The sequence below is a fragment of the Rhinoraja longicauda genome, chromosome 29 (assembly GCF_053455715.1).
Source record: "Rhinoraja longicauda isolate Sanriku21f chromosome 29, sRhiLon1.1, whole genome shotgun sequence".
Taxonomy (NCBI): Eukaryota; Metazoa; Chordata; class Chondrichthyes; order Rajiformes; family Arhynchobatidae; genus Rhinoraja; species Rhinoraja longicauda.
In genome coordinates, this window is record NC_135981.1 from 5372859 (window position 1) to 5497311 (window position 124453).

At 42.4% G+C, this 124453-nt stretch overlaps 1 protein-coding gene across 3 annotated transcripts; it reads right to left on the reverse strand.

The window, feature by feature from the left end:
• Positions 1 to 3965: 3965 nt before the first annotated feature.
• Positions 3966 to 113321, reverse strand: LOC144607836 (F-box/LRR-repeat protein 20). 3 transcript variants are annotated; one of them, XR_013549143.1, is made up of 16 exons: positions 112998 to 113210; positions 68970 to 69031; positions 51132 to 51186; positions 46254 to 46328; positions 43030 to 43124; positions 38456 to 38524; positions 34874 to 34969; positions 31902 to 32028; positions 27250 to 27324; positions 22408 to 22538; positions 21740 to 21800; positions 20792 to 20836; positions 17126 to 17182; positions 14360 to 14572; positions 8653 to 12144; positions 3966 to 4519 (listed from the first exon to the last, which is right to left on the reverse strand). XR_013549143.1 is itself a non-coding variant. In XM_078424962.1 (15 exons), the coding sequence occupies exons 2-15, from the start codon at positions 69029 to 69031 to the stop codon at positions 12037 to 12039; spliced, it is 1269 nt and encodes a 422-aa protein (XP_078281088.1). In that variant the 5' UTR covers positions 113205 to 113321; the 3' UTR covers positions 3966 to 12036. The 3 variants fall into 3 exon arrangements, 2 of the variants coding, with proteins under 2 accessions (XP_078281088.1, XP_078281087.1); XM_078424962.1 differs by having other exon boundaries at positions 3966 to 12144; positions 113205 to 113321; XM_078424961.1 differs by having other exon boundaries at positions 3966 to 12144.
• Between the last annotated feature and the right edge of the window lie 11132 nt (positions 113322 to 124453).

A 124453-nucleotide genomic window follows, 5' to 3' on the forward strand; every position in this document is an offset into this window, starting at 1 on the left:
AGCGGTAGAGTTGCTGCCTTGCAGCGCCAGAGACCCGGGTTCGATCCTGACTACGGGTGCTGTCTGTACCGAGTTTGTACGTTCTCCCCGTGACCCGCGTGGGTTTTCTCCGAGATCTTCGGCTTCCTCCCGCACTCCAAAGACGTACAGGTTTGTAGGTAAATTGGCTTGGTATAAGTGTAAATTGTCCCGAGTATGGGTAGGGTAGTGTTAATGTGCGGGGATCGCTGGTCGGTGCGGACTCGGTGGGCCGAAGGGCCTGTTTCTGCGCTGTATTTTTAAACTAAAAACTGCATACAATCAAACTGAGTCTGAAGAAGGGTGTCGACCCGAAACATCACCTATTTTTTTTCTCCAGAGACGCTATCTGACCCGCTGAGTTACTCCAGCTTTTTTGTGTCTATAATCAAACTCACTGGTCTGATTACATAAATAATTTAATCAGGCATCTCACAGCATCGGAAGGGTCTTGTTGCATTTATCATCTTTTGCAGGTATTGGCGGTACGTCTGGCACTGGAAAGAACAGCCGTGATGGTGCCCGCGGTGTAATTGGCCTTGCAGGTGAACAAGGGCATCCTGGCCCACCTGGGCGAAGTGGGTTTCCTGGTATCTGTGATGCTTCTTCATGCATGCGCCCACCTCATCTCAACATTAAACTGGGGAGAAGGCAGAAGAATGGGGTTGAGAGGGAAAAATAGATCAGCCATGATTGAATGGGTGGGCCAAATGGCCTCATTCTGCTCCTATATACCTTATGATTTACAAATGCCTGGACCTTATGATCGACAAATCCCAACTCTCGCTCAGTCAGGGTCCCTTTTTATCTGGCCCTCATCGTGTCTCCTTTAGTTCTTTCTCCTCTCACCTTACATCTATGCCCAGTTTTAAACAACTCTGCTGGGGGAAGACTGTGGCCATTCATTCTGTTTCCTCTCATTGTGCTGTCACGATTATTATTATCGTCCGTCAACCAAATGACTTCATCTAGTTTAGTTTTATGTCACGTGTACCGAGGTACAGTGAAAAACTTTTGCTTCCTGCAAACCAGCCAGTGGAAAGACAATTTGTACTTACAATTGAGCCGCAGTGTACAGATACAATGTAAGGGAATAACGTTCAGTGCAAGGTAAAGCCAGTAAAGTTCGATTAAAGTCACCAAAAACGTAGTAGTTCAGGATTGCCGTCTGGTTGCTGTAGGGTGATTCAGTTGCCTGATATCAGCTGGAAAGAAACTGTCCCTGAATCTGGAGCTGTGCGTTTTCACACTTCTATACCTTTTACCCGATGGGAGGGGAGGTAGTGTACAGAGTAAGGCTCGTCCTTGATTGTGTTGCTGGCCTTGCCGAGGCTGCGCGAGGTATAAATGGGGTCAATGCAAGATTGGTTGGTTTGTGCGATGGTCTGGGTTGCATCCACAATTCGCTGCAATAGCATATCTGGGCAGCAAGCTGAGTGTCACCTGTACAAAGAAGTGCCCTGTCTTATCACCACTCCCACACCCTGTGGCAGACCACATCCATGCGGATTTTTTTTGGATCTATATTTATCCCATACTAGGTTCACATCTATCTATGCCTTGCCTCTTTGTGCTTATCTTAATGGCCCTTATCTGCAATAATTACATGCGCCCCTACCTTCTCCAGCAGCAAGCTCGATACCAAACAATGCATAAAAGTTTCCCCCAAATCACCTCTGAAACATCGTCTCATCTTAAACCTAACCCTGTTTGTACATCTCCCTGTGACTGCATGGTTAATTGGCTTCTGTACACTGCCTCTAGTGTGTAAGGTGTGGATGTGAAAGTGGGATAACAGAACTTGTGCATACGGGTGATACAAGGTCATATAATATAAGAAAATAACTGCAGATGCTGGTACAAATCGATTTATTCACAAAATGCTGGAGTAACTCAGCAGGTCAGGCAGCATCTCGGGAGAGAAGGAATGGGTGACGTTTCGGGTCGAGACCCTTCTTCAGACTGATGTCAGGGGGGGCGGGACAAAGGAAGGATATAGGTGGAGACAGGAAGATAGAGGGAGATCTGGGAAGGAGGAGGGGAAGGGAGGGACAGAGGAACTATCTAAAGTTGGAGAAGTCGACATTCATACCACCGGGCTGCAAACTGCCCAGGCGAAATATGAGGTACTGTTCCTCCAATTTCCGGTGGGCCTCACTATGGCACTGGAGGAGGCCCATGACAGAAAGGTCAGACTGGGAATGGGAGGGGGAGTTGAAGTGCTCAGCCACCGAGAGATCAGTTTGGTTAATGCGGACCGAGCGCAGGTGTTCAGCGAAGCGATCGCCGAGCCTGCGCTTGGTTTCGCCAATGTAAATAAATTGACATCTAGAGCAGCGGATGCAATAGATGAGGTTGGAGGAGGTGCAGGTGAACCTTTGTCTCACCTGGAAAGACTGTTTGGGTCCTTGGATGGAGTTGAGGGGGGAGGTAAAGGGACAGGTGTTGCATCTCGTGCGGTTGCAGGGAAAAGTGCCCGGGGTTGGGGTGGTTTGGGTAGGAAGGGACGAGTGGACCAGGGAGTTACGGAGGGAACGGTCTCTGCGGAACGCAGAGAGGGGAGGGGATGGGAAGATATGGCTAGTGGTGGGGTCCCGTTGTAGGTGACGGAAATGTTGGTGGATGATATGTTGGATCCGCTGGCTGGTGGGGTGGAAGGTGAGAACGAGGGGGATTCTGTCCTTGTTGCGAGTGGGGGGAGGGGGAGCAAGAGCGGAGCTGCGGGATGTAGAAGAGATCCTAGTGAGAGCCTCATCTATAATGGAGGAGAGGAAGCCCCGTTTCCTGAAGAACGAGGACATCTCGGAAGCCCTAGTGTGAAACACCTCATCCCGGGCGCAGATGCGGCGTAGACGGAGGAATTGGGAGTAGGGGATAGACTTTTTGCAGGGGACCAGGTGGGAAGAAGTGTAGTCCAGATACAAGGTCACTGTGGACTTGGTCGACGTCTGGGCCTGTTTCCATGCAACCTACAATCAAATCAAATATGATTGGGGGAAAAAAGGAGTAAACATAACACATCTAAGCACTCATGTTCATCTTTCTGTTTCTAGTCATTTTCTTCATGAAGAATGCCAATGGAAAGATTCAGAATATACTTCCCAGCTTTGTTATTCAATTTCAAGGCAGTCGACTGCAATCTGCTCCGGAGCCAAATGTTTTCCATACCAATAGTTCCAACAGCACCCAGGCTGCTTAAGTAGTTATTTTGGGCAACACCACATCCCCATCAGGAACTGTGTTAAGACCATCACATAGAAATAAAAGTTCACAGCAAAGGTCACCATTCAACCCCCTAATGCCCTCGGCTGCTTCTTTACCCTTTCATCAATGGAAATAGTTGCCCTCCATGAAGTCTAAGGGGCTGAGAGAGACCAGCCAAACATAACCTCCATTCAATATTAGATACAGAATGCTGGAGTAACTTAGCAGGACAGGCAGCATCTCTGGAGAGAAGGAATGGGTGATGTTTCGGGTCGAGACCCTTCTTCAGACTGTCTGAAGAAGGGTCTCGGCCCAAAATGGCATCCATTCCTTCTCTCCAGAGATGGTGCCTGTCCCCCTGAGTTACTCCAGCATTTTGTGTCTACCTTCGGTTTAAAGTAGCATCTGCAGTTCCTTCATACATGCTTCCATTCAATAACTGTATTATGTATTTTTCTATTAGGTCTCTGGCATTTAAGTGCTCTATGTTTCAGCACTTTACATCTTGTTCAGAATTATTGCTCTAAGCAGCAAAAATATTTTAACTTGAAGCTCTACAAACCACCAATGAGGACAAAATTGGAAAAATTCTTGCCCTCCATTCTTTAAAAGCCAATAACTATTAGATCACTGGTAAATCTTTATTCCAAAAAAGAAACAGAGACACAGTAAAGGAAATACTTCACTATTTAATACATTGCCATTATATTATGAACACTCAGTGTTTGAGAATATTAGCACAGATTACAATATAATTGGAATACAGTATGTACAACACAGGTTTATATATAATATATATATATATATATATATAGGGATGGAACAAGATTTCAACCTATTTACCAAATGTAATATTTAAATGTAACACAGTTTTCTTTAAAGCTAAAACACAAATTGTCAGATTATTTCTCATTGGTAAGGCCTGTATAGACTTTGCTGCAATGACCCGATCCCCTTGTTATTGAGAAATGAAACAGACACCTATCTGCCTATGTTTCATGGTAGTGGTTGAAATTAGATGAAATATAAAAGACAAAAAGGGAGAACTGTTCAGAAAATTACACACATGGAAACGATCAGAGGCGTCAAGACTAGCAGACTTTAAAATCACAGGTTAACTTTGGTATCTAAATCCATGGATGGTCCACGGGGCGTATACTCACCAACCATAAAGAAGGGAGGTCCTCGTTGTCTCACTTTAGTTTAGCAATAGGGAATGACCTTTCAACATCATCTTGCTAGGGACCATACAGGCCTCAATGGAAGCCTATGCTGGACCTGGTTTTTGTTTGCAGCTCTATCCTCAATGGGGAAAATAAAAACACATGAAAAACTGTTGTGGAGAAAGATAGTTCTACACTTTTATATACGCTCCAACCACTGACATCACTGAAGTGCAGCATCCTCTCCTCAAGACAGTGGTGCTGGAACGAAAACGCTCCAAGAATCTTGTACGACAACTAATGACATCAATCTCTCACATAATTTATAAACAGAATAATCTTGATGATTGACAATTTAAGGCCGCACATCACCCTATAGTTTTTGTTTTTTCGGGGGGGGGGGGGGGGGATTTTTCTCCTTTTTACAAAATATGTACATTCTTAAAATGATTTTTCTTCAAGTAGCTTTTACCTTGCATAAATAAAATGAACTGCACGTTTCATTGGACATATTAAAACAATCAATGCTTTAGCTCCTGGGGTTATGCCGGAGTTTAAAAAACGTAATAATTTTTCTTCTGATCAGCTTTACACTTTCATTCACTCTGCATTGCCAAATTTGCTTTGTTACTGCACTCGATACCTCTTGTTAAGCTTGTACCAGAGTTGAGGTTTAACCACATTTGTGTGTGTACTGACAAGCCTTGCTCAGATTTATAATCTTAAATCTGACTTTTATTTGCTAATGCACCCCACCTACCTGGCCTAAAGGTTCAAATTACTTTGAATTACAGTTCCCCACCAAAATGCCCAATAAGCCAACGCAAGCACCTCACCATCAATCCCAATTTTTTCACATAACAACCTCTTTTGGGGTTTTGTGGTTGTTTATGGTGGGGACAGAGGAAGGTTGGAGAGAAGAAGAAAATTAGGTATTTATTCACAAAATGCTGGAGTAACTCAGCAGGTCAGGCAGTATCTCAGGAGAGAAGGAATGGGTGACGTTTCGGGCCGAGACCCTTCTTCAGACTGCGAAAATGAGAGTCTATTCCACTGAACACGAGAATTGAAAACTCAAAGCAACCAAGAACCTCAGCGGGGATCAATCATACCTAGAGTCACAGGCTAAACCAACATTGACTGCCTTTGCTTGCGATGATGCCAATCAACAACACAGAGCTTTTTGATTAATTAATCCAGTTTTAATATCATTTGAGATTATATTTTTGCACCCATTTAACTGGCCCAACAACCGCTGAAGTTTGAAGCGGGTTTTTAAAAAGTCAGTAAATCCTTACATTTTCCACAGAAGACATGAAAATATTTTTAGATATTAAAAGGTGCACACCTAGATGCAGTCATCGTGCAGAATGCATTAACATCACTGCTTTAGATCTTGCTTTAAGAAGATTCCAAAGCAAATGCACTGGTATTTCAAAAGTGGAAGCGAGTTGGTTTGCAATCTCACATCAGGCCAACCATTCCCCAACGCTTAATCTTAAAATGTCTAACCTAAAAATGCTGCAACATCAGTAGATCAACGCCAAGCCATCACCCCAAAGAAGATAACTACCAGGCTGAATACAGGATACACTGGACAACTGAGATTTAACAGTTGAAGACCAGGACTAAAACCAACTCGGTAGCTTGGGCTAATTTGTGTAAATTTAACGGTGAGCAAATGCGTATCCTGCATAAAGTGCAGTATAGGCAAATCACATTGAAGAACTCCTGCTACATTAAAATTGATAATATGCCTTATCAGGTCATGTCAACAGAGCATTCTGCTATATTAATGCAATATTGTATATCATATGCTCAGAAAGCTGTCAAATTAACACTGAACTGAAAAGATATTTAGTTGTACTTCAAGTCTTGCAAAGTGTGCAATTCATAATATTCACACAACTTCAAAAAAAAAGCTTCATCTGCTGAGAGGCACATGGACGCCATTCTCCAATACTATGCAACCCACCACCTGGCCACTTCATCCTAAATCCTCCAGATCTGCAACTATTTTTACCGACACAAAACAAAAATGGGTTACCATTTTTCAACCATCCTACACAACTATCCACTGTGGCCCTTTGCTTGTTCTTAAACAACAGCAGCAATTCATAATGTTGAAGCAACAGTCCCACTGGTGGAGAGAAAACTCCCTTTGTTTCTGTGAACGAACAGAGTGGCAAACTATAACCATTTTAATTAAAAGACGACATAGATTGCCACTTCACATGTGGAGATATGGGGGTGGAGGCATAGTGGTTGTGTTACAACATTAGCAATCCAGAGGCATGGACTAATGCTCAAGGGGATTCAAAGAGCTAGGTAATTTAAGGTCAATAGAACCCGTCAGTAGTGATTGTCCTAACAATTCAGGTTGGTGAGGAAACCCAAATTAGTTTGTTCATGACTGCGTGACCACAATAATGGATTTGATTTAAAATGACCTCTGAAGTGTCTACACCAAGCTACCATTGTCCAAAAATGCTATCAAGAAAGTAGCGCACTACTGCACTCAGGGCAATTAGGGGTGGGCACTAAACTCTTGGTCTTGACGGCAAAATCCACATCCCAGGTACAGACAAAAACTGGAAATGCCACTTTCTATAGTGCACAGAAAAATAAAATAACCTCCTTGCATCAAGATCCACTACAGCCTACCAGGGCACCTACAGCGATAGTCAGCTGTACTGATGAGCACAATACTGTCCAGACATGCATGGAGGCCAGGCAGATGTTGGCAATCCCAATGCAATAGTCCCGATGTAACTGCATCATATTAATATGCCAAGAGAATTGGAAAATTACCACTTCTGTCAAAGTCTCGTCTCAAATTGCCAATATCCATATCGTTCACTGGGGTCTATTTCACGTTTAAAAGTTCCCTTGCATCAAGTTGCTTGGCTAAATATCAACTGGCAGATATAACCGTCAATGTTCCCCTTCTTTAGTCCCTTTTTCGTGGCTGTCCCATCACAATTGTATGCCTTGTCCTAACCAACCTCAGTGAGGCCTCCCATGCAAGTAGGATTTCAGTGTCGTTTGTGACCATGAGGTCTTTGATGGTCATTTTTTCAAATACTTTGATGCTATCTCCCTGGATGTCTTACCCAATATGGTGGAAAGACAAACTTCACTCCAAGGGATGTACGACAGATCCCCATAAAAACAAGGTTTGCGTTGGTCAAGTACAGCAACACCACTTTAGAGTTGGCCCATGCCAATTGATGTTTGGGGTGTAGTAATGAGACTTGCAGACTGCGACCAAGTAGATGTACCTATTGACTTTGCAGGCCGACCCACCTACACTTTTGATATCAAAGGATGTGCGCCTGATGCACATGTGGGGAAGCATTTCGTTTAGTTTAGAGATACAGCATGGAAACAGGCCCTTCGGCCCGCGCCGACCAGGGATCCCCGCACATTAACACTATCCTACACACTTGGGACAATTTACACGTATACCAAGCCAATTTACCTACAATCCTGTGTGTCTTTGGAGTGTCATACTTGTCTGCACTGGGTTCATAAGGAGAATGTCTTGGTTCCAATTAGTTCATCCAAGCTACATTAACAAAATGATTTATTTTCTAAATTTCATACCCCAGAAGTGACCAAACACATTTTATTTAACGTCCAAGTTCCAAAATCTATTAGATACCAATAATGGGTACATCCACTAAATCAACCACTGCTACTTCCACATCAGATTGCTATTAATCTAGATACTAATGAAGCAAGAGAATTGTTTGAGGTGTAAAATTGAGGACTGCATAGAACAGGGCTTAATCCCTTCAGCTGAGAGGTTAACATCTAGAGCGCACAAATTTAAGACAATAAGTAAAAGGAAAAAGTTGAAGAAAGTTGCATCATCTGACCAATGGTCTTTTACTTATAGTTCAATAAGGTGATTATGGGCCAAAACTCTCATCACAAAAGAACCTGGATGAGAATTTCACCTGCTCCGAAGTAAAGGGGAAGAATTGGATGGAATTGGTCTCAGTGGATTTTTCAGCTGGCATGGATGTGGACATGATGACCTCCGCCTATACCATTTTTCTACGCACAGCCTTTCAGCTGCTGGCTTCATCAACCAAAAATAATCTAAATCTGTTTCCCTTACTCTAGCTGGGATATCGAGTCAAGACCAAAACAGACCACCGCAAGAAAGCTACAGCGAACACGCACCGCAAACGGGACAACAAAATCATGCACGAGATGTCAAACACAATGCCACAGAGAAAGGTGGCGAGCAGAAACTCACCAGTGTTAGAATAGAGACCAACAGCCACTGTAAGCTATCAATATCTACACGTTTGTCAGATAACTCTTGAATGTTACTCAGAAAGAAACAAACAAGTCAACAGCTTTCGATGAATAGCCTGAGGAGCAATAGGCTGTTGGTGCCTGTTAGAGGTAACAAGGGGAACATACAAGGTGTATTCATTTAGTTCCCAAGGCACTGACAACTATATGGAAATCTGCAGGGTCATTGAAAAGAAAAAGATATCAGGGTTTAACAAATCACTGATCAAGCAAAAATTCAACACCTGTCTTGTGCTCATTCAGTTTAATGCCATCAAAACTGAAGCCATCAGCCTGAACAAGCTAGCTGTTTCTCTCTCCAAACATTCTACCAAACCCAAGAATTTCCAGCATTCTCCTTCTTTATTTCTGATTGTATCAAGTCCCAGAATCAATTAAGGAAAATGTTATACTGGGAATCAAACAAAGTCATGTTACTTTTAACTGGATGTTGACTAATTCTCCTGGAACTTTCCTTTGGAGGAAATGTTGATTAATAGGATGAGACAGAGTTGTTAACAAGTTGTTGCAAGTCGAATCACACAGACATTAAACATTTTCTGCTGATGTGTTATGAATGTGGCATGCAAGTCAGCTGTTCTTGCAAATCAGCTGTCAATACAAATAGCGGTTGCTTAAAGGACAGTCAGCTGAAAGGCATTTGCAATAGGCAATACCAAGAAAAGGGAAGAATAAAGATGAACTGATAAGTTTCTGCAAGGAAAGCCAGCTGTACAGGAAGCAACCCAAAAATAAGTCAAAAGCAACAGGAACAGAGTCTATGGTTGAGAAAAGGCAGGACCAGAGGAAGAATCTAGAAAAACTGGTCTGCCAGACTGTTTGCCTCGATCAGCTGCCATTGCTTTGGGGAAAGATGACAAGCTTTGGCCTCCTGCCAAAGATATGGCAGCTACTAGGAAGCAGCTTTGAGCAAACTTCCATTGCATTCGCTTTTAAAGGAACAATGTTATTGAATGGAAAGGGAACAAAGGTAATTAGCCTTTTAAACAACTTTGCTGTTTAAAAAAAAAGACTGACTGAATAGCAAAGCAGAAAATAAATATATTAAAAGGAAACCCGTACATCAATAATAATAGGCAAGTCGCAGAAAAACTGATTTTTATCTTCATTTTACCATTACTTCCATCTGGCGTGTACAACTGTTGGGATACACATCTACAACAATAAATTAATTAATTACACAGCTACTATCTCTTCTTGTGTATTTGGTTTGTAATTTTTTTCGAAGAGGGACTGGGTTCAATGACCTTCACACATATCATGGCCTGTCCCATTCCCTGGAGTCAATGGGATGGATATTTGCTGAAAGTTGCATGCACTAAACATGCAATGGCTCTGCATTGTACTAGCTTTCCAAACTTGTTTCATTGGCTTCAATGGAACTTAAATCCCGAAGAAGAATTCAACATGCACCATCTACAATTCTGCCAATTGCCAATTCAGCATGTGAAGGTGACAGATTTCCACCCCTTGGGCCTTTGCAGTCAGAAGCAACTTGAATGAAATGATAACAATCCCGGAGTCACTGCTAAAATTGCTGAGCCATAAATACAGAGACAGCTCTGGCAATTACTCCTCCACAGGCCAGTCCAAGTCTTATTTCCTCGTGTAACCATATCTCAAAATGATCCCCACGAACAAAATGTTTATGGATCCAATGGCGAGAGGTCAAACTTTTTAAAAAAATGTTAAATGCTTAAATGTATAATTGAATGTTTTCAAGAAACGTTCAAGAATAATAATTCAGGAATGCAGAACTGATTTCAGAACTTCAAGCAAGTGCCTGCAAGCTCGGTTAAAAATATAAAGAATGAATACATGAACACATGAATCGTTTTCGTCCTCGCTCTTTCCCACGTCCAAAATAAAATTGAAAACATTTTTTAAAAACCTTTTACATTTTTCACATTTTAATTCTTAACATTTACCTCTAACCCTCCAACATCTGGTATGTTTTAGATCTCCGAGAACACAACTTGAACACATTGGTAGGTTGTTAGTGTTTTATCTGAAACAAGATAGGGACTGTTTGACATTGGGTTACATAGAATGAGGCAGGCAAATCATGAGAAATGTTACAATTTCATTTCTGAATGTTTGGAACTACAGAAATCGTTAGCCACTTCTGACACTCTGAACCACTGAAGAACTGACGCACATGAAAAACACACAGGGTTAAGATGCATCATGAACTGACTGTATTGCACAATAAGGCAATAGGGCTTAAAAAAAATCCACCCATTCTTGTAAACAAGCACAGAGAAAACCCTATCAGTTCTCCAATGGTCCAGTAAGTTTATCCAACCAGGTATATTATTCCCCATCTGTACTCAGTCTACCAACATCAAAATGGTAAAAGGGGGTTTATAAAATTAACTAAATAATCATTGAATGGAATTTCAACTTGGGCTCCTGATCTAAATTTATATCCATCAGTTCTACCTAAACAGGACAAATGAAGATGGAATTGTGATAGAATGCACCATATTGCACTGCACCCACCCCCAATCCTAATTGTGCTCAAAACACCAATGTCAACATATGGTCACACCTTACTTCAACAGTGGACGGTTGTGCGTGGTACTGAAGGCATCCATTAACCTGAGGAACCATACTCCATGTGTTCGGGTGGAGAGACCACTGACTCAAACATTTCACAAGAAACAAAAATATTCAGCGTATCTCAAGAAAACAAATTACCTTGATGCTACAGGATGCAGGCCTGTAGCACAGGACAAGCTGTGCAAGACAGCAGAAATAGTGAGCTGCACAGCCTAAAATACCAGCTGATGGCCTCTTTTCCAGGGAAGGAATGACAGTCGGTTTGGACCAACAAGAAACTCTTGTGCAAAACTTTCACAGGCCAACGTGCCACGAATTCCGTGTTACAATTCCCTTCCTTTTCCATGGAGAAAGACCAGTGGGCAAAAGGGTTAGTGCACAGTTTAATGTGGTTATGTCTCACATCACGTGTGTGTTGGCAGGTTGCATTATATTTTTCAGATGCGGGTATGTAAAGAATTTCCCCCACTGCAACACATGGAATCTAATTTTTTTCCCTCAAAAATCCAAAAAAATAAATTATCCGTGTTCTTGGGAAAATCTGAATTGAATGATACAGTGACGAGACTAATACATATCTGCACACACAGACATGGGCATCACAGGTGCTGCCTGGTAACTGTGCGATCAGTCATAGCCACAGTGATTGGACAGCCCTTACTGTACAGTCTCACAATGCACCAGGATCACCACTGACGACGTGTTCAATCGCCTCCATTGCAATGTTCTATAAATAGATTTGGGCTGGGCAAAGTTGGTGTCATAGAACAATGCAGCACTTGCAGAAACGTTGGCGACCACCACTCACTGATGCAGGAGGCGTCACTGGAGCAAAGTAAGCATGGACTTTGATGTTCGGTAAGTGAGTCTGCAATTAAAGAGAAAAGGGACAGATCAAACTTGTGCCAATAAAACAGCCAACGTCAGCAAAGCCTCGTCCCACCCCGTACATTCCTCCTTCCTATACCCGTCCGGCACAAGGTACAGAAGCTTGAAAGCATGCACCACCAGATGCAGAAACCGCCTCGTCTCCTCTGTCATCAGGTTGGTCTTCCAAAACTAGGGTACTGTCCGATGCACCTCTACCTCATTGTGGACATAGAAAATAGGTGCAGTAGGCCATTCGGCCCTTCGAGCCTGCACCGCCATTCAATATGATCATGGCTGATCATCCAGCTCAGTAACCTGTACCTGCCTTCTCTCCATACCCCCGGATCCCTTTAGCCACAAGGGCCACATCTAACTCCCTCTTAAATATAGCCAATGAACTGGCCTCAACTACCTTCTGTGGCAGAGAATTCCACAGACTCACCACTCTCTGTGTGAAGAAATGTTTTCTCATCTCGGTCCTAAAAGACTTCCCCCTTATCCTTAACCTGTGACCCCTGGTTCTGGACTTCCCCAACATCGGGAAAAATCTTCCCGCATCTAGCCTCTCCAACCACTTAAATTTTTATGTTTCTATAAGATCCCCCCTCATTGTAGCACATCAGTTCCATAGATGAAGTCCAATGTTATGAACTATAGTCTAAACACTGGATCTTCCCCTTTCCTCTGTCCATTGTACTTGAGTTTGCCTTGGTTATAATCATGGAAAGGGCGGCACGGTAGCGCAGCGGTAGAGTTGCTGCTTTACAGCGAATGCAGCGCCGGAGACTCAGGTTCGATCCTGACTACGGGTGCTGCACTGTAAGGAGTTTGTACGTTCTCCCCGTGACCTGCGTGGGTTTTCTCCGAGATCTTCGGTTTCCTCCCACACTCCAAAGACGTACAGGTATGTAGGTTAATTGGCTGGGTAAATGTAAAAAATTGTCCCTAGTGGGTGTAGGATAGTGTTAATGTGCGGGGATCGCTGGGCGGCACGGACTTGGTGGGCCGAAAAGGCCTGTTTCCGGCTGTATATATATGATATGATATGATATGATATATCTGATCTGATTGGATAGAATGCAAAGCTTTTCACTGCACCTCAGTAGAAGTGCCCATAATAATAAACCTAAAGCTCGAATCAGACAAGTACAAAAAATTGCCACAGCCTTTTCCAAACATATCCTTTAAGGCTCAATGTTACCAGTTAATTTGTATATTGTATGCACATTCACACACTTACAAGACATTTTAGATTGAACTGAGAAAAATGTCTCTGCCACAAAAGGCACTCTGGCTTAGTGTACACAAGGTGATGATAGATTTCTAGACACAAAAAGCATAGGGTGGCATAAGAAGAAATGTGGCACTGAGATGGAGGACCAGCCACAATCATACCGAATGGCAACACAAGCTTGAAGGGCTGAATGGCCCGTTTCCACACTTATTTTCCTTTTTTTCACATTTCTACATCTTTAAGAAGCTCCTTTAAACCCTAACTCTGACCAGTCCTAATTCACTTTAAACGCAATACCAAATTTGTTAACTAGATGCCCCAGGACATTTTGCAATGTTAACGTTGCTACATAAATTCAAGTAGTTCTTTTAAAAATGTATAGTATAAGATCTCTTAACTACCTTGCTGCAGATGAGTGTCACTATCCGATTGAGCATAGAACAGTGAAGTACACAAACAGCTCTTTGACCCACAATGTCTATACCAATGTTAGTAACTTAGTGATATGAAATATTTACTTCAAAATATTACTGATCAGTTAATTTGTGAATAGGATACTGGTTTGCCCTTGTCTCCCAGCATTTTGACTTCTTTCATTTATATTGCTTAACTCAGACAGCTATTTACAGTGTTCAGATAAAACTCCTTTAACACAACCATCTGCAGCTACAACCTCCCCCTTCTCGTATCTCCAACACATCAATTAACAGCAGTAGGACGGATTGGGACATTATAACTGGACAGCACCCATACTCTAACATAGACACGAGTAGAAGTCAAATCCCTCGGACAGAACTATATGTTCCAAAGACGTACAGGTATGTAGGTTAATTGGCTGGGTAAAATGTAAAATGTAAAAATTGTCCCTAGGGTGTAGGATAGTGTTAATGTACGGGGATCGCTGGGCGGCATGGACTTGGAGGGCCGAAAAGGCCTGTTTCCGGCTGTATATATATGATATGATATGATATATGCTTACTCGGAGTCTCTTGATCCCAGCACGTGTTATCTGTTGACAATCGTACAGCTCTATCCTCTCCAGACTGTGACAGTTCTTTAGATGCTCCAGCGAGGCGTCTGTGATCAGCGGGCAATTATCCAATTCTATCACTTCCAATCTGTCATGAGCACAGGCCCCATTCCCAAGATGGCGGATACCGTCGTCAGTGATCAATTCACAGTGAGACAAACTCTGCAGAGGGGAAAATTGCACTGTGAACAACTTATATTCAATGCTTTCGACACAAGTTCCAGAAAGCAACTGAAATGAGAAAATAGATTAGAGCAGGAATTGATTTGGGGCAGCACAGTAGCACAGCGGTAGAGTTGCTGCCTTACAGCGCCAGAGGCCCGGGTTCGATCCTGACCGCAGGTGCTGTCTGTATGGTTTGTCCATTCTCCCTGCGACTGTGTGGGCTTTCTCCGGATGCTCCGGTTTCCTCCCGCATTCCAAAGATGCACAGGTTTATAGGTTAACTGGCTTTGGTAAGCTGCAGAAATTGCCCCTAGTGTGTGTAGGTTAGTGCACAGGTGATCACTGGTTGGTGTGGACTTAGTGGGCTGGAGGGCCTGTTTCCGTGCTGTTTCTGCAACTCTAAAGTGAAAGCACGATCACTCTAAAAGGAGTTGAAAAGAAGAGTTGAGGAATAGAGGAGAGGCAGAAGAAATTAGGGGAGGAATTCAGAGAGTGGGATTCAGGTAGCGAGAGAAGGGGTGGTGTACATCTTGTGGCCTGAGTATTTCAGTGGATCACTGGCCAGTTTGAGGCCTGGGACGGATGTTAATGGGATACAGCCAGGATTTGAACTAACTTTTAAATCTTATCCCAAAGCACAAGCCCCTTTAATGCAGAAATAATAGTTTTCTTCTACAATCTGAGATTTGGTTTTCTACCAAATGAAGGTTTCCTGCAAAAGATGTTTAGTCACATTCCAATCATTTCAGAACGTTCTGCCTTCCGGCAGCTGTTGTCCATGGGAAAGCAGCAAAAAGCAGACATCAGATTCTAAAACTCAGTAGCTGAGAAAACCGTGAGCCAGAGAAAGGCAAAGTGACTAGGAAAACTGAGATCATAAAAACTGCAGAAAAGACTGCATTTGGTAAACAGGACCACAAGAGCAAAACCATAGAGCAGAGCAAAATTACAGGGACAGCAAAGAAGAAAAAAAAATATCTTGAAATTTGTCAGTGAAATTTACAGTATTTGCGGGTTTTGTAATATATGTTTCTTAGACCACCAGGGGGCGCCGCACGATGGCCGCGCCGCACGATGGCCGCCTCGCCTACAGTCTGTCTGTCCTTTTCAAACTCTTTTTGTAATTTTTGGTAAGTTTTAAAAGTTTGTGTAAATGTTCTCAATTACAGAGTTGAAGCATAGATTTTCAGAGAAGAGTTGGAGATTCAATTTCTGCTGATTGGTCGATATGAATTAAATTGGACACAAAAGGCAGACGTGTTAATATTTCAAGTTGAGAGTACTTCAATGTAGATGGCAAAACAGCTTGAAGTACCAGTGAATTTACAAAGGTTGGACCAGCAAGCCCACAGCCCAGTTGGTTGTAGTCTTGGCTTGACAAGTGGCTAGAAGCTTATCATTGTTCTTTCTCAGACAGTTTCACACAATGGAGGAGCCATCAAATATATTTCATGGGAAAGAATGCAGGCAGAGGCAAGAAGAAAAGGCAAAGGAGTAAAACAGTACTAATACATGGCAACATTTTGTCAACTTGCAAATGGGGAGAACCCCCCCCCCCAATTTACTTAACTATCAATCTTTTAAACAAAGTAACTGTTCGAGGATCCAGCTCATTACATGTTATTTGGACAGAATGCAAGTGACAACAGATGTCAGATATTTGATTAAAGGAGTTGGCAAGCAAAGGGTAGGTGCTAACTATCTTTCACAATAGCAAACCTGGAACAAGGGTCCTTGGCTCAAAATTAGAGATAGGTTAATTTGGAATGATATCAGAACCATTTTCGTTCAGAGTAGTAGAAATCTGAAACTCAAAACACTGGGCCTGGACACAACTGCAAAGTTCCTAAACTGAGAGAGAGCTGCACAGGGGCACAGCAGTGTAGTTGCTGCCTTACGGCACCAGCAACCCGGTTTCGATCCTGACTATGGGCGCTGTCTGTACAGAGTTGGTACATTCTCCCTTTGACCCTGTGGGTTTTCTCCGGGTGCTCCGGTTTCTTTCCACATCCCAACGACATACTGGCTTGGTAGGTTAATTAATAATAATAATAATAATGTATTTTATTTATATAGCGCTTTTCATATACTCAAAGACGCTTTACGCTTCTGAAAATTGTTCCCAGTGTGTAGGATAGTGTTAGTGCATGGGTGATCTCTTGTCGGCGGGGACTCAGTGGGCCAAAGAGTTTGTTTCCACGCGATATCTCTAAAGTCTAAAGTTGTCCATTCAGCAAGGACATTAACAGTGATTGAAGTTTGCAGTTAGAGAGAGTCAGAACCAAACTGAATAGTGACCAGACACGACACGGTGAATGGGGACGCAAGAGAATAGAGATGTTTGGAATTTGGAGCAACAATCAATCTGCTGGAGGAACTCAGCTAGGGTAGGGTGGGAGAATGACTTGGTGAGTGGGTACAGTCCTGATGCAGGGTTTTGACCCAAAATGTCTGCCTTTCCTTTACCCCACAGAGGCTGGGTTACCCACTGAGTTCCTCCAGCACAATGTTTGTTGACACAGTCACTACCTGCTCCCTGTTTCTACTCACCAGCACTTGGAGCCGTGGACAGTAAATAGAAAGCTGAATTAAAGTATTGTCTGTAATCTGCAAGAGAAAAATAAGAAAATAATGCAAATGACTGAATATGGGGTACTGAGATCTATTGCATCAGCAGTTCAAATAAATAGCTACCACGTTTTGAGACAGGGAGGTAAAACTGCAATCATTTGGCTACCATCACTTGGTGTATTAAAATATACTTACATGCCAATATGACATGATAGTAAAGTATTTAGACTATGCCTAAACAGAATATACGTGCATAATGTGTCCAGACATCAGCCTCCCAATGCCATCATATACTTCAAGGATGTCCAGGTTTTAGTTACCAGATTTCCAATTAGCATCCCGGGAGAGAAGGAATGGGTGACATTTCGGGTCGAGACCCTAACGTCACCCATTCCTTCTCTCCCGAGATGCTGCATGACCCACCGAGTTACTCCAGCATTTTGTGTCTATCTTTGATTTTAACCAGCATCTGCAGGTTTTTTTTCCCTAAACAGTTGAGAGTTGGTGTCTTAAGCAGATGAAAACTCACCCCGCCTCAAAATCTTATGGAAAGAATAATCCGAGTCTTAGATCAGAGACAGGAACTCATGAAGTACAAACTTAGTCAAGAGTCCCCATCTTCAGGAAAGGGAAAGAGGATAGGAAAAATAAACTAATTGTTACAGGGCACACATGACAAGCTGCGAATTCAATTAACAGCTTTAATGCACAAGTGCGTTAAAGAAACAAAAAGATATGAAGTGCACAAACAGAATTTCACATCGTTCTATAGATTTCACTGAAGTGTTTATTTTTCCACTGAGCTAATGGTTTGCCATTTTGTCACTTCCCAAAATTAAAGCCCAACTGCACCATTCACCAAAAATGTGATTTTTTTTGTGATGAATACAAGATAAATATCAAAAGCCACAGAACTCAACAGCCTGCCTTTCCTTGGAAATGAACAGTCTTATTTTAATATAAAAAGTATCACAAGCTACAAAATTATATCAATTTTTTTCTAGGAAAAGCAATAGATACCAAGGTCATGACAAAGAGAGTCATAGTCAGTCATACGACTCAGAAACAGGGCCTTTGGCCCAATTTGCCCACACCGACCAAGATACCCCATCTACACTCATTCCACTTGTCTGCACTTGGCCTATAACCCTCTGTTCCCCTACTGGTTCCTATTAAATCTTTCTCCCTCACCTCAAAATTATGTCCTCTAGTTTCTGGTTCCAACTCTGGAAAAAGGTAGTGTGCATTCACCCTGTTCAAATCAATTGAAATGAACAGGATTGCACCATATATCAGCGTTGAGAGGCCTAAAATAGTAATTCTGGACCCTCAACACAAGGAATTAAGCAATCAAAATGTATATTTTGAAAGGAACTGCACATGCTGGTTAATGTGGACATCCCCATCCTTTTTCTCCCAAGATGCTGCCTGACCCGCTGAGCTACTCCAGCACTTTGCGCCTATCTTCGAGTTAATCAAACACATGGATGATGTGCTATTTAGGGAGTCAGTATTTCTGCACTGATACATGTGATACTGGCATTACTCAATGATCACCAGCTAAAGGTCAGTGCACTCCACCCATTATCTGTTTCTTTGGGATAAGCTTCATAGTCCCATAGTATCTGATAGCAGTATTTGTGTTTAGTTTTCACCCGAGAATCTGTGGCTAAAGTTACATCACAAATGCAACTAGTGTAGGAAAATAACTGCAGATCAGTCTGAAGAAGGGTCTCGACCTGAAATGTCACCCATTCCTTCTCTCCTGAGATGTTGCCTGACCCGCTGAGTTACTCTAGCTTTTTGAGATCACAAATGCAATTAAGTCAGTCAAACGATTTACATCGCACTGAGCAAAGCTGCACACAGCCAGTTCCAACCATAGAAGACGAAGCAAATGAAAAGAGAGACAGGAAGAACGACCATTGTTTTATTCAAGCAGGAAGGGGAAGAAAGCAAAGACTTGGCATCAGATTTGCTAGATGCCTCCTGGGAATAAAATAAACTAGACTTCATTCTTTCGCCATGGTTATAGCAGGTTTATTCCTGATCCTAGAGTTTAAAACCAACTCAAACTCCAAACTAAAATATTATATGGCAGAAGTCTCAGTTACAAGAACATTGGTGCATAAGACCATTTGATCATTTCACCATTTCACCCCTTAAGCCAATTCTGTCATCCAATTAGCACATGGTTGCTCCAAGCCAACTCTCCATCCTATCCCTGTAATACTTGATTCCCTTGCTGGGTTAAAAATATTCAAGATTTCATCCTCTACAGCTTCCAGAGGCAAGAGAAGGAAAACATGCTTAGCATTTCATACACGAGAGTACCATCCAATCACATTTTACTACAGCTTTCTGCAATTTTTCTCAATATTGGAAACTGTTTTATCATTCTCCCTTCCAATGAAAAACACTTTATATTTTCCCCCACGTTATATTTAACTGGTCAACTTTCTACCCATTCATTTAATATTAATGACACCCCCCCCCCCCCCCAAAAAAAAAGTTATAACTTGTATATGCTCAACTCCATTTTAGGCAGAATCGGGACACTTGGATAAGGCAGCAAAGTTCTTGGTGAGCAGGCACAAGACAAGTCCCATCCTGCCCCATTTCCAACATGCTAATGTTGATCAAATTGAAGACTCAAATACAGCTTAATCAATCTCCTTCCTGTCAACACATGGTGGAAAAATAATCATGAATTGTTATAACAATTCTTGCTTGTTCATAGCTCCACTATGCCTTTACTGGATGCATAGAAAACAATTCATAGTCCCATTCACCTCTATTCACCTTATATAACAGTTCATTTCTTTCTTTCAAATGCCTAACCAATTCCCTCATACTCTCAAAGTTCTCATACTTCATTTCCTCATTCAGTCTGTAATTGTTGAACTTCACATTACATCCATGTCCAATGTTCTTCCAATTCATTACTTCCAATTCATGCTAAACAATTATAACGTGAAACAAATTTTTACTGAAAGGCCTGGATAGAGTGGATGTAGAGGGGATGTCTCCACTCGTGGGAGAGTCTAGGGCCAGAGGGCAGAGCCTCAGAATAAAAGGACATACCTTTAGAAAGGAGATGAGGAGGAATTTCTTTAGTCAGAGGGTGGTGAATCTGTGGAATTTATTACCACAGTTCGCTGTGGAAGTCAAGTCTTAGGGTATTTTAAAGTAGAGATTGAAAAGATTCTTGATTCGTAAAGGTGTCAAAGGTTATGTGGAGAAAGCAGGATAATGGGTTTGAGAGGGAAAGATAGATTAGCCATGATTGAATAGAGTAGACGACTCGATGGGCTGAATGGCCTAATTCTGCTCCTAACTTATGAACTTGGTAGTTACACCTCTGGTTGGGATTTCATAGTCTCAGCTTTCCTTCATGGAAGCAAACCTAGGCACATATTTAACATCACCTTCACGTTAAAACATGGTGTCAAAGGATGGTTAATACCAAAATCTGACATAACACGATTAATCACTGAAGGGTTTTCAACCTGAAACATTAACTTTGTTTCTCTTTCAACACCACAGATGCTGCCTGATCTGCAGGGTAATTTCTGCTTTAAAAATATATTCACCATTCGTTATAAAGAACAAAGAAAGTAAAAACAATACAAAGAGCACATTCACCTGAACACACTCTTCCAGGTCCATCTTCTCAAGCTCATGGCAATTCTGCAAAGAATAACAGGATATATTTTTTTAAATTTTCTAATTGCCTCTTTCTCATACTGCTCAGCTGCGTTTTGGCTGCAACGGTTAGATCTTTTGTGGAATTGGCAACTGGACATTGAATTATTTTAGCAAATCAGAATTTCAGCAAAGAAAACCTGATCTGCTCTAAAGCTTTAGGTAAGCTGCAGAACCAGTAGCCTTAATTGATTCACATTTTTTCCCCACTCCTCCCTGGATAAATGTTTGGTGCAAATTGCCAACCGCAATACTTTTCTCCAAGGTTGATTGATTTCAACAATGCTCTTGTTATAAACGCTGCAAAACAAAAAAGTATTTGTGACCTCAGTTGACTTGATGTACTCTGCAAGACTGTGCACTTAATAATAATCATAATAATACATTTATTTTATATAGCGCTTTTCAAGATACTCAAAGACGCTTTACAAAGCAAACAAGACATAAAAACAAACAAAAGATTTGTCCTGACGGAGAAGCGGCGAACAAATAGCGCCAGCGTCCTCTCACGTCAGGGTCCGGCAGTAAACAATGAAGAACACAAGACACACAATTACAATTTAACACAAACAACCATCACAGTGATTGCTCCAGGCACACCCTCACTGTGATGGAAGGCAAAGAAAAGTCTTATCTCCTCCTCATTCTTCTCCCGTGGTCAGGCAGTCAAACTGCTGCCTCGAGGCGATCGAGGCTCCCGACTTTTGAAGCCCCCGCCGGGCGATGGAAATGCCCAGGCCGAGCCGAGCAGGCCGATGAAGGTTCTAAGCCCCCACCGGGCGACGGAAAGTGCCGTGGCCGAGCCACTTCTCATGAGCTATTACCCTCCAGCCTTGCAAAATATCAATTCAATGCACAAGGTTGCTGCCAGGTTATTGGTCCACTTACTCGGGCTAGCGTGGTAAATCCCACATCTGTTAACTGCGAACATCTAGCAATCTCTAATATTCTGAAAAATAAAATCAGAAGTCATTAAAGTTGTGAATATTTGTCCAGCAATCTCACCATTTTATCCTTTGATATCTTGGGCATTTTGGATCATCATCATATATATAAATATACACACACACACACACACAATCACCACAAGAGAAGCATGTACCATTTCTAAAAAATTGTCCACTGTGACAAATGGGGACTGGGATGCTTGTCAAATTGCCAAATAAATGGCAATAATAATAAATGAGAATAATAAAAAATAATAAAAGTCGTTTTCTTTACTTTGTCCTTAATTTAAGTCATGTTGCTTCAATAAATAACAGTAATGTGTTTTTTTATCCTGTAGGATAAAGCTGTACTCGTCAGAGTTAGTATAATATTCTTTCTGGAATTTTCAGTTTAAAACAAGAATCTATCGTATAGTGCAACAATGAGATCAGTCTATCCAAAATGTCGTTCCATAATGCAAGTCATGTTCAATGCACACAGCTGACAAACTCCCTACCGTGCCAGTGAAAATGGTTGCCAGAGAATGGAGGCAAGTATGCAAGGAAGTATAACATATTAGTCACACCTCAGCCATGTACACACAGAAGTGGCCACTGCTTCATGCCTACCTAAGTCGAATGCAATTCTGTCCCAATGCATTCAAAATAGCATCAGTGATGTTACTACAGCCAGAGACACAGAGTGACTGCAGTTTATGGCATCCTCTGCAAATCGTTATCAGCCCCTCGTCTGTGATCTGCTGCAAAAGAAAATCACAACGAAAGTAAAATTTTATAGGGATATTTGAGGTGGTCATGTGATACAATGCTGTGCCACAGGTGGTTCAACAGCTTCCTGATCGTCACTCACTGGAGGTGGCAGCAGGGAAAATCAAACCGCAGTACAACGTAGCCATTTCCCTTCACTTCTTGACTGTCAGATTCCAGAGGAATAAAGCATCCCCCCTTTGGACAGCACACAATGTTAGAGACAGACGAAAGGAAATGAAATAAAGTGGGCAGAACGGAGGAGAGAAGAATCTCGGAGCTGGGAGAGAAACATTAAATGGACTTTACAGACCTCCATCCCCGAAAACTACACTTCAAAAGGTTTGAAATGCAGCTGACTTCATTGGGCAAAGTTATAACCTATCATCCAGGTAAATGAGAATGGAGGGAAGTGGTTGAAGTGGGCTAGGAATTAAAGGAATCATATGCAGATGTGTTGGATAAAACACCTTTTTATTACTGCCAAGAGCTTTGATCTTCCTACTGGTAATGAGAGCTAAAATATTATGACATTCATACAATGACAAGGCTTGGAAACACAAATTATACTCAGTTGGAGGATTGCACGCACAGTAAACTGCGATTACACATTTATAACTAAAAAAAGATCAACCATTAAGATGGGCCTCACAGACTAAGAAATTTAAGACTTGAAGATTTGAGATGCGGATTTGAAATGATTCAATGTGCTCGAAGGGCCGAATGGCCTACTCCTGCACCTATTGCCTATTGTGCTTCAAATGGGAGATTACTGCAATGTACAGTGGCTGGAGAATACGGCATTTATATATTTTTTTAAGTTGAGGGTGAAGGAAAGAAATACTTTCACCTACATGTTTCAAGGTAACAAACTGGATAGTTTATTGTTCAGTAGCTCCACTATTTATAATATTTACGCAATTCGCTAAAAGTACAGTGCAGTTTTAAGGGATTATGAACAGTATGCTTATATATTGTAATATCAACGATACATGTTAAAAGGTTGAAGCAGAACCCTTTGGCTTGCTTATGTCTCATATGACAGGAATGCAGAGAGAAGCCAAAGATCGGATCAGCCATGATCGTAATGTTGGAAAGAGCAGAGTTGAGGGATTGTATGATCCACACTACTTCGCAAGTTTTTGGTCAGATCTGACCTGCTTCTATCGTTATGATCTGGAACTCTCAGCCTGCAGAAGTTGTTGAAATGGATCGTCAAGGCTTCTAAAGTGGTATTGTGCAAGTCCCCAAGGAAAAATATTTTGTGGGACTTTTGTGAAAGAGTGAGGAAATGGGACTGTCAATATATTATACTGAAAAGTCACAGATGGGATGGGATGAATGGCCTCCTCATGTGCTATTAGGGTTCATTCAATTCAATTCAATTTTATTTGTATAGCACATTTAAAAACAACCCACGTTGACCAAAGTGCTGTACATCTGTTTAGGTACTAAGGAAAAAATGAAACATACAGTAGCACACAAACATAACAGCACATACAAAACAGTTCACAGCGACTCCTCAATGGGCCTCAAACGCTAGGGAGTAGAAATAGGTTTTGAGCCTGGACTTAAAGGAGTCGATGGAGGGGGCAGTTCTGATGGGGAGAGGGATGCTGTTCCACAGTCTAGGAGCTGCAACCGCAAAAGCGCGGTCACCCCTGAGCTTAAGCCTAGACCGCGGGATAGTGAGTAGCCCCAAGTTGGCCGACCTGAGGGACCTGGAGTTAGAGAGGTGGGTTAGAAGATTTTTGATGTTGGGGGGGAATGTCCATTTAGGGCTTTATATGTGAATAGGAGGAGCTTGAAGTTGATTCTGTACCGTACAGGGAGCCAGTGGAGAGAGGCCAGAATCGGCGTGATGTGGTCCCTTTTACGGGTACCCGTCAGGAGTCTCGCTGCGGTGTTTTGGACCAGTTGCAGGCGGGACAGGGAAGATTGGCTGATCCCAGTGTATAGGGAGTTGCAGTAGTCTAGGCGGGAGGAAATGAAAGCGTGAATGATTTTTTCAATGTCATCGAATTGGAGGAAAGGTTTGATTTTAGCTATGGTACGAAGTTGGAAGAAGCTGGCTTTTACCACAGCGTTGACTTGCTTGTCAAATTTTAATGCAGAGTCAAATATCACGCCGAGGTTTTTGACATGCGGTTTGACTAGGCAGGATAGGCTTCCAAGACTGCCTGTTATCGATTTGATGGAGTCGGGGGGGCCGAATAGGATGACCTCAGACTTGCTCTCGTTTAATTGGAGGAAGTTCTGTGCCATCCAACATTTTATGTCCTCAAGGCAGTGTAAGAGGCTGTTCAAATTTGACTGGTTGTTGGGTTTCAGGGGGAGGTAAAGCTGAGTGTCATCGGCATAGCAGTGGAAAGAAATGCCGTAGGTGATTGTAGGTGAATAACAAGAGCAATTCTCACAGCCACTGCACAGACTATAATTACTGTGCATTTTATGCAATGGGTTTTATTCAATTCTAAGCGAGGTTGACATTTATTATCCATCATTAACAACCCCTGATCTGACTAACATCAGTCAGATGTGCTCCAGCAGTAGAGATGCTGCCTTACAGCGCTTGCAGCACTGAGTTCGATCCAGACTGCGGGTGCAGTCTGTACAGTTTGTAAATTCTCCCCGTGTTTTCTCTGAGATCTTCGGCTCCCACCCACACTCCTAGAATGTTCAGGTTTTGTAGGTTAATTGGCTTGGTATAAGTGTAAATTGTCCATTGTGTGTGTGTGTGTGTGTGTGTGTGTGTGTGTGTGTGTGTGTGTGTGTGTGTGTGTGTGTGTGTGTGTGTGTGTGTGTGTGTGTGCGCGCGCGCGCGTGTGTGTAGGATAGTGTAAGTGTGCTGGGATCACTGGTCGGTGTGGACTGGGTGGGCCGAAGGGTTTGTTTCCGTGCGGTATCTCTAAACTAAACCATCTAGAGTAACAAAAAGATCTAAAATGTTTAAGCAGTGCAGATTTCCTTCTTGAAGTGAACAAGATGGATTTTTGTGACAATCGATAGTTTCAAAACCTACTGATTACTAGCTTTATATTCTAAATTTATTTAACTACAAGTTTAAATTCTTTGGCTGCAGTCGTGGGGTTGGAATGTGTTTTTGGATTAAATCTAGGGTTCTAGTGCAATTCAATTTAGTTTATTGTCATGTGCACCGAGGTACAGTGAAAAGCTTTTTGTTGCGTGCTAACCAGTCAGCCAAAAGACAATACATGATTACAATCAATTTACACTGTATAGATACATAAGGGAATAACGTTTAGTGCAAGGTAAAGCCAGCAATAGTCCGAGGGACATCAAAGGTTCTAGATTACTACATCAGTAACTTAACCAAAGTGTATATTTATGGCACTGGAGATTGGGTAACAGGTGAGAAAGGAGGCAGAGGGGTGACCAGATAGAACTATATCACAGAATGCTGGAGTAACTCAGTAGGTCAGGCAGCATCGCTGGAGAGAAGGAATGAGTGACGTTTCGGGTCGAGACCCTTCTCAGTCTGAAGAAGGGTCTCGACCCGTAACGTCACCCATTCCTTCTCTCCTGAGATGCTGCCTGACCTGCTGAGTTACTCCAGCATTTTGTGATACCTTCGATTTGTACCAGCATCTGCAGTTATTTTCCTACCCAGATAGAAATATAGATAATTGTGTGAGGCATAGATAGGGTAGACAATCAGAACCTTTTCCCCAGGATGGAACTGTCAAAGACTAGAAGGCATAGCTTCAAAGTAAGAGTGGCAAAGTTTAAAGGAGACAAGACGGGCAATTTTATTTTTAAACCGTGGGTGATTGCCTGGAAGTGCAGTAGTGGTGGAGGCAGATATGAAAGTGGCAAGAGGCTTTTAGGTCTACGATATTTTAGACAGGCACATGAATATGCAGAGGATGGAGGGATATGGATCATGCACAGGCAGGTGAAATTAGTATAGTTTGGCAACATGTTAGGCAGAGACATTATGGGCTGAAGGGCTTGGTACTTTGCTATACTTTTCTATGTTCTATAGAAAACAAGTTTTAGCTCTTTCTTGAACAAGCAACAGGCCCTTCTGAAATCAGCACAAAATGCCAGCTGAGAATAAGAAACGGCCTGGTCAACTTGCCCTACATTGTTGTAGAACCAGCGGGTAGACTCGTGTGAAAGCTCATACACTAGCTGGGCAAAGAACCCAGGGTCAGTTTCACCCTTAGGAATTCCTCCCACCCCACACCTCCCCCTTCACAGGCACCAAATAATGGCTCCTACCATGGCAAGGAAATGGAGGGGAAATAATTGAAGGAAAATAATTTCTAAATAAAAACAGGCTTTCTGACTAAAATGGCAAGACCTCATCACGGCTGAACAATCATTAAGGCGAGTCTACGTGACCAAACTTTGAGGCAAAATAGTGCAAATTATCTGGGTTTTTGAACAAATCATTCAGATTATCTGAAGAAGGGTCTCGACCCAAAACCTCACCCATTCCTTCTCTCCAGAGATGCTGCCTGACCCGCTGAGTTACTCCAGTTTTTTGCGATATATTCAGATTATCAATGTAACCTATGATCCAGAAAATGAAGGAGCAGTTTTGAATTAATATTCCTTGCACTTTTATTAAAAGTATTTTGCTCCTCTGAAATCCACAGAAATTTAGCAATGTTTAGCATCTTTTGGCTTTTTAATGTTTTTACAAGCAGTTTTCACTTTCCCATCAGTTTCACTTACAGAGCAAGTCTGAAGGTTCAGAGTGACCAGCTCAGGACAGTGAGCACCAATGTATTTCAAAGCTTCATCTTCAAGCTGTGTGCAGAAAACAAGCACAAGTTATTTCAAAACTCACAGATTAATACAAGGAAATTAGTGTTAATCATATATTACAGTGGTAGAAATACCAATTCAGTCATTACTGGATCCACCCTTCAATGCTGTACATTCAATGCATTGTTAAACACTAAACTAAATATGGCATCAGACCACTTTGAGATGCAGGGAACCGAAGTGGCTTGAATAGCCAGAGAAGTGGCACAATGGCACAGCTTTTGAGCTGTTGTCTCTTAGCGCCAGTTACATGGTTCAATCCTGACCTTCACTGCTGTGTCTATGGAGTTTGCACGTTCTTCCTAGGATCATGCAGGTTTCCCTTGGATGGCCCGGTTTCCTCCCACATCCCAAATGAGTACAGGGTTAAGTAATAGGTTAGTTGGCCACTGTAAACTGTCCGAGGTGCCCATCTGAGAGGTAGAATCTTGGTGGGATGGGAATGTGGGGAGACAAAGATGGGTTTTACTGTTGGATTAGTTTGATGGTCAGTATGGACCAAAGATAATAGAGCAGAGCAAGATAGACCACTCGACCCTAAAAACCGTAGTATGTCATGGCGCCATTTTAGTAGGCAGGAACTTGCAGAAACATTTAAAAAGAAAAATAACAAAAATCTGTGAATTGATAGATGAGACATATTCCGCATTTTTATGGTATCATCACACACACTTTCCCCCCAAAACACTGATTACACTACGAGAGGCATAGCGAACAATGGGTTTTGCTTACTAAAATGGCGGACGTCCCGCTCCTTTGCGTACTACACTTCAGTATAGGCGATTTCGACGGAGTGGTTCATCTTGCTCCTCTAGTATCTTTGGTATGGACTCAGCCGGCTGGAGGGCTCATCTCCATGCTGTATCACTCCACAATGACTTTTAGGCAAAATAGTTCAACCTGAATAAGGAGCACTGGTTCTTCTCCTACTGGTGTGGCCTGGCCCAAATATTCTGAACATTTTCTGCTACAAATCTTTATTCCTCATAATGAACTGCAATATTGTTGATTCAGATCAAAAGTAATTGGAATATCAAAATGGAACACTCAGATGCGTCATAGTATCTGCCTTTTTTGACAGTCACAGAGCCATACATCATGGAAACAGGCCCTTTGGGCCAACTCATTCATGCCAACCAGGTAAAATGGAGGATGATGCACCCCTTCTGCTATTTACGCTGGTCTACACAAAATGCTGCAGTAACTCAGCGGGTCAGGCAGCATCTCAGGAGAGAAGGAATGTGAGACTTTTCTGGTCGAGACCCTTCTTCAGACATCTTCAGTCTGAAGAAGGGTCTTAACCTGAAACGTGACAAATTCCTTCTCTCCCGAGATGCTGCCTGACTCGCTGAGTTAGTCCAGCATTTTGTGTCCACCTTTGATTTAAACCAGCATCTGCAGTTTATTTTTCTTACACCATTTACACTGGGGTAGGGTACTGACATGGATAGAAAATTGGTTGACAGACAGAAAGCAAAGAGTGGGGATAAATGGGTCCCTTTCGGAATGGCAGGCAGTGACCAGTGGGGTACCGCAAGGTTCGGTGCTGGGACCCCAGCTATTTACGATATACATTAATGACTTAGATGAAGGGATTAAAAGTACCATTAGCAAATTTGCAGATGATACTAAGCTGGGGGGTAGTGTGAATTGTGAGGAAGATGCAATAAGGCTGCAGGGTGACTTGGACAGGTTGTGTGAGTGGGCGGATACATGGCAGATGCAGTTTACTGTAGATAAGTGTGAGGTTATTCACTTTGGAAGTAAGAATAGAAAGGCAGATTATTATCTGAATGGTGTCAAGTTAGGAAGAGGGGATGTTCAACGAGATCTGGGTGTCCTAGTGCATCAGTCACTGAAAGGAAGCTTGCAGGCACAGCAGGCAGTGAAGAAAGCCGATGGAATGTTGGCCTTCGTAACAAGAGGAGTTGAGTATAGGAGCAAAGAGGTCCTTCTACAGTTGTACCGGGCCCTGGTGAGACCGCACCTGGAGTACTGTGTGCAGTTTTGGTCTCCAAATTTGAGGAAGGATATTCTTGCTATTGAGGGCGTGCAGCGTAGGTTCACTAGGTTGATTCCCGGAATGGCGGGACTGTCGTATGTTGAAAGGCTGGAGCAATTAGGCTTGTATACACTGGAATTTAGAAGGATGAGGGGGATCTTATTGAAACATATAACATAATTAGGGGATTGGACACATTAGAGGCAGGAAACATGTTCCCAATGTTGGGGGAGTCCAGAACAAGGGGCCACAGTTTAAGAATAAGGGCTGAATGGCCTACTCCTGCACCTATTGTCTATTGTCTATTGTCTTCTGTGCAGTCTTGATGCATGAACTCCAGACTCTCGGTGCCATCCAGAAAGCTGTGTCATTTGTTTGAGCAATCATGGCCAGGGGATTTGTAGAAATCAGTGGAACATTGCAATTCTCTCCCAAACACCCCTACTGCCACTCACCTCCATCGAGGAGGCTTTCGGAGTATACTTGAATGTTTTCCTCTGTCCACCTGGTAATCTCTCCCCATGATGAACTTCAGGGTAGAACTTCTCTATCGGGAGTCTCTCGTCAGGCTTGCAAACAACATGGCTTGCCCAAGACAGCTGAATTAGTTCAACTGGGGGTTCCATGCTGAGGGCATAGTTCTCTTTCTCGCAATGACTTTGGTTAGTTAACAAAAATAATTTGGAAAATGTTGCAGTGACAGCATTAGTGGCATCTTTCCAGTGATTTACAAGTGTCTGCTATTGGAGATCCAAGTCTTGGAAGCACACAGGAAGACAGAATCATTACTGCCCATCAATTATGATGCACTGGTTTTGACTTTGAAATTTGAAATTCAAACTTTGAAATTCAAGTTTCATCCTTTAACTTGAAACAGCCTTTTCCTCTTAGACAGTTAAAGGCCGCGCTGGTGCAAAGACTATATTGTGAAGTGGCTCCTAAGATGGAGAAGTCCGAGTTTCCCCTGAACTTTATAATAGGAGGATGGTGCTGTGCGGTAGGAGTTTGGCAGGGGACCTCTGTCTTACTGGTGTTGAGTGCAAGGCTCATCCTCCAATGCTAAATGCATGAGTCAATGATAAATTGAAGCTCCGCCCCCAAAGGCATAACCCTTGTCTGCAACAGTACCATCTACACAAAGGCAGCGTGGCGGCTAAGCTTGGTGTCTTTGGTTCTGGAGTGGAGGCAATGTGGTTTGAACAGTTTTCCATTAATCCTGTAATAGCTCCACCCAAGCAAGATTGTCGGTGGTGAGGTGCAACTGGGATGAAGCCATCTCAGCAGTGCATCAACACTAAACGGCAAGTGTAAACTAAAAACAAGTGTAAACTTGACACGATTCTAAGGAGGTTCTTAGCTCAAGGGAGTCATACTTCACTACACTTATGTCGAGGTGGCCTTGATACATATCTTTCAGCTGTAATTCAGCTCCAAGTTAAACTTTATACCAATACTGGCAAAGTGGAAACACATTCTTGCCATAGAGGGAGTTCAGAGAAGGTTCACCAAATTGATTCCTGGGATGGCAGGACTTTCATATGAAGAAAGACTGGATAGACTCGGCTTGTACTCGCTGGAATTTAGAAGATTGAGGGGGGATCTTATAGAAACTTACAAAATTCTTAAGAGGTTGGACAGGCTAGATGCAGGAAGATTGTTCCCGATGTTGGCGAAGTCCAGAACAAGGGGTCACAGTTTAAGGATAAGGGGGAAGTCTTTTAGGACCGAGATGAGAAAGTTTTTTTTCACACAGAGTGGTGAATCTGTGGAATTCTCTGCCACAGAAGGTAGTTGAGGCCAGTTCATTGGCTATATTTAAGAGGGAGTTAGATGTGGCCCTTGTGGCTAAAGGGATCAGGGGGTATGGAGAGAAGGCAGGTACTGGATACCGAGTTGGATGATCAGCCATGATCATATTGAATGGCAGTGCAGGCTCGAAGGGCCGAATGGCCTACTCCTGCACCTATTTTCTATGTTTCTATGAAATTCAACTTAACGTTAAATAAACGCCTGAGCAAATACTTTAAGCACAAGCACCTAATTGAGGAAGTAGACTTCAGTAAACGACAATAGTGGTCAATGCATGAATTCACATTTTGCATAAATGGCATTTTAAAATGAAACAGAAGCCATTAGTCAGCCTCGACTCCATTTGCCTCGGTAATCCTCCTAATATCACCACTGACAAACCGGCTCTAATGGACAGAGAGTGAGGATTGTGAAGGTAAAGATTATAAAATAGCGTAGCATAGAATGTGGTCTTTTCAGCGTTTAATTAGCCGTGTGAAAAGTTATCTGCAACAATACACACCACTTACGATTTTTGCTTTTTAAAACATTTGCAGTTATATAAAAATATACAACAGTTACTTGCAAAACTGGTTTTCTTCAATCATGTTGTTTTAAATCACAACAAGCACAATATCAACAGGAACGATGCGGATCCCAAAGGCAAATGAACAATTATCGATTAATGTTAGTCTGAATTATTTTTTGCAGCAGGGTTGGCTGCCAGTCATATAGCATGCTCTATGTACATGATAAATCACGTGCTGACCTGTGTGCATCCTTTCAGAAACAGAGCCTTCAGTCCACCGCAGCCCCTCACCAGTGCTTGAATTCCATCCTTTGTTACCTGATCACACCAGGATATATTCAGCTGTTCTAGAAGCGGACATCCCTCACTAGAAATAAACAATTTCACAATGGTGAAAAAAGTGTGCTTCCAACTTAAACCCATACAAGCAAAACATCCAGCAATCAACATTCACCAGCAGAGTTGGTTGCCTTTTGATGTGTAGAAAGGAACTGCAGATGCTGGTTTACACTGAAGATAGACACAGAATGCTGGATTAACTCAGCAGAACAGGCAGCATCTGCTCAGTCTAAAGAAGGGTCTCGACCCAAAACATCACCCATTCCTTCTCTCCAGAGATGCTACCTGTCCCGCTGAATTACTCCAGCATTTTGTGTCTATCTTCGGGTTCACTATTGAGTTGTAATACATACTCTAATCAGAGTTTCAACTGAGTGAGGCTCTTGCTCGAAGTGAAACATCACAATAAACCATAAGAAAACAGCAATAATGACATCGGTAAAAGCAAGGTTTACTTTGAAACTTTAACAACCACAATCAATGGACATGGGGCAAGTATTTGTAGCATGCAGCAAGGCCATGCCTTAAAGAGAGACCAATAGCTTCACAAGCCATGAGAGCCAAATTTAATCCAAACCCTTAGTATATCATCGTAACAAATTATAGACCAAATGCAGGTTATATTGATTCTTTTCCCCACCAATATAAACAAGGCACAATTTGACAAGAAATGACACCCTACCTTGTGAATAATGAGAGAACTTCTGTAATCTAGTTCAACTTGTTTACTTTAGTTTGTTTACGGCATGGAAACAGACCTATCCAACCACGCCAACCATCAATCACCCATTAACACTAGCCATATATTATCCCACCTTGTCATCAACTCCCTACATTCTCAGAGCAATTTTACAGAGGCCAATTAACCTGCAAGACCGCACGTCTTTGGGATGTTGGAGGAAGCTAGGGCACCCAGCAGAAACACACATAGACCCAGGAAGAACATGCAAACTCCGCCCAGATAGCACTCAAGATGATCAAAGTCAGGTATCTGGTGCTTTGAGGCAGCAGCTCAACCAGCTGTACCGTTGTAAACCCCCACCTATTCTTGTTACCCATGTTCAAACAACTTTATCAGATTCGACCTGGGGAATTGCACCCAATGAAATTAATTAAACATGCTATTGATCTTGCCTTGCTATTCTTCTGTACAGTTGCCTCTGCCCTATCACATAAAGGGTTTGTGGTTCCTCTACTAAGTCTAACCTAATGCAGGCACGGTGGCAATTTTCTAAAATAAGGGAATTCAGCGAGTCTGTGTTTCACCACTGCAGTCCAGCATCGAGGCACGCCTAGGTGATCATGAGTGGTACTCGGAGAGTTTGAGAATTCCCATATCTGGACCAGAGCTCCAAACTTTGCCAAATTCCAACCCAATGTAATGATAACTTAACCAAGGTAAAGCACTGGAGATCAGCAGGAAGCTATAAATCAAAGTCAGACAGAGCAAGTTTAATTTCCCCTGTGGCCCAGTCATGCAAGTACATAATGTTTGCTGGTTGCAATGCTCTAAAGTCAAATGGCACTTTACAGCTGTGCTGTCAAAAATCGCATGTTATTTCTTCGCAAAATAGAAATCTATTGCAATCTCTTTGCTAATATATTGTAAATGACTCCCAGATGACACAAACTATCAAAGGAAAGGAATAACACTCTCCAGGGACCACTGCAGTAACCAGGAATTGGAACTGAAATTATGGGAAGAATGAAAAATTTCAGTTTCAAAGAAATATTAAAATCAATGCACACGATGAAAGTGTCAGTGTAGTATTTAATCTAACCGTGGGGATCATTTAATATGGATACTTTCAAGGTTGTTTGCACAGTTCATGGAAGACTTTGCAGCCTCCCGCTGTGGGCATTCGTGATAGCACCAGCACTTATTGCCCATCCCTCATGTAAAGTGTTGCTTTTATTTTGCTGCTGTTTTTCAGAATGGCTTTCATGGCCTCTTCACACGGAAGTTAAGGGCAACCCAATAGATGATGAAAAAAAAATATGGGAAGCTTAGGTGCGGTAAATATCAGAATAGTTGCCCCAGGATGAAAACCTCAAATGCTAGAGAGCATAGCTTTAAAGTGAAAGTTTAGAGATTTACAATGCAGGTTGCTTTTTAAAAAAAAACCACAAGAGTGGCAAGTGTCAGGAACACACCGCCTGGGGAAGCGGTGGAAGCAGAAACATTTAAGAAGCATTTAGACAGACAGATATGGACAGAAAATGGAGGAATATTGACCATTGCAGGCAGGCGTGCAGTATAAATTGGCACCGAGATCAGCACGGACTAGTGGCACCAGTAGTCAACACTATTCTGTTCCTTGCCTACTTTATCGCTGATCGTCCCTTTATTTCTTGCCACCGCTCCCCCATTTCCCCATCTCTGAACTTGCTTTAAACCATTTTACATCTCTTTTCTCTGCTGATGCAGAGGACTTCCAATACTTTCCTTTTGTAGTTTAAGAATAACCAAGCCTATTTGTTTGGATTAAAAAGGGGAAATTTAGCCAAGTGCTTTGAATATTTTAAGAATATTCACTCCCAACACAAAATAAAGGGCATGAGGTTTTTAATGCTTTGTTTTGTTCCATGTTGGCGATTTTATGAGTTGTGGTAACACAATTTCTCTATTAAATTGCTACTCTTCAGAATAGTTTAGCCATTTCACCCTAATAGATACATTACGCAAATGCCATCAGATTAGTCAACTGATAATTATTCATTAAATCAGTGGAATGTCTAACATTACGTTGATTTACTGAATGGGAATGCTAAATGCAAGAACAGATGTGGGATTAAAGGCACAGATAACTTGCAAAAACCTTTGAGAATGTTTAAGAAATGTGGTAACAAGAAGATCAATCATTAAAACTCACCTCACAGCCTTCAAAGAAAAGTTTGTGATCGACGTGCATGACGCTAGATCCAAACTTCTTAGCTTCGAGCAAAATTTACTTAGACTAGTACAGGTTCTATAAAGCAAGAAAGGAAAAGATGATGAAGAATCCATTTTAAGTGCACAATGCCAACAAGACTGTCAAAGGGATCTCATTCTTCTCCTTTATGCCATTGTTGTTGGAGAACAAAAGACGAGCCTGCGTACTTTGTAACTTTGTCAGCGCCGTAGGTGATCCCTATTTGCATATCTTGGGTATGCAAGCAAAGAATTTCACTGTGCCTTGTCACATGTGACATACACTTCTTCCCACCCTGCTTCCTGTAAAGACTCTATCCCCTACTCCCAATTCCTCCGTCTATGCCGTATCTGTGCCCAGGTTTTCCATACTAGATCATCGGAGATGTCCTCATTTTTAGGAAACGGGGGCTCCCCTCTTCCACTATAGATGCGGCTCTCACTAGGGTCTCCTCGATATCCCGCAGCTCCGCTCTTGCTCCCCCTCCCCCCATTCGCAACAAGGACAGAGTCCCCCCTTGTCCTCACCTTCCACCCCATCAGCCGTCGCATACAACACATAATTCTCCAACACTTTCACCACCTCCAACAGGATCCCACTACTGGCCATATCTTCCCATCTCCACCACTGTCTGCTTTCCACAGAGACCGTTCCCTCCGTAACTCCCTGGTCAACTCGTCCCTCCCACCCAAACCACCCCCTCTCCAGGTACTTTCCCCAGCAACTACAGGAGATGGAACTCCTGTCCCTTTACCTCCCCCCTCGACTCCATTCAAGAACCCAAACAGTCTTTTCAGTTGAGGCAGAGGTTCACCTGCACCTCCTCCAACCTCATCTACTGTATCTGCTATTGCAGATGTCAACTTCTGTACATCGGCGAGACAATGCGCAGGCTCGGCGATCGTTTCGCCGAACAGCTCTGCTTAGTCCGCCTTAACCTACCTGATCTCCTGGTTGCTCAGCACTTTAATCCCCTCCCATTCCCAATCTGACCTTTCTGTCCTGGGCCTGCTCCATTGTCAGAGTGAGGCCCAGCACAAATTTGAGAAACTTCACCTCGTATTTCGCTTGGGTAGCTTACACCCCAGCGGTATGAACATTGACTTCTCCAACTTCAAATAGTCCTTGCTTTCCCTCTCCCTCTCCATCCCCTGCCCCTTCCCAGTTCTCCCACCAGACTATATTCTATCTCTGTCCCACCCACTCCCGACGACAGTCTGAAGAAGAGTCTCGACCTGAAACATCAACCCTTCCTTCTCTCCAGAGATGCTGCATGTCCCGCCCGCCGAGTTACTCTAGCATTTTGTGTTAACCTGTGACAATAAAGTATTCTATTCCATTTGTCGCATGGCCTGCTGAATATTTCAATCATTTTCTGTTTTTGTCCCTTCGTTCCAATTATAACAACAGCCTCTGTAAAAAGTCCTCACAGAGTTTGGCTTGAATGCAAGATGTAGTTTTACGGAAAACCTCACTTGTCAGTATAAATTAATTGCACTTAATGTGAAGTGCAAGTTCATGGGAAGGAAAATAAAGATCTTAGAATTTATTTTTACATTTTTGTTTTGCAGAGTGATGGCAATAGATAACCTCCGTTAGACAAGATATGGAACCAAACGCCATGGGGAATAAAATTAACATCAATGACCATAACAGCACATTTGAGCTGAGTAGAACCCGACCTCAAATTTCTGAAGAAGTGACAAAAAATTGATCCTGCATTTAGTAGGGTGAATATCATTATAATATGACTTGAAGTCCATGAAAACAAATTTCTTCAGAGATTAATTGAAAGCCACCTGGTTTGAAAATTACTCCAGATGTAGGCTGTTCTGCGTGTTGACGGACTGCCTGAACACTAGTCTCTCTCTTAATTTCTCGTTGGATATGATGGAAACAGTTGGCTGCTTTATTTTGTGTGGCTACACAGCTCAGATATCAGAGTCATACAGCACGGAAACATGCCCAACTCAGCCATGCCAGCAAAGATGCCCCACCTAAGCCAGTCCCATCTGCCCACTTTTGGCCGATAGCCCTCTAAACCATTCTTATTTGAATACCTGTCCAAGTTTCCTTCATATTATGTTATAGTCCCTCAACATCCACCACTGGCAGCTCGTTCCATACACCCACCACTCTGAGTGAAATAGTTGCATCTCAGTTTCATATTCAAGCTTGCCCCTCTCAATTTAAACTTATGCCCTTTGGCTTTTGATTGTGCATCCACCCTATTTCCCTCACAATTTTATACACCTCTAAGATAACCCCTCAGCCTGTGTTCCAAGGAATAGAGTCCTAGCCTGCACAACTTCTCTCTATAGATTGGGCCCTCGAGTCCGAGTAACATCCTTGTTAATTTTCTCTGCACTCTTTCCAACTTAGGAAATTGCTATTGCTAATCGGTCTGGGGAGAGCTATGCCAACAAAGGGGAAACGATGGTCACTTCCATCATATTCAACTGGTGATGAGAGAGAGACCATAGTCTATCAGCATATGGAGCAGTGCTGCTCATTATGCTGGCGAGAGCCTCGTACCTGAGCAATGAATGGCTACACTGGTCATCCCAGATCCCCCAACACTCATACCTCTTGCAGGCAACCCCAGTTCATTTCCTCGATGTGGAGTGCACCACTGCGGCAACAGCAATGAGATAACCATTGCGGGAACATCAGGGAAGGAGAGAAGATTTCTTCTGGTTCCCCCCAATCCCCCCACAGCAGCATGCAGCCATTGCAGATGTCTTTTTACAAGGGTTACATGTGAATAATTAGACTCCAGGTCCAAGAACGTCCTGTAGTACGGTAAGTTAAGGTGTGGGCGAAAATAATCACGTTTAAAAGTTTAAAAAATATATTTTAAAATATAATTCATGATTTTGCAGGCAGAGTTTTTGCCAAACAGTAGATTAATACACTATTAAATACTCACAGCCCATTGCCATTTTAATATGTTTTATGGCAGTTTGCAAATAGCCTAGGTTTCTAAAATTCCACTGATTCTTAAGATTACACTGCAGAAACTTGCAAAATAGTCAGAGGATGAACAGGAAAGCACCAACAGCAACTTCTGGGTTCCAAGTACTTCAGAAGTGTGTATCAATTCCCGTGTAATGATGGCAAGTTTAATACTTCTGCCCAAGTATTGTAACTATAAAATCTGAGCCACAAGGACAAGTTATTTGTGGAGGCAATGCTGAAAACTTATATTATATATTTTAACCTGGTTTGCAACCCACTGTGGTCATCAATTCATGAACCAGGAGCTTTATAATAATAAGTTGTCTCTCCATTTGTTTCTCTCAGCAGATGTTGGACCAGGAAAGCAAACACAAAACGCTGCCGTCTTTGAAAATTAACCGCACATTATGGCATTAGTGGAATAGCTTATTTATTGATACATCCATCACTTCCTTACTTTCTACTCTTTCCAACTTTCATTGCAGCCTAATTTTATGACCGTTACCATTTATTTACACGGGCTCACAGAAAGCAAACACTGCAAATTATTAGAAAATTACTTTCAAATTATTAAATTTTACTTACGCATCTGTGATTTTTGTGCATCCATTCAGATTTAACTGTTCGATATTCCTGCAATTCTGAGCAAAGGTCCTGGAACAATAGAGAGTGTCGATACAACTTACACTTTTACACTTTTGAATTGCAATGCAAAATTAGAAAGAGAAACTTTCTACCAAACCAATCATCCCAGGAATCCTTCTTAGAGAAACCAGGCCTAGACAATATTTCAGATAGTGTCTCAGCAGAGTCTTATCCAATTGGAGAACAATATCCCTAATCTTCTCTTCAAATTATTTTCCAATAAAGACCATCATACAAATTTCCTCTAATTGCAGGTTAACTTTCAGGTGATTTGGAAGGATCAGAACCAACACCCTTTCCATCATCTAACCTGCCTTACCTACCTATTACACCTCGATGACACTGTGCTGCATGCCGTATTCATAGCCGTCCCATAATTTACTTTCCCACGACCAGTATAAATGAGTCACCAGACTTCAATTACCCATTCTGCCGGTTATTCAATTACCAAGACTTAAGGCTAGTTCACGTTTGAGGTTCATTGAGGAGGCGCTGTGAACTGTTTTGTATGTGCTGTTATGTTTGTATGCTACTGTATGTTTCATTTTTTCCTTAGTACCTAATCAGATGTACAGCACTTTGGTCAACGTGGGTTGTTTTTAAATGTGCTATACAAATAAAATTGACTTGACTCGACTTACTGCATTACATCACTGTGATGTAAAACTGCAAGGTTGAGATAATTGAAATGTAAAACTAATAAATGTATCTCCTCGTGACTAAAACCAGCCATCATTGATTGGCAAGATATCACACGGACATTTGGTCTGGCAGACTGTTCTACAGAGCAGCATTAATGAAGCTGACAAGGTTCTTCATTAGGAAGCAACATTGCTTGCACAGTAAACAAGGTTAAGCTACAAAAATCTTTCATACAGATGAAAGGAGGCAAATATGCATGGCCAGAGTACAATTGTTTAATCAGTCAAGGGTTAAGAGCCATATATGATCAAGCGGAATGAGTATTGTGGACTGAAAGTGATAATTAGCCATGGCTAGCTGGCTTTTATTTCCCTAAATTTATCACGAATAGCCATTAATATAGCTATGTTCAAAGTCAACAGTCTTTGATCTCTTTTTGTTACCAAGATACAGCACAGAGCGCCACAGGAGATCCTTTTTCCCTGCGGCTACCAAACTGTACAATTCCTCCCCCTTCTGTCGTGGGGTAAACTGACTCTCCCCCTTCCCCCCCCCCCCCCACCCTTTTAAATCTAGTTTGTTGGATTTGTGTTTTTAAATTATGACTGATAATGCAAAGTGAAGAATCCCACTCCCTCATACAAAACTTCCCAACCACAGATGTCAAAGTTTAACGAACACAGGGCTGCATTAATCAAATGAAGAGACAGGTGATGATGGTATAATCCCTTTCGAACCTTTTTAAAACATTTGGATTACAAGTTAACATTGATATTTACATTATGAAGTTGCACATTGATAAGAGTTATGCTTCTCGACAAGTGCCATTTCTTTTGGAAGAATGGCCTTATTTGGAGAACCGATTCTTTGCTCATGCTCCCAGGAGTTCAGTGATTTCAGCAAGAGGGATGGATGAAGAAGAGTGGAAGTAGAATAGCAGAATATTTTCTTCCAAAATTCACATTAGTTAGAAGTGTTATCTTGCACATTTAGTGAAGCAAGCAGAAACAAGTCACAGTTTTGCTTGGTGGCCAAGAGTCTGAGTAGAATTGACCGCCCAGACATGAAACATGGCGATTTGGCACCACAGATCCAAAAGATTCATGGTCTGATCATTGCATCCCTAGAGAAGCAACATCCCCATGGAGCTCACTCTTCTTCCTGCAGAGGACATTAATGAACATTAATGAGAGACTCTAAGCCTCTCAGTCTGGTGTGAGTGCATGAGCATCTTTACACCGTCCCAAGGCCAATATAAGTAGATGCTATCTTCCAAGCAAGATTTTTTTTTTAAATTCTAGAAAAGGGTCACCAAATTAAGGCCACTGTGTTAATGACACAGGATCATGGTCTTTAACCCTCAAGTTCACAAAATCCAATCAACCTAGACTTCACATTACCCTCCACGAATAATTTACAGGCTGCAGTATCAAAAATCCTTTCCATCACCACAAACTTACTCCACTCTCCTCCTCCTTCACACACCCAGAGACAACACTCTACTCTGTGACAACCTAGCAAATTAGATTGTTAATAGAGGAACAAGCCCAGGCCTTAGTGTAATAAGCAAGAAGGAACTGCAGATGCTGGTTAAAACCAAAGATAGACACAAAAAGCTGGAGTAACTCAGCGGGACAGGCAGCATCTCTGGGGAGAAGGAATAGGGGACATTTGGGGTCGAGACCATTCGTCAGACTGGTTAGGGAAAAGGGAAACGAGAGATATAGACAGTGATGTGGAGAGATAAAGAACAATGAATGAACGATATGCAAAAAAGTAATGATGATAAAGGAAACAGGCCATTGTAAACTGTTTGTAGGGTGAAAATGAGAAGTTAGTGTGACTTGGGTGGGGAAGGGATAGAGAGGGAGTGCCAGGGCTACCTGAAGTGAGTGAAATCAATATTCATACCACTGGGCTGTAAGCTGCCCAAGCGAAATATGAGATGCTGCTCCTCCAATTTGCGTTTAGCCTCTGACAATGGAGGAGACTGAGGACAGAAAGGTCTGTGTAGGAATGGGAAGGAGAATTAAAGTGTCCAGCAACAGGGGCATCAGGTTAGTTCAGGCGGGCAGAGGAAAGGTGTTCTGCGAAACCATCGCCCAGTCTGCGTTTGGTCTAGCCGATGTACAATAGTTCACATATTGAACAACGGATATAGTAGACGAGGTTGGAGGAGGTGCAAGTGAACCTTTGCCTAACCAGAAAGGACTGTCAGGGTCCCTGGACAGAGTCGAGGTAGGAGGTATAGCGACAGGTGTTGCATCTTCTGCAGTTGCTGGGGAAGGTACTTGGGGAGGGGGTGGGAAGGGATGAGTTAACCAGGGAGTTACGGAGGGAACGATCTCTGCGGAAGGCGGAAGGGGTGGAGATGGGAAAATGTGGCTAGTGGTGGGATCCCGTTGAGGGAGGTGGCGGAAATTTCACAGGATTATGTGTTGCGTTGCCTTAACGTAATATCAGTCTATAGCAGCATTCATACAGTGCAATGAGATTGATGCATTCTTTGGTGTTTAGTTTAGTTTAGAGAGTGTGGAAACAGGCCCTTCAGCCCACTAAGTCAGCACTAACTAGCGATCACCAGTGCAGACTATTTCTATCCTACACACTAGGGTCAATTTACAGAAGCCAGTTAATCTACAAACCCGCATGTCTCTGGAATGTGGGAGGAAACCGGAGCAATAGACAATAGACAATAGGTGCAGGAGGCGGCCATTCGGCCCTTCGAGCCAGCACTGCCATTCAATGTGATCATGGCTGATCATTCTCAATCAGTACCCCGTTCCTGCCTCCTCTCCATTCCCCCTGACTCCGTTATCCTTAAGAGCTCTATCTAGGTCTCTCTTGAATGCATTCAGAGAATTGGCCTCCCCTGCCTTCTGAGGCAGAGAATTCCACAGATTTATAACTCTCTGACTGAAAAAGCTTTTCTCATCTCAGTTCTAAATGGCCTACCCCCTATTCTTAAACTGTGGCCCCTTGTTCTGGACTCCCCCAACATTGGGAACATGTTTCCTGCCTCTAACGTGTCCAACCCCTTAATAATCTTATACGGACACCCGGACAATACCCACGCGGCCACAAGGAGAACGGACAAACTCCATACAGACAGCACCCGTAGTCAGGGTCGAATCCAAGACTCTGGAGCTGCAAGGTCGGATCTCTATCCTGCGCCACCGTGCACATCTCAAAGGATAAGTTACAAAACCGCGGGGTGTTTTCCATTGAGTGTAGGCAGAAATTATTCAATCAAAACATACAAAATGTAAAGGATTTGATAGATTAAAAAAAGGAGATGCTGTTTCTTCCAGAAGATGTGTCAAGAAGAGGGAAGCAGAAAATTTAGAATTGTAATTCAGGAACTAAATTAGGAAGCACAAAACAGAATGGAAATCGTGATAATTCTGTCCCAAAACCCCAGATAAACCTTGATCTAAATGAATGAATAAGCTTACAGAGTTCAATGGCCTACTCTTATTAATAAAAGGCTGCGGCAGCAGGCACACGGCTCTCTCTGTCTCTTCTAATAATGTCACCATATTCACAACTCTAGACGTTATTTGTCTAGGAAGCCTCAAGGACCAGAACATGGATTTCAGTTGCAGGAAACTCAATGCTATGTTTACAAGGCATACCGCATGAGCAAGAATGCACCCCTTTACACCAACATACTTGCACCAAAAAACAGGAGTCCATCTTTTGTGCAAGGAAGGGGGGAGTGCCTTCAACAAAACTAAAACACCAGCCAGAACCAATCAGTATATCATCCTTAACCGTCTTAACATTGCAGGTTTTTTTGGCCATCATTTAAAATAATTCAGGAAGGATGGTCCTAGATCAACACATGTAATAGTTTTAAAGTACAAGTTTACCTTAAAGAGTTGTCTCCCACTCCAAGGCATCCTCTCAGACTAAGTTTTCGTAAAAAACCACCGCATCTTTTAGAAATATTCTCTACTACTCGGCCCTGTGTCCAAGAAAAGAAACAATTTCGAATTCAGGAATTTGACATGATATAGAAGACATTTTCACAATGAAGATTATAAATTCGATAGTTTTCCTAACCCGAATTAAAAATTAATATTCTTCCATTCAAAATCGATAGAAACTGTCAATATTTTAAATGAAAACCTCATTCCATAATAAGATGAAGATAAATGTACAAACTACGAAATTGAGAATTTGCTTTGCAGGTCAGAAAGTGAAAATGACAAGTTAACAATTTGGAGACAGATCCTTGATTTCCTGGATTCTGTGAAAAAATACTTCAGGATACGACGGTTGAAGACAAATATTGTTTTTAAGCTGTAAAATTAATGACTAGAAAAGGACCAACTCACAATAAAATCTCCTCACTTCTACACTTTGACTTTAAAAGTCTCTTGTCCAAGTTCCCACATGAACTTGGCATTGAAGACCTATCGGAATGTCGCGATTCTACATAACTAACAAATATACTTCTGCATTTTTACACCAAACCACGCAAGCTATCCAATTTATCCCAATGTGTTTGTGCGGCAGATGATGAGAGCGAGAATCTGCGTAATAAAAACAAAAAAATGTACAGTATGTTCTGGGACAATAAGATTAGCAGCAGAAATATTTTATAATGAAAACATTTGTTCAACAAAGGGTGTTCAGGTTACGAAAAGTTAAGTAACCAGTGGAATGACAGGTATGCTGTATGACTGCCAATTTGAGCATAATGGGCGGTTCAACTGTCAGCGCGACGGACATAGTGTAAATGCCAAGCAGTCTAGACATAGTTGAAAACAGAAAAATGTTGGCATTCCACAGAGGGCTCATCAGCATCCGGAGAGACAATTTCAGATTTCAAACTAAATTGGTCAGGACTGGAAAGAGTCAGCAAGACCCTTCATAGGGTTCAGTAAAAGATATGGAGGTGTGTGGAGGGAGACCAAATTGGTGACAATTTGCACCGCCTTTCCTCCTACTTTAAATAAAGGTTATAAGTTCTTCCATGTTTAGGGTTTTTTTTAATTTTCAGTTCTGAAGAATTTACAATATACAAATAGTTTTAACAAATGCAATTTAATAAACAGCATGTGTAGGAAAGAACTGTAGATGCTGGTTTAAATCGAAGGTAGACACAAAATGCTGGAGTAATTCAGTGGGACAGGTAGCATCTCTGGCGAGAAGGAATGGGTGGCGTTTCGGGTCGAGACCCTTCTTCAGACTGATGGTTCAGCTTCTTCCCTACACCCATCAGGCTATTAAACACTACCTCACATAAGCACTGAACTACAATAAACTATTATTATTACACTACTATTGTTTGTTTTTGAGTGTGAGTGTGCGTGTGCGTGCGCGTGTGCGTGCGCACACTGAACTTTTTTTTCTCTCTCGTTTATCATATTTTTTTGTGTACTTTGTTTATATATTCTGTTGTGCTGCAGCATGTAAGAATTTCATTGTTCTATCTGGGACATAATACAATAAAACACTCTTGACTCCCGTTCTAATCAAGAATTTGTCTCTCTGTCTTAAAAATATCCACTGACTTGGCCTCCACAGCCCACTGTGGCAATGAATTCCACAGATTAACTACCCTCTGACTAAAGAAGTTCCTCCCCATCTCACCTTTTTAAAAGAGCGCCCTTTAATTCTGAGGCTATAACCTCTGGTCCTGGACTCTCCCACCAGTGGATATACTCTTTTCACATTCACTCTATCTATACCTTTCATTATTCTGTAAGTTTCAATGAGGTCACCCCTCAACCTTCTAAATTCCAGCGAGTACAGGCCCAGTGCTGTCAAACGCTCATCATATGCTAACCCACTCTTTCCTGGAATCATTCTTGTAAACCTCCTCTGGATCCTCTCCAGAACCAGCACATCCTTTCTCAGATATAGGGCCCAAATTTGCTCACAGTAGGGTATGTTATCCTAGATATATCACAGAAGAATATTCCAACATAAACGATTAAGCAGAGAATGCATGACACATTCATTCTGGCCAATGCAGTTATTTCCTTGCTGGTTCTAGTTAAGTATGCTTTTCTTTAGTTGATATTACAAACTAAAGCTGTTAACCGGGTGGGGTTGGCAAAATGGAGAAGGTTGGGGAGAAAACATCTGTACTTTTTTTTAATGATAAGCATCACTTTGGAATAATACCCTTTTTGAGATTTAAGGTTTGTGTTTAGAAATCTGCTTACTTACTCTCGTTCTTTCTTCTTGTCACATCAGAATGAATTTGGGTTTAAGCAATTTCCTTAGAATTCTAAACAATGCATCAATTGACGTAAACAGGGCTCTCATTAGTAAGAGTTATTATGGTGCCCAGCTGAGATTCAATCACAAGTCTCCAATTGCATGCTTGAAAATTAGCTCAAAGGAATAGAACTTTAAATGCTACTATCAAGACAAAAGCATCAATTGGGCAACTGCAGTATAAGCTCACTCCTTACACCGATATTCAACCACTATCTGCCTGACTTAACAAATCCAAGTTCATTCCTACAAAGTAACTTTGTGCATCGAAAGTCCTACAACTATTGAACAGCATTTGTAGTAAAGTCATTATTGGAGAAAATGACTACAATATTCCATGAACAAGCTAAATATCCAGAGTGTGTAAGAAAGAACTACGAATGATTGGTATTTTTGTTGATAGAACTGGATGAACAAATAACTCTCTGCTGTTCTGTTAGTGGTATGTTATGGTATGAGCCATCGGAAAAGGGCAGCAGTGTCTCAGAGCATTATTTCAATTCAAGAAAATCCTCTTCAAAATGCCTGCAGCAATAAAACATTGTCTCAAGACTGGGGGTGGTCCTTGAAAAAACAGCCTCATGACTGTAAAAGGAGCATTATCAACCAAGTCAAAATAACAGAGTAAAGAAAGAAATTGGGTTTCTTACTAATGGGGAGTAATGCCTTTGTAAGTAGCAAAATGCTATTAAATTCTTATTTGATGGCTCAAATTGTGCAGGCTGTCCATTCAGACCTTCATGATGATCAAAGAACTACAGCTTCCTGTGTAGTTGTAATAAGTTTAAACAAAAGATCATTACAATTAGTTCTGCTTTGCAAAATTTAGTTTCCAGTCTCCAGGATGCCTTGTGCATTGTACCTCTATATCTCTTTGGAAGTCAAACAAGTCGATCCGTTGCCAGTTACTACCATCCAGTGCCAGGACATTCCAGTACTGAAAACACAAAAATTAATCAGTTAATCAGAGAAAATATAAATAAAATGTAATTAGGGAGGGATGTGAATAACCAAAGTTTGAATAATATTTCCCTTTTGAGATTATGTACATAATAAAAACAATTTCCTGAGAACGTAGTGCAATAGGTTTTATCTAAACAAGTTGTAACTAACGCTTCTACTAGGTTCAGTGGTCTGACAGAGTAACATGATCCCATAAAACTGTAGTCATAAATTATAATCACTTGGCAATTACAGGCACCAAACCCTTTTTAGTACATAATGTGGGAGTACTTTAATCCATTCAAATCAGAATATCTCGGAAAAATTACAATTATCAAGGAACACATACAAATCTGTTTTAAATGTTTGTCTGAATTCCTCTTTCCCTTTCTACTCTCCTCATATGCCTTTTGGTAAAGAGAATGTTGGTACATTGAGTAGCATCTCAAAAATCCAAAACATAAACGTAGCGTTAGAGCTACTGCCTTACAGCACCAGAGACCCGGGTTAAATCCTGTCTGTACGGAGTTTGTACGATCTATCCGTGACCTATGCGGGTTTTCTCCGAGATCTTCGGTTTCCTCCCACATTCCAAAGACATACAGGTTTGTAGGTTAATTGGCTTGGTGTAAATGTAGAAGAAATTGTCCCTTGTGTGTGTAGCGTAATATTAGTATACAAGGGTCACTGGTCAATGTGGACCCGGTGGGCCGAAAGGCCTGTTTCCACGCTGTATCTCTAACTAAACTAAATGCGAAGGCAATCCTAATCCTGATTCTTCTTTCTTTGCAGCAGGAGGAATTGCTTAAACTAAAACATGGGAAAGCTTTTCTTCAATTAAGGAATAGGGTGTTGGATTAACAGAAACATTTTTCACTGTTTTTTTCTTTATTCCATCAGTATCTTTGCTGTATATATGTCCATACTCTGGTCCCATTAAAATAGCATTGATTGACAATAAAACTTTACTCAAAATCACCTCCCCATTTCTTTTTATACAAGGCTGTAGTCCTATTGATTAGTGATTGCATTATCAATTGCAGCAATGCATTAACATTTCAGCCTGCATTAGATGATTAGCTACATATTGAGTTTTGCTACAGCCTGCGTCAGTTCTGTTCAAATTTCCTACCATCTGGTAGCTCCATAGAGCTAAAGTCGATGAATTATTAAGTAATAAATCAATCAAATCACATTTCATTTCCAGTGAAATATCCTTCCTAAGGGGCCAAGTTTCAAAGTTGCTTTAATTCATTGGCTGGATGCTTGGAGCCTAGTGCCTCACAAACTGTATTGCATCTGTTTTGTTACAAAGGTGTCATACTAAACTTGAAAAAGAACAACTAACTAGGTCTCTAAGGAAGCTCAAGACATTATGAGCACGCCCTTTGGGAACACAATTGCAGGAAACATCACAGCAATGTGACAGTTAGCAACAACAAAAATTACACATAGGTGGAGAAATGAATGTCCATACTTATTTGAAATGGCAAAATGCTGTGCTGTAATTAAACTGTTGTGCCTGCTTACTTGCTGAAATCTTTACAAAATCAGTTGAGACAACTCTTAATGCTGTTATTTGTCTGTCTCCTCACGATAAGAAAGGCAACAGCACTAACGTTGAACAAGGTAGACAACAGATATATGCCCACTGTCACTTTTCAAGCCAAAGTCAAAGCTTTTATGACTGTGTTGTGCATGCTTGTGTGAAATGCTACATTGAGCAACCTATCGTTCCAGGATATACGCCAGAACGCCTGCAGTGAGGGCCTAGAGCTGAGAAATGCAGCTTTCAATAAACAAAAATGCAAGAGTTTTTATTTCAATTTCAGATTTTTCTAATAATCACACACATTACTATTTATAAACATTGTCAATTGACAATTGATACTAATTGACTAATCCTCTTAACTTTAAAAAATACCGGATTTCTCTCACAAGTTAAATGATGCACAATCTTTCAATAAACCTTCAGAATGTTTCTCCAATGTAGAATTGACAATGAAGTCATTTGCCCAACTTAACCACTCAGAAGGGCTCTACAGTTTCAATCTCTCAGACAACAACTTAAATGTTTGGGAACAAATCCCCTAACAGAGATTCTAAATTGTTTCTTTATTTGTTTTATGATTGTAGTTGCCCATGAGATGCGGGAGAAAAAGACTTTAAAATAACACCCACAAGACTTCAAAATGTACAACTTAATCACCTTGGAGAAGAAAAGCTTTGTGTTCAGCGTTTGCTTTGTTGCCCAGGCCACTGAAGGCGGTTATTGGTTTCACAGCACTTCTCTGAACAACTTGTCCACTCCTCGAGTATTTTTTGGGTGTTGGTAACAAGTAGCATTCAAAGTACTCTGGGTGTTTGACCAGAACATTGCACAATCCCATCACCACTCCTCTTCCCTCTCCACCCATCCCCTTCCTCACACCTCGAATGGGCAGGTTATAAACTTTGTTGATGAATCATGTGCATTTTGTTGTCCATTGTTCAGCAGTGAGTGAACATATGTAGAGGACTCGTAGTTCAAAATCCCTCTTTACAATTTCATCCACAGCACTTTTGAAAATTTGCCACATCCATATTTGCCTTCAGTAATCCTCATCTGCATCCTTATGTATTTCATCCGACTCATCTGAACTGTGAGTTGCTTCCTCCAGATCAGATCCAGAAGTTTTTTTCTGGGCTGGCATCACTTTGTAAATTTGACCAGTTTGTAAAGCTATTGAATCAGCTCATAAAATGTAACTGCATGGCCAACCTTTAGGGATCCTTACGCAGCACTTTAAAATAACTTGCGTGGCAAGCACATGACTATTTGTACCCATCAGCTTTCTTTCACAACCCATCACATCTGTACACACATTTTTCGCCAGGTATCATCTGCTTTATCTTAGTCACCTAAACAAGGTCCACCTGAAATCTGCGTACATTACTGTTTGCCATATTACTTGCCCCATCAGCAGACATTGGCTGGGGAGGAGGGAGTAGTCTGGTGAATCTGAATGGGTTCATTCATAGTGACAAATGTGTAAAATTAATTTACAAAAAAAAAAGGGGGGAAAAGAAACATTAGAATTGACCACAATATAACCAGATACTGATTTAGAGATCCAGGGCATGGGAGATATGGGCAGAATGATCTTGCCTTTTCTTCCAGCGTATCCTATTTTTAGCTGGCTTTGTTCTTTTACATCCAGAACAAGAGATCAGCATAAATTCAAAATGACAAAAAAAAACGTTGCAACGAAACACTCTTTTAATTAATGCCCCATGCGATAAACTGGGTTAGATGCAAAAAAAATCCAAAGCTTCAGCAGATGCTTCACAATGTAATCAGTTCCTTCATGCGTACAAACCATCATTTGCTGATCCCCAAAGTGAAATTTCTCAAGTCGTTCAAGAACAAAAATCGACCACAACTTTCAAGTGGAGATTCACACTATTTTTACTCTGTTCACGTTTATTAATAGTCTATGAACATAGACATAGAACAATAGTTTATTAACGGAGTCAGAGTGCAAACTTTTGTATCGTTTATCCACATCTCCATTAGATTCTAACCAGCATCCCGACCACCCTTCCCTCACCCCAACAGTCTTTTCCAACCCCAACAAATACACGGATTACTTTGTTTTGAGGGTAAAGGGAAAGGAAATTGCATCATTACCCACGATATCTAGTCTTGGATCTCAGTTCAAAGTTATTGAGAAACCTTCTAAAAATTACTTTAAGTTTTGTTCCAAGAATTATATTTGAAGCTCTCGTTTTTCTCAGGTTAACTATGACAATTGAGTGAAAAAATTTTTTTTTCAGAATCTTCACCAAAGCATTAAATATCTTGTTAAACTTAAACTATCCACAATTCTAACTGCAGGCTTCTCAATGGCTGGCGTACATAATTAAAATTATAAAAACTTAAATATTTTGAAGATCCAACACGGCTGGAGCATTATTAAAACACCTTTAAATTATGTTCATGACTTTAAACATTTTTAGTTGACTAAAGGAGTTTATTTTCCATTGTTAACAAGATCACTTCTACTTTGGTGATGTAGAGCTGATATAGAAGTTTGCCTCTTACTGGGGCATAGTTTATTTAGCTCCATTGAATTGTGTTGTGTTGTAAAGTAGGGTTTCCTAAAGAGCCAGCACCTAAATTATGCAGCTAAATTATTTTGAGCCAAACAATGAGGTTTATTCTCTACATTGTGTCAATCTACTGATTAGCTAAGTCAATAATAGTTGGATGTAACATCCCAGGACTGAGACGCAAAACTGGTCATACAAATTTCAATCTTGATCAATATCCAGCAATTTTTGCTGGAAGCCTCCATACAAAGCAGTTGTGCACAATGATTACACATTCCAGAGGCCACTAAAAACCCATGGATCTAAACCTGGCAACACAATTCTGTCCAGCAGGGAAAAGTACAAACACTGAAGCAAGACAGATGGTCCATTGTAAAGGATCACACCAACGAGGTTGTCCACATAACATTAGCTCATCAACAGCATAGTTTGCATTATTTTATAATATTTTTGCCTCTCCAGCTTTTCTTAATGTGCTCCTCCCTAGTACTTCAACAATACATGCCTTTCCAAAATATTCGGTAACTGACTGTAACTCTTGCCAATTCTTCCCTCCCTGATATCAAATTAGTTGATTCCACCGGAGGCAAAAACTAGATCTGTATTAGACTGAACTATTCAATACTTGAATTAGCATAGCCATTGAGGATAGCCTGGATCAGAGCTTTACAAAAAATGCTAGAAAGATACTTAAAAGAAGCCTTACCCTAGAGACTTGAGCAGAGCGACACAAGGTGACTACATCCAGAAAGGAGAATATTCTGTGGGAAGAGACAACGATTGAAACAGAACTAAAAATTAAATAGGCATGAATACACCGGCAATTTCATATACAGGGGCACATTAGTCAATGCAAATATTGTAACTCCCACCATTAATAGTTTACAAAATAGCTTTAAGTTGCAGTGATTACTGTAATGGATTTCCTAGACTATGGAATCAAATCTCTGGACACATCACCACACAGGGTGAAATGGTAATCACAGCTTTCATTTCTGGTTGAGGGATCTCAGGAGCTCCAGTTTTAATCAGTGAACCCAGAGGAGTCAGAAAATAAAGACAGGTATCATTGTCTTTGGTAATTACTTGACGTCGGTGTTCAAACTCTGCTGGCAGTATGCAGTCAGACTGGATGAAAAGAAATGTTTGATTATTGATGCAACAATTTCAGATCACCTGGCGGGTCAGACAATAAATTTAAGATCAATATGTTTGGGCAAGATTAACATCTGGTCATAATCCAGGTCGCAGTAGTGTTTCAGACTCTTACATCATAATGCATGTGGTATTGCCTTAATTAACTTGCAATGTTGATCCACCCATTACATGGAATTTAACATAATATACAAAACAGAAATAGGCCATTTTCTGCAGAGTGTATGAGAAAATGTATAAATATTTGAAAATACAACGAACTCCTACTTCCAAGTTAGCAGTTCAAGCAGAACCAAGGAATTACAAATGCTAAAATGCTATTTACAAAAATAAAGGCACAAAGTGTTGGAGTAACTCGGTGGTTCAGGCAGCATCTCTGGAGAAAACAACATTTTGGGTCGGGACTCTTCTTCAGACCTGAAGGACCTTTAGTCTGAATAAGGGTCTCGACCCGAAACATCACCCATTCCTTCTTTCCAGAGATGCTGCCTGTCCTGCTGAGTTACTCCAGCATTTTGTGTTTATCTTCCCTGAAACTTATTGGATTTACTAGAAAAATTGTTGATCTACAATGTAACATCTTGAAAAAAATGAATGAAAAGCTGGAGTATTAATAGAATACTATTAATAGAATAACATCTGTTATTCTGTTATCTGATAGTCTGGAAAATCAATAGTCCAGCACCACAGTTTTGAGTGTACAGAATAATGGAGTGTCACTGTACATGGAGCAAGCTTCAGTGCCAAAGCAGACAAAATGAAAAGTTAACATTCATGCACTCGAGAACAAATAATATGTTTATCTTCATAACCAACTGCTCAACTTGCTTCCTAACACTGGAAATGTTAAGACAGTGAAAGGCTGCAGATATAAAGATTAACAAAGTTTTACAAAGATTTGAAACCATGAAATTAAATGAAAGAAAAGGAAAATAGCCATGGTATGTTGGATGAGCTGAATTTTGTGTATAATGTGGGAAATCGGAGATTATCTAACCAGAGTAAGAACACAAAAGACAATCAGCTTGCCCGAAGTGCAGCTTTCATGCGCCCTTGTGCACAGAACACAAAGCAAGGAAGCAAGCATGGAAACGGGCCCGTTGGGCCACCGAATCCATGCCGACCTTCGAGAATTCATAAATATATTAACAAAATTAATGGAATTCAATTTAATAATTTTACTTGATTGATCATATGCAGTCGCACAGTTCTGACCCCAAGTCTGTTTGAAACAAAACAAATGTTTTGTTTAAATAAGATGTTTACTTCACAAATATGGGCTAGAAATATGGGGGTAGAAAGATGGAAAAGAACACAAGTTATTGTGCTCATCCAATCACTAAACGGGAAATTGTGTTTAATCCCCCTGAAAGCTTTATTTGAATCAAATTATTAAACAATTTCCAGGGCACAATTGCCTGAGAAAGAATGCTGACTGAAAATGAGGATACTAACTTCCTCCTAAGTAAATTATCTGCAAAATAAAATTTCACATCTTTACTGATTCTATGAAATTAGTCAGAAAGACTCAAATCTCATGCTTTTAAGAATGTAAATAGAAGCCATGATTCCTTGAATCTACACTACCATTCAATAAAATCACATTCTCAATCATCAGTCCACTTTATCACCTCGATCCCTCTATCTGGATTCCACTGCAGTCTTTAGGTTTAACTGATCTCGGCGTCAAACTACTCAATGGCCAAGAATTCACAGTGAATTGCAAAAATTCACACTGAATAAAGAAATATTGGATACCTCAAAACCCACAGAATCAGAGTAAAATTGATGATAATTCCTTACCCAAACCCTATGCCCCCATTGTACTTGGATTCTACAGACAAAGGAAAGGCTATCACAGGATCTGAAAATTATGATGCAGAATCTTGTCTTTGTGCAGGGAAATCAAGACGCAAATGAAGATCCCCGAGCTATCTCAGCACGCTCTGTCAAGGCCCTGTAGGGATGGAAGCCGGTAACTTGCCGGAAAGCTGTCAGAACGCATAAAAGCAAATGTCCTACGTTTATGTTGGAGACACAAGGTTCAGCAACATCATGCTAGTTGCAGTACCCACATAGCACAATGTAGCTTCTTGTGTCTGCAAAATAAGATTTTAACGAGTAAACTCATTTATTCTTACCAGGATCAGCCATGTATCTATATGGAAAAAAATCTAGTTTGAGAAGGCAGAGGCTGCAGATGATAAAAAGATATAAATGCAAATCATTAAGCTTTATCCTCCAATTGAAAAAGCTAGTCATTGATTTATAATAGTTTCACAGGTCACATCACACCTCGAGCTCACCAACACCTCAAAATCCATCCCATAAACTTCAGTAAAATCAGGTCCGGCTGTGCCATTTTTGGTTTGGTTGAGGTTTGGAGTTTGAAAGGACCGCGTTTCCTCAGCTAACCAATGAGCAGATAAATCATAGACTGAAAAGCTTTTGTTTGACAAGGTATGATGTTCATGTTAATTATGGAAAAACAGGGGTAGGGGACCATGTAGAAACAATGAATTGCAGATGCTGGTTTACAAGAGGACACAAACGCAGCAGTAACTCAGCGGGCCAGGCAGCATCTCTAGAGAACATGGATAGGTGACATTTCAGGTCTGGACCTTTCTTCAGCCTGAAGTCAGTATGTGAATGGGATGAGGAATTAAAATGATTAGCAACCAGGAGATCCAGCTGGCCTTGCTGGACCGCGCGCAAGTGTTTGGCCAATGGTCGCCACGTCCACACTTGGTCTCACCGATGTACAGGAGCCCACATTGGGGTCACCGGATGCAGTAGCTGAGGTTAGACAAGGTGCACGTGAACATCTGTCTCACCAAGGAGGACTACAGGGGTCCCTAGATGGAGGCAAGGGAGGAGGCATAGGGACCGGTGTTATATCTCCTGCAGTTGCAGGCAAAAGTAAGATAACATATTGGTTAAAGTTATCAGAGTGGCATAAAGGGACGAAAACTAGATGCATTCTCGAATTCCAAGAAAGCTGGGAAATTCAAAATCCACAAATTAAATAAATACAAAATACAAAGCTGGTATCAGTAATAAAGACCAGGAAATTATTGGATCACAAAAATCAATTTATTTCACTTATTTCCAAAAGGAAATTTGCCACCCTTGTGTAATCTAATTGCAACACTCAACTTTCAAAAGCAAGGCACCTTTCAGTGAATAATTAGAACCTTCTGAGTTTAAAATGACATAGACATCCTGTCAACAAATAAAAACATGTTCTCTTTTCCTCAGAAAGAGATTGCCAAGAAATGAAAAAGGAAGCAGACATGGCAGCATCACTCGATTTTAAGGTCATATCAAGAATACAAAGCAAATGCACAACTTGAAAATGATTTGTAGGTGATATATGGTTAAACTGCAAATAGTTTCCTTTTCTGCAATTACTTCAAGCAGAGTCCACAAGGGAGGAATGAAACCAAGTACAGTATTTATAAATTCTGTTCCTGTCACTATGGGAACAAGCATCCAGCATGGAAGCCTGGTATGTATTCTCACACAATGGGAAGATCTAGTGGGAGGGAGAACATTTCCACCAATCTAATCACTTGTGTCCTGGAAATAATTCACTCACACATGTAATAATTATGCAAATTTAAAATTAATTACCAGTTCATAAGTGATAGGAGCAGAACTAGGCCAAGTCTACTCCGCCATTCAATCATGGCCGATCTACCTTTCTCTCTTAAACCCATTCTCCTGCCTTCTCCCCATAACCCCGGACACCTATACTGATCAAGAATCTATCCATCTCTGCCGTAAAAAATATCCATTGACTTGGCCTCCACAGCAGAATAATGAGAATATATGAAACTAAATGGATCATTAAAAAAATTACTAAAGTATCTGCTGCACGCCACAGGTGGATTCAGCACAATTATTAACCACACACGCAATCAACCTCGGTGGTTGCTGTGCAGAAGACTATCTGTAACAATTTAACACACAAAACTCAAGTTTCATCTAACTAGGAACTACCTGATGCTTCACTACTCAATGACAACCCAATTTGGAGGTTAAAGATGTCTGTGAATACCTCTGCCAGCTGATCTGTGCAAGTTCTGAGGACGCAGCCAGGGACTCCTTCCGGACCAGTTGCTTTCTGAGAATTCACTCTCAGGCAGGCTGATCTTGCGTCTACAATATTAACAGCTTGAACAGGCACAACTGAGACTAGCAGGTGTGTGGCTTTCCTCCACCGACCTTTGGTTCAAAGGCAGAACAAGCTTGGGGGCAATTAACTTGCTCCAACTAATTTCTTATGTTCTTAAGGTCTCAAGATCTTAAGATTTGGCATAACAACTAGTTTTCACTGGTTAAATATACGTTAAAATGTGGGTAAAACTTAGTAAACTAACACGCATCTTGAATTAATGGTAAACAAGTGCAATCCTTTTCTGTCAGAGAATTCTACAAACAATTGCTTCTGTTTGTGCAATCTGGATAAATTAAGGAAAAATATAAAAGTTAGTCTAATCCACAAAGGTGGGTTATATTTGCAACACTGAAAAAATGTCATGTAAATTTAGCAAGTCACGCTAACTACAAATAAAACATAAAAGAGTCTGAAGGGTCTCGACCCGAAACGTCACCCATTCCTATCCAGAGATGCTGCCTATCCCGCTGAGTTACTCCAGCATTTGGTGTTTATCTTTGGTTTAAACCAGTATCTGCAGTTCCTTCCTACAACATAAAGTAGTCCATCCAGATATGCAGATCCTGCATTGAATATGAATAGTTTATTATTATTATTATTGTTGAAAAAAATATTAATGAATACAATTTTACTCCCATTCTCTCCATAATGTTCTCCTGGGCACATTGGAGAAAGGGTGGTCTGCTGTACTCTTGTTCTTACTCTTCAATCATCAGTGCTCCCCACCACATGAAGCCTGCACAGTATGTCTCAGTCAACAGCACTGACAAATGCAAACAAGTAGTGTTGTCTCCACCACAGCCTTGCAGGATTCAGATTTCCCCAGCTGCCCTGCTCAGCAGGCTTTGTCAATTCAGTCCCAAGGAGGAAAATAACTTAGCTTTCACAATTTAAAATGTCACAAATTAAATGTCCCAAGTGCTTTGCCACCTTGGTGAGTTAGGAAATGTGGCAATCAATTCATTACAGGAACCTCCCGCAAGTGGCAGTTTTGATGGTGTTAATTTGGGGATAAATATTGGTGAGCACACCAGGGAGCAGGCTCCTAAATTCTTCCGCTAATAGTGTTTTGTAATATCCATCCTCAGAGGCAGGCAGGCCTGCACTTTAATGAGTCAATCACCAGAAATGCGTGCAGTATTGTGATGCTAAATCCTACATACACACAGCAGAAAATGCTACACAGCATATAGAAACCATGCCTATGAATAAAGTAGGCATTTAATTTTGGAGGACTAACCATTTAATGATGTTTGTGTCAGCTGACAGCCCTCTATTTGCATCCCAGCTCAAGTCCACATTCTCAACCATATACAGGAAAAAAAACTGCAGATGCTGGTTTAAATCAAAGGTAGACACAAAATGCTGGAGTAACTCAGCAGGTCAGGCAGCATCTCAGGAGAGAAGGAATGGGTGACGTTTCGGGTTGAGACCCTTCTTCAGACTTCTTCTGAAGAAGGGTCTCGGCCTGAAACAACACCCATTCCTTCTCTCCTGAGATGCTGCCTGCCGCGTTGAGTTACTCCAGCATTTTGTCTCAACCATATACATCTTGGCTGGTAATTGCAGTGCAGTCCAAAGGGAATGCAAAACTGGAGGTGGCAATTTTATTTTAGATGAAATATTAAATCAGGTCTTCTTTCCTCCTCAAGTAAGTATGAAGGATACCACTGCAGGACCCCGAGCAATATTTTTGTCAACATTACTAAAGGTCAATACTAAAGAGATTGCTTTTCGTGAATCATCTACAATTACAACACTGATTAGAGTATGAAAGTAATTAATTTGCTGCAAAATGCCACAAGTAATCCTGAAAGTGATGGCTAAGATGCTAATGTAATTGGAGGTCTTCTTTCTTGACAGTTCATCAAAGGAGATGGGCACATCAGTCAATGAGGAAGCACTTTTAGAATATGCACATGTACAGAAGCAAAGCAAGGTACATGACTCTAGCCGACATACCCACCCTATCCTAAAAAAAGTTTATTCTCACATGATGGAAAACCCAACAACACAAAAGGACTGAAACAAGCAACACTTCACCACCAAGCAAAAATGTCCTAATGGGGCATCTAGAGAAAGAGATCATAGCCTCAAATTAAGGAATCAGTCATTCAGGACTGAAAAAATATTTGTTTTCAGTTTACCTTTCATATTCTCTAGTCAACAGTTCTATGGAGATCAGCCTGGGCCTGGTGCACACGAGGAGATGTCCTACTCCTCTTTTTTGCTCTATGACTATTACCAATCTTCTCAGATACTTGAGATAGATACAAAATGCTGGAGTAACTCAGCGGGCTAGGCAGCATCTCTGGAGAGAAGGAATGGGTGACACCTTTCGAAGGACTACAAATGCTCGTCTTGCCAACAAAAATCACATTCTATAAAAAGATTGAATGCAATTGAATCCTGTAGGAAAGCTAAAATAAAATCCATTGATGGCCGAAAAATAGCTCAAAAGGAAATGCAGAAGAAACTCTATCTGAAGACCAGTGAGAATGTGGAGTGCAGATATAGATGGAGCACTCGAGGTAAAATATACTGATTAATGGGGATGAGATGTAATGCTGAGGTCCTAAAAAGCAAATGTAATGCTGAGCACTCTAAAAGGGCTGCATTTGGAGTACTGTGGGCAAATTTGGGCCCCATATCTGAGGAAGGATGTGCTGACTCTGGAGAGGGTCCAGAGGAGGTTTACAAGAAAGATTCCACGAATAAGTGGGTTAACATATGAGCGTTTAACAGCAATGGGGCTCTACCCGCTGGAGTTTAGAAGGTTGAGGGGGGACCTCATTAAAACTTACAGGATAATGAAAGGCATAAATAGAGAGGGTGTGGAAAGGATGTTTCCACTGGTGGGAGAGTCTAGGACCTCCCACCAGAGGTCAAAGCCTCAGATTTAAAGGGATCTCTTTTAGAAAGGAGATGACGAGGAACTTCTTTAGTCAGAGTGTAGTTAATCTGTGGAACTCATTGCCACAGAGGGCTATGGAGGCCGTCAGTTGATTTTTTTAAGGCAGAGATGGACAAATTCTTGATCAGAATGAGTGACAAGGGTTATGGGGAGAAGGCAGGAAAATGGGGTGAGGAGGCAGATTGAATGACGGAGTAGATACGATGAACCAAATGGCCTAATTCTACTCCTATAACTTGTGAACGTGGGAGAATGGGGAAAATGGGACAAGGATTGAAAAATGGGAGGTTTTTTTACATGAAAAATTCAAAAATTGCACAAGCATTTTAACATTCCAGTGATGATCTTCCAAGATTAAATTCCATTGCACAACCATAAACAATCTTCAATTCCCAGAGACTCAAAAGCAATCCTGAGGAATTACCAACATTATTCCCAATGGGGATTAATCAGTAATTTAGCACTCCAAATATTAGACTGAGAAACGCTCATTTAATCCCCATCTGAAATGTATTCCACAGAGGCCAAAAACTCAATGGAATATATTTAATCTCCTGACAACTCCCCACAAAGTGGGCTCTTGCTTTGTTATTCCCATTTATCTCCATGTCTTTCCAGGACCTGACACACAAAAATTCAAAGAACCATCACATTTCAATTAAAATCAAATCAGCCTCCTATAAAGTTTTACAATTCTACTTGAAAGATAGAAGTCCATTAGTCTGAAGAAGGGCCTCAAACTGAAATTTACTCTGTCCATTTTCCCCCACACAAGCAGCCTGGCCTAAGTTCATAAGTGATAGGAGCAAAATTAGGCCATTTGGCTCACCAGGACCACATTGACATTCAATCACGGCTGATCTATCTTTCCCTCTCAACTCCATTCTCGTCTTCTCCCCATAAACCCTGACACCTGTACTAATCAAGAATCTATCAATCTGCTGAGCTCTTCCATCACTGTGGCCTTTGTCCAATTTTCCCTCCAAATTGCTTTTCCATAAATTTTACAAGAAAACCCATCTAATTCCTCCAAATGTTTCCCACTCAATCCATTGAACTCTGCTCACACACAAAATTAATTTCACTCAGCATCTTAAAAACCTATAAATCACCTCGCAATCTTTCTTCCAGGTTAAGACTGTGGTGCAGTACACTCTCATTGCCCACGTTCTTGAAATTCTGCAGTCTACAAGGTGACGATACTTCCACTGTGATTAGTGGGATACTGCAGAGATCTGTGCTGGGAACATTGCTATTTGCCATATATTACCTCCTACACTGACATCTGAAATGTTCTGATTAAATTTGCAGAAAGCATGAAAGTTAGCAATTGTTATGGATAGCGAGGATCGCTGTCTATGACTGCAGCAGGATATAGATCCGATGGAAAGTTAGATAGAAGACTGACAGATGCAATCTCACCAGGAGAGAAACATAGAAAATAGGTGCAGGAGGAGGCCATTCGGCCCTTCGAACCAGCACCACCAATCATTGTGATCATGGCTGATCATCCACAATCAGTAACCCGGGCCTGCCTTCTCCCCATATCCCTTGATTCCACGAGCCCCGAGAGCTCTATCTAACTCTCTCTTAAATTCATCCAGTGCAGGATAAAGCCCACAATGCAGGATTTTGGGGAAATATTGGAGAGGCTGGGAATGGAATCTCTGGAGCAAAGAACGAGGGGTGACCTGACAAAAGCATACAAAATTATGATAGTCACAGGTATGGTAGAAAGTTAAACCTTTTTTTTTTCTCCCATGGAAAGAATATCAAAAAGGAGAGTGTCAGTTTAAATTGGGTAATTGAAGTTGTTCTGAGGAGGCTTTTACACAGAGGTAGATTTCGGAAACAAATTGCCAGAAGTGGTTGAGGAATCAGATACAATTACTGTGTAAAAGGCATTTAGATAAACAGTCATAGAAAAAGTCCTAACGTGGGAAAATGGAATTAGTGTAGATCGACAAAGGGAATGGCATAGGCAAGGTATGCAAAATGGTAATTTCTCAGCAATACATTTTATGATATAGAATTTTTTTCCAAGTTTTCCAATCCCAAACTCTCATTCAAATCGCCTTCAGCAGATTTTCATTTATTTCTCATTTGATTTTCTTCACTTAAGTGGCACTGGATATTTCACATTTTCACACAGATTTGTGCGCTACTACTAGCCAAAAGGAAAACAAATCTTGCATTCATCATCTTATCCCGACTGTCATAATGTCCTATTTATCGTGCTCATCATTTTCAAGATCAGCCACTGTGGCCAGAGGTGCAATTGTGACAGCTAATTTGCACACAGGAGTATTTTCCAAATACAGAACGGTATCACCGAATACTGAACAGTGCAGCTCAGGGAAAGAATGAAGATCAAGACATCACGAGAACCTCTTACAAAATGGCCAGTCAACTTCAATATCCATCCAACCATGTTTTTTATAAAATCTATTCAAAATCCATTCAAAGAACAATATTTCCTACAATGCAATATTCCCTCAGGAGTTCATTTGATTATAGGTCACCAACCTGAAATATTAATTATTCCTTTTAGCAGAGATATTGCTTGATCAATAGAGTGCTTCCAGCATTCAGCTTCATCTTAGATTATATAAATTTGAGTGAGTTGAAGTAAGTAGGTGAAGGGGCAGGGTTACTTAAAACTAGATTGAACTGGCAATTGCTCAAAATTCTTCTTAATATACGATTTGTCAAAAACAATCCAACTTCAGCTTCAAAAATCCCGCAAATGTCAATCAACACTCCCTTGGTCTTTTCCATTTTAATGGCTGACAGCATGTAGAATACTCAGCCAAGCAATTTCGAGATCAATGAATCAGCTCAAAGCTGTCGTTCTGCCACAGCTAGCTGCAAATGTTAATGGACCTTTAAATATGTAACCAGAGGGACAGCTCTACGAATATCTCAGCCTCAATGAAGGCTGAAGCCATTATGTGAGTGCTAAAGGCTGAAGCATTTGCAACCATGTTTAGTCAGGGGTGTTAAATAGATGTTCCTTCTTTGCTTTCTCTGCACTTTCTCACGATTGAGTCAGTTTTCATACAATTCAATCCATTCCATGTGATACTGAAAATCATCTGACAGATTGGTTACTGCAAAGCAAATGTGCCCATACAGAAGGGTCCCGACCCAAAACATCACCAATGCATGTTCTCCAGAGTTGCTATTTGACTTGCTAATTACTCCAGCACTAGCATTAAAGACAAAAAAAGTCTGCAGATGCTGGAATCAAAACAGAACATTGGAAGAACTCTGCAGGTCATGCAATATCTGGGGAAGCAAAAGGTGCATGTCAAAGTTTCCTGTCCAGGTTCTTTATCAGTCCTTCTAGCATTTGTTTTTTGCAGCACTGAAGAACTGCACTCCAGAACAAGTCCCTTCTCTAGCCACACTCGTCCAATACATCTATGGCAGTAGCATCCTTTCAACAATGTGGGAAATGATCCAGCGCTGTCCTGTTCACAAGAAAAGGGACAAATCTAATCTGGCCAATTACCACCCAATCGCTGTATTCCCTGACAACAAAGTGCTGGCAGATAGAATAGATAAATTATAACCTGCTCACCACAGCCCAGTTTAGATTTTGCTTGCACCTCATCACAAACCAAATTTGGACCAAATAACTAATTCAGAACTCAAGGGCAGTTATTAGGGCAGCATTTGACCAGGTTTGGCACCAAGGACCTCTGATAAATATAGATCGCCCTCCCTATAGACAATAGGTGCAGGAGGAGGCCATTCGGCCCTTCGAGCCAGCACCGCCATTCAATGTGATCATGGCTGATCATTCTCAATCAGTACCCCGTTCCTGCCTTCTCCCCATACCCCCTGACTCCGCTATCCTTAAGAGCTCTATCTAGCTCTCTCTTGATTGCATTACACTGAACGCACCTACCTTCACTAGAAATAATCTAGTGTTTCGGGAAAGTGGCTCACCATCACCTTCGTAAGGACAACTAAGAGTAAACAACGAATGCTGACCATGCTCACATTGCCCAGTCCTTGATAATAGAATATGTGTAAAAAATATACAAAACATAAAATGGACTAATCGGGTAGAATAGATGAACCAAATAAAGATGAACCAAGGGTCAACCAAGGATGAACCAAGCGTCCAGTTACTTATGCACTAAAAACTTTGAGAAACCACTCTCCGTGGCTTCAGCAACCTGAGCTCTATCCTGAACTTGGGTGCTGTCCGAGTTTGTGCATTCTTCCTGTTGTCATGTTGATTTCTTGCAGTTTCCTCCCACATCCCAAAGACCTGCTGCTAAATTGAGAAGCTACTGTATATTACCCCCCCACCCCAGGTAGGCAGGCAGCAAGAGAACGAGTGCAGAGTTGGTACAAATGTAGAGTGGAATAGGTTACAGAGAAATAAAGGGGAGAATAGAATTGATGGGAATATTTGGATACAAGATTAGGCCTTATCAATCATAAAGAAACATAAAATAAGTTTGGGTTTTACTCCACTCACTCATTAATTTGTCCTGGAACATTGTTATTTGTCCTGAAACGCATTAACCAGCTTCCTTCATACAACCATTCACAAACTTTCTTCCACAGACCAAATAAAAAACATGAATGGCAGATGATCAGGAAGGCATCTATTGAAAATAGCACTTTACTTTTGGAGAGTATATTGTGATGAACGTTCAGTCCATAAAGTTTATGGACAAGTCTCAATGGAATGTTTTTGAAAAATCATAGACTTCTCATTAGACTTTTCATGCCTCATGCCTGTGCATCTTATCTAGAATATATAAACATCAATTGAATTAGCCACAAGTGTGCATTATGGAAGACAAGCCTTTGCCAATATCTAATAGAGATCACAGCTGTGAACTTTGGCGAATCATGAGCTTGCTACACAATGACAGACGACTCCGCTTGCATCAACACTTATGGCCCAACTTATTTATAAATGGCATGTTTATGATCAAAGCTTTCACACTAGCACAATGTACATTCCTAACTGCCTCCAGTACAATAGCTTTGATTACACAAAAATACTTCGTGGTATTTTTCGACTCGCAGCTAAAAAAAATGTTTTTGAATGTTTTAATTACCTGGTGCTTAATTCAATTGTGTTTCCTGCCCAAATTATTTTCTGTAACTGGCATTGCGAAGAACAAGGAATGTTTTTAGAAGAAAATCATAGAAACAGATTGGTTTGTGTTTCTTTAAATTCCCAAGTTCTGGGCTTTCCAAAAACAAAAGCCATGATTTAAATAGACTCAAATCGCTATCAACACCAAGGAAATAAATATCCCTACAACCTCTTACTACATCATAATTAAAAGCAGGAAGGTGCCATTAGGTCACAGATGTTTTCCCAAATACCTTACTATGTAATTCCTTTGTCTACTATTTGAATATACCTAGGAGCTGTATTATGCCTACAGTAAGTCACTATCAAAATTAAAGGTTAATTAATTGAAATCTGGCTGAGGTCAAGCCAGAGGAACAATCCCAATGTCCTTTGGCTAGCCCTAAATAATTTTTTTTAGCAAATAGAACCTCAGTATGGGCCAAAAAAAAACAGCAAGAAAATACTCAAGCAGAAACCAAAATTACATCAAATCCAAGAATGAATTTACAACATTAGCACCCAGACAATAGCACTAGGATTTGGGAGTGAAATAAACAAAGTATCAAAAATAATCTCGTAAATCTCAAATCAATACTTTGCACAAAATCTTTGTTAAAGAAGCTCCAGTTCTTCTGAAGGCATATAATTTTTGTTAACATTACACAGAATTATGGAAAAATCTCTGAAATCAAGATATACATTTTTTAAAGACTGTGGCACAGAATGTTACAAAAAGCAGAATAAAGTACTGCTTGATTCCACCTCCACAAACAGAACTCAACCACAACTTAACTCGAGTTTTCAGATGTATTCAAGATTACCCAACCTCAAGCAGATTTTTTCAATTTTGACCCACAAATTTATCTGCACATCAATGGTTAAAAGGTTAAAACTGTTAGAGATCCCGAAAACAAACAATTTCCTACCACCAACATTCCCATCTCTTTGGGTGAACTTGTTCTTATCCAGAACAACTTCTCTTTTGATGTTTCTCATTTCCTACAAATCAAAGGTATAACCATGGGAACCTGCATGAGCCCCAACTATGCTCGTATTTTCATTGGCTACGTGGAGCAATCCCTGTTCCAAACCTTCTCTGGTACCACCATCAACTCTTTCTATTTTACATTGACAATAGCATTGGTGCTCCCTCCCACATCCACATGGAATCATCAAGTTTATCACCTTCGCTGCTAACTCCCAACATCTCGCAAATTCACTTGGACCATTTCTGACACTTTTTCCATCTCAAAAAACAAACTATCTACCATTGTTCACGATAATTGTTCACGATAAACTCACCAAGATGGCCATCCCTTTCTCCCAGTCATATCTGCTTTCTAGGTGAGGTCTACCATTCCACAAAATCTAAAACGTCCTTTTTTTTCAGGAAACATAGCTTCCCTCACACCATGATTGATGGTGCCCTCTCCCGTATTTGCTTCATTCCTGAAGAGTCTGCTTTCACCCAATCTCCCTCCAAACAGAAGAGCTGCCTAATCCTCACCTTTCACCCCACCAGCCTCTGTAGCCAGCGTATCAACTTTCAGCATTTCTGCCAGTTGCAACGAGATTCCACCACCAGCCACATCATCTCTTCCCCACCCCTTTCTATCCTCCACGGGGACCACTCCCTTCATACTCACTGGTCTGCTTTTCTTTCCCCTCTTCCATCCTGGGAACCAAAGAGCCCTGCAATGAAAGAATCATGTGCTGCTCCTCCAACCTAGTCTACTTCATTCTCCCAACTCCACCCCTGCCACACCTAGCACCATCTACCCGTCATCCTTCACTCCTCTGTCCACCCACTGGACCCAGTCTCACTATTCACCTCTCCTCATTATCACTGGCTCTTCCCTCCCCATTCTTAGTCCTGATAAAGGGTTTCAACCCAAAACATTGGCACATTACCACACATTTGCTTCAAGCCACTGAGTTTTTTCTGGACTACACTTCTTCCCACCCGGTCCCCTGCAAAAAGTCTATCCCCTACTCCCAATTCCTCCGTCTACGCCGCATCTGTGCCCGGGATGAGGTGTTTCAGACTAGGGCTTCCGAGATGTCCTCGTTTTTCAGAAAACGGGGCTTCCCCTCCTCCATTATAGATGAGGCTCTCACTAGAGTCTCTTCTACATCCCGCAGCTCCGCTCTTGCTCCCCATCCCCCCACTCGCAACAAGGACAGGATCCCCCTCGTTCTCACCTTCCACCCCACCAGCCAGCGGATCCAACATATCATCCACCAACATTTCCGTCACCTACAACAGGACCCCACCACTGGCCATATCTTCCCATCCCCTCCCCTCTCTGCATTCCGCAGAGACCGTTCCCTCCGCAACTCCCTGGTCCACTCGTCCCTTCCTACCCAAACCACCCTAACCCCGGGCACTTTCCCTTGCAACCGCACGAGATGCAACACCTGTCCCTTTACCTCCCCCCTCAACTCCATCAAAGGACCCAAACATTCTTTCCAGGTGAGACAGAGGTTCACCTGCACCTCCTCCAACCTCATCTATTGCATCCGCTGCTCTAGATGTCAACTCATCTATATCGGCGAAACCAAGCGCAGGCTCGGCGATCGCTTCGCTGAACACCTGCGCTCGGTCCGCATTAACGCCACTGATCTCCCGGTGGCCCAGCACTTCAACTCCCCCTCCCATTCCCAGTCTGACCTCTCTGTCATGGGCCTCCTCCAGTGCCATAGTGAGGCCCGCCGGAAATTGGAGGAGCAGCACCTCATATTTCGCCTGGGCAGTTTGCGGCCCGGTGGTATGAACGTTGACTTCTCCAACTTCAGATAGCTCCTCTGTCCCTCCCTTCCCCTCCTCCTTCCCAGATCTCCCTCTATCTTCCTGTCTCCACCTATATCCTTCCTTTGTCCCACCCCCGACATCAGTCTGAAGAAGGGTCTCGACCCGAAACGTCACCCATTCCTTCTCTCCCAAGATGCTGCCTGACCTGCTGAGTTACTCCAGCATTTTGTGAATAAATCGAGTTTTTTCAGCAGATTGTTTGTTGCATTAGAAAGAAACTATTCTTAAATCACTCAAAATACAAAATCAATGTTAAGTGAATTACAGCAAATTTCAATACGGAGGTTAGATGGAGAATCTATATGGCATTCATCAAATGTCACAGTGGGGAGGCACACAATTAGCAATCCCAGGTGACAGAAGCCACTTTTCACGAAGTTGCACAGATAAATTACCATGAAAGGAACTTCAATGAAGCTGTTAAATTGCTACACTAGTAATGGAAAGGAACAGACCAGTTAGATGGGGAACACAAATTCAGTTAATGATTAGTAATTACCATCACAAAATTTAGATGGGGATTAAAAAACACAACCAAGTCCCTATTGTGCTCTCTGCTATTCTTGCATAGAATGGGCTGCGAAGTTCCAAACCCAAATCCCCATTGAGATGGCCAAGCAATCTAATTGTACAAAACCTACACCACTCAGAATGCAGTAGTTCAAGAAAAGCAATTTAACTGCAAACTTCAAAGGGGTAGTTGAGATGTGTATTAAATTCTTACTTTGTGGAGATTTTTTTTAAAAACAAGGTAAAGTATCTCTACTTATTCTACCATTCTGGAAAAAGTAGATCTTCTAAAAAATGATTTATGGCTGATATAATTAAGGAGAAACTTTTAATATGAACCCGAGGAGCAACGTTTTCACACATTGGGTGGTGGGTATCTAGAACGAGCTGCCAGAGGAGGTAATCAGGGCGGATACTCTCACAACATTTAAAATACATTGGGACAGGTACATGGATAAGAAAGTTTTAGAGGTATAAAGGCCAAATGCAGGCAGGTGGAACTCATATGGATGGGGATCCTTGGTTGGCATGGGCAAGTTGGGCAAAAGGACCAGTGTCTATGTTGTACGACTCTATGACTGCCTCTCATTAAGGAATTGCTGTGTAAAAGAGACAAAAAAAAGCTACAAATACCACTAAATACAATGATAGATAGGCTCCTGAAAATTAAATCAATTCAATAATGTTTTACCACCAAACCTGATTAAGCATCAAAATTACAGATGAAGCTCTAAAATAAGTTTTGCTTGCTTTAGTTCAAGTTTTCACTTACCAATTTATTACATTTCAAACAGTAACTTTCTAGTAGCTGCTTAAACAATTTGTTCAATACTTTTTCAGAAATGTACCAAAAACCCCAGATCAACTTCAAGAGACAAAGTTCTGAAAATAGGGTAACTAAAAGAGAAGGGCAAAAGGCCAAGTTCAAGGTTTCAGTCACTGAAAGGAAGCATGCAGGTACAGCAGGCAGTGAAGAAAGCCAATGGAATGTTGGCCTTCATAACGAGGAGTTGAGTATAGGAGCAAAGAGGTCCTACTGCTTTGAGTATAGGAGCAAAGAGGTCCTACTGTATAGGGTCCTAGTGAGACCGCACCTGGAGTACTGTGTGCAGTTTTGGTCTCCAAATTTGAGGAATGATATTCTTGCTATTGAGGGCATGTAGCGTAGGTTTACTAGGTTAATTCCCGGAATAGCGGGACTGTCATATGTTGAAAGACTGCAGCGGCTAGGCTTGTATACACTTGAATTTAGAAGGATGAGAGGGGATCTTATCGAAACATATAAGATTATTAAGGGGTTGGACACGTTAGAGGCAGGGAACATGTTCCCAATGTTGGGGGAGTCCAGAACCAGGGGCCACAGTTTAAGAATAAGAGGTAGGGCATTTAGAATGGAGATGAGGAAAAATGTTTTCAGTCAGAGAATTGTAAATCTGTGGAATTCACTGCCTCAGAAGGCAGTGGAGACCAATTCTTTGAATGCATTCAAGAGAGAGCTAGATGGAACTCTTAAAGATAGCGGAGTCAGGGGGTATGGGGAGAAGGCAGGAACGGGGTACTGATTGAGAATGATCAGCCATGATCACATTGAATGGTGGTGCTGGCTCGAAGGGCCGAATGGCCTACTCCTGCACCTATTGTCTATTAAAAACTAAATACTCATGGCTTGAATAAGCTGGGGTTTTAACATAATACGAGCAAATCTATTTCATGTTTCTAAATTCTAAACGCATTTTCTTTTGAATGCCCACCAACAGCATTTCAACCTAATGACTTTGCAAATAAGGTAATGTTTTTTGATAAACAGCCTCAACATGGTACTGGAAAGGGATTTCTTCTTGGATTGATTTGTGGTCTTCTTACCTGAGTAAAAGTTCCTTTGGGAGTTTCTTGTTTATCACAGCTTCGTCGTTATTCGCGAACATCTAGAACACAGAGGGTTGGTGTTAGAACATGACAAGAGAAAATCAAAATCTATACAAACAATGAGACCAGAAATGGACTCGAGGCTCCATTCGCATTTCACTGTCACGCATAGGTTCAAAACTGGGGATGGGAGCGAGGAAGTGACAACTATTTCAAATGGAGTTTCATTCAGTGATCCAACAAGTTACAAAACCAACGTTTAGTGTGGGCATTATGTAAACAGCTGCTATATGAGAATTGTGCTCGAACCGTCTGTGATGCATAACGCTGTGGCCATAGCGCTAAGGTTAAAGCTCATAGCGCTGAGGCTGGTAGCGTTATATTTAAACCCATAGCGCTGCAGCCGACGGCTCTTTGTTTAAATTCCCACACGCTAAGCCAACAACGGTGTTTAAACCTTTGCGCGACAAACCGGCAGCGCTGTGTGTATTGCTTTACGCGCCAGTCTGCGGCTGATAGCGCTTTGTGCCGGGGGGAGGCGCGAGGGGAGCCTCGCTCAGATGCAGTCCCCTGCCATTGGTTACAGTTTGAATTTGGGAGCAGCTCTATTGGCCAGGACTTACCAGCGGTTATTTGAATGGCTGATTTTTTTACCTGTATAACAGCAGGCGCCAGTAAGCCATAAGTTATAGTTTATGTACGAGAGGGGTTTACCGACGGGCTGAGTCGCGATCAGCGCCACGGACACAGAGAGAGCGAGAGAGAGCGAGAGAGAGAGAGAGAGAGAGAGAGAAAAGGACCCTGCGCTTACCAAGACAAATATTGTTTTTGTTCTTTTGCCAATAAAACTGATTGGTAACTAAACAGACGAGTGAGCCTTTTTCTGTTCTGCTAGTCAGATCCTTGAACCTGTTCCCTTGAAACAACGGCAAAACCGAATCACTGCCTCATCCACCCGTCAAGGTTAAAAGAGTGAAAATTATTGGAAAAAATACATTCAGCTGTTGCACGACAAACAGAAAAAAAATGCAGCTCAGCAAATCAAAGCTTAGAAATAATCCTGGCCCTCAAGGTCTCATTTCAGTTTATTTGTTAGTTGCAAAAATGTTAACGTACTGATTTAGTCTCCAGACCCAGCCTGTTCAGCTTAGAGACATGCATATATACACAAATGTATGAGAGGGATAATGTATAACTGACAAGACTTAAAATAAAAGCAGTAACACCAATACCAAAGCATAATCAGCCTTACTCCCCTTCCAAACTTGTGGAATGTCTGTCACAACTGTCAACCTATTTCTATAGGACACACCATTGGAAAACTAGCTAAAAATACATAGCACTGGTATCTTTCTGGCCAGCTTTACACGTTGACATTTCTGGCAAAGAGTTAGGACCTTTAGAGTAGAAACAAAAACAAAAACAACCAAAAATAAATGTTCAGAACATTGGGAAATCTTTATAGTTAAAAAATAATAATAATTTGTATACACCAGCATGTCATTCAATCATGGAATGCGTGTTTTTACCTTTCAAGAAAATTAATTTATATTGGTCCAGAAAGTCACTTTTTCCGGTGTTGGAAATTTCATCAACAATACTCTGCTCTAAATATAGCAGTTATTCCACAACTATTAGCTTTGAATACATAATACTTGGCATGCAGAATAAAACTCTGCAGGTTAAAGCTACATTCCTGCTCAGGAACATGGCTATGAGACAAAACTAGGCCCATTCAATACAAAGATTTGTTTTGAGACAACTCACATAGAGACTGGGCATTCACTGAGCATGTCAGGACATGCTGTTTGTAAGCTCCATCTCCCTTCCTTCACCCCCCCCCCCCCCCCAATTCCCCGCTCTCACCAACAACAGAACAAAGTGGAAGCACTAAAATTTCCGAGCCTTTGCCCATGACATTACAAAGCAATGTTTTTCACCAATGATGACAAAAAAATACATATCATCTATGGAGCGTCAATTCGATGCACCAGTATTTATTGTATTTAGTGCAATTAAAATAGTATATGAATACACCAAATAGAAACTGACAGCACTGTATCCATGCCCCCCTAGAGTATCGTAACAAGTGCTCAGTCTGCAATTTTGCATGTTATATTACATGAAATATTAATTTGAGCGTCTCTACCTCCATCATTATCTGGGTGAAAAATCCCTCCTCTCTTTCAACATAGCAGGTTACTCACATCAGAGTTAAGGGGAGTGGGTCATTCTATTGACCTTAACCAAGCCTCAAATCTAACCTCCGCTTATATGCAGTTACAAAAAAAGCAATTCCAGCCAAGCCACCCTTTGTCGACCAACATTCTTGGAAATATCTTCCACATCTTATGGTGTTTTCACTTCCTTTCTGCAATATGATGACCAGAAATGCACAGTACTCTAAATGTGGCCAAATGTTTCAAACTCAATAGGACCTGCCTGTTTTCTTATTCTACGATCAATCCAAGTATTTGATATTAAGATTGGTTTATTATTCCTGCACCTCATGCAACACAAAAAAAAAACTTTTGTTTTCCGGGTAAATTACCAATAAATAATTATGATCAAGTCATACACAACAGGTAGTGCAAAAAGAGAGAACAGAGTGCAGAATATAGTGTTACATCCATGATGAAAGTGCAGATTAAAAAAAGCACAAGGGCTGCAACGAGATAGATTGGGAGATCAGGAATGCGAGGTCCATTCAAAAGGCTGACAATCGCAATGAAAAAGCTGTTCTTGATTCTGGTGGTACGTGTTTTCAAGGTTTGTGTCGTCTGTCCAACAAGCAAAGGGAGAGGAGGGAATGTCCAGGGCATGAGTGGTCCTTGATTATGTTGTCTGCTTTCTGAGTTTCCAATGCTTTGGGTTTGCTCACCCCAATACACTGTTGCTTAATCTTCATGGACAATTTCATTTTGCTCGTCCACCTGACCATTGATTTCTTCTCGGTCCAAAATATTTGGACTCCCAACCACTGCCACAATGTTTTAGAATATTACCTGCAAACTTAATTATGTTTCCTAAATTTAAGTCTAAGCTATTGAAGAACTTGTTGAGAGGAACGTTGTTACATAAAGGGCAGGCATGTGAGTGAGTTAAAAAAAGAGGTACAGAGCCAAGCGCTTGCGCGAGGTGTACAACGGGGGTCAAAAAATTGGAATAATGAGAATACGGCACTGTACACTGATAACATTTTAAAGTAAATTTGCACATTAATTGATAATCAGCCCCAAAAGGTGGTAATTGGCTTTTCTGCTGTGTTTTATATTTTAACCTTATCTTAATTAATTTAGTTATATAATCTTGCACTTAAATTTAATATTCACTCATTACAGTTCCACCACTGATTTTCTGCCACTCTTGGTTCCAGAGCTTTGATGGTTTATCCAGCCGGCCAAGGAAGTCAGCTGTGGGGATGGATGTGCTGGCTCCAGCTGGGCTGGAGTTCCAGAGCCCCGGCCACAGGTTACAAATTCAACCCACCGATTGGCCGTGGAAGTCCCGATGAGGTCAAGATTGGCTGCCTTGCCCAGCCTAGGTGCCACATTTACGGGGAGACTTCCACGTCGTGGGGAATTTCTCGCGGAACCCCTAGCAGAACCCTAGTGTTCATTACAAGTCTGTACATTGGTTTTTTTCTTTCTTTTTTTGATCCGACTTCTCCGTTTATTTGGCAGTGAAAAACGTGGAAATCTTGTAAAAAGCGCGGAAAATGGATTTAAAAAACGTGGAAATCCGCGGAAAATTCACATGGCTGAAAGGGTGGTATGTCTATGGAATGAGCTGCCAGCAAAGGTGATAGAGGAAGATACAATTATAACATTCAAAACACACAGACAGATTCATAAGTAAATAAAGTTTAGAGAGATATTGGCCACACCCAGGCAAATAGGCTGACAATAGGGCGGCACAGTGGCGCAGCGGTAGAGTTGCTGCCTTATAGCGAATACAGCGCTGGAGACTCAGGTTCGATCCTGACTACGGGCGCCGTCTGTACGGAGTTTGTACGTTCTCCCCTTGACCTGCGTGGGTTTTCTCAGAGATCTTCGGTTTCCTCCCACACTCCAAAGACGTACTGGTATGTAGGTTAATTGGCTGGGCAAATGTAAGAAAAAAAAAAAAATTGTCCCTAGTGGGTGTAGGATAGTGTTAGTGTGTGCGGGGATCGCTGGGCGGCGCGGACCCAGTGGGCCTGTTTCTGCACTGTATCTCTAAATCTAAATCTAAATAGGATTTGTGTAGTTAGGCATCTTGGTCTGCATTGTTGTATTGACGATTTGGTTCATTTCCATGCTGTATAACTATGACTACGAAAAATATGCAGGTACCCATAAAGAACAATCCTTATGGGTTTCTCCTGCTAAATGTAGGATGGGTTTAAGAGAAACGGTAATTATAACAGGAACTTGCTTCAGCCATTTCTGCTTAGATTTGGAGTAAAGAGAGTTAGTCAAGTTTCAGCTGAAGTGAAAGATCGCAAGCAGGTTAAGACCTCAGATGGCGTGGCCACTAAAAATTAAGTGAAATAGGAAAATTATTTTATATTATTAGGATACAAATAACTAAAGAGTCAGGTTTGCATAAAAACCGACGGCCAAAATCCCTATATTTAGCTTTTTAACGCCCAGTCTCCTTATTTGCATTCTTTCCATTTTCTTTAAATACTTCTTTTTTACTTCAGTACAAGTAAATATGAATTCAACCTTGTCCTTTGAACCCCGCACAGAGACGAAGTGAAATATTTTCTTTTGGTCCAACCTTTAAAATAGCCAGACCACTGACCTCAGAACAGTGGAATTTTTGATCCCTGCAGTGAAAGTGGTTTCAATTATAAAGTCAGCTGGAGTAACAAATCTCAGACTTACAGCTCAATGGCACACAAACTACAACATACTGGCATATGTAACACATTAATCTGAAATCCTATAAAAACAGCCCGTCATTTACATTTCAGTTCTTCATTAATTTAATGTAGAAAATCCTTTCGAGCGTCCACATTGGATAGTTCTTCAAAACTTATGTTACCATATCTACTATATCCTCATCAGGTCATACAAGGACTCACATGACCCTGCTCTCAATAAATAATCCAATTCATGAGCCGTTTGAATGAAAATATAATGCACATGCAGGGAAAGAGAACATGAATTCTGGGTAGCAAAGATTAATGCCAGTATATAGCAGAGCATCACATTGATAATACAAGATGAACCCAAAATAGTTAGGTGACTTCAAGGTTGGGATTTAGGAGTTTGATGGAGAAAGGTAACGGTAGAGAGAAATAAATCTTCCCCTGGCTTTTCATAAATTAGAAATTCCTGGAAATATACATCTTGGATAGTAACAACTATTTGCATTTATATAGTGCCCCAAGGTACCATCCAGGAATATCATCTAAATCAGAAAAGAATTCCATTACTTTTTCATAAATAAATTATCAATACATATATCTACCCCGTCTTTTTTTTGCATTGGCAGCAAGGTCAGAGAGGAGTGAGAAAGGTGCGAACACTTATCGATAAGTGCTGCTGAACTCACATATTGAATGTTCGTAAGTCATAGGAACAAAATTAGGCCCTTCAGCCCATCGAGTCAACTCCACCATTCAATCATGGCTGTGAATGCTAGTGTACTCAGTCAACAATCAGCTCAAATTTAAGACTTGTTCAAGATATTGCTATCAAATTATCTGACAAATGATCCTGGTCAAAAAACAACTTATTCTTATGGAAAAACAGAAGTCTGAGATTTGCTCAAGGGGTAAAACTGATCAACAACAAGACATGGTGAGGCCAGATTTGGAGTTTTGGTCACCCTTCTATAGGAAAGATGTTGTTAAGACAGAAATAATATAGAGAAGATTTAAGAGGACGTTGCCAGAACCAGAGGCCCTGAGCTACAGGGAGAGGTTGGACATGCCAGGAGTTTGGAGTGTCAGAGGATGAGGGATGATCTTACAGAGGTGTACAAGATTATGAGGGAAATAGATATGGTAGATGCACAGAGTATTTTACCCAGAATAGGGGAAGTAATAACCCACAAGTGTATGGTGAGAGTGGAAAGATTTAATAGGAATCTGAGGGCCAGTTTTTTTCACACTGAGGGTAGCGGGTATATGGAATAAATAGCTGGAGGAGGCAGTTGAAGCAGGTACTATAACATATAAAACACAGGTAGGTACATGGTTTAGGAAAGGTTTAGAGGGATATGGGCCAAACAAGGGCAGGAGAGACGAGTATAGATGGAGCATCTTGGTCGTCATGGGCAAGTTAGGCTGAAGGGCCTGTTTCCATGCTGCATGACTAGGACTCTAACATGATTATTTTCACAATCATGCAATGAGATACAACTATCTCACTATAAACTCTGCAAAGACTTGGAACATGTCATTTTCAGGATAACAATGCACAGGTTGAGCAATCATCACATTGCTAATATACAAAAAAGCCTCTCTCTCTCTCCTCTCTCTCTCTCTCTCTCTCTCTCTCTCTCTCTCTCTCTCTCTCTCTCTCTCTCTGTCTCTGTCTCTCTGTCTCTCTCTCTCTCTCTCTCTCTCTCTCTCTCTCTCTCATGCGTTAACATTAAAACACATAGGCACCAGATTTGCTAAAGAATTGTGCATCAAATTTAAATATGGCAATGATAAACTGAAAACTGAGACGTTTCACAAGTCTATGAGCGGAAAAAATCTGCAAGGAATTTGGATGTGCAAACGTAATGGTTAGCATGACCTCTGCACTGATTAGCACCATCGCTTTTTGATTTCCACAGGCCACTGGCCCTTCAGCTTTTGAAACTGTTTAGAGCATCCTATTGAAGATAGACACAAAAAGCTGGAGTAACTCAGCAGGACAGGCAACATCTCTGGAGAGAAGGAACGGGTGACGTTTTGGGTCGAGACCCTTCTTTAGACTGCTGTCTGAAGAAGGGTCGCGACCCGAAATGCCACCCGTTCTTTCTGTCCAGAGATGCTGCCTGTCCCGCTGAGTTACTCCAGCTTTTTGTGTCTATCTTCGGTTTAAACCAGCATCTGCAGGTCCTTCTTACACATAGCATCCTATTGAGGTCAGACCTGCTGAAATCCAATTTAATACTATTAATTAGACCAATAAATGTACTCCAAATGCTGGCAACTTTACCATGACGCCACGTTGAAATGGACCCGAGCTACATTCAGGACATGAAGCCAATACTGTACAAGCAGAGGCATTAAGTTTGATGTGTCTGTCAGAAAATACTTTTCCTTCCAATTATTGTATTTCTCTTTTGCCATACATAACCAGACTTTTTTCTGAATGATAATGTTAAATTAAGGTTTGATGAATCCAATAAGAACACATTGCATTAATGAGGTTTAACATGCATAAACAAAATGCAGAGTTGCCGATCTGGGCAAACTGACCAGATCTATTCAATCTACACTGATGGATCAGATTGCTGAGCCCAGCTTAAAGCGAAGGTCACTGTGTAAACAAGGAATTAGCTTCCAAGCCCTGAATTAATAGTAAATGTACAAGCTGTTTCACATTGAGTCACACGTCACTGAATGGAACCAAAGCTGCCGAATCTGCCACTTTACAACTGCTTTAATGATAATTAGTTTTCACATGTGAAAATTACTACTGCCCAGAATCATTATTGGGTATTGTTTAATAGGTAAAATTACTGAAGGCCAATGCTACCATAACAAATATTATCACTTGTTTTATATTTATATACACTCAATATTCTGCTGCCAAGACTCAGCCATCATTAATCTACCCTGTTACCTTTAGAACTTAATGCGTGATTACTGCAAATCCTAAAGTCAATGCGACTGTAAATCGAATACTGTCAAACCTCTAGCTGAAGAACACGAAGTAGGAGCAAGAGTCAGTCAGCCTCTTGATCAAGTTAGTCAGTTTCTCAATCAAGTTATAGTTCATTTCTTTAAACATCACCAGGTACCCGAGGGGGACAAACATCTGAAAAGTGGCTTGGTGTTTCTCCAAATTGTCACTGCAGAATGTTAAGGATTATTCAGGCGTGATAAAATTAAGTGGAAGTATGAGCCATTAATTCACAAACCAGACGACTGAAGAAGGGTCCCGAAACATCACCCATTCCTTCTCTCCTGAGATGCTGCCTGACCTGCTGAGTTACTCCAGCATTTTGTGAATAAATACCTTCGATTTGTACTAGCATCTGCAGTTATTGTCTTATATCAGCCTCCTAGTAACTCAGTTCCAAAGGTCACACCAGGATACATTGCTTCCATGTACCTGATTTTTCATTTTAAAAATAGTAAGCAATGAAGCTACGCACATGAATGCAAGCATCATAAGCACCGCTTCTTATTTAAAATCTAAAAATAGTTCTTATAACTAATTCTGAATAACAAACTAATACGTGTTTAATACAATTTCAATATCCTACACAGCATTTTTGCTTTCCAGCTCAGCATGTAACATTGCACATGTTAAATCTGTTGACAATTATTTACAGGCACTGACATCACAATGGCTAAGCTAAGTGAAATTTGTCATCCTTTAAAACTGGAGACTAGACCGACAGGCAATGTTCCAATTTACAAAATTCCTGATTAAACAATGGTGAAACTATGTATACTTAATTAAACTTTGACATATCACTGCACCATTAGGGTGTGAAGGTCTGGTTATTTAGATCGTAATGCAATACCTGTGTAGGAAAGAACTGCAGATGCTGGTTTAAATCGAAGGTAGACAAAATGTTGGAGTAACTCAGCAGGACAGGCAGCATCTCTGGAAGAAGGAATGGTGACGTTTTGGGTCGAGACACTTCTTAATGCAATGTATTATACAGTATACCATTAATGCCTATAAACTATGTACCAATTGCAAGCTCAGGGATATCTTGGGAATTAGATGGCAATAAAGGACAAGATAGAAGAGCAGAAAAATCAAAAGGGAATTTAAAAGAATCTTCTTTACCCAACAAGTGATGATAAAGTGAAACCTGTTACTATTAATAATAATACATTTATTTTATATAGCGCTTTTCAAGATACTCAAAGACGCTTTACAAAACAAACAAGGCATAAAAACAAACAAACAAAAGATTTGTCCTGACTGAGAAGCGGCGAACAAACAGCGCCAGCGTCCTCTCACGTCAGGGTCCGGCAGTAAACAATAAAGAACACAAGACACACAATTACAATTTAACACAAACAACCATCACAGTGATTGCTCCAGGCACACCCTCACTGTGATGGAAGGCAAAGAAAAGTCTTATCTTCTCCTCATTCTTCTCCCGTGGTCAGGCAGTCAAACTGCTGCCTCGAGGCGATCGAGGCTCCCGATTTTTGAACGGTTTAGACGGTTATTGGAATGGTTGAGACGAATAGCACAGATGTATTTAAATAGGCATGCTTATGCTGATAGTCAGACAACAGCTTCAAAAATACAGCAGTATGAATGTTGAATTCTCAAATTTTAGGTAACCGCTAACATCTGGGAACACAGTTGGTTGGTTAGCATAGGCAAGGTGGGCCAAAGGGCCCGTTTCTTTGCTGCACAGCTCTGTGCTGAGGGGCGAGCTTATTGAAGTGTACAAGATCATGATGAGCATGGATAAAGTGAATGCTCAGTGCCTTTCCCCAGGGTAGAGGATTCTAAAACTAGAGTTCATAAGCTACAGTAAGTAGGGAGAAGGCAGAGAGTTACAAAGTACTTCAGTCTGAAAAAGGGTCTTGACCCGAAACGTCACCCATTCCTTCTCTCCTGAGATGCTGCCTGGCCTGCTGAGTTACTCCAGCATTTTGTGAATATATACCTTCGATTTGTACCAGCATCTGTAGTTATTTTCTTATAAGTACTTCAGAGACAATCTTTTCACCAAGAGGATAATCAGCATCCGAAATGAGCTACCAGAGGAAGCTATAGAAGCAGGTACAATTATAACTTTTTAAAAGACATTTGGACAGATATATAGATAGGAAGAGTTTAGAGGGCTATGGGCCAACTAGCCCAGTATGCCAACTTGCTTGGCATAGGCAAGGTGGGCCAAAGTGGCTGTTTCTTTGCTGCATAGCTCTATGCTTCTGATGTCTGATCATCGTCAGTAAAGATATTCCATGGAATGCTGTGCAAGCAAAGTTTATCAACATTTGATAAATACTACCATTAAACATGACAAAATTACCTATGGGCAGTCAGCCCCCAACATCATTAACTAAAGGTCAGCTCCATCAACTTAAGTCCAAAAAGTGACTGTCTATATTCAAAATGAGTTACACCAGTAAATACAATGATCATGAAGTCATTACCGCTGCAGTTAGAATCAAGATATATTTTTTTAAAGAAAATAAATCAACCCACAATTTTCAGTGTACTTGTTGCATTGTGGTTTCATTTCTCATTTACACTTCAGCATAAATGAACAGTAGCTTGCACATTAATGAATTTAAAGTTCACTAATATTTTTGCAGAGGCTTAAAAGGAGCACCAGATATTGAACCAAAGTAAAAGAACTAGTGGTGGACACAGCAAAGAATACAAGAATCAGAATAGAGTGCTAGTGAAGGTACTGACTGGAGAATTCAAAGGGCGAAGAGAGAAGGATTTAAATAAAGACATGAAAACCACAGCAACTCAGTAACCCATATGCCTTATGTTTGGATTGATGTCATGACCAACAAACACATTTTTCTTTGACAACTAAAGCTTGTCCTGGTACACTGAAGACTATGATGAATTTCAATAACACCTTCCTTCATGGAGATGGTTCCTAAAAACAAAGCCCTCAAGGCTGAGGGTGATTCACTTTCACATTAGTTCTATTGGATCCAAGTTGGCTGACAAGGTCAATGTGGCAAAGTCGCCAGGCAGGTACACTTCCAGAGCAAACTGAACACACTTCCATTTAACCTGCTAACCTCCTGCTGTGATGGAGCTCAAATTAGTGTGCCTATTTCAGAACCCTGGTGTCAAACATACCTGCCCATTGCGTTGGTGGGACACCTTCATTGCTTTGAGCTGGAAAATGAAGATGGATCCCATCTCAGAAGAATACGAGGGATCGTAGCTACCTAGTAGACAACAAGCATTCAGGAATCAAGTCTTAATCTTCAAACACACTTTGCTTCTCACAACCAAAGGCTAAGCTAGCATACTGAAGACAACGCTGATTTTCATCTATGTCTACTTACACGGAGATAGCTCCCCAAGATATGTGGCCCACCATTTCCAGGGTAGTGCTCCTTTACTCCCAGAGATGCTGGATTGCAATGAAATTAGATCTGTTGGTTAAGATCACAACTGGTATACAGTCAAGATGGAAGTACATTTCTGTGGGCGATTAATTATATTAATAATTAATTGAATTTTTCTTAAGAGATGCTGCACAGTGAAGACCAACCTCTTTTGTCTCATTAGATGGAAAGAATACAGGTTGCAAATGGAAGACAACTCTTCCATTGTCACAATAGGATTCATATACTTGCTTTGGAGGTGTACGAAATAAGGTCGTTGATTTGTGATTGCAGTGACTCTTTACCAAGCAAGAAGTTTAGGAATGTTGTCCAGTCCCACTGCCTTGTTTTTCAGCTGGCTTCTGGGCTGTGACTTGTCAGTCTGGGGTATTTGGACCAGATTGTTTGCTGTGTATTCAAGGACCCACATGTCAAAGATAGAGTTCTTCACAGTGCTGCATTCAATAACAACCAACTGTCTCTCTCTAGACTTTTCCAGTTTGCCTCCATTCTCAGCTGGGTGGTCTCGAGTGTTTGGGAAGTAGACGATTTTGATAGAAAGGAAGCTTCAAAGATCTAATCCCCAAAGCAGTCAAACCTCCTGACTACCTAACACTTATCTAAATAACTTTAAATACTTAATTAAACAGACCTTAGTTTTCTCGTCTCTCCTCATAACTTCAGTCTGAACCACGACTTGAAAGGCAGTTTGCCTGCTGTCACCAGCAACTTTTGCTGCTATTACAGAGACATGGCTACAAGAGGACCAGGGCTGGGAACTGAATATTCAGGGGTACACAACGTATAGAAAAGACAGACAGGTGGGCAGAGGGGATGGGGTCGCTCTGTTGGTAAGGAATGATATTCACTCCCTTGCAAGGGGTGACATAGAATCAGGAGATGTAGAATCAGTATGGATAGAAATGAGGAATTGTAAGGGTAAAAAGACCCTAATGGGAGTTATCTACAAGCCCCCAAACAGTAGCCTCGACATAGGGTGCAAGTTGAATCAAGAGCTAAAATTGGCATATCGCAAATGTAATGCTACGGTGGTTATGGGAGATTTCAACATGCAGGTAGACTGGGGAAATCAGGTTGGTAATGGACCCCAGGAAAGAGAGTTTGTGGAGTGCCTCCGAGATGGATTCTTAGAACAGCTTGTACTGGAGCCTACCAGGGAGAAGGCAATTCTGGATTTAGTGTTGTGTAATGAACCTGATCTGATAAGGGGACAAGGTAAAAGAGCCATTAGGAGGCAGTGATCATAATATGATGTTTTACTCTACAAATTGAGAGGGAGAAGGGAAAATCGGAAGTGTCAGTATTACAGTATAGCAAAGGGGATTACAGAGGCATGAGGCAGGAGCTGGCCAGATTTGACTGGAAGGAGGCCATAGCAGGGAAGACGGTGGAACAGCAATGGCAGGTATTCCTGGGAATAATGCAGAAGTTGCAGGATCAATTTATCCCAAAGAGGAGGAAAGATTCTAAGGGGAGTAAGAGGCACCCGTGGATGACAAGGGAAGTCAAGGACAGCATAAAAATAAAAGAGAAGTATAACATAGCAAAGAAGAGTGGGAAGCCAGAGAATTGGGACTCTTTTAAAGAGCAACAGAAGATAGCTAAAAAGGCAATACGGGGAGAAAAGATGAGGTACGAGGATAAGCTAGCCAATAATATAAAGGAGGATAGTAAAAGCTTTTTTAGGTATGTGAAGAGGGAAAAAATAGTCAAGGCAAATGTGGGTCCCTTGAAGACAGAAGCAGGGGAATTTATTATGGGGAACAAGGAAATGGCAGACGAGTTGAACCGGTACTTTGGATCTGTCTTCACTAAGGAAGATACAATCTCCCAGATGTTCTAGTGGCCAGAGATCCTAGGGTGACGGAGGAACTGAAGGAAATTCACATTAGGCAGGAAATGGTGTTGGGTAGACTGATGGGACTGAAGGCTGATAAATCCCCGGGGCCTGATGGTCTGCATCCCAGGGTACTTAAGAAGGTGGCTCTAGAAATCGTGGACACATTGGTGATCATTTTCCAATGTTCTATAGATTCAGGATCAGTTCCTGTGAATTGGAGGGTAGCTAATGTTATCCCACTTTTTAAGAAAGGAGGGAGAGAGAAAACGGGAAATTATAGACCAGTTAGTCTGCCATCAGTGGTGGGGAAGATGCTGGAGTCAATTATAAAAGATGAAATTGCGAAGCATTTGGATAGCAGTAACAGGCTCGTTCCGAGTCAGCATGGATTTACGAAGGGGAAATCATGCTTGACTAACCTTCTGGAATTCTTTGAGGATGTAACTAGGAAAATTGACAGAGGAGAGCCGGTGGATGTGGTGTATCTTGACTTTCAGAAACCCTTTGACAAGATCCCACATAGGAGATTAGTGGGCAAAATTAGAGCACATGGTATTGGGGGCCGGGTACTGACATGGATAGAAAATTGGTTGACAGACAGAAAGCAAAGAGTGGGGATAAATGGGTCCCTTTCAGAATGGCAGGCAGTGACTGGTGGGGTACCGCAAGGCTTGGTGCTGGGACTGCAGCTATTTACAATATACATTAATGACTTGGATGAAGAGATTAAAAGTACCATTTGCAAATTTGCAGATGATACAAAGCTGGGTGGTAGTGTGAACTGTGAGGAAGATGCTGTGAGGTTGCAGGGTGACTTGGACAGGTTGTGTGAGGGGGCGGATGCATGGCAGATGCAGTTTAATGTGGATAAGTGTGAGGTTATCCACTTTGGTGGTAAGAATAGGAAGGCAGATTATTATCTGAATGGTGTCAAGTTAGGAAAAGGGGACGTACAACGAGATCTGGGTATCCTAGTGCATCAGTCACTGAAAGGAAGCATGCAGGTACAGCAGGCAGCGAAGAAAGCCAATGGAATGTTGGCCTTCATAACAAGAGGAGTTGAGTATAGGAGTATAAGAGGTCCTTCTGCAGTATTACAGGGCCCTAGTGAGACCCCACCTGGAGTACTGTGTGCAGTTTTGGTCTCCAAATTTCAGGAAGGATATTCTTGCTATTGAGGGCGTGCAGCGTAGGTTTACTAGGTTAATTCCCGGAATGGCAGGACTGTCATATGTTGAAAGACTGGAGCGACTAGGCTTGTATACACTGGAATTTAGAAGGATGAGAGGTGATCTTATCGAAACATATAAGATTATTAAGGGGTTGGACACGTTAGAGGCAGGAAACATGTTCCCAATGTTGGGGGAGTCCAGAACCAGGGGTCACAGTTTAAGAATAAGGGGTAGGCCATTTAGAACGGAGATGAGGAAAAGCTTTTTCAGTCAGAGAGTTGTAAATCTGTGGAATTCTCTGCCTCAGAAGGCAGTGGAGGCCAATTCTTTGAATGCATTCAAGAGAGAGCTAGATAGAGCTCTTTAGGATAGCGGAGTCAGGGGGTATGGGAAGAAGGCAGGAACGGGATACTGCTTGAGAGTGATCAGCCATGATCACATTGAATGGTGGTGCTGGCTCGAAGGGCCGAATGGCCTACTCCTGTACCTATTGTCTATTGCCACAGATACAACCGACTGACTTCCCATTTAGCATTTTGCTATTTTATTTCAGAATCCACAGGGAGGGCTCAATTTCCTTAAAGTGACTTTTACTGGAGTTCTGATAAATGCATTCCCTTTGACCATGCTTTATATCTTGCTTATTTGGCCAATACAGTATCGTGTATTTTGTCATCCGAAACATTGCCATTTTGGAACCCATTAATACACGCCATTTTCCATAATCTTGTTTGCTTAGTTGCAACTTTGTGCATCACAAAATCAGAACCAGTTTAGTTTAGTTTAGAGATACAGCGCGGAAACAGGCCCATCGGCCCAGAGTCCACACAGTCCAGCAATCTCCACTCATTAACACTTTCCTACACACACTAGGGACAATTTACACATACACCAAGCCCATTAACCTACATACCTGTACGTCTTCGGAGTATGGGAGCAAATCGAAGATCTCAGAGAAAACCCACATGGTCATGGGAAGAACGTACAAACTCCATACAGACAGTACCCTTAGTCAGGATCGAACCTGGGTCTCCGATGCTGCAAGGCAGCAACTCTACCACTGCGCAACCGTGTCGCCCATGTTAAATAAAAGTCACAGGGAATCTTGGAGCAACAGATTATTTAATAAGAAAATGAAAAGTGAAGAATTGCATATAAATTTAATCTTGAATGCTTTACATTTTGAGGGTTAGCACATAGATGGGGAAGCTTTCATGGTGCTAGCTTTGCTGTTTCAGCAGATAGTCAAGGATTCATGGATCTTCAATATCTGGATGAGCATGTCATGGAATCGTAAGCAGCCCAAGAACAAAAGATGAAATAAAATAAGGAAGACAATTGTCTATTCATCCAAAATGATTCATTTGGTCTGGCCAACAGACATTTAATAGGCATTTTAACTTCATTATTTTCCTCAAAGCATCCATTACAAGGGTCAATTACCCTTTGCATACAAAAATTATTCCTGATAAACATCCTGCTGTCCCACTTAAATTAAATGTTGATTTCTGATCACTGTTTCAGTACATTGATCTGTCAATCAATGCAATTTTGATTTATGATTCAAGTCAAACAAAATTAAATTGTTTAATTAACCCAAGTAATTGATTTAGCACCTGTGACCTACAAGGATTCCAGTCTTGCTTCACAGGCAGTGTGCTTGGACAACCAATCTAAATAAGAGCCTAAATTATTCATTCCAAAGTTGAAGAAAACAGCCTTCAACAGTTCAGTTATCTATCACAGATCAAAATAATTGAATTCACATCACTGTCATTTCAATTGGTGTAGAAACATTTTCAATGTGGGTTTAACTGGGCCTGTGGGATGTGAAAGACAAAACATTTGCATTACATCATTAGGCCACTCAAACCCATCAGTTCACTTCTCAGTCCCTTTACCAGAGGAATGAAAAGCTGGCCAAACAGCATAGCTCCTCCTGCACTTTTCGTTTTGCTCAAGATGCGACTACCACAATCTTTTGTGTTTCATACTCCAACTACATGTTTGGAGCGCTCCAAGGAAACCAACCAATTTGAAGTGCATTTCTCTTAAACTGGATTTCTGAACCATATTTAGTACAAGCTTTGCTTTGATGAAGTATATAGTAAATCCCATTATCCACAGTAGGGACAACACATTCCCCCATAAGTTTGAGAACAGTGGCATGAGTCCATGTTGAACACCTGGTCTCAATACTGTCTATGGAGATATCGATGACATTGTACTCCAGTTCAAAAGTAGTTCTAATTGTTTAACAAGAGTGATTAATGGCATTAAATTACAGTGTTCACCTTTTACCAAAAATGTGCTTTTACCATTTTCATCTACTCTCCTTCTACAGGTTAAAAGCTTGTTTCTTAGATAATATTTGCACAACTATGTAAAACTGGAAAATCAACCTAGAGATCATCCTGCACAATGTTTACAGCCTAACTATTTTTTCCTGGTGTCAATGTAAACAACACTAGATATCATATAGAAACTGTGGCTTAAATAACTAGAAACGCTTACATGGTTCAGCATGTGCTTTCTTAATAGCTAATTTGCAGCTTATTTACCTGCAAAATATAAAGTGTATTGGTAATCCTGTACCTTAATTCAAAATCACTATTGGCTATTTCAATACTTTCTTTTAAAAATTAATTCAGACTACTGACATTGCTGACAAGATCAGCATTTACTGTTCTTTCTTCATATCATATCATATATATACAGCCGGAAACAGGCCTTTTCGGCCCTCCAAGTCCGTGCCGCCCAGCGATCCCCGTACATTAACACTATCCTACACCCTTCTAGGGACAATTTTTACATTTTACCCAGCCAATTACGTGTACGTCTTTGGAGTGTGGGAGGAAACCGAAGATCTCGGAGAAAACCCACGCAGGTCACGGGGAGAACGTACAAACTCCTTACAGTGCAGCACCCGTAGTCAGGATCGAACCTGAGTCTCCGGCGCTGCATTCGCTGTAAAGCAGCAACTCTACCGCTGCGCTACCGTGCCGCCTTAGCCAAGCAATGTGCCTGGACGTCAGAAGATCCCTCAGGTAAACCATTGGAAACTATCTGGATCCAATGGGAGTACCAGGTTGCGTTCTCAAAATCTGCCCAGACCAATTCGCTGGAGTTTTTGTGGACATCTTTATTACTGAGGTCTGATGTTCCCATCTGCTTTAAAAGGGCTTCAAAAAAACAAGAAGAGTAAGGTCATATGTCTCAATGATAACTGACCTGTATCACTCATGTTCATGGTGAAATGCTGTGAGGGGTTGATCATGCCACATATTAACTCCTACCTTAGCAAGAACCTGGACTCACTACAATATGCCAACCGCCACAATGGATCAATGGATACGATCTCAATGGCTCTCCACTGTACACTGGATTATTTGGTAAATAAAAAACATACGTCAGGCTGTTGTTCATCGACTACAGCTCGGCATTCACACCATCATCCCCTCCAAACTTGTTACCACACTCAGGGATCTGGGTTTCTGCACATCTCTTTGCAACTACATCTACAACTTCCTCCAAGCAGGAAGGGGGAGAAGGTCGGGACAGAGCTTGCAAGACTCTGCTGCCGCTCCGTCCCCGGAGCGCAAGGCACCACTAGCCGAGTTATACTGATTACACACAATCAGTATAAATTGGCAACATTTCCTCCTCGATAACCATCAGCACAGGGGCAGCTCAAGGCTGTGCACTCAATGCCATGCTCCACTCATTCTATACACATGGCTGTGCAGCTGGACAGAGTTCCAACTCCATCTGGATCAATTATGGATAATGATGAGTCAGAGCACAGGAGGGAGATCGATCGTCTGGTTGCATGGTGTAGGTTGAACTTTTTTTCTGTTTGTTTATCATATTATCAATTGAGTATTACGTTTACAAGCCATGTGTGTTGCTGCAAGTAAGAATTTCATTGTTCTGTTTCGGCACATATGACAATTCGACACTCTTGACTCTTGTCAAATATCAGCTAGACCAGAGAAAGCTGGCAGAAAATCTTCCCGGAAATATATTAGAGAACCAGATGGCATCATAGAGCATAATATCATCATACACCATGAAGACAGGCCATTTGACCCAACTCATCAAAAACAATCAGTCCCCCTTCTGTATTAATCCATCTCCCAACGCTTGGTCCATAGCCTTCTACACCCAGAGACACTAATCCTACATGAATCTTAATCTTTTCTATTCTCCACTAGCAATTCCAAAATGCCACCCTATTGTGACAATCTAGTAATTTGATCGTTAACATTTACTACTTTTGAATCTGGTTCTCCATACATTCACTCCCTCCTGGCCTCTCCCACATTGTATCACAAGTGTTAAATTTCGATGCATCACTGCTCTTTAGCCATTAACTTATTTCATGTGGTCCCTCTTGTAGTTTCCAGTCTAAACAACGCAGTTGAAAATCTGGAACTGTGCCAGCAAGTGGTTAAAGTGCACCATTCCATGGACTGATGCATTGCTATTCCAGCTCAAAGTTTTAATGTGCTAATGTGTCACTTGCATCTCATTTTAAAAATTACATTCATATCTCGTAACAATTCAGTAAAAGTCTTCAAACTACTTATCCCAACATGTTCAAAGAGAACAAAAGCTTTCGGGTTTGTGGTTTCAAGAACAAAACCACTCATTAAATATTAAGCTTATTTTATTGATGTGTGTATTGTGTATGGTTGTACTCAATTTTTGCCAGTATTCATTTAATTAATTGCAGTATCTGGGGCAATGTATTATTTTATATGATTATTCACAAATCTATATTTTAAATGTTTCCAGGATTCCTGGGGATTTACTTTATCCCATGAGCGAATCAATTAAGTAACCTGCAAATAAGATATAATTACAGCTTCTGCTAGGATTCATTCCATGGACAGAAGCTTGCATCCACTACATAGTTACTTCAAAAGAAAGCTTCAATTCTTTTCTCCAATTTATTTTCAGCATTTGCTGGCAGTTTCAGTGCCTGGAATAATTTAGTTTTCAGTTATACATTATGCATGTTCCTCACCCCTGCATTTTATATCAATATGCATTTGAACTAGTAATATTTTAATGTACAGTTGGAGATAGTGGCACTTGTTCTCTCAATAGAATTGAGAGGGCAGAGGCTTGTGTCTGTTTTTCAATTAGCTTCCAGAACAGAAGTAAACCGGAGTACCCTGTCGTTCCTCCTCACTGGATTTCAGAACTTTTCACATGGGGTAAATGAGCAGGTGCTGATAGTCAATGATTTTTGGTCATTACAACTGTACCTCACTGTACTTGTTCAAATGGCAATAAACTCAACTTGACTTACAATTCGTCGGTTTTAGTTTAGTTTAGAGATACAGTGTGGAAGGAGGCCCTTCGGCCCGCCAACACGCTGACTAAAGAACCCCAAACACTAACACTATCCTACACACACTAGGGATAATTTACATTTATAGCAAGCCAATTAGCCTACAAACCTGTACGTCTTTGGGGTATGGTGGAAACCAGAGCTTCCCGGAGAAAACCCACGCAGGTCATGGGGAGAACGTACAAACTCTGCACAGACAGCACCCGTAGTCAGGATCGAACCGTTGCATCCCAGAGCTTGTACACTAAGAAGTCCAATGAGCAGTTCTGGTCATTCAGTTACAGGAAGGATGTCATTGAGTGGGAAAGCAAACAGAAGTATGCTATCTGGGCTTGCAGGCTCGAGTTATAGCAAGAGGTTGACTGGACTGAGACTTTGAGTCTGTAAGAGGCTGTGGGCTACATCTATAAAGTAAATTCTCGTTCTTTTTGCTGGCTTTCAGAAAGTTAACCATCAACAATGGTTACATTCAAGTATTCCCACACGAATGAATAATTTCAGAGAAGATTTGAACTGCAGCGCACTGAACCTATTGGACAATCAGCAAGAAAAGTAAAGATTAATTGTGAAGCCACCCACTGTTGAAAGACCAGCCAACACTCTGGGTTAAAATACAGTTTGACTAGATAATTGAGATGGGTTCACAGGACTAATGGCAGCAAGAATCAGTAGGGAGTTCAAAAATGGAGTTCAAAATCTTAATAGATCATATCTGATCTTACAAGCACCTCATACATAACAAATTACTTTTCAGATTAAAAATCCTCATTACTTACCTTAGTAAAATTAATTAAATCTTTGACAGGCAAGTAGCTATAACATCCATAATCTTTTCTAGCGGCCTTAGTCCTATACAAAAAGAGCTGAAAACAAACCATTTAACCAAAAAAAAAACTGAGTACGCTGTAGATCCTTTAAGTATTTTTTTTAATGTGAGGCATGTCTCTCTCAAGTAGAATTCAGAAACCACTTTTATATCTGATGCAGACAGACTTACTGTTTGCAACATTTCCCCCTTTCTATTCAAGATTTACAAGGTTTTATTTCTCCCCAGTCTTACTGGTCTCTGGCTCAGCATTTCATTTCATTTCATATTATTTTATTTCGAACATGTTAAAAGACATCAATTAAAAAACAAAATAAACAAAAAAACAGAAGAAATACAAGGAATTTCATCCATTACTTAACATGTGCGAAAAGGAGTAGGATTGGCATGTAGAAAATAGCCTACCAGAAAAAGGCAGATCAACACAGGCTGAAGAGGGAAACAACTACCACAAAGGAATCACTAAGCACAATGCTTCTGCATAGTACAATAATGTACCAATAACTGGTAATAGACAGAAACATGGTCAGCTGTCAATGACATGGGGAAACACAAAAAGAAACAGCTGTTCAGGAAACTTAGTTTTGAATCGGAGAACAATTGCAACATGCAAGGTGGTTATTTGGAAATCGTGTCTGCACCTACTTTATATAAGAGTTCCTGAAGCCCTACAAATTCTTTCTGGTACTTATCTACTCCCATTTGAATAATACATTGAGATTCTCTCCACTACTCTCTGAACAACACCTTCTGGACAAAAACCACACTCTGCTAAAATGTTCATCTCACTTTTGGTTCCCCTGCCATTCACATTCATTCTTCACCTTCAATCCTGGACCATGGTCACCTGGGTTACCGCATCACTTTACCCCATTGTCCACAGGGATTTGGGAAAAGGCAGAGCAAAAGTTGTTCAAAAACAAGCCTGCCCATTTTTTACCACATTTATACTGTAGATATAAAGCCTCGACAATTTTTCCCTCAAAGACCCATAGGTCATCCAAAAGCTCCAGTCATGTCCACAGTTGGACAGCCTAAAATTTACGTTAAACCAGATCAGAGTTAAAGCTGGATTTAAAATCCTTTGGTCAAAGTGAGATACAGAAATTACTTCCCACCTTTGTGGAAAAGTTAGAATAAGATTTTCTGGCGTTTACTTAAAGGTGCAAAACAAAAGTCAACCTGCTTGCGAACAGCAGAGTTTTCAGGAGGCAGGTCACCCCACAGAGATAGTAGTCAGAGTTCTGATCATGATGTTAGAAGTCACTCTCAACAGATGCAGCATTAATATGCCTACAACCTGCTCACCATAGCTCAGTTCAAGTTCTATTTGGATCATTCAGCTCTGAACCCCGTTACAACCCTGGTACACATTTTGGCAAAAGGACTAAATTTCAAACACGACTCGAGAGTAAATGACCTTGGGATCAAGGTACCACTTGACCAAGTAGCCGCAAGAGGTCTGGCAAAACTAGTCAATGAGATCCAGTGACAACTTTCCATTGTGGGGAGTTGTGCCTCAAATAAAAGGAATGCAGCCATGGGGTCTTGGGAGGGTAGTCTTTTTGTTCCTCAGGGCAGTGAACTAGATCCAATTATTTCCAGCTGCTTCATCAATTACTTTCTTTCTTTCTTTAGATCTACAGTAAGAAATTTCACTGATTGCACAGTATTCATAATTAGCTTAAATAATGAAGCAGCCCATGTCCACCTGCATTCAGCTCTGTGAGGAACAATGAAATGTAACATTCACAGCATGCGTGCCAAGCAATAATCGTCTCCAAGAGGTAGACTAACTACCTTACTAGATAAACATTGACAACCAGGGTAGGGGGAAGGAGAGCATTATCAACAAAAACTTAGTTGAATTAGTCTTTGCACCATTTACAAGCTAGGTGTGCAGTGTAATTTTCAGCAATTGCCTGGGCGACTGCAGATTCAACAAGACAAAGCCTGACAAATAAATCCTCATGGCTGAAAAGCTAGCCCCATCTTAAACTTTCACCACACCAACATCTTTGTGCTGAAACTGCCAAGTGTAGTATTGATACAATGCATTAAGCAACTCAACAGCAAGACCACAAACTTAGACTCAAGATAAGTGCAGCGGGTACTTAGAACTTCTTCCTTTCTTCTTTGGCAGTCTCCAAGGAATCTCCAGGATTACTTTAAAAGGAGTAAGAGAATTTGGATTTTTGTGCATGTACACGGTGGGAATTCTTTACATGTACAAGGTGGGAATGCCACTGGACCAAGATGATGTTACAGTGAATGACTCTTCCTCTCTACACTACTTTCTCCTTCCATCACCCCTATTCTTTCTTACTTTATTTTACACTCTTCCTCGTTCCCTTGTATTCCGTCTTCCACTTTCCTCCTTATCGAGCAAAGGTTTTGTTGGTGCTGTGGTTTTAATGATGTCAGGAAACTAGAATTAGTGGAAACAGGGAGTCCAGTTGCAAATTTTTTTTACAAAAACAAGCAGTCCATTATGCAACAGCCCGATTTCGCCTCTGCACATATCGCACTCCGAATATTATGCCATGCCTTAATTACAAAAGCAGTCTTATGATCCCGATTGCAAGGGCACATTACAACAGCAAACAAAAACTAAGCTGACTATCACTATCCATATTTACTAAATCATGACTGTCACCCTAATGAGATTAAAAATCCACATTATCAAAGCAGCAGAGTTTAAAATCACATGATTCAACTCCCCATTACCCGACTGTAAGCAACACTTTTTGACATTGTAGGCATTCAGCTGCTTTGATCTATATGGCAACATATATTGGCTATTGGATCTTTGTACATTTAAACTGCAAGAATGAGGAAATCAACTCATTGCCATTTGATATCAGTCCTCAAAATTGAAGATCTACAAAGAACAATGAAGCCACTTAACCACTTTTACACTTCAATATTAGGTTAGCAATTCCATGTTAATGAATGGACTGATTCTTTCCATTGATTTCTATTAGCACCAATAAAAATAAAAAAATTCTGTAAACATTCAGATCAATGGAAGTAGAAACTAAGTTAACATTTCAAGTCAGAGACACTTTGTCAAAACGGGGAAAGATGGAAACAAGACCTTTTTCGGTAATAGAGAAGGTAGAGATGCTTTCCCTCTCTCTCTCTCTCTCTCTCTCTCTCTCTCTATCCCTCCCCCACCCGCCGCACTAGCCTCGTTTTCACACTACAAACCGCTAACAATGGCCTGTTTTCTTTATCATCATTGCTTTTTTTACATATCTTTTATTCATTGTTCTTTATCTCTCCACATCATCGTCTATATCTCTCTCGTTTCCCTTATCCCTAACCCATCTGAGGAAGGGTCTCGACCCAAAACGTCACCCATTCCTTCTCTCCAGAGATGCTGCCTGTCCCGCTGAGTTACTCCAGCTTTTTGTGTCTATCTTCGGTTGAAACCAGCATCTGCAGTGCCTTCCTACACAAGGTAGAGAAGTATGGGTAACAGAAAATACATCTGAAAGGAGAAGACCAAATAAATGAATGATTCACATGATGTTTCTTTGTCTGTGTTAGCTGTTTGCTAATAGCAGGACTGTGAGACATGTCCAGCATGCTAGGCTGTACCAAAGAGAACTAACCCAAGTTGGTTCAGTGGGCAAGCCTGGGAAATGCTCCAATACAATAGCAAAATAGGGAATATAATACTGTCCAGTCCCATGGATACTGAATTATACCGTGAAACCTGCCTGACATGTTTTGTACACTGCCATGGAGAGATCCTTTTCTGGAAAAGGTCTTTTTTTTGTAATCTACAATGGACAGTTCAGCTACATTGAAGCATAGTCTCAGTAACAAAATGTTGTTATTTAACAGCAATTTTACTAAAAGTGAATCAATTTTATATTATTTCCAAGAACTACAAAGGGAACTGACAAAAAAAGTGGTTAATTTGATTTGGGATTCAAGCCAGTTGTGTCTGGATCCTAACTATTGCTTTTTGAATTAGTATAAAAACATTGTATTGTTTTAATTGCGAATGTAGACAAGCACTGCTAAATTATATTACCGTAGAGCAAACAGTACAGCACCCACATGTCGAGTCAAAACAAAGACTCTGGTGTGTAGTAATCACAGGAATGGGAAATAAAATAGAATCCAATATTAAAAAAGAGCTATCAAACTGATTGGAGCACACTGCCTCACAGCGCTGCCATCAAGAGACCTTCTAACTCAAACTCTGCAACATCTTGCTGAAGGCCAGCCAAATAAAGCACACAAAATTACACCCACAACCCTTCTCCCTACAACTGCATGCGAGGGCACAAACACCAGACCCCTGCGCCACACTGCTCTTTGTCAGCAAAACTACCTTGAACGAAACAGTTAACTTCCACAAAATGGGACAAGGCCCACATACTCTGCGTTGAATAATCAAGAAAATTACATTTATGCAACCTGGCACGATATTTGTTCACTTGCAGGCTTGGTGAAAGGCTGCACTGTTGACTGTTCGTCATGTGTCTAAACAAAACATTACAATGCGAAGAGATTAGTGTTACATGGTAAAATGAAATTATTCCACCAGAGTTATTCCACCAAAGTTCCTAAAACTACAATCAATGATTCTTTGTTTCCTTCACATTTTCATTGGTTATTGTCAGTCACCGTAGGCTAGGCTCATCTGTGGAGGCCCACAGCTCTATGGGTAACACAGGCTGGAAACAAGCTCTCAACTTGCAGTTCAGAGTCAAAGATGGCCATTTTAATTTACTGGCACTCATCACCCTAAAAGTTTGTTTAATCTTCCTCAAACCTGTTGTTATTGCTGCCAAAATACAATGCTTCATGATATTATTTATTCATGGTATAATATAGACCTACTCAATAAAAGGAAAGGTTTAGAGATAGATGGGCCAAACACAGCTAATAGGCCATCTTGGTTGGCATGGATGAGTTGCGCCAAACGACCTACTTCCATTCTATGTTACTTTGACTCTAGTAGCTAGTTATCAACTTCAGGAAGCACGATGGAGTACATGCCCCAATCAGCAGTGGAAACGGTTGAGACTCAAGTTTCGTGACGTTAATAACAAGTTGACCAACAATCTGCTGTGCACCATACGCAATGATGCTACGACATTCAAGGCAGCACACCAATGCCTCGAATTCTTGAGGCGACTGAGGAAATTTAGCACGTCTCCAATGACTCTGATAAACTGTCGGGATGCATCACAGCTTGGTTTGAGAACAGCACAGCCCATGACCGCAAGAAATTGCAGAGAGACCTTCTACACTTGCCACTGCCTCGGAAAAGCAGTCAACATAATCAAAGACTTATCCCACCATAGCCATTCATTCCTCCATCCAACAGAAGGTACAGAAGCTTAAAGCACATACCACCAGACCTGCAAACAGTTTTTTCCTGTTATCAGGCTTCTGAACAGTCCCTCCATATGGTGGGGTGCTGTCTGACTCACCTCTGCCCCATTGCAGACATTGGACTTTTAGACTATGAAACCGATGCGCTACAATATGGAGAATTATATTCTGCACTATTGTATCTTTTCCATTGCTCTATCTATTGTAATTGAGTTTAATTTGATTGTATTTAGGTAGTGTTATCTGATCTGTTTGGATAGCATGCAAAACAAACCTCTTCACTGCACCTCAATACATGTGACAGTAATAAACCTAAACCCTCAGAATTGAGCTGGAAGAATCATATTCATTTATCTGCCCAAGATTCTGATGAAACTCAAACTCTCAACCTTGTTAATCAGAGGCAATGTTCCAACTCGTAGCTAAATACAAAGGCAAGAATCTGACAGTGACAAAGCTGGGCGGGCAAATGAACGTTACAAATATTTGCAGCAATGCATAATGTTCGACAGTTTGAATGCATGTTATTTGTAAGCATTCTGACTGGGTCATTGTAAGCTTGCACCTACATAAAACAGCATTTTCACTGGAAAAAACAAGTGGCTTTCAACACAATGACAAGCATATTCAGCGTCCTTCCACTCTGCACTGCCAAGCAACATGCAATTACCCTTCCAGCTAGCACTGTTTTGGCCAGTTCCAACCTTTTCCACTTCTCCCTGGGACCTCTACTCTTAACATTTTGGCTCTTGACTGCTATTCCCTCTGTCAATCGCTTCTCTACTGCTTCCTGGAAAAAGACCATGGGCAATGCCACATGAAGAATAGAATTATGGGGCCAAACAGCAAAGAAACAGGCCCTTCAGACAGCCAGCATGTACTAATCATTTGCCAACAAAATATTGAAGAATAACTGAATGTTTTGATCTTAGAGATTTAGATTAGACATTTCAAGTGGTGAATACACACAACTTCCCTTAGCCAACCATAAATTTTAATGTGGCACCTTTCAAATACAACAGCAAAGGTTTTGACAACGGCATTGTAAGGCAAGTGATTACAAGTCTCCAGCCAGTCTTCCATCGCTCCTCAATTCCCAAAGACCTCAAAACCAAATGAATGCAAAATGAGCCATGAATTTGCTATCATTTGATTGGAACTATGACACAAAGCCAGATTCCATCCCAGTGTCTATTCACTGATCAAAGCCTTAAAATTCACATTATATCAAGTTAGATGTTATGTTGAACAATTTCATAAACACTGTACAATGTAACATTGTGCACACCTTTTATTTTTAAAAATTGATGCACTTGCTAAATCCTCAGAATTACTTATGGTAGAAAATGGCAGTTTTAGAATATCAATTTATGATGTTCAGGGGTATTATAAGTAAGGTTTGAATGCCTGTATTGTCTACGGCTAGAAAAATGGCTACACTCCAAAGGCGTACAGGTATGTAGGCTAATTGTCTGGGTAAATGTAAAAATGTAAAAATTGTCCCTAGTGTGTGTAGGAAAGTTAATGTGCGGGGATCGCTGGGCAGCGCGGACTCGGTGGGCTGAAGGGCCTGATTCTGCGCTGTATCTCCAAATCTAAAAAAAAAATCTAAATCTACATTCCGATCACGAACAGTGACCCTATCAATTAGTGTGGGAATCCATGGATGTGGTGCTTGATCGTAACATAATATGTAGGCTGACAATAGAGAGTGGGATTGGTAACTTGATCAATATGGTCTTGCCCAAGGAATCATGCATATAATAGGTCAGCATATGGAGGACTGGAGAAAAGGATAGGGAAGGAAGAAGAGATGGCCATATTTTCAAGCATTCCTCTTTCAATCCATTCATATACACGACGATCATTTATCCCTCAAACTATCGCCTCTGATCACACATAACTGTACTGAATTAGTTAGCTGCACTTCGACCCACCCATATACCATTGCACATTGCAGTCAGAAATGCTGTACTGATGAATAGTGCCGATAGAATGCTGAAGGGGGTCTTTTTTGCCCAAGATTAAGAATGCCATGCAAAAAGAAAAATGAAATAATGCAAAAGTTGCCAGTTCAAGAACATAATAGTTTTCAGCTCAATAGCAACAAACTATTAACCTGTGATAATATTAATGACTTGGATGCAAATAAGAGACTTAATAAAAGTGTTGTGGATTATAAGAAAATCAGTAATGGATAGCAAGGAATGCTGTCCAAGGCTACCACAGAATATAGATCAGATGGAAAGTTGGGCAGAGTATTGCTGGATGGAATTTAATCCTGACAACTACAAGACGATGCATTTTGGAAAGTCAAATAGGGGTAGGTCATATTTAGCAATAGGCAAGTCATTAAAGAATGCTGATGAACAAATGAACCTTGGATTGAAGAGTTAATTGTTCCCTGAAAGAAGTAACACAGGTAGATAAGGTGATGAAGGTAAACATGTTATATGCCTCATAGGCCAAGGCATAAAATATAAAAGTTGGCACAAAGTGCTGGAAGAACTCAGTGTGCCAAGCGCCATCTGGGGAGGGGAACAGACAGGTGACATTTCGAGTGGGACCTTTCTGCAAACTGAAGGAATCCCATTTCCCTCCGGAATTGTGGCCTGGCCCAATTAGGTTCGTCCAGCACTTTGTGTTTGTTCAGGATTCCAACAACTTCCTAAAAGTTGGGACATTATGTTGCCATGTTACAAAACACTGCTTAGGCCGCAATTGGAGTACTGTGTGCAGTTCTGGTTACCACCCAAAAGGAAAGGTGTGGTTATGCTGGAGAGTGTGCAGAGGAGATTCACCAGGATGTTATAGGGAGAGATTGGAAAGGATGAATTTGGTTTCCCTGGTGCACAGGAGGCCAAGAGATAATTTGACAGTGGTAAAAAAGACATAGGTAACATAAATAGCCAGAATCCTTTTTTCCCCCATGGTAGGGTATCAAAAGAAGACACAAGAATAAGGTGAGGAAGAACCCATAAAGAAGATTTGAATAAAATTTGAGGGGAGGTTTCTCACACACATGTGGTCAGATTGGCCGAGGGAAATGGTGGTGGAATCAGATATGATCACTATGTTGAAGAAACATTTAGATAGGCACTTGCGTTGGTACGTTATGGAAGGATACAGACTTAATGCATGAAAATGGGATAGCATTGATGGGCAAAAATGGTCAGCTTGAATGTGGTGGATCAAATCACTCATTCTGTGCAAGTTATTATTCTGCAATAATAGTCAATTATTAACTATTAACTTGTAGAGGTTCACACCACTTATTTTCTTATGCAAGCAGCGGCATTAACTATACCAATTATCTGTAAACAAAAGATCTACTCTACTCCTTGTAAATAAACAGTGGGAGAACAAAGTCCAGCAGCAAATAACAGCACAGCACATCCCAAAGAGGTACACAAAATATTTATAAGCTTAAGCACATTTCTTGCATAAAATGCCAGTTATGGATTACTACCTCTCAACCTGGATATTAAGAGAACAAACCGGTCGCGAGAATCAGTAAAAAGGATGAATAAACTTGACACAAGGCCACCTTCTCTAGCTAGAATATTATGTATACTTCCAGGTTGCTATACTATGCTAAGGTGCAATTGCAAGGGCAATTTACCAGGAATGCTGCCAGAGATTGAGGGGAGACATGATCGAAGTATAGAAAATTATGAGAGGCATAGATAGGACAGTCAGAACCTTTTTTCCCGTACGGTAGAAATGTCCAAAACTAGAGGGCATAACTATACGGTGAGAGGGGGAAAATATAATGGAAATGTTTGGGGCAAGTTTTTTTGTAAAAACGGAGGGCAGTGGGGGCCTGGGATGCATTGCCAGGGGTGGTGGTGGTGGAGGCATATAAGATAGTGGTGTTTAAGAATTTTTTAGAGAGGCGCATAGATTTGCAGGGAATGGAAGGATATGGCTCACTTGCAGACAGATAAAATCAGTTCAGTTCGCATCATGTTCGGCACAAACATTCCTGCGCTGTTCTGTGTTCCACGAGATGGAATAATTCAGTTATGAAGAGATACTAAATAGACTGGGTTGGCTTTCCTTGTTGCAGACGAGGCTGAGGGAGGGATTCTGACAAAGGTATCAAAATTATGTGAGGCATGGGTAGAGCAGATAGCAAAAAACATTTTGCATGGTAAAGGCACCAAGGACAGAGGGCATAGGTTTAAAGTAAATAGATGTTTAAAAGGAAGGTTTTTTTCATGCATGGAGTGTGGCTGCAAATATTCACCAATTTTTTAATGCATCCGACGAGCACTTGAACTACCAAAGCAGAGCAGACTATGGACTGTGTTGGTGAATGAGATTAGTAGAGATAGATACTTAACAGTCTGCATAGGCATGGTGGGCCGAAAAGACTGTTGATATTGTACAATTCCGAGTAAACAATTATAATGCTAGAGGAAATGCCAAGGGAGGGCACAAGCCGCTACACTGCAAGTATTATTCACCCCCACCTTTCTCATAACCATTGATCTACATCATACCATTAAGATATTTGGCTTGCTCACAAAAGGGTCCCACAAATCATCCTAAAGTCCAACATAATTCTATAATGAAACTCCAAAACATTATGCTGTCAATCTGGAAGCATTGACTGAAACGTACGCACCCAAGGTTAAAACAAATTCTGGTGCTGGAGGGTAGCATTTATCTTTTAGAGCCAAAGAAAATCCCTACATTTTTTAAACAATTAACATATTCAACATTTCCCTACTCCAATTCTTTCAAATCCAGGATTCCACATGCCTCTTTCTCCAGGGACTGAAAATATCATTGACGTAGTTTGGCATTGAGGGTCGCAAATGCTGTATCATCAGATCTACAATTTTTTGAAAGCATTAAACCAGGACGGCAGCCATTGCAGAGATGTTTAAAGCACTATCTGAAGGAGAACCAGGGGGATGCTCCACAACTTTAGGGGAAATCTCATCTAACTGATTTGCTAACTACTTGCCCCATGACTATGAGAAACAGATTGGTGTGCTTACACTTCCTATTAATGGATTTTTACAATGGTTTATCATAATTCAGTAATGTTGCTCCAACTACTGAAGAAACTCACTGGCCTCAACTTGCAGCTGTATGAAGGATAGCCAAACATTTTTGCACTTGCCTTGGGGAAATTGATGCAGCCAGTTGCGTCCTTGCATCGGTTCTGCTAATCAATAAGACAATAATCAACTTTTTAACCTCAATGTAATTTTCCTGTACAGTCTCTAATAAGTTCAAGTGACTAAGCCTTCACAGTTTCGTGGATAATGAATTTGAAAAGACTCTCAATCTTCAGGACGATAAATTTCTCCAAATACAGTCTGAATGGCAAAGTCCTTTCTTGGAGACAGATCCAAACACTCCAGCAGGGGAAAACATTGAAGATAGACACAAAATGCTGGAATAACTCAGCAGGTCAGGCAGCCTCTCTGGAGAAAAGGAATCGGAGACGTTTCAGCTCGGAACCCTTCTTCAGGCTCCACAAAACGGAACATGAGGGAAAACATTATCTCACCATTGTGATCGAAGTGTTATGATGTGGACAACACGAGAAGGGAAAATCGGAGGTGTCAGTATTACAGTATAGCAAAGGGGATTACAGAGGCATGAGGCAGGAGTTGGCCAAAATTGACTGGAAGGAGGCCCTAGCAGGGAAGACTGTGGAACAGCAATGGCAGGTATTCCTGGGAATAATGCAGAAGTTGCAGGATCAATTTATCCCAAAGAGGAGGAAAGATTCTAAGGGGAGTAAGAGGCACCCGTGGCTGACAAGGGAAGTCAAGGACAACATAAAAATAAAAGGGAAGAAGTATAACATAGCAAAGAAGAGTGGGAAGCCAGAGGATTGGGACTCTTTTAAAGAGCAACAGAAGATAACTAAAAAGGCAATACGGGGAGAAAAGATGAGGTACGAGGGTAAACTAGCCAATAATATAAAGGAGGACAGTAAAAACTTTTTTAGGTATGTGAAGAGGAAAAAAATAGTCACGGCAAATGTGGGTCCCTTGAAGACAGAAGCAGGGGAATTTATTATGGGGAACAAGGAAATGGCAGATGAGTTGAACCGGTACTTTGGATCTGTCTTCACTGAGGAGGATACAAACAATCTCCCAGATGTTCTAGTGGCCAGAGATCCTAGGGTGACAGAGGAACTGGAGGAAATCCACATTAGGCAGGAAAAAGTTTTGGGTAGACTAACGGGACTCAAGGCTGATAAATCCCCAGGGCCTGATGGTCTGCATCCCAGGGTGCTTAAGGAGGTGGCTCTAGAAATTGTGGACGCATTAGTGATTATTTTCCAATGTTCTATAGATTCCGGGTCTGTTCCTGTGGATTGGAGGGTAGCTAATGTTATCCCACTTTTCAAGAAAGGAGGGAGAAAGAAAACGGGAAATTATAGACCAGTTAGTCTGACATCAGTGGTGGGGAAGATGCTGGAGTCAATTATAAAAGACGAAATTGTGGAACATTTGGATCGCAGTAACAGGATCGTTCCGAGTCTGCATGGATTTACGAAGGGGAAATAGTGCTTGACTAATCTACTGGAATTTTTTGAGGATGTAACTAGGAAAATTGACAGGGGAGAGCCGGTGGATGTGGTGTACCTCGACTTTCAGAAAGCCTTCGACAAGGTCCCACATAGGAGATTGGTGGGCAAAATTAGAGCACATGGTATTGGAGGTAGGGTACTGACATGGATAGAAAGTTGATTGACAGACAGAAAGCAAAGAGTGGGGATAAATGGGTCCCTTTCAGAATGGCAGGCAGTGACTAGTGGGGTACCGCAAGGCTCGGTGTTGGGACCGCAGCTATTTACAATATACATCAATGACTTGGATGAAGGGATTAAAAGTACCATTAGCAAATTTACCGATGATACAAAGCTAGGTGGCAGTGTGAACTGTGAGGAAGATGCTATGAGGTTGCAGGGTGACTTGGACAGGTTGTGTGAGTGGGCGGATGCATGGCAGATGCAGTTTAATGTGGATAAGTGTGAGGTTATCCACTTTGGTGGTAAGAATAGGAAGGCAGATTATTATTTGAATGGTGTCAAGTTAGGAAAAGGGGACGTACAACGTGATCTGGGTGTCTTAGTGCATCAGTCACTGAAAGGTAGCATGCAGGTACAGCAGGCAGTGAAGCAAGCCAATGGAATGTTGGCCTTCATAACAAGAGGAGTTGAGTATAGGAGCAAAGAGGTCCTTCTGCAGTTGTACAGGGCCCTAGTGAGACCGCACCTGGAGTACTGTGTGCAGTTTTGGTCTCCAAATTTGAGGAAGGATATTCTTGCTATTGCGGGCGTGCAGCGTAGGTTTACTAGGTTAATTCCCGGAATGGCGGGACGGTCATATGTTGAAAGACTGGAGCGACTAGGTTTGTATACACTGGAATTTAGAAGGATGAGAGGGGATCTTATCGAAACGTATAAGATTATTAAGGGGTTGGACATGTTAGAGGCAGGAAACATGTTCCCAATGTTGGGGGAGTCCAGAACCAGGGGCCACAGTTTAAGAATAAGGGGTAGGCCATTTAGAACAGAGATGAGGAAAAACTTTTTTAGTCAGAGAGTTGTGAATCTGTGGAATTCTCTGCCTCAGAGGGCAGTGGAGGCCAATTCTCTGAATACATTCAAGAGAGAACTAGATAGAGCTCTTAAGGATAGCGGAGTCAGGGGGTATGGGGAGAAAGCAGAAACGGGGTACTGATTGAGAATGATCAGCCATGATCACATTGAATGGCGGTGCTGGCTCGAAGGGCCGAATGGCCTACTCCTGCACCTATTGTCTATTGTCTATAGACAACTTAGGCATTGTTACAATGATCAGGTTATGTTGATTGAAGTAAAAACATTTGTTGCGACATCAAGAACACCCCAGCTCATCATTGAAAGAGTATTGTGGAATCCTTGACAATCAGTTGAGGTTTTCTTTCAGTCCAATCTCCCCTGTCAGGTTACCACTCGGCATCATCTATGCTGCATTTGTGGAATGGGAGCTAATCACAGGACAATTCAATAAGCAGATCTGAAAATATATTCTAGCCCCTCCCTCCCCCAAGGATACACTCCACATTACCATATCCAACTACAACATCAAAGTACAGAACTTTGATTCAATTCAAAATAGAACAACAAATTAGGAGCAGCAGCTGGTAAAGCCGCTGCATCCTTCCTCCACCTCCCTGGACCGGTATTTCCAGCAATTTCTGTTGTAATTTCAGGCATAATTTTTATTTTATTGGGTTCCTATGTGAAGAGAGGCATCCTGATGCGAGGCATTACCAACATCCCCGTTGATTCATCCACTAGGGCACTGTCCTTTGTAACCACAGGCGATACTACACCAACCCATTCACATCCTGCCTTTCACCAACCAGCGATTCAGACTTTTGTTACATTACCGGAAAGGGAAGACGAGGTGGGTCGCTGGAAACCCTACAGCAGCCAGGTGAGCAAGCTTGTAGAGCGCAACATACAGCAGCTGCAGCCATGAAAGGAACCAACAGCATCGCGTGCAGCAGGCCAAACCCTGGCTGACAGCTTACATTATTAATATTCCCATATTCACCCACTACCACCACGCCTTAGTTATATAAAGTGAGTAAATAAGAAATGCCTCTCTCTTTCGGCCCAGATCATACTTTGTATTTGCAAAAACCTGAGACTTGATAGATGCAAGATGGCGCTGGAGCTTGGCGACTCTTTGCCTGCTGGTCTCAGTGGAGGATCTACTATCATCCATTTCAGTCGTTCCACTCTTACTTGTCATGTATTGTATAATTTGACTGGACAGCAAACAAAGTTTTTCCACAGTATCTCAGTGCATGTGATGACAGTAATAATCTTAATTATAAATTATAAACAGTTCCAGCAATTTGGGTTCAACGCTGACGACTGGTGCCATCTACATGGAGTTTGCATGCTCTCTGTGTCTCTACAATCCATCTTTATTGTCATTGTTCTGAGGTACAACGAGATTGGGAATGCGACTTCCATACGATGCAATAAATTAATTAGCTAATCAGCATAAATTTAGACAACCCAGTGAAACAAAATTAGAAACAGTTTTAAAACAGAATAAAGTGCAAATAGGTCTGTGCCGGTTCGCTGTGCGATGTGACCATCTGACTCAGCAGGACCAGTTCAGAACAGCTATGGCCCTGAGGATGAAGCTGTTCCTGAGTCTGGAGGTGTAGGCGTAGAAGGCCTTGTAACATCTGCCAGATGGTAGAAGTTCGAACAGACTATTGCAGGGGTGTGAGGAGTCTTTGTGAATGCTGGTGGCTTTCCTGAGGCATCGTGTGTTGTAGATGCCCTCCAAGGCTGGTAGCTGTGTTCCAATAATCTTCTGAGCTCTATAGACTACCCGCTGAAGAGCTCTCCTCTCTGCCTCCGTGCAGCTGAGATACCACACAGGGATGCCATGCGTTAGGATGCTCTCTATGGTGCAGCGGTAGAAGGTCGTCAACAGCTGTTGGGGCAGACCAAACTTTTTCAGTGTTCTCAGGTAGAACAGTCGTTGCTGTGCCTTCTTGGCCAGCGCAGTCAGATGACCTGCTGAGTCAGATGGTCACATCTGTTAGTGGACCATGTGAGGGCCTCCGAAATGTGAGTGCCCAGAAACTTGAAGCTGGACACTCTCTCCACACTTGCTATGGAGGGCGTGCAGCGTAGGTTCACTAGGTTAATTCCCGGAATGGCGGGACTGTCGTATGTTGAAAGGCTGGAGCGATTGGGCTTGTATACACTGGAATTTAGAAGGATGAGGGGGGATCTTATTGAAACATATAAGATAATTAGGGGATTGGACACATTAGAGGCAGATAACATGTTCCCAATGTTGGGGGAGTCCAGAACAAGGGGCCACAGTTTAAGAATAAGGGGTAGGCCATTTAGAACGGAGATGAGGAAGAACTTTTTCAGTCAGAGGGTGGTGAAGGTGTGGAATTCTCTGCCTCAGAAGGCAGTGGAGGCCAGTTCGTTGGATGCTTTCAAGAGAGAGCTGGATAGAGCTCTTAAGGATAGCGGAGTGAGGGGGTATGGGGAGAAGGCAGGAACGGGGTACTGATTGAGAGTGATCAGCCATGATCGCATTGAATGGCGGTGCTGGCTCGAAGGGCTGAATGGCCTACTCCTGCACCTATTGTCTATTGTCTATTGTCTATTGTCATTGATAAAGATCGGAGCATATTCCCCATTATGTGACCTACGGAAGTTGATGATCAGCTCCTTAGACTTGGAGGTGTTTAGGGACAGGTTGTTATCTGAGCACCAGTCCGCCAGGTTCTGCACCTCCACTCTGTAGTGTGTTTCATCACCATTGGTGATCACCATTGTGTCATCTGCAAACTTGACAATGGTGTTGGTGTCAAATGCAGGAACACAGTCATGTGTGAATAGGGAGTAGAGCTTGGGGCTCAAAACACAGCCCTGTGGTGTGCCGGCACTCGGGGTGATAGTGGAGGACAACTCTATGGGTTGCTCTTGATGTTCCAGTTTCTTCTCACATGAAGACATGGAATGCAATGTTGAATGGGCCACTTTAATTACCCCTAGTCTATGTGGACGACAGAATACAATAGTATTAGTGCAGATAGAAGCTAATGGTTACAGTCTGGACCAGTCTGAAGAAAGGTCTCGACCCGAAACGTCACCCATTCCTTCTCTCCAGAGATGTTGCCTGTCCCTCTGAGTTACCCCAGCTTTTTGTGTCTATCTTCGGTTTAAACCACCATTGCAATTCCTTCTTACACAGAAGCTAATGGTTGTCATGGATTCAATGTGCTGAAGGGCCTGTTCCCATCCGGTACAAGTCCACATTGATAAATATAGATTCCAGGAGAGGGTCACAGTAGACCTGACCCACAAAATAGACAAGCATAATTTTCGCCCTTTGTGTCTTGCACCAGTCACTAATCCTTATGTCAAATGTTGCACTCCAAACATTATTCATCCGTTAAGAGTGTTTTACTCAATCAATTATAACTTGGATCTTGATATTCATGTGGGGCTCTTGTATCTTCACTAAGCAAAAGAAAAAGTGAAGTGAGCATTTTTTACAAATGAAATTACTAAATTTGTAAAAACTATTACATGAGCTCACTTCCCTGCCCCCTTCCCCTGAGACTGGCATTTAATATGATCAAGCAGTTATCCGTGGCCAGCAGGGAGATACAAACAAGCATGAATTTTTAAAAGACCAATTAGTTTCTGCATTCACAACCATGCATCTTAATGCCACTGACAGAGACCCAACCCATCTTCGTGGGCTCTCATACAAAAGGTCGAATGCATTTTTTAATTCTTCCACACACCCCTTTCCTACGTAATTGAACAAGTCCTTACCCAGGAATGCGATGTCAAGATAAGGTGCAAATTTCAAAACCAAGGCTAAAAATAAGCCAAGCAGTCTCAAGGTGTTTCACTCAGTTCCACAGCAAGTTACTGAAGGTTGAAATATGGCCGCTGAAACTTGTTTTGAAAAGGTTAGTATTTATTGCTTAACAAAAATTTGAGATGGTAGTAATGTGCCGACTTCTTGAATCGCAGTCCTTCTGCTGAACGAGATTCCATGGTGCTGTTGAGAAGGACTTTCCAGCATGTAGACCCAGCATCCTTTTATCCTAAATTAGGATCAGACGCAACTTGGAGAGTAAGCTGGTGGCAGTATTCCCAAGCCCCTGCAGTCCATGTACTTCTTGGTGATAAACTATGCAAGTCTGGGAAAGGTTATTGGGGTAGCCTCGCCAAGTAACTCCAGATGGTGCACCATATACCCAGTGCATTGGCAGTGTGGGGAATTAATGTTTAGGGTAATGAATGAGCTGCCCATCAGTTTGCTGTGTTGAACTTTGAGAGTTGTTGGTGCTGCACTTATCCAGTTAGCAGGACAGTTTTCTATAAACACACCCAAAACATGTTGGCTTATAAGACGAGTCATTCACCACAAGATGCCCTCCTTCTCTTGCATGGCTGTGGTCATGTGTTTTAGTGAGCAAGGGAGCTAGCTCAGTGATGCATGGATATCCAATCAGTACAACTCCTCCTTGCACTCAATAATACCCCTCTTCCTCATGCACTACGCAAATTCTACTTCTAAAACTTCTGGGCGCTGCCATATACTCTTGCCCAACCCTCAGCAAACCCCACCTAACCTTTAGGACTCATTCTGCAAGAGATGACTGCCTGCAGATTCTAAGTTCAATATAAATTAGTTTTCTAGGAAAAAATAAACTGCAAATGCTGGTTTAAATCGAAGGTAGACACAAAATGTTGGAGTAACTCAGCGAGTCAAGCAACTTCTCTGGAGAGAAGGAATGGGTGACATTTCGGGTCGAGACCCTTCTTCAGACTTAAATTAGATTTCAGTAGTTAGCTATTACATTATAGTGTTTTAAAATAAACGAAGTGCCCTCAAATAGACCCCAGAGACTAGCTGAATAGTTCTTTAGAGTCTGGATGCACATCATGGAAACAGGCAACATTTAGCAGATCAAAAAATCCTGACAGAAAGCAAGCTTCAACAGCTTCAAGCTCTTTAAAGGTAGCATGAAGAAGGGTGCATTGTCGCTCCGGTACACATTTCTTACCAACTCCATTCCATTGCATGGTGCGAATGCGTTCAAAGTATCCTGCATTGTCAGACCACAAGAACGAGCGTGGTCAGTTGACTACATCTTCTATATTGACTTCATGCGTAATCTTGCACATCTTCTACTTCTGAGCATTCACATGTAGCAGCCTGCTCCCAAAGGATTCCCGAGGATTAGGTTTGGCAGAATATAGATTGGAGCAAGTTACAGCTACCCAGACACTACTGAGGTAATAGTTTCAGAACTGGGAATTGACCCTATCAAGACTGGGGGTGAGATTGAAGGAGATTAAATTATATCCTCATCACCACTCAATTCACATCCGAAATGTGGGTTCCCACCTGCTTTACGACAATTCTAATCATCCCAGTGCCAAAGAAAAAGGTAGCGTGCCTTAATGACTATTGTCTGGTGGGTTTGCCATCCACCATCATAAAGTGCTTCAAACAGCTGGTCATGGAATATGAACTCCAATATCCCAGTCGACTTTGATCATTTGCAATTTACTTATCGCTCTAAAGTTCCACGTAGATGCGTTCCTCCTGGCCCTGCACTCATTCCTGGAACATTTGGATAACAAGGACACCTATTTCAATCTCTTATTTATTGACTATACCTCTGCCGCCAACACAAACGAATCTTACCAATTTCCGCCGAGGCATCATAGAAATCATCCTATCTGGATGCTTCACTACTTGGTTTGTCAGTTGCTCTGCCCAAGACCGCAAGAAATTGCAGAGTTGTGAATGCAGCCAGTCCATTACCAACCCAGCCTCATCACGCCACATCAACACCAACTACACTTCATACTGCCTTAGGAAAGCAGCAAACATAATCAAAAATTACTCACACCCCCGACATACATTCTTCTCCTCCCTTTTCCTATAGGGCAGAAGATACAAATGCTTAAAAGCAAACTAGACCAAGTGGACCCATTGGGCCCAAACCTTTCCTGCAGTGGTGCAGCACCCTCTCGTCCCCCCCTCCCCCTCCACCGCCCTCAACCCCCCTTATCATCCCTCCTCCCCCTCGGAGATAGATTTAAACTTTAAAATGTGAATAACTTTTAAAATATAACACCGGTTTCAATGAAACTTCTTCCATTAGCACCAAAGGGACGACGGTGAGTAAGGTGGGCCTAAAATTGTCGCGCTATCATGCACTGTTTTGGTTGTAGGTCAGGAACAAACAAACAAACAAGAGTTTTAGTATATCGATAGATACCACATAATTCACGAACACATTCTTGCCCACTGTTATCAGACTCTTGCACAGATCTCTCATTTTCTAGGGATGAATTCCTGATTTTCCACCTGTGTGGTTGCAGCCCTTCACTGTTTTCAAATGGAGGAATGGAATTGCTGTGAGCCATCGTAAATTCATTTGGCCTAAATGGCCTCCATCTGCATCATGAGGAAGTATGGATATCATCGATTGAGGTTGAAGCAAGAGGCAAGACCATGACTAGCAACTACAAAATGCAGCAAGTCTTAAAGACAGGAGAACTAAACAAGATACAAGGAACTGCAGATGCTGGTTTACAAATAAAGACAAAGTGCTTGAGTAACTTAGCAGGTCAGGCAACATCACTGGAGAACATGCATGGGCGACGCTTTGGGCCAGGACCTTTCGTCAGACTCAAAATATCCGGCTAAAGTGGATAGGAAGACTAAGGAAACAGAGCACAAATGACAAAATGTGACCACTGCTTACGAACATTAAGTGTAGTTGATGGAGGCAAGCATTATCCTCCAACACCCACCTGATTATGCAACAGATCTAATGGTCAGTAGTAATATCCTCGGGGGAAAACACGTCTTTATTTTTGAATGACAAAATTCCATTTCCTGTCCAATCAGCAGATTCCTCCCCATAAAAAAACCCTTTTACCTTTTTTTCCTGTCGTAACAGCTGTTCAAGAACAGCTGCAGTGATAGTGGCAAAAGTATGCTCACGGTGTTGTTGGGTAAAGGATTCCAGATTTAGATCCGGACAAGCAATAATTTCCAAAACAGTATGCTGTGCAGCTTCGAAGGACACTGCTAATGGTGGTATCCCCATGTGCTTGCTCCCATTACCTTTAATGGATGTAAAGGGTATAGATTTGTGAAGCATTGTTAAAGTAGCCTAGGCAAGGAACGCGAGTCCATTTTGTGGATGGTTCACAAAGTTGCCATCGTCTCAATGGTGCAGACAATAGGCAAATACAGTCATTTTGTCCTGGATGGTGCCCAGTCTCTTTGGAATCATTCTTGTTGCACTCGTCCAGGCAAGCAGAAAGTAATCTATCATGAAATAGCTTATAGATGGTGAAAATAAGTTAGAATATCAGGAGGATGCCATACTACACGAGACCTAGGTTATGACCTCCCCTTGCAACCACATTTGACACACTGTTTACCACCGTTACATACCAATTGCTGTGGCTCCAGCCAAGATCAAACAATTAATCAGGAAATTGGACCCCTTGGTGCTTTAAACTAACTTGGGGGTAAAGAGAAATTGCTTAGTTACAATTGTTAGTTATTCTGAAGAAATATGAAGACCTTTTGAGTAAGGCCACTCCCAAAAGTACACCAAACCTGGCTGGGCAAACTGAAAGTTTTTTTTAGTTTGGCAGTAATACTGGCAGAGGTTCTAATGGTAATTATCAACAAACCCAACAATCCTAGTATTGGTGTTTAATTTAAACTCCTTGGGCTCATGGATCATGTTGCCCAGCACCCACAAATAAAAAGTCCACATGGTGCAAAATCCATTGTTTCATCTACTGCATGTTCTTTCTATTCTGAACTCCACCCACTAAAATATGCAATAAGTAACAGTAATCAAAATATATATTTTTAATTTCTGCAATTAACAAAACTAGATCAGTGCAACAAACTGTCTCGCAAAAGAATTTATTCAGACTCTCACTGTAACTTCAATCAATTGCCAACAATCTGTTTTGAGAACAAAGGTCATGCAGCCCTGTAAATTGATTCACAAACATTAACTTGCCCTTTGTGTCAATCCTTTCTCACTTTAGAAACACAACCAAACTTCCATCTATTTAAGACAACTTGCAATACTATTCAGAAATCCACAAAATTTTAAGAGCATTTCCAGCTAAACTACAGAATCGGAAAGTAATAAATTATTGTAGTTTCACTATCTCATGTATGAAAATGATCCATTATTTTATTTAAACAATTCAAAATTTTGCTGGGTCGTTTAATGCCTGATGTTAACCAAGAGTCACACAAAGATTGAACAGGAAGAGGACAGAAAACTTCTGCCTCTAAAAGGAAGCAGCTGGGTGGTTGCATGTGAATAAGAAGCAGCTCATTAATTTAATTAAATTTCCACAGCTGCCAAAGTGAGATTTGAAGTCAGTGTCCAGATCAGCAGTCTAGGCCTCGGGATTACCAATCTACCAACATAACAACTAATCTACCGTAACCACTAATCTACTGTAACACAAAGGATGCCTAGTTCTTTCGCCAACAGAACATGAAGTCTCAACACTTTCGTGTGCTGCAATCGTTTGGGACATGCCTCATCAACCAGCTGGTCTTTTCCAGTCCTATGTTTATGATCATTATTTTCTTACTTTAACTCACTACATCACTGTAATGATACGTACATACATTCCCACAAGATAAAATGCTAACCATAAGACCAGCAATAAACCAGGACAATTTGTCAACATAGAAAGTGATGTTATTTGAATTTTTTAAAGTGAAATCATAAATTTCCCAAATCGCAAGAAATCACACTCCTTTCTGAATTACCACTGTTATAAGGTGCTAATCACTGCCCTATTATTCCACTAACTACAGATAAAAAGGTTGGCTTCTTTGCCGAATGCAAGACAAAAACTCTCCTCACAGTGCAAGTCATCATTCCCTACCATTCAATCAAATGAAAAGCAACAATTCCGTATTAAACACAGACCAAACCCCATCGACATTGTACTGTAGCGAGCCGAGGAGATTATCACCAATTACGACAGACAGAATTACTTATGTGCTCAACAAGTCAACTCCTCAACCTCCAGTTGAACAAGCCATTTTATTCTTTGATAGCCATTTTTTTTTAAAAGAGAAAGACTGATCCAAAAATCAGTAAATTAGATAGATAAGGACAAAACTCAGTCTTAATGTCAATACTCACTATCTTAAGGCTCACTGTCTTAATTTATCATGTTAACATACACGTACTCACATGCAATTCATTTGTTTACTTTGTACCTACAGGCATATATCTAAATAAATGCACAACAACCATGCATACAATCATTTTTTTAATGCGCTTAATCCAAAATCAATATATCAGCACTTCAAAAAAACCAATTACCTTAAAGAATTAGGAGCCACAAGAAAAGAAAACGCACAAAAACGAAAGACATGAGCAACTCTGGGGCTAACAAAACATTCATCAGCTGTTGCACATCACACAAAGGAATAGAAACAAACAGCTGTAGTAACTCAGCGAGACAGGCAGCATCTCTGGAGCGAAGGAATGGGTGACGTTTCGGGTCGAGACCCTTTTTCAGACTGGAAACATCACCCATCCTTTTTCTCCAGAGTTGCTGCCTGTCCCACTGTAGTTACTCCAGCATTTTGTGTCTATCTTCGGTGTAAATCAGCAGCTGCCGTTCCTTACGACAACACACACAAAGGATTAAGTTGGTGCGGGCAGGAGGAGCTCTGTGTGAGCTGTCGGTGGGGAAGGTGTGTGTTGGGAGTGGGTGAGGGGGGTCGCTGCCAGGCAGGGGGTGTAGGGGGTGTAGGGGGTGCGGGGCTCCGGCCGGCTCTACTCCCAGGGACCGCCAGAGAGGGTCCGGGCGGGGGCGGGGGGGCGCTGAGAGAGGGTGCTATCCCCGGCTCCGACTCCTCCAGCCCAGACCTGCGGAGGTGCGGGACCCGGGACCCTCCCAGCTCGGGCTCTACTCCCGGGGGGGTGGCGGGGCTCCCACTCCACCTGTACCCCTGCCTGGAGCAGGCGGAGACAAGGCCGGGAGCCCGGTCACCACTTCCACTCACTCCCGGGGGGGTGCGGGGCCCGTTGCCAAGGAAGGTAAGGGGGGGGGGGGGGGGGGGGGGGTGGTGGTGTTGTTGGGGGGGGGGGGGGTGTTGTTGGGGGGGGGGGGGGGGGGTGTTGTTGAGGGGGGTCTCCGGCTCCACTTCCACTCCCGGGGGGTTAGTGAGACCCCGGCTCCGTTTGACCCGGGGACCACCAGTGAGTAAGGGGTTGCGGGGGCCCCCTTGCCCCAGCTCCACACTGGCGATGGGGGGGGGGGGGGGGGGACCCAGTGTGGCTCCCCTCCCGAGGACCGCCAGTGTCAGTGAGTAAGGGGGTTGCAGGGCTCTTGCGTTGCCCCAGCTCCACTGGCGGGGGGGGGGGGGTGTTGAGGGGGGGCTCCGGCTCCACTTCCACTGGGGTTAGTGGGACCCCCCAGCTCCGTTTGACCTGGGGACCACCAGTGAGTAAGGGGTTTGTGGGGCCCCCCCTTGCCCCAGCTCCACACTGTGGGGGGGGGGGGGGGGCGGGGACGGACCCAGTGCAGCTCCGCTCCCAGTTGTGGGCCCGTTGCCAAGGGGGGCCTAGCGGGGGGGCGCGGAGCCTGACTCCCACTCACTCACTCACCTCGAACCTGCTCTTGGTGACTCCATTCATCATCCTGCCTGCCTGCCCACCCACCCGCCCGTTGGGCCGCGGCGGCGGCGGCGCTGCTGCTGCTGGTGGTTATAATCCCGCTCTGGTTTTTATTCTCCCGGCGGCTTCAACTTTTCAACAAAAACATTAAAACAAAACAAAAAAAACACACACGGACGGACCGGACTCTCCACCCACCTGCCAGCATCCTCGCACCTGATTGGACCGCACGTTCCGCCAGGCTCTCCGCCGCAGTTTAATACATCATTGGGTCCGGGGAGCGGGGACCCCCTCCCCCCTCCTCCCCAACCATCCCCTCCCCAACCATCCCCTCCCCAACCCTCCCCTCCCCAACCCTCTCCTCCCCAACCCTCCCCTCCCCAACCCTCTCCTCCCCAACCCTCTCCTCCCCAACCCCCTCCTCCCCAACCCTCCCCTCCCCAACCCTCCCCTCCCCAACCCTCTCCTCCCCAACCCTCCCCTCCCCAACCCTCCCCTCCCCCCCCTACCCTCCCCAACCCTCCCCTCCCCTCCCCAACCCAACCCTCTCCTCCCCAACCCAACCCTCTCCTCCCCAACCCAACCCTCTCCTCCCCAACCCTCTCCTCCCCAACCCTCTCCTCCCCAACCCTCCCCTCCCCTCCCCAACCCAACCCTCTCCTCCCCAACCCTCCCCTCCCCTCCCCAACCCTCCCCTCCCCTCCCCTCCCCTCCCCAACCCTCTCCTCCCCTCCCCAACCCTCTCCTCCCCTCCCCAACCCTCTCCTCCCCTCCCCAACCCTCTCCTCCCCTCCCCAACCCTCTCCTCCCCTCCCCAACCCTCTCCTCCCCAACCCTCCCCTCCCCTCCCCAACCCTCTCCTCCCCTCCCCAACCCTCTCCTCCCCTCCCCAACCCTCTCCTCCCCAACCCTCTCCTCCCCTCCCCAACCCTCTCCTCCCCACCACCCTCCCCTCCCCAACCCTCTCCTCCCCTCCCCAACCCAACCCTCTCCTCCCCAACCCTCCCCTCCCCTCTCCTCCCCAACCCTCTCCTCCCCTCCCCTCTCCTCCCCAACCCTCCCCTCCCCTCCCCTCCCCTCCCCTCTCCTCCCCAACCCAACCCTCTCCTCCCCAACCCTCTCCTCCCCAACCCTCTCCTCCCCAACCCTCCCCTCCCCTCCCCTCCCCTCCCCTCCCCAACCCTCTCCTCCCCAACCCTCCCCTCCCCTCCCCAACCCTCTCCTCCCCTCCCCAACCCTCTCCTCCCCAACCCTCTCCTCCCCAACCCTCCCCTCCCCAACCCTCCCCTCCCCTCCCCTCCCCAACCCTCTCCTCCCCAACCCAACCCTCCCCTCCCCTCCCCAACCCTCTCCTCCCCAACCCTCCCCTCCCCTCCCCTCCCCAACCCTCTCCTCCCCTCCCCAACCCTCCCCTCCCCTCCCCTCCCCAACCCAACCCAACCCTCCCCTCCCCAACCCTCCCCAACCCTCCCCTCCCCTCCCCAACCCTCCCCTCCCCTCCCCTCCCCAACCCTCTCCTCCCCTCCCCTCCCCAACCCTCTCCTCCCCTCCCCAACCCTCTCCTCCCCTCCCCAACCCTCCCCTCCCCAACCCTCTCCTCCCCTCCCCAACCCTCCCCTCTCCTCCCCAACCCTATCCTCTCCTCCCCAACACTCCCCTCTCCAACTCACTCCTCCCCTCCTCCTACCCTCCCCACCCCAACCCCTACCCTCTCCTCCCCTGCCCCACCCCCTACCCCTACCCTCTCCTCCCCTACCCCTCTCCTCCCCATTGGGTGGGTCCCAATGAAACCCCGCCCCCTCCCAGTGATCCCCCCTCTCCCCAGACCCCTCTCCCAGTGACCCCATCTCCCAGTGACCCCCCTCCTCCCAGTGACCCTCTCCTCCCAGTGGCCCCCTCCAAGTAACTCCTCCTCCCAGTGATCCCTCCTCCCAGTGATCCCCCCTCCCAGTGACCCTCTCCTCCCAGTGACCCCCCTCCAAGTAACTCCTCCTCCCATTGACCCCACCCCTCCCAGTGACCCCTCTCCTCCCAATGACCCCCCTCCTCCCAGTGACGACCCCCTCCACCCAGTGACCCCCCCTTCCCCAGTGACCCCTCTCCTCCTCCCAGTGACCCCTCTCCTCCTCTCAGTGACCCCCTCTCCACCCAGTAACCACCCCTCTCCTCCCAGTGACCCCCTCTCTTCCCAGTGACGCCCCTCCCAGTGACCACCCCCGAGTAACTCCTCCTCCCATTGACCCCCCTCTTCCCAGTGACTCCCCTCCACGTAACTCCTCCTCCCAGTGACCCCCCCTCCTCCCAGTGACCCCCCCTCCTCCCAGTGACCCCCCCTCCTCCCAGTGACCCCTCTCCTCCACCCAGTAACCCCCTCTCCACCCAGTGACCCCCCCTCCTCCGTGACCCCTCTCCTCCCAGTGACGACCCCCTCCTCCTCCCAGTGACCCCCCCTCCTCCTCCCAGTGACCCCCCCCTCCTCCTCCCAGTGACCCCCTCGCCTCCCAGTGCCCTCCTCTCCTTCCAGTGACCTCCTCTCCTCCCAGAAATCCCCCCCACCCACCCAGTGACCTCCTCTCCTCCCAGTGACCTCCCCCCAGTGACCCTCCCTGTGACTGACAGGAGTCACCAGCCACCTGTCACTTCCGCGGTGAAGAAGAGAGAGACCGTGTTCCACGTGTACATGGAGTGTGAGTGGTTCGACTATCTGAAGGGGCAGTTATATATTGGCTATATTTTAGCCCTGATATTTGGGCACCCAGTACAGAGGGGGGGGAGAGAGAGGGATGGAGGGGGTCTCCCTGTCGGTCTGCTCCTGCACCTGACGAAGATGGCCATTCGCTGGTCAAGGCAACGAATAGTCAACGGCCACACCAGGGTCGGCTGCCTGCCCCTTTTCCGAGCCGACGTCCGTGCCCGCGTGTCGCTGGAGAGGGAACACGCAGACAGTGTCCATGGGGACCCTGGAGGCCTTCCTTGAATGCTGGTCGCCACGGAAGGTCGAATGTAATACTGTTGATGGCAACGTTATTTTAAAACTGATGACTGTTGTTTTGTAAACTGCCACAGAGGCAGTTTTGATCGTGTTACTTTTTTGTATGCTTTCCTTTGTTTCTGAATAAAAGTATTTGTATTAAAAAAAAAAGTGACTAACAGGCTGGCCCCAGATAAACCCCGTCACTGACGGGTAGGTGGGTCCCAATGAAACCGCCCCCATGCCCCAGTGTAATGCAGGTCAAGGCACAAAAAGCTGGAGTAACTCAGCGGGACAGGCAGCATCTGTGGAGAGAAGGAATGGGTGATGTTTCGGGTCAATCCATCATCATGTCAGTCTGAAGAAGAGTCTCGACCCGAAACTTCACCCATTTCCTTCTCTCCAGAGATGCTGCCTGTCCCGCCAAGTTACTCCAGCATTTTGTGTCTATCTTCGGTTTAAACCAGCGTCTGCAGTTCCTTCCTACACGTAATACAGGTCTGTTCAGTTCCGTTTAGTTTATTGCCACATGTACTGAGGTACAGTGAAAAGCTGTTGTTGCGTGCTAACCAGCCAGCAGAAAGACAATACATGATTACAATCAATCCATTTACAGTGTATAGATACATGACAAGGGAATAGCCTTTGGTGCAAGGTAACGCCAGTAAAGTCCAATCAAGGATAGTTCGAGGGTCACCAAAGAGGTAGTAGTTCAGCACTGCTCTCTAGTTCTTGGTAGGATGATTCAGTTGCCTGATAACAGCTGGGAAGAAACTGCCCGATTCTGGAGGTGCGCGCTTTCAAACTTTCTATACCTTTTGCCCAATGGTAGAGGGGAGAAGAGGGAGTGGCCACGGTCCATCAGTGTGTGGGCAGGGTATACTGGGACTGACCACTTTCCACATAGAGGTCTGAAGAAGTATCTCCACCCAAAATGTCACCCATTCCTTCTCTCCAGAGATGCTGCATGTGCCGCTGAGTTCCTCCAGCATTTTGTCTATTTTCAGTTTAAACCAGCATCTGCAGTTCCTTCCTGCATTTTCTACAGATCTATTCTTGCATCATGGCCTGGTATGGCACATTCCAACAGATAGGAATGCAAGAGGTTGACTCAGCCCAGTCCATCAAGTGCAGACTTTCCCTCCGTCGAAAGGTGGCAGCACCTATCACTAATAATCCTCCCCATCTAAGCCGTGCCACCTTCTCGCTGTTACCACTGAGCAAGTGGTTCAAAAACCTGAAGTCCCGCACCACTAGGTTCATGAGGCAGTTTTCCTACAACCATTAGGTTTTTGAACCTAACTTCTCAAACCTTGTCAACCGAAAATTAGATTGCCTCTTGCACTATCATTGACTTGTATTGTGATTGTGTTTTTGCACTAATGTCTTTTGCACAGTTCTTTGTGTTTGCTGAGTATAGAATTTGTGTGTAATTTAGTTCTAATTTGGGCATAATTCTTCTTTCTGTGTGTTGTCTGAGGTGGGAGGAAATTGGTAGACAGGTATAGAAAGGGATTTCTTCATAGAATGATCAGGCAGGGAGTTATTATTTACCTATAATTGGAGATTCCAATGTTCACTCCATTAGGTTGTAAGCTTCCCAAGTGGAACATGAAGTGCTGTTCCTCCAGTTTGCATGTGGCCTCACTCTGGCAATGGTGGAGACCCAGAACAGAAAGGTCAGTCTGGGAATGGGAAAGGAAGTTAAAATTATAAGCATCCGGGAGATCCAGTGGACCATGGCAGATCGGATGCAAGTGTTCAGCGAAAAGGTCGCCAAATCTACTTAGTCTTGTCGATGCAGAGGAAGCCACATCAGGAACACCCAATGCAGTAGACGAGGTTAGAGGAGGTGCACACGAAGCTAATTTCTTTTCTTCCAAGTTACTTGAAACAGGTGCAACAGGCCAACAGTGCAAGGCATAAGCAGTGCTATGTCTCCTCCACAGGGAGGACCCAATCATTTGATCACTGTTGAAGTATTGTATTTCGATTTGTCACGTTGCTATTGAGGGCGTGCAGCGTAGGTTTACTAGGTTAATTCCCGGAATGGCGGGACTGTCGTATGTTGAAAGACTGGAGCGACTAGGTTTGTATACACTGAAATTTAGAAGGATGAGAGGGGATCTTATCGAAACGTATAAGATTATTAAGGGGTTGGACATGTTAGAGGCAGGAAACATGTTCCCAATGTTGGGGGAGTCCAGAACCAGGGGCCACAGTTTAAGAATAAGGGGTAGGCCATTTAGAACAGAGATGAGGAAAAACTTTTTTAGTCAGAGAGTTGTGAATCTGTGGAATTCTCTGCCTCAGAGGGCAGTGGAGGCCAATTCTCTGAATACATTCAAGAGAGAGCTAGATAGAGCTCTTAAGGATAGCGGAGTCAGGGGGTATGGGGAGAAAGCAGGAACGGGGTACTGATTGAGAATGATCAGCCATGATCACATTGAATGGCGGTGCTGGCTCGAAGGACCGAATGGCCTGCACCTATTGTCTATTGTTGCAGTTTTGATTTTAAGGATATGGTGTGGAAGCAGGCCCTTCAACCCACTGAGTCCTTGCCGACCAGCGATTCTTTCACACCAACACCAGGCATGTGAGTGAGGTTAAAAAAAAAAGAGGAAAAGAGCCGAGGCGTACAGCGGGGGTCAAAAAAACGGGTTTTTAAAAAAAAAAAATACACATGAAATTACCAGTTTCAACCCTCTTTTAGTGCATTTCAAAGTAAAAACGGACTTTATAAAATAATGTGAATATGTCACTGTATACTAATAATTTTTTTATTATTTTAATTAATTTAGTTATATAATCTTGCACTTAAATTTAATATTTACTCATTACAGTTCCACCACTGATTTTCTGGCACTCTTGGTTCCAGAGTTTTGCTGGTTTATCCAGCCGGCCAAGGAAGTCGGCTATGGGGATCGATGCGCTGGCTCCAGCTGGGCTGGAATTCCACAGCACCGGCCGCAGGTTCCAAATTCTACCCACCGATCGGCCGTGGAAATCCCGATGAGGTCGAGATTGGCTGCCTTGCCCAGCCCAGGTGCCACATTTTCAGGGAGACTTCCAGGGCGGGGGGGATTTCACGTGGGCTCTCGTAATTTTGTCCAGATTTTAATGATTAGCGGCTATTTCTCGCGGAACCCCTAGCGACATCTAGCGGGGACCCTAGTATTCCGGGGAACTCCGGTTGAGAAACGCTGCTATACATTGTTTATTTTCTTTTTTTCCCCTTTTTTTCAATCCGATTTCTCCGTTGGTAAACGCGATTTTGGCAAAGTGAAAAACGCGGAATTCATGCAAAAAGCGCGGAAATCCACGGATAATTCACGTGCCTGTAACACTATCCTACACACACTCGGGACAATTATACCAAGCCAATTAACCTACAAACCTGTCCCACTTTGGAGTGTGGGAGGAAACCGGAACACCGGGAGAAATCCCACGCAGGTCACGGGGAAAACGTACGAAAATGTACAAGCACCTGTAGTCAGGATCGAACCCGGGTCTCTAAGACATCAACTTTACCGCTGCGCCACCGTGCTGTTTTAAATGCGAGTGAATTAGCTGGGGTTCCTTAACATTCAGTCATTCCAATCAAATAGCCTATCATCATATTGCTTGCACTCAGTCTCACCTTGATATACATTGCCCAAAGCAACACTAGCTGATGCAAACTTCTATCACCAGAATCAACTGCTTCGCCTCCTATCTGCAGTATGTCTTTGGGCATGTTACTTGTTGATCAAGGACCAGTTGCAGTGCAGATGACAAACACTTCCAACCCTTTGTCACTCTTCCCTGCCGTCATGCCCATCTATGTTAAGTGTCAGGGCCTACTTGCTTCTCCTTTCAACATGTCATGTCAAGGCTCCACATCGTGCTGTTCACAATATCTGATCATCTCACAGGAAGTGTTCCACAGCAATTTTAGCAAGATCAGATGACGTGCAGATTTATGAACCTATATGTCATTGCTGTCACTGCTAATTGATACCCTTTAGAAATGGTTTCTCTAGCTCCAATGATTCTGAAGGCCAATCACCTCAGACCCAAACATTTAAACTCAGCTGATGTGATGATGAAAAAAGCTGTTGAGGAACAATGTTCTTTAAAGTTTTTCGTTTTATATACAGGAACACATAAATACAACTAATTTCTCCTTCCCCATTTATGCATTTTAACTCACAGCGATAAGAATGTTGCATTGCATTATGATCAATGATGTATGCTACATCATGTTTAATTTTGGTTCTTGTTTAAACAGGAACTTTTTTTTTTTAGTCGAGTTGCACAAATAGTAAATTGCTGTTTGCATATTAGTGTACCGACAGGAAATGTACTTTGGCTGGACAATGCAGCATTGAGATTCAAGGAACTTTAGATGGTCATTATAAAAAGTGCTGGAGTAACACAGCAGGTCAGGTAGCATCTCTGGAAGGCACGGATATTTCAACGATGCTTCAGCACGGGAACACTCTTCCCTGTAATCGGGAGGAGAAAGCTGGAAAAGAGCCAAGGGCTGGGCAAAGCCTGGCTGAGTTTGATGTTTGGTATGAAAGAACAAGGAATTTTGTTCAATTAAGTGATTTTCTCCACCACCATTAAAAAAACAAGAATCACATTCACCGAACGTAATCAACACTGTCCATTTCCTAAAAAAGTTAGTAGTTATTGAAATAGAGAAACAATACTGTTATTCATTGAGAATTACCTTCCCATTACCTTCCCTGCACCACTCATGCCTCCTGTGGGTGAGTTGAGAAAAGCAGCAGTCTTGGGAAAGGCAGCAGACTTGATGGGACCAGATTCTCTGCCTTATATGCAGAGGTCATTGATATTAAAAAGGCCATTCAAGTCAGTGAGTTACAGTGAGTAGGCAAGTTACATTAAACTAATGTGGCAGGGGGATGGGAGCAGGAGCAGAGAGACAGAGGGGTGTAAAATGAGGGTAGAAGCAACAGGTAGCAAGGTGAAAGGTAAAAGTGGTAGGCAGACAAATCCAGGGCAAAAATCAAAAAGGGCCACTTTTCAACATAATTGTATAAGGGGTAAGAGAGATGTAAAAACAAGCCTGAAGGCTTTGTGTCTCAATGCAAGGAGTATACGTAATAAGGTGGATGAATTAAATGTGGAGATAGTTATTAATGATTATGATATAGTTGGGATTACGGAGACATGGCTCCAGGGTGACCAAGGCTGGGAGCTCAACATCCAGGGATATTCTATATTCAGGCGGGATAGACAAAGGAAAAGGAGGTGGGGTAGCGTTACTGGTTAGAGAGGAGATTAAAGCAGTGGAAAGGAAGGACATTAGCTTGGAGGAAGTGGAATCGATATGGGTAGAGCTACGAAACACTAAGGGGCAGAAAACGCTAGTGGGAGTTGTGTACAGGCCACCTAACAGCAGTAGTGAGGTTGGGGATGGCATCAAGCAGGAAATTAGAAATGCATGCACTAAAGGTGCAGCAGTTATAATGGGTGACTTCAATCTACATATAGATTGGGTGAACCAAACTGGCAGGGGTGCTGAGGAAGAGGATTTCTTGGAATGTTTGAGAGATGGTTTTCTAAACCAACATGTCGAGGAACCAACGAGAGAACAGGCCATTCTAGACTGGGTATTGAGTAATGAGGAAGGGTTAGTTAGCAGTCTTGTTGTGCGAGGCCCCTTGGGCAAGAGTGATCATAATATGGTAGAGTTCTTCATTAGGATGGAGAGTGACAAAGTCGATACAGAAACAAGTGTTCTGAACTTAAAGAAATGTAACTTTGAGGGTATGAGGCGTGAATTGTCCAAGATAGACTGGCGATTGATGCTGAAAGGGTTGATGGTGGACATGCAATGGAAGGCATTTAAAGGTCGCATGGATGAACTACAACAAGTGTTCATCCCAGTTTGGCAAAAGAACAAACCAGGAAAGGTAGTGCATCCGTGGCTAACAAGGGAAATCAAGGATAGTATTAAAACAAAAGATGAAGCATACAGATTAGCCAGAAAAAGTAGCATACCAGAGGACTGGGAGAAATTCAGAGTCCAGCAGAGGAGGACAAAGGGCTTAATTAGGAAAGGGAAAATAGATTATGAGGGAAAACTGGCAAGGAACATAAAAACAGACTGCAAAAGCTTTTATAGATATGTCAAGAGAAAAAGATTAGTTAAGGCAAATGTAGGTCCCTTGCAGTCGGAAACAGGTGAATTGATCATAGGGAACAAGGAGATGGCAGACCAATTGAACAAATACTTTGGTTCTGTCTTCACTAAGGAAGACATAAACCATCTGCCGGAAATAGCGGGGGACCGGTGGTCTAATGAGATGGAGGAACTGAGGGAAATCCAGGTTAGTCGGGAAGTGGTGTTAGGTAAATTAAATGGATTAAAGGCAGATAAATCCCCAGGGCCAGATAGGCTGCATCCCAGAGTGCTTAAGGAAGTAGCCTCAGAAATAGTGGATGCATTAGTGATAATTTTTCAAAACTCTTTAGATTCTGGAGTAGTTCCTGAGGACTGGAGGGTAGCTATTGTAACCCCACTTTTTAAAAAGGGAGGGAGAGAGAAAACGGGGAATTATAGACCAGTTAGCCTAACATCGGTAGTGGGGAAAATGCTAGAGTCAGTTATTAAAGATGTGATAGCATCACATTTGGAAAGTGGTGAAATCATCGGACAAAGTCAGCATGGATTTACCAAAGGCAAATCATGTCTGACGAATCTTATAGAATTTTTTGAGGATGTAACTAGTAGAGTGGATAAGGGAGAACCAGTCGATGTGTTATATCTGGACTTTCAGAAGGCCTTCGACAAGGTCCCACATAGGAGATTGGTGTACAAACTTAAAGCACACGGTATTGAGGGTTCAGTTTTGAGGTGGATAGAAAATTGGTTTGCGGACAGGAAGCAAAGAGTAGGAATAAACGGGTCCTTTTTGGAATGGCAGGCAGTGACTAGTGGGGTACCGCAAGGCTCAGTGCTGGGACCCCAGTTATTTACAGTGTATATTAATGATTTGGACGAGGGAATTGAATGCAACATCTCTAAGTTTGCGGATGACACGAAGCTGGGTGGCAGTGTTAGCTGCGAGGAGGATGCTAGGAGGCTGCAGAGTGACTTGGATAGATTAGGCGAGTGGGCAAATGCATGGCAGATGCAATATAATGTGGATAAATGTGAGGTTATCCACTTTGGCGGCAAAAACAGGAAAGCAGAGTATTACCTGAATGGTGACCGATTGGGAGAAGGGGAGATGCAACGTGACCTGGGTGTCATGGTGCACCAGTCATTGAAAGCAAGCATGCAGGTGCAGCAGGCAGTGAAGAAAGCGAATGGTATGTTGGCATTCATAGCAAGAGGATTTGAGTTTAGGAGCAGGGAGGTTCTGCTGCAGTACAGGGCCTTGGTGAGACCGCACCTGGAGTATTGTGTGCAGTTTTGGTCTCCTAACCTGAGGAAAGACGTTCTTGCCTTAGAGGGAGTACAGAGAAGGTTCACCAGATTAATCCCTGGGATGGCGGGACTTGCATATGAGGAAAGACTGGATAGATTGGGCTTGTACTCGCTGGAATTTAGAAGACTGAGGGGGGATCTTATAGAAACATATAAAATTCTTAAGGGGTTGGAGAGGCTAGATGCGGGAAGATTGTTCCCGATGTTGGGGGAGTCCAGAACCAGGGGTCACAGCTTAAGGATAAGGGGGAAGTCTTTTAGGACCGAGATGAGAAAACATTTCTTCACACAGAGAGTGGTGAGTCTGTGGAATTCTCTGCCACAGAAGGTAGTTGAGGCCAGTTCATTGGCTATATTTAAGAGGGAGTTAGATGTGGCCCTTGTGGCTAAAGGGATCAGGGGGTATGGGGAGAAGGCAGATACAGGCTACTGAGCTGGATGATTAGCCATGATCATATTGAATGGCGGTGCAGGCTCGAAGGGCCGAATGGCCTACTCCTGCACCTATTTTCTATGTTTCTATGTTTCTATCTACTGAAGTCTACTTCCGTAATCCTCCTCCAAATTATAGTTTATTTCTAAACTAGTAAATAATCTCTTTTTTAAAAACTATTTATTAGTTCCTGCATCACAAACCCTCCTATGAACAAACATCGTCCTCAGATAGACACAAAAAGGTGGGAGTAACTCAGCTGGACAGGCAGCATCTTTGGAGAAAAGGAATGGGTGACGATTTGGGTCGAGACCTTCTTCAGACTAGTCCGGGAAAAGGGGAACGAGAGATATAGACGATGACGTAGAGAGATAAAGAACAATGAATGAAGGATATGCAAGAATGTAACGATGATAAAGGAAACAGGCCATTGTTAGCTGTTTGTAGGGTGAGAACGAGAAGCTGGTGCGACTTGGGTAGGGGAGGGATAGAGAGAGAGAGACTTGGGTGGGGGAAACATCATCCTCATCTGAGTGGCAGTATGGAGGATTGTACAGAGAGGGAAGGAGGGAGATTAACTGAATAGCTCCAACATA

Coding starts and splice junctions, on each gene's coding strand:
- LOC144607836 (XM_078424961.1), bottom strand. CDS start 113,030: ATGATGAATGGAGTCACCAAGAGCAGGTTCGAG. Junction 34,970..38,455: donor TGCACAAAAATCACAGATGC/GTAAGTAAAATT, acceptor CTTGCTTTATAG/AACCTGTACTAGTCTAAGTA. Junction 20,837..21,739: donor GATTTACCACGCTAGCCCGA/GTAAGTGGACCA, acceptor TATTCTTTGCAG/AATTGCCATGAGCTTGAGAA.